General features: G+C 60.6%; 4 protein-coding genes and 1 long non-coding RNA gene across 13 annotated transcripts; 1 reads left to right on the top strand and 4 right to left on the bottom strand.

Annotated features, from left to right (window-relative positions):
• Positions 1–6,102: 6,102 nt before the first annotated feature.
• On the bottom strand, positions 6,103–15,013 carry RNPEPL1 (arginyl aminopeptidase like 1). The gene is made up of 11 exons (XM_070787027.1): positions 14,373–15,013; positions 11,501–11,641; positions 10,919–11,070; positions 10,404–10,520; positions 10,028–10,263; positions 9,706–9,819; positions 9,229–9,341; positions 8,866–8,974; positions 7,591–7,821; positions 7,375–7,517; positions 6,103–6,973 (listed from the first exon to the last, which is right to left on the bottom strand). Exons 1-11 carry the CDS (start codon positions 14,913–14,915, stop codon positions 6,713–6,715), a joined length of 2,160 nt encoding a protein of 719 aa, XP_070643128.1. The 5' UTR covers positions 14,916–15,013; the 3' UTR covers positions 6,103–6,712.
• A 2,282-nt stretch (positions 15,014–17,295) lies between these two features.
• DUSP28 (dual specificity phosphatase 28) lies at positions 17,296–20,549 on the bottom strand. The gene is made up of 2 exons (XM_019958025.2): positions 20,036–20,549; positions 17,296–19,782 (listed from the first exon to the last, which is right to left on the bottom strand). Exons 1-2 carry the CDS (start codon positions 20,426–20,428, stop codon positions 19,654–19,656), a joined length of 522 nt encoding a protein of 173 aa, XP_019813584.2. The 5' UTR covers positions 20,429–20,549; the 3' UTR covers positions 17,296–19,653.
• Positions 20,550–26,030: 5,481 nt separating this feature from the next.
• Positions 26,031–26,980, bottom strand: LOC139182318 (uncharacterized). The gene is made up of 2 exons (XR_011565982.1): positions 26,619–26,980; positions 26,031–26,534 (listed from the first exon to the last, which is right to left on the bottom strand). It is a non-coding gene; the product is annotated as an uncharacterized lncRNA (long non-coding RNA).
• An 8-nt stretch (positions 26,981–26,988) lies between these two features.
• Positions 26,989–82,158, top strand: ANKMY1 (ankyrin repeat and MYND domain containing 1). Of its 9 annotated transcripts, none has more exons than XM_070787019.1 (18): positions 26,989–27,107; positions 27,599–27,749; positions 28,822–29,008; positions 31,677–31,820; positions 36,082–36,554; positions 38,143–38,359; positions 38,664–38,828; positions 40,153–40,574; positions 42,158–42,329; positions 42,978–43,118; positions 44,236–44,376; positions 46,202–46,309; positions 50,170–50,301; positions 53,073–53,186; positions 53,516–53,681; positions 60,522–60,597; positions 61,373–61,533; positions 65,778–66,319. In XM_070787019.1, exons 2-18 carry the CDS (start codon positions 27,616–27,618, stop codon positions 66,062–66,064), a joined length of 3,240 nt encoding a protein of 1,079 aa, XP_070643120.1. In that variant the 5' UTR covers positions 26,989–27,107; positions 27,599–27,615; the 3' UTR covers positions 66,065–66,319. The 9 variants fall into 9 exon arrangements, with proteins under 9 accessions (XP_070643120.1, XP_070643121.1, XP_070643124.1 ...); XM_070787020.1 differs by having other exon boundaries at positions 27,007–27,082; XM_070787025.1 differs by lacking the exon at positions 26,989–27,107 and adding an exon at positions 28,126–28,228 and having other exon boundaries at positions 27,691–27,749.
• A 571-nt stretch (positions 82,159–82,729) lies between these two features.
• GPC1 (glypican 1) lies at positions 82,730–110,458 on the bottom strand. The gene is made up of 9 exons (XM_070787034.1): positions 110,123–110,458; positions 89,468–89,626; positions 87,261–87,652; positions 86,511–86,676; positions 85,669–85,799; positions 85,469–85,588; positions 85,235–85,368; positions 84,726–84,901; positions 82,730–84,405 (listed from the first exon to the last, which is right to left on the bottom strand). Exons 1-9 carry the CDS (start codon positions 110,286–110,288, stop codon positions 84,170–84,172), a joined length of 1,680 nt encoding a protein of 559 aa, XP_070643135.1. The 5' UTR covers positions 110,289–110,458; the 3' UTR covers positions 82,730–84,169.
• Between the last annotated feature and the right edge of the window lie 16,599 nt (positions 110,459–127,057).

Here is a 127,057-nt window from a genome sequence, read left to right as displayed (position 1 = left end):
CGGTGTGGTTCGGGCTGGGGCGTGGGGACAGCCTCCTGAGGCTGAAGGGACCGGCAAGGCCGCCTCGAACGACGTCGACCCGCGGACTACAAGTCCCAGCATGCTGCGCTGCCTCCCACAATGCACTTCTCCCAGCCCCAACGCGGGGGTGTCTGGGAGCCAACGGGACGCCCTCGGGAAGGCCGGCTGTGGGCCGTCCGGTGTCCGCCATCGCTGCGGCTGTGTGCTGGGGTCCGGGCAAGTGTGGCAGCCCCAGGACGGCCGTCCCAGGCCTGAGAGGCCGGCTGCGGTTAGACGCCCTGGACCGTGAGTCGGCAGGCGATGAGGCTGGAGCGTAGTGCCGGTCCCCAGACGGCCGGCCATCTAGATGGTCCTGAAGGGCTGGCCAGTGACCCGCTGGGCTTGCGGTTGCAGCTCAGGGCCGCTTAGTGCTGCGGGTTGGTGAGGACGCCGACTTCAGGATCTGCTCGAGGAAACTGCCCTTCCCCGGGAAGGAGGGCAGGCAGCCACCCTGACGCTTGTTCTCCGGCTGCCTCTCCAGGCCTGCTTCGCTGCGGCTGGACCCTTCACAGAGAGCCGCGCGGGGGCAGGTGGGGAGGGCACAATCCTCGGACAGCTCTCTGCTACCACCTGGAGCTCAGATTTTGCGTCCCCAAGCCGTCTTTGCCCAGCCCCCGCATACGCAGGGTGGTCAGATCAGATCCCCACAGGCCCTCCTGCTGATGAGCCTGACCCAAGAACGCCCGCCGACCTTGCTCCAGAGCCTCCAGTGTGAGGCTGTGACAGCTGCGGCTCCTCCCTCTGAGGCCCCTATGGGGCCTGCATGAGAAGCAGCTGCTAGTGGTGGCGTGACCTACCTCGATCCCACCAGGCCCCAGCCCCTTGGTTTGGGGGCCTAGGGTCCTCATCTCTGATGAGGTTCTGGAACCTCAGTATCATCTGACATCTCCCCCTGCAAAGCTTACTTCATGACAATTTACCCTGAAGCACTGACTCCAACAGGAGATGTTTTATGGCAGGCTGGATGCTGCACTCTAGCTGGAGGGAGTCAGGAATGGCCCAGGAGCTGCCTCATGTGGATGTCCTAAAGGATGAGGGGACGGATTTCACTGCCCTGGGGTGTTGGGCAACTGGTCTGCTTCAGGTAACACGTAAGGGTGGTTAGCAGATGAGCTGGGGCCAGCCCAAGAACTGGACTCCAAGTGGAGGCCTCTGCTGGGCCTCTTAACCCTGGCTTGCAAGCTCTGGAGAGCAGGTAGCTTCCTGTGGGCACATCAGTGTCCAGGGCTGGGCTTATGCCCAGACAAGCGGCAGGAGACAGTTGGTTTGTGGCAAGGAGCAGCCCACGACCGTAGGGACGAGTTTGTGACCAGCACTGAGATGGCTGAAGGCAGCTGTCCTGTCGGCCTGCCTGGCACAGCTCCTCCTGGGCCACACTTACCCGGGAGCCCTTCAGGGTCCCATTCCCCACCCCCTGGGTGTGAAGATGATCCACTGGCCAGTTAGCAGTACTCTCCTCTCACTCCTGGGCTCACCCCACCCACCCCCACACCCCTGCCTTGTAAGAGTGGAGCCTCTGGCTGGTGGGTAGAAGGAGGAGTTGGAAGCAGCCTGGACTGGGGAGATGACCAGTTCTCAGTCCCAGTCTCCAGGCCCTGAGATGGGCAGTTACTTAGTCTGATCTCGGCCCTCAGTGAGGTGGGAGCACCAGCTCCACGTCACGGCAGTGTTTGATGGGCACACATGAGATAGCGGGAGGCCCCGTGGAGCTGAAAGGACTGACCTTGGGCCCCTCAGGTGAGGAAGCCTTGCTGGATGCGCAGCAGAACAACAGTGTTTGGGAAAAACACCTCGAGGTGAACTTGGGTTAGACACGTTCTCAGTTTCACGGTGCATCTGAATTGCAGGGCACTTTCAGGCACGTGCCGCACCAGAGGCAGCCAGAGGATCTGCCCCAGTGTCCTGGGCCTGCAGGCGGCGGGGCTCCTGTCCCTCTGGGCCGGGCCTTCTGTCTGGGACTCTCTTCCTGAGGGGACAGGACAGGTGAGAGGTCCCCCACCAGAGCGAGTCCTGGGCCCACGGGACCAGCCTCCACCATGTCTACTGCAGCAGGGCTGGAAGTCACCTAAGCAGGGTCACTGGAGGCTGTGTCCCGCTGGGTGGCTGTCCAGGCTGTGCTCCGGGCCCCTGTCTGCAACTACAGACCCCGTGGTGCAGGGCCCGGGCCGGGCTGAGGCTTGTGAGAAACAACCCTGGGCCCAGGCTAGGGGCCAGTTGGTGGGGGTCATGGCCCTAGGCTGTGGGGAGCAGTCGTGAGCACCAGGGACGTGGACTGCTCCCCTGTGGGGTGGTGGTAGCTGGTGGCGGGGAGGAGTTCGGAAGCGTGGGCCTCTCTCCTGCCCGTCTGGAGGGTCCAACTGAGCAGCCATCCCGGGAGGGCCAGAACGAAGGCCCCTGTGTCCTCCTGCGGCCCCATCAGTTCACAGAGTGGAGGAGGGGTCCACCCTGCGAGCCGGAGGGTCGGGCTCGTTTCACAGCGACGAGACGTGGAGTCTGCATGGGCCTCACGCACCTCAGCGGTAGTTGTCACTGTCCCGTCTTACGACGAGGAACCTGGACTTAAACGGGAGGCGGCGGCAGCCCAGGACCCCACAGCTATAGATGGACAGAGCCAGCGTTCCGAGGCCAGGCAGGCCCAGGTCACTCTGCTCACTGAGAGGAATGGATGCTTGCAGGGCAGGATTTTAGATCAACCTTGGGGTTTTTCAACCTCGTTACAAATAATAAATGTTCTTGTTGGAGTTTCCGCTTGTTGCTCCACAATGGTCACGTGTCCTTATGTTTTATTACTAACACGATACCGATAATTTCTAATGTTGACTCCCGTCCCTTGGGATGACCATTTTTCCAAAGTGGTTTGTTTTCTGCAGCGTGGGTGAGCTGTCACATTCATTTCAGGTCGTGGAGCCTGTGCCTCGCCACTTGCTCATGCGTTTTTGAACAAGGGAGGTTTATCCAGGCCTGGCCGGTGGGCGGCTGTCCTCTCAGCACACTGCCTATGCCTGTCAGAGCCCCTCTCAGACGCTGGGCTGGCCCCGGGGGCAGCCATGCCATGCCCTGCAATTGCCCTGCCTTGGCCTTCATCCTTCCAGGGTCTGGTCAGGGATTATTTAGAGAGAAAGTGGGAACAAAGAAACCTGAACAGCTGACATCTGATAGCTCTTGGTGAAACAGCCTTTGTCAGGGAACACACCCACAGGTGGGTTAGGGAGGCTGCCCCCGGGTGAGGTGGCCTCAGGTGGCTTGGTCTGGCCGTAAGGGCTGATGGGCGGCTGTGGGGCGATGGCTGAGGGAGGGAGGGTGGCCTCCCAATGCGTGGAGGAAGGGGATGCCTCTGTCAGTTTGAGTGTCGCTGTGCGGGTGGGTCATGACCCCAGGTCTGGGGCGAGCCCCACTTCTTTTCCTGTGTACTGTCCCTTCATGGGCCGTGTGCTGATGCTGAGTGCTCTTTGTCTGCTCTTCCAGTCCATGACCCCTCTTCTTTGTGACCATTCTTCCTAGTTTTCATTTTTTAAGAACTGTCCCTTTAAAAACTTCCAGGCTTTGAGTGGTTCTTTGGCCCAAGTCCCGGTCGTTTCACAAGTGTCTGTTCCTGGTTTATTTCAGCGCCCCCCTCCGTGCACGTGGTTGAGATGTCAGCGCCACGGCTGTAGCTCCCTCCTCCGCTTGCTGTTCGCTCTGTCTCCTTGGGATCAGCTTGGCGAGTGTTGGCCCTGCCGCACGTGGTGTACACTCTCCTGGGCGGGCGCTCGACTGGGTGGGCCTCGTCTTTTACATCTGACATTCCACTCAAGGCACCTGGCCTGAGAGGGGCCTGGCCACCAGGAAGGCCCAGTAAGATGGGGGAGGGGAGCGGAGGCCTCCCAGGGCAAGGGTGGATCCCCAGGGTGAGGCCTGAGGGGGACGCGGTCCCTGGACTTGAGGCCGCGTGGGCTGTCCACCCACTGTCCCACTTTCCTGACTCCAGCAGGCCCTGTGCTCGTGGCCACCATCCTGGCTCCACTCTCCCGCCTGACTGCTCCCTCTCTGCCCCCAACACCGTGCCCCCAGCCCCTATGGTGGTCATTACTGCCGCTGGCGGAAACCCCCCACCCCACGCGCCTGGTGGGAGTGGCCGTGTAGGGTCAGTGTGAATGCTGTGGACAGGTGTGGCACGTGACCCCAGTGAGTCCGATTGCCGTCTGAGCCCCCCCACACCCCCCTTATTTCTGCCGAGATGCTCTTGTCCATCAGCCAGGGGCCCTGAGGAACCAGTGACGGGAAGCCCACCCCCCACCACCTGGCCTGAAGTGGACCCGTGCCACAAGTGAGAAATAAACCTTCGCTGTTTAAAACGCCGGCACGTTAAGAGTGTTTTCTTGTGTGGCCGAGGCTCAGACATCAGCCCCAGAAGAGATGAGCGGCTGTCAGGACACAGGACACGGGCCTGTGGTGGGGTGGGGGCTGCTGGCAGGGGCCCCATACCACTGGAGGCCGTGGTATGCAGCCGTGAAACATCTGGTAAGACTCAACCGTGATGACTCACGGGGCAGATGACGTCCAGAATAACTCGCAGGTCTGGTGGAAGAGGTTGGGAAACCTTGGCAGCATGCGTGGGTCACAGGCTGCGTTTGGCAAGATACCACGTGGGAGAAATTGGGCTGAGGAAAACATTCCTGGGTTTGCAAAAGCTGGGAGGAAAAGGAGTGGAGAAAGGCAGGAATGTCCCGGAGGGGAGGTTAGAGCCAGGATGGACTGTGGTGAGCATGCCGCCGCGGTGTGGGGGTCACCCCAGGGAGGCCGTGGGCTTGCCTCTGAGCCTCCCAATGTCAGGTGGGGCCGTGGGGGGCGAAATGTGGCCCCCGCCTGCCAAGCTGGGATTGGGACTTCGGGGGACCACATGGCTTTTGAGGGCTGAACTGCCAAAGAAACCAAGAGCCTAGGACTAAAAACTGTGACTGGAGACCTGAGAACAGCCATGGCAGGGAGGAGGCTAAGGAAGCAGGTCAGCCCCGTGGAGGGCTTGGCCAGAAGATGGGAGGACGGGCCCTTCCCGGGGCACAGCAAGGGCTGCAGAGAGCCCAGGACTCGGGGCCCCAGGCCCGCGGGCTCCAGCACTGCTGCCGGTGGAGCTCCTGGGCCCCTGCTTGCCCTGCACGGGGCTCCCTGTTCACCACGGTGGGGTGCTGATGCTCCCCGTGTCTGGGCTCAGAGCAGCCACACCCGGCCACGGTGCTAGGACAGCCCCTGAGAGCCAGGGCCACGCCTGGGTGGGCTTGGGTCAGCTCCCAGGGGGTGGGGGGTGTGGCAGGGAGGACAGTCACTGGGGCTCTCGCGACCTGGTGGCTCCATGCGGCGGCCCCACCACCCCCCGTCCTCCAGCGCCTCGGCCCCTTCAGAACGGGGTGGCTCTGTGACCGGGTCTCGCCAGTGGGCCAGCTGACAGGTCACTTGAGTCTGCGCGTGTGATCCTGGGGGAGACTCTGCAGCGCTAAGTGGACCCACAGCAGAGGTGCCGCCCCAGGAGCCTAGCCCCGTGGGCGGCCAGGGGGAGGGGGCCCGGACGCTACCCTGGTCACTGCGGTACGCTGCTCCCGGCACCCCAGCTTGGCCGTGCTCTGGGGCCACGCCCCCAGGGAGGCCAGCCCCACCTTCCCCTGGGCCAGCGAGGGCCGCAGCCCCTCCGCTCCATCCTCCCAGGTCACACTCAGGCCTGCCGCTCGCCTCTCCCTTCACTCCAGTTTGGGAGAAAGGCCCACAGCGGGGCTGCTGACAAGTGCCCCTGGCTTTGGTGTTTGGGGATCCTGGGGGTGGCAGAGGGGCTGGAGACGTCGGGGGCAGCCGGTGGCTGGTGCTCGGACCCTGGTGGGCTGCAGGGCAGGATGTGGGGCCTCCTTGTGCAGAGCGGGACTGTCAGGAGGGGCCGGATGCAGGCGAGAGCCCCCGCCTCCGGCTGGAAGCCTGGGTCAGAGGACAGGGCTATGATCAGCTCCAGACCCCAAGCCACGGCTGCTGGGCAGCTGTGCAGGACAAGAGCCGGGACGGACAGGCCGGGAGGCAGTCTGCAGAGTGGAGGTTTAATGGGACAATGGCGGTGACCCCGAGCGGAGGTCCCCCCGGGGGCCCAGCTTGAACCCCGGGGCTCCCGGGCCTCTCCCAGCAGGGGGCCCTATAAACAGCACCGGTGCCCGCCTCCCCGCGTGTTATTGCTGCCCTGGCCCCGGGCCTGGGACCCTGAGTTCCCTGAGGAGCTAAGGCTTTCCGGGGCCCCCTCCCCAGGGACATCCACCGTCTCTGCGGCGCCCTGTCCCCCACGGGGAGAGCGTGGGCATGTCTGCGTCCTCATCCCTCGGGCAGGGACCGAGGGAGGCTGCCGGCCCCAGGGGCGGGGGGTGGGGTTCCAGGGCTCCGTGGAGGCAGGCGTGCGGGGCGGGCGTGGCAGCCCAGGCCCTCCCGGCAGGCAGGCAGAAGGCACAGTGTGGCGGTCGCCGTCGACCCAGGGCAGCGCCTGGCAGTCAGTGTTGAGACAGGAGGGCCCGCAGTGCAAGAGCGCTTGGGGTGGGGTGGGGGGATGGGTCCACAGGCCTCGGTCGGCCCTGGAGAGGCCCCGGCAGAGCCCCCCAGCCAGGCCTGGGGCCCAGAAGGCACAATCGTGGTGTCTGGGAGGCGAGCGCTAGGCAGACACGTTGACGTCCCTGAGAGAGATGGCGCTGCTCGGGGCCTCATCCCCGAGCAGCAGGCCCGGCTCCGAGTCCGCCGCGGCCCCGCCTGGCTCCGCGCCGGGGCCCAGGCCCTGCGACAGGATCTGCTGGATGGTCCGCCGCAGGTTGGGGTGCAGCCGGCCCTGCGTCTGGTAGAAGACCTCCAGGGCGAAGGACTTGAGGGCGCCGGTGCACAGGTCCTCGTACAGCGGGATGGTGTACATGCGCGACATCTGTGGGTGGCCGCCGGTCACGGGGCGCCCTTCCCTCCCCTCCCCCGGCCCCCACGTCCTCTCCTCCCCTCCCCAGGAGACTTGGTCTGCAGGGGCCCTGCCAGGGCACAGGCCTGGGGATCCAGTGACCCTTAGGCCTTAAGGAGCTCAGACGGCCCCAGAGTGCACGCCCTGCGGTGAGACCCCAAGACTCTGCTCCCGGCTTGACCACTGGCCTTGGGCGCAACCTCCCTGAGGTCTGCTGGGGTCTAGGCCCCACCCCATTCTCTGGGCCACCCAGCCTGAGTGGCCGGGTCAGCGGAGGGCAGGGGTTGCCCAGCCTGAGTGGCCGGGTGGGGAGAGGGCAGGGGTCGCCAGCCTGGGTGGCCGGGTGGGGGGAGGGCAGGCCTGCGTGGCCACACCTGGCTCTCCAGGAAGCGCCGGACCCTGTGAAGGTCGGGGTAGTAGTCATTGCGGACCACGATCTGCAGCCAGCGGATGCGGATCTCGGCGTTCATGGAGTCCAGCAGTGACGAGTAGCACTTGGACAGGCTCATCACCACGTCTGTTGGGGCCACAGCAGGTCAGGGCCGGTGACCACCGCCCCCTCCTCCCACCCCGGCGGCTGTGGCACTCACCCTGGGGCAGCGGGGACCCGTCCAGCAGCCGGTCCAGGAAGAGCGCCGTCTGGAAGGTCCTCCACTTGGAAATGTCGATGGCGCTGGCGGAGGCGGCCGCCTGCTCCAGGGGCTCGGCGGTCCACAGCTGGAAGAGGGCCTCCACGGGCCGCGTCAGGCTGGATCCCTGAGACAGGTCCGGCTCGGCCAGCGGGGGGCCCGTGGCATTCAGCCAGCGCTCGAACTCCAGCCCTGCAGGACAGACGCCCTCCTGGGTTCCCGAGCAGGCATGCCCGGGAGACTGCAGACCCCGAGGGTGTGCCTGAGGGAGACCCTGCCAGGGTCTGGGAGCCCCAAGGGCGGGGGCGGCCTAGGGAGGCGGGAGTCGGCTGCAGACCGTGCAGGCCATGGCGGCTTCCGGGAAGGGGGCACAGAGCACCGGAGCCAGTGGCCAGGGACCCCCTGCCCGCCCGTGCCTCCCGGGCAGAAACAGTGAGATGCCGTGAGCCCACAGGCGGAGGCGTGGGGTGGGGAGCACCGCCCTGGGAGAAGGCTATTCCTGCTTTGGAGCCCTGGAGCCTGGGCAGCTGTAGGGGCAAGTCCTGCCATCCCTGCCCCCCAGACCCTTGGAGCACTTCCCAAACCTTCCCCAACACAAGGTCCCCAGCCCACACCTCATTGCGCTACCATAAATGCTGACTCCCCTTGAGATGGCAGACCCTTCTCTGCTTCAGCCTAAGCCTTGGACTAGGGGCACCCTTGCGAACAAGCCGGCTGCCTTCAGCCTGCTCTGAGGCAAACTTCCCTCTGCTCCTGGATCCTGCCCCAGGCCCGCTGCACAGTTTCCAAGGCTCTTTCTGGAACTGCCTACTCAGCTCTGCATGTATGGGTGCTCAATCGCTCAGTTGTGTCTGACCCTGTGCAACCGCATGGACTGTAGCCCGCCAGGCTCCTCTATCCGTGGAGTTCTCCAGGCAAGAACACTGGAGTGGGGTGCAGGGCCCTCCTCCAGGGGATCTTCTCGACCCGGAGTCTCCTGTGTCTTCCACGTTGCAGGCATTCTTTACCCACTGAGACACCTAGCCTAATTGCCACCTCCTCCAGGAATTCCCCGGGGCCGCTCCGGGCCAGGAATCGCGCTCTCCTCTCTCTTCCTTCCACATGGTACAGCCTGAGTTCCACGCCAATGAGTGACGGCAGCTGCCGGCCAGACAGAGCCCCCAGGCCCCATCCCACCCCCGCACCCGACAGGCTGAGGGTGGGCCGGTGAGGACACACGGCCGGTGGGGGCCTCACCTGCCCGGCAGTCCACGCTCTGCTCCTTCAGCTCTGGGAAGAAGGCCAGGAAGGAGTCCAGTAGGTCCTGGGCCACCACGCTGGTGAATTTGTACTTCTCCACGTAGGCCTGCGGGCGGAGTGGACTCAGCAGGCCCGGGTGCGCCACTGTCCCCCTCCCCCCTAGCCAGGCACACACCGCGGGAAAGGGCCCAGCACACAGGGGTCTGAGCAGCAGTGGGCAGGGCCAGGGCGGGCGCAGGGGCGCCCACGGCTGCCACAGGGGCCTGCCAGGCAGCCGAGGCTGGGAGGTGGGAGAGCCAGGAGCCCGGTGACAACCCCGCTCATGGCCCCCACCCCGACCCCCGGGAGCGGACTACTCACTCGGAGGAAGTCGTCAAAGCGCTGGGGGTCCCCGCAGAGCTGGGACAGGTAGTACACGAAGCAGTAGCCCTTCTCGTAGGTGAACAGGTTCATCAGGTGGCTGGGGTTCACGCCTGCAAGGGAAACTGCGGCTCTGGGAGGCGCTCTAAGCTGTCCAGGCCCCCAGGGGTGGGGGCGGGATGGCAGTGGGGCGCTGCAGGGCAGGGGGCACCGAGGGCCCCGCCGCTCACATCCAGATGCCCCGAGAGTGTGTGCGTGGGGGGCCTGCCCTGTTCGGGGGCCCTCGGTGGAGACCTCAGGTTACACACTGGGGAGATGGGTGCTCAGTGCCCGTGAGAGGCGGCGCAGGCTGCGGAGGGAAGCCTCCCTGGCCCGGCCTCTGCAGAGAAGCCTCGTGGGGATGCAGGCCCCCCCTGGGCTGGGCGGGGGGCCTGACGTCTGCAGGTGACGTGCGCAGGGCAGGGCAGGAACAGGTACCTGGCTCCAGCTTGACCTGCAGCTTGCTGACTGGGCTGTCCTCTCCGAGGAGCTTCATCTGCCTGTGCAGGGCGTCCAGGCGGAAGGCTGTCTCCAGACAGGTAAAGGCCGCACCTGGACAGGCGGGAGCGAGGCCGCTGCCCTGGCTGCTCCCCGCCCTGGGCCCCACCGAGCTGCCCCCGCGGGACACACACACACACACACACACACACACACACACACACGGAGCAGGGACCGCAGCCTGGGCCCAGCTCCGTGCATGGTGCCCGCCCCCACCGGCCCTCCCTGGTGCGGGCACCGCGCGCCGCCCCGCCTGGCGCACCGTGGGTCTCGGTGGTGATGCGCCGCTGCGCGTAGGTGGCCAGGCCCTCGCTCAGCCACATCTCCTCCCAAGTGGCGTTGGTGACGGCGTTCCCAAACCAGCTGTGGGCCACCTCGTGGATGACGTCGATGACCAGGAACTCGTCGCTCTCCAGGATAGAGGAGATGATGAAGGTGAGGCAGGGGTTCTCCATGGCCACGATGGGGAAGGACGGGGGCAGGAAGACGATGTCATACCTGTGGGGTGCCGGGGTGGGGGGCCGCGGGTGAGCCTTGCCTCCTGCCGCTTCTCGGCGGGCTCGGGGAGGGGGGAGGGGTGGGGGGTGGTGCACGTGCCCTCTGATCCCTCTCACAGCCGGGCTGGCTAGCAGACGTACCTGCCCCACAAGTAGGGCCCGTAGAGCCGCTCGGCCGCGCTCAGCCACTGTTCCACGGCGCCCGACAGCTTGCTGGTGGCCGTGGGCAGGAGACACGGCTCAGCCCACACGCGGCTCCTGCAATGGGGGAGACGGTGGGCGGGGCCCCCCAGCCCCAGCCCACGGCCCCACCGGGCCTTCGCTCTGCTTCTGGGCGTGAAGGCCGTCCGCCTACGCCCAGCCCCGCCCACGGCCCGCCCCGCAGGCCCTTGGCTCCATGGGCCGCGCCCATCCACACGCCCTCTCACAGCGCAGCAGGTTTGCCTGCAGAGGCACTGCCCAGAAGGAGCAGCACAGGGCGCCGGGGTGCGAGCAGCCGGGGGAGGATGGCCCCTGGGCAGTGACAGTTAGGCAGGGGCAGGGCTGGCCCCACCACGCGGGGCCAGACAGGGTGGCCTCGGAGGCAGGCCGCACACCGGGCCCTGGCAGCGTCTCCTGAGCCTGAACCCCGGGCAGCAAGCAAGAGGCAGGCCTACCTGGGCCCGATGTCTGCGGGCTGGAGGTCCCCGGCCACGAGGGCCACGAGGTAGGCGGGCACGGGGTGCTCCATGTGGAAGCGGTAGACACCCTCCTCCTCCACGTAGGTGCTCTGCGTGGCGCTCATCAGGACCTGCACCCCCGATGGGGCCTGCATCCCAGGAGGCCCCGCCCATCAGGACAGCGTGTGGGAAGCCCCACGCCCCCGTCAGGACCACCCCGTGTCCCCGGTGGGGACCCCACAGCCCAGTCGGCAAGCCCCATATCCCTGCGAGAAGCCCCACCACCTGGGTCAGGCAGCCACACCGCTAGGGACCCTCCCGTCTCTGTCAGGGACCCCCTACGCCGTTCCGGGAGCCCCCAGCTCCTGGCTTGTACACCTCTCATCCCAGTTGGGAGTGGAGGTGGGGCTGGGGGGCTGCCAGGAGCCTTGCGACCCGGCCGCTCTGCCTGCCCCGTCCCTGTATCGGCGTCCCGGGGCTCAGGCCAGGTCTAGGACCCCGACGCGGGCAGGGTGCGCGCCTTCTCAGATGGCCGTCTAGGTGGCAGCTGGGGGGCAGGGCGTGCTGCTGGGCGCTGACCTTGACCACAGCCGAGTAGGTGCACTTGACCGCGGGCGTGTCGAAGCATGGGAAGAAGGAGCGGTTGCAGACGGAGTGGCCCTGGGTGAACACGAAGGGCTTGGCGCTGCCGTAGGTCAGCTCTGGGTCCAGCCACCAGATCTGCAGCAGGTGGTGGGCAAGGGGTCAGCTCCGGCCAGGGAGCCCTCCCTGGGACAGCAGGCCGAGCCCTCCTGGAGACCAGAGCCACAGGCCGACGGCCCTGCCCCGCCAGGGAGCCGTCCCTCAGGCATTCCAGCCCACCACGGCCCCCAGCCTGCCCAGGCCAGCTCAGCACTCCCGTTCTTAACACCACCAAGCATCCTGATGTCTCCAGGAAGGGTGGATGGAGGCCGGGGCCTCCCCAACCCAACTGCAGCCACTTTGTGGGGTCCCGAATCTGTCCCCCACATCCCCTCTGCTGGGACAATGTGGTCACTGAGGCCAACTGGACGGGTCTTCAGTGACCAAGCGCACACAGGTTCCCCCAGGGCCGTGATGGAGGGCCCCCAGCCCCCTGCAAGCGACAAGCCCCAGGATGGCAGCCACAGCTGCTTGCCGCTCGGGACCCCAGACCCAGGACCGCCACTGGGGGCTGTCCGTGCTCAGACCCCAGGGGTGGGGGACCCCAGATCCTAGCGGATGTCCGGGCCTGCAGGGCTGCCTATCCGGTTCCTGCAGACCAGCCAGGCCCCTGTCAGCCTTCATGGACTTCTACAAGACTTCTTTTTGGCTTCTATGTCTCTGTTCTCTGCCCATGCAGAGCCTGCGACAGTATCTTCCTTTTCTGCTGACCCCTAGGGCTGCCCCAGTGTTCGGAAGGCCTGTCTGGGGAGACTGTTCAAAAATGCAAACTCCTGGATCTGACCACAGAGTGCTGGGACCTAGGAACCTGCATTTCACCCCCTACCTCCACCCCCAGGTCCTGGGACAAGTGGCCCCTGGCTCACGCTGGGGACAGGTCCCCGCGGTCAGGCTGCTGGGGACAGGGTCAGGCCAGCAGGCTAGCCTGCTGTGGGCCCTGGTTCCACCACTCTCCGACCACTCTGCTGGTCTTAGACGGACCAAACACATGGACTCCAAGGTCAGGGAGAACCATAGCCTCTGTTTTCACGGCTGTGATGGGAGCCATGCCCGCCAGCTGTCAGAGCCCCAGAAGGCCCCTGGCAGGCATCAGGGGCCAGGCGGGCAGGGCAGGGGCCAGGCTGGCAGACAGCAGGGGCCAGGTGGGCAGGGCAGGGTCCTGGTGAGCAGGGCAAGGGCCAGGCAGGCAGGGCAGAAGCCAGACAGGCAGGGCAAGGGCCAGGCCGGCAGACAACAGGGGCCAGGCAAGCAGGGCAGGGGCCAGGCTGACAGGCAGCATGGGCCAGGAGGGCAGGGCAGGGGCCAGGCTGATAGGCAACAGGGGCCAGGCGGGCAAGGCAGGGGCCAGGAGGGCAGACAGCAGGGGCCAGGCAGGCAGGGCAGGGCCAGGCTGACAGGCAGCAGTGGCCAGGTGGGCAGGGCAGGGGCCTGGTGGGCAGGGCAGGGGCCAGGCCGACAAGGCAGGGGGCAGGCGGGCAGGGCAGGGCCCAGGCTGGCAGACAGCAGGGTCCTGGTGGGCAGGGCAAGGGCCTGGTGGGCAGGGCAGGAGCCAGGCCGACAGGGCAGGGGGCAGGCGGGCAGGGCAGGGCCCAGGCTGGCAGACAGCAGGGTCCTGGTGGGCAGGGCAAGGGCCAAGCAGGCAGGTCAGAAGCCAGACCAGCAGGGCAAGGGCCAGGCTGGCAGACAGCAGGGGCCAGGCAGGCAGGGCAGGGGCCAGGCTGGCAGACAGCAGGAGCCTGGTGGGCAAGGCAAGGGCCAGGCAGGCAGGGCAGAAGCCAGACCGGCAGGGCAAGGGCCAGGCTGGCAGACAGCAGGGGCCAGGCCGACAGGCAGCAGGGGCCAGGCGAGCAGGGCAAGGCCAGGCTGGCACATCTGCAGAAGCTCACAAAGGGGTGAGGTGGCAGCTGGGGGCTCCTGGGAGGCCTGCAGGAAGCCCGCAGGTGTGTGTCTGGCCTAGGCTCTTCCAGATTTCTCCTTGATGGCTCCTGGCCTGATGCCTTTTCGTCACCCTGTCTATTCACATGCCACAGCAGTGACGGATGGCACCTCCTGGGGCCTCACAGAGCTCCTTGAATGTCGTGTTTTTGGGGGGTTACTGTCACAAATGTGCGGTCCACACAGGGACCCAGGAACCCCCATGCTCGGTCCTGAAAGCACCCCTGCGGTGGAAGGGTGCTGTCTGGGCTGCCCAGCCTTCCCGTCGAGCCCCTGGGCGGATGGCGCACCATGTCCAAATTCCCGCAGAGCCTGTGCATGTCTGCGTTGGGGACACGGGCCAACCTGCCGGAGCACCCACCAGTCCCCTGCGGCCTGAAGCATGAGAGCCGATTCAGGCCCCTCGGTCTCCCACTCTGGCAAGTCTGTCCCTCTTGCCACCCCCAGGGAACAGTCCTCTGAAGACCGGGTCACACGGAGGCCCTTGGTCGCAGTGCCAGGCTCCGGCAGATGCATAGCTTGGCATGTGCTCACCAGAAGCTGCCCCTGTCTCCAGGCAGGGACCCGTCCCTGAACAGCTGAAGGGAGAGGCTTCCCTGGTGGTACACAGTCCCCTGTCCCCGGGACCAGAACCTGGGGGCTCACTCGGTCCGGGGCTCCTAAGGGCTCCCCTGGCACCAGCTGGGAAGCCCCGCCGGCGCCTGGACAGGACTCAGGGGACGGCTCGGGGAGAGCCGGGCTGGCCCCCCTCTGCAGGTGTCGCGGGCGCAGCGCCCCCAAGAACGCCCCCCTAGGCCGGCAGCACGGGGAGAGGCCGCCCGGAAGCAGGACTCACGGCGGGGGCGTCGGTCGAGGTGTAGCGCAGGATGACCTGGAAGGGCTGGTGCGCCTGCAGCTCAGGGGGCAGCGTGACGGTGAGCGAGGAGCCATAGTCGGTGAACGGGTCCACCCTGAAGGCCAGCGGGCAGCAGGCGGGCTCCGCGCCGGGCGCCTCGCAGAAGGCGGGCAGCGGCGGCGGCGGTGCGGGTCCCGGCCCGGGGGCAGCGAAGGCGAAGGCGCAGGGCGGCTCGGCGGCGGCGGCGGCGGCGGCGGCGGCGGGGGCGCGGCGGAAGGCGGCCGAGTGCAGGCGCAGGGCCGGGTGCGCGTCGAGCACGAGCGCGCGGGGCGCGGGCCGCCGCGCGCACAGCTCGAGCACCAGGCAGCCGGCCAGCTCGCGCGCCTCGGGCCGCAGCTCCAGGCCCAGCTGCAGGTGGCGGAGGCGGAAGAGCTGCGCGCTGGAGGCCGAGGCCACGTCCAGGGCGGGCGGCGGCTCGGGCGGCGGGCGGGCGGGCGCGGCCTCGGCGCCGGGCGCCTTGCGGCAGCAGCACTGCGCCGCCATGGCCGCCGCGCTAGGTGAAATCCATGGGCGGCGGCCGCCCGGGGCCGCGGGGAGCGGGCGAGGGGCGCCGGGCGCCGGGCGGCGGGGCGCGGGCACAACAGGAAGTCGCGCCGGGAGCCGCCCGGCCCGGCCCCGCGCCGTGCGCCGCCCCGCTCCGGCTCCGCTCGGCCGCCGCCGCCGGGGGCGCTGTGCGCGGGGAGACCGGGCCGCGGGGGACGCGGGGCCGGGTGCTCCGTGCGCGAGGGGCCGGGGCGTCCGCGGCTCAGTGAGTGGGGAGACCCGAGGAGCCGAGGGGCTGAGAGCGCGGCTGGGGGCCGTGAGCCCGGGCGCAGTGCGTGGGCCCGGGGCCGCTGTGCGCTGGGCTGCGACCGTGAACCAGGTGCGATGCATGGGGCCGGAGCAGCCGCAGTGTGCAGGTGGCCGAGGCACGGGGCTGGAGGAAGGAGAAGGCGCGGGGACCCGGGCGCGCTGGAGGTTCCTTGGTCACCCACTGATGGGACACTTGTGTCAGGGAAGTGTTACTCGTCCGTTCCAGAGCCTCAGGCCCGGAGAAAAATGCAATGATTCCCATCACCCTGGCCTGCTCCCCTGTGAGACCAGTGGTCTGTGCTTTGAGCCATGTGGGGCATGCTGGTGGCTCTGGAACCTTGAGACTGTACCCTCAGATGTGTGAGGCTTCTTAAATTGAAATTAAATAGAATTAGAAGTTCAGGCCCTCAGTTGCACTGGCCCCATTTCAGGGTCTCCATGTGTGTTTGGAGGGGCGTGTCAGGCTAGTGGGGCTTCCTCTGTGGCTCAGTGGTAAAGAATCTGCCCCCCAATACAGGAGATGCAGGTTTGATCCCTGGGTTGGAAAGATCCCCGGGAGAAGGAAATGACAACCTACTCCAGGGTTCTGGTCCTGGAGAATCCCATAGACAGAGGAGCCAGGTAGACGACAGTGTGGGGTTGCAGAGTCAGACACGACTGAGCAAGCGTGCATGCATCAGGCTAGTAGCACCATACTGGACAGAGCAGGTATTTCATCATCACAGAAAGTCCTGCTGAACTCTGCTCCCTTCAGGGCTGTCCGGGCCCTGGAGGATGACTGTTTAGGAGGTGACTGCTGGGCAGTCACAAGATCTGGCCAGCCTGTCATTCCACTCTCGCCCAGGCCTGTCCATAGCCTTGGGCCCGAGGTAGGTGGCTGGAGATCAGCGAGGATGCTCAGAGACCAGCATTGGGTGGGTCTCAAAGCCATGAACGAGAGGGACTGCCAAGGTGTTCTCCTATCATCGTGGGAGAATTCAGGTCCTCAGGGAGCCGGGCTGTTTTGGCCTGGAGGCCCACCCACCTCTTTCCCTGCTCCGTGTCTGTGCGGCACAGCTAGGGCCTGACTTGCGCTGCACTCGCCCTCGATGGCGTCCCTGGAGGGTGTTTAATCCTTCTGGACTCAGTATCTCCATTTGTCATGCGTGTGATCCCTGGGGGCTGGGGGGGCAGGGTGGAACAGCCAAGCTGAGGACCCGTGTTCATGGAGTCGGCACCCGCACCGAGGCACCTCTTCAGCTTGCCCCATGTGTCACTTTAGCCTCGGGGACACAAACTCACCAGCCACTTAGAGGAAGGGGTTCAGCCCTGCATCCGAGACTCAAGACGGGGGATACCTGGGTCTGATCAGTCCTCACTGCCTTCAGGGGCCTAGCACCTGCCCGGAGGCCGAGGGCAGAGAGTTTCAGACGGCACTTCCGGCGTGACCAGCCTTTCGGAGCCATCCTTTCCCCTCTCCCGGCCAGTGGGGCTGGGGCTGGAAGACCATCAGGGACTGCGTGTGGGCACCCACACCGGCCTGCCCTAAGCACCTGCAGGCAGGTCTGCCAGCCCCCTGCACAGGCTAAGTTAACCTCAGGGGGCTTCTTGCCCTCCTGGTGCCCTGGACTTTGGGAGCAGGGGTTGAGTCTCATCTCTTCTCTCCTGGAGGGCCCTGGGCACCTCCCAGTGGCCTGTCCTGTACACAGGACAGTGGGGTAGGTGCAGGCATGTAGGTCTGGAGGAACTGTTACCACTCCTCCCGGGGCTGTGCCTTCCACCCCAGATTTTTATAAGGAACCAACACAAGTCAGTCTGGAGGAACAAACAGATGTGTTTTGCAGCACTAAAGGCAGTCCACCAAGGCATCTGCGCACTGTGAAGGACACAGTGGTCGTCTCCGCTCTCCACCTCGTCCCTGTCCCGCGGAGGACGGTGCCTTCCGTGTCGGGGTCGGGGGCGCTGCTTTGCTGACAGAGTTCCAGGGTGGGTGCAATGTACCCTCCTCCCCCAGTCCACCTGCGGGAGAGGAGCCGGAAGTTGGGACTGCCAGAGGCTGGGGTTTCTCCCATAGGAATTTTCATACACCAGCTTTTAATTTTTTTTAATTATTTTATTTTTTTGCTGTGGTGGGCCTTTGTTGCTGCAAACTCGTGCTGGCGCGGGCTACTGTTCCTTGCGGTGTGCGGGCTTCTCACTGCGGTGGCTTCTCTTGTGGAGAAGAGGCTGTAAAGCACAGGCCTCCACAGTTCTATGGCGCAGGGCTGCCCCGTGGGATGTGGGATCTCCCTGGACCAGTGCCCCTTGCATTGAAAGGTGGAGTCTTAACCACTGGACCACCAGGGAAGCCCCATACACCAGCCTGCGGACGGTCCAACCCTTACTGGCTTGGCGGGTGGATGCGCCTTCACCCAGCCTTCTCCTGATGGGCACAGACTGGCTGCCCCTGTTCGAGTGTGCAGGCCCCGGGAGGGGAGCGGGTCCCGGGCCTCGTCTGTTAGCAGGCGGACACGGTGGTGGGTGGGCTTCCAGGAGGCCCGTGGGCTCGGGTGGGGGCTGTGCTGTCCCTGGGCCTCTGGTGCAGGCAGACTTGGACGGTTCCCCAGATGGAGCTGGGGGACCAAGGGCTGGCCCGGGCTCTGACGGCTGTGCACCTGTGTCACCAGGGCCGCGTCAGCAGGTGAGGGGGTGTGCCAGCAAGGGCACCACGAGCACACAGGGAGAAGACCTGGGCTTGGGTCCTGGCTCCTGACCTCCCAGCTGGGCAAACCACTCAGCATGCCTGAGGTCACAGATGGAGTCACTGTGGCCTCACCTGCCATGTGCAGATAATGGCAGGAGCTGTTCACAGGTAGATGGAAAGGCAACATGAGCTGTGAGGGGCCTGCGGGGAGTAGGCGGCAGCTGGCAAGCCCTCCATAAAGGTGGCAGAAGTCGGGTTATGACGAGGGCTGTGGCTCTTGGAGATGGGCGCTGCTGATGCATGGCGCTGTGCAGGGCTGGGTGCTGGCCTGCAGGGGGTGGGGTGTGCTCTGAGCCAGGGGCCATCATGCTGGCAAACCAGGAGCAGGAGCAGGAAGGCTGGGGAGGATGGGCCCCCCGTTCACAACCACCCCAGTGCCTCACTCATGGAGTACATGCTCCCCAGCTTTATCCTTTGGGCTCTGCTTGGTCAGAGGTCTTCATCTACAGGTGGGATGCTTCCATTTGGGACAGGACGCTGAGACCCCACTTAGCCAGTTGGGGATCCTCAAGGCACAAATCAGAGTTGCTCTGCTTGGTGACTGACACTTTTTTGGGGGGGCGGTGCTGTGCGGCTTGCAGGCTCCTAGTTCCCCAACCAGGACTGACCCCAGGCCTCAGCAGTGAAAATACCAAATCCTAACTACTTGACCTCAAGGAAACTTCCTGACCCTGACTCTGAAGAGGCGGCAGGGCTTTGCTTGCTGGGATTCATGCTGCTCAGGACTCCCGGGCTGTGCAGGGGATCACAGAGGGCACAGTGCAGGTAGGACGCTCGGCCCTTCAGGATGAAGGCTCCACACACCCACTAGGAGGACCAGGGCCTGAGGCCCTGGCTGCGGGTCAAGGGAAATGATAAACACCAGATTCGGTGTTTTATCCATTACTTTGTTACGTGTACACTCAGATGTGTTAACCAGGGACTACATTATCTGTAATTCATGTATTATCCGTTTTTTCCTTTACTCTCTCCCCTTTGTCTTTTCCTTTACTCTCTCCTCTTTATCTTATTTAAGGAGTGTTGAGGGTGATTAATTTTCTAGTATAGTCTTCAGGCTGTAGGATGCCCAGATGAGGTGCCTCTGAACCAGGGTAATCAACGCGCTCAGACACATGGGTGGTCAGTGTGGTCTGGGCCTGACCTTGGCTGAAACTGGGAGGTCAGTAAGGTAGGAAGTGGGTGTGGACACTGGGAGCCCAAGCTGAGCGGTCTGTCACAGAGCCTCGAACCCACACCCGTGAGTCACAGCAGCTACGAGTCTGTTTGGAAAGCCACTGTGGCCTGAGCTGGTGGCAGGCTCGAATGTGGAAGGAAGCCAGGGTCAAGGTGACAGGTCCTCGTGACTCCTGTGGTTTCCCCATCTCCTGACCTTGGCTCCCCGCCCTCCACCTCTCTGTAGTAAATGTTTTTCTGGCTAAGTTTTCTTGAGTGGTTTTGATGTTCCTGATCAAGCCCTGTCTAGTAAACCTGAGAACCAGGGGAGGAACAGTTCCCCAGTTCTCTGCGGACATACCCCTACGCTACCATCAAGCGGGGACAGAGGGCTTTGGGGAGCTACAGAAAATGAAAACTCCGTGGGACGTGAGGCAGGAGAGGATGGCCCAGCCTCCCGTCAGTGCATGAACTACGTCTTCCCACCCCGAGGATACAGGAGACCCCCCAGCGTCCTGCTTTGGAGTTGGTTGGTCGTCCTCCAGGGCTGACCGCTTAGGGCTCAGTCGGGCCCGAGGGCTCCTTGGGCAGGAGGGACCGCGACTGCAGGGCCTCCTCGTACTTCTGGAGCTGGAACCAGAACCCCGGGTTGGGCTCGGCCACTGGGCGGGCGCTCTTCACCGTCTGCGAAGAGAGGTTGCGGGTAGACCCTTGTGCAGCGCTTGTGGCGAGGTCCACGGGCGCGCCCCGCCCCACGGGCGCGCCCCGCCCCACGGGCGCGCCCCGCCCCACGGGCGCGCCCCGCCCCACGGGCGCGCCCCGCCCCACGGGCGCGCCCCGCCCCACGGGCGCGCCCCGCCCGGAAGTCTCTCCCCAGGCGGCGGAGCCCGCCGCTCCCGGAAGGTCCCGCCCCTCCCCACCGGAAGTCCCGCCCTACCCGGAAGGCCCGCTCCAGGCTGAGGCCCCGGTAACGCATCAGGTAGGCGGTGCAGACGGCGGCCGAGCGGCTGCGGCCGTTCTTGCAGTAGACGAGGCAGGCGCCGCCGGCGCTCACCGCTGCCTCCATGGCGGCGCAGGTGGGCTCCAGGTACGCCAGCAGGTCCTCCGCCGGGTCGTCGAACACGGGCACGCGCAGCTCGGCGACTCCGGGCGCGCCCGGGCCGGGCTGCTGGCGTGAGACGTTGACGCACAGGGTGACGCCCGCGCGCGCCAGCGGCTCCGGCGCGGCCGCGGCGCGCGCGCTCCCGAGGAAGAGCGAGGAGGCGACGCGCACGAAAGGCGGCGGGGGCGCCGCTACGTCCGCGCGCTGTCCGGCCTGTTCCGGGTCCATGGCCGGCTCCCGGGCGCCCGGCCCGGGTGTCTTACTTTGGGTCGTCAGGTGCGGCCGACGCCCCCGGCTCCCTCAGGCCGCCCCCCCCCCCTCCCGGGGCAGGCCCCGGGGCGGGTGTGAGGGGGAGGCCACGCCCACCATGCCCTGGCCGCCGCCTCACTGGCCAGGTCTGAGTGGGCGAGGCCTCCTCTGATTGGCTGACGATGGGGGTGTGGCCGTTACCGTGATCATCGGGAGAGTCTGATTGGCCGCAGAAGTGTGGGCGGGTTCAGGTTCCTGGGTGAATGGGCCCTCACCTGTGCCGGAGGCCAGACCCGGGCTGGTTGAGAGGCGCGAGGTCTGAGAGCCTCCCCCTAGCGGTCCTGGCGAGCCCTGAGGGTTCCAGCTGGGCCGGGCAGCGGGCGGCCAGCTTCTCAGGCTGTGGCTGACGCGCTGAGCCAGGGGCCCTGTCGCAGAGTCTCATCTGGGCACTGACCAGTCATTACTTCTCTTACAAGCGCATTTGCCAGGTGAGATGCCCCTTCAGTTCAGTCGCTCAGTCTTTGCGACCCCATGGACTGCAGCACGCTAGGCCTTCCTGTCCATCACCAACTCCGGGAGCCTAATCAAACTCCTGTCCATCGAGTCGGTGATACCATCCAACCACCTCATCCTCTGTCGTCCCCTTCTGCCTTCATCATCAGGGTCTTTTCAGACGAGTCAGTTCCTTACATCAGGTGGCCAAAATATTGGAGTTTGAGCTTCAGCATCTGTCCTTCCCCTTGGTACAGCTTTATGTTTATTCTTTTATGTTCTCTGCTTCCTAATAAATCGCCCTGTGTAATATCTGCATTTTATTTTATTGTAAAACATGGTCATATAAAATAAAGCTACTTACCCTTAGCATTTCCATTTTTCATAGACCAGTATTTCTGTGGTTTTTCTTATTTTGGGGGTTATTACTGTAGCTTTAAAGAATTACACAGTTGCCACTTAAGAAGACCTCTTCAATAGATTTTTCTGATGTCCAGTGTCTTTCGGGGGATCCGTTTCACTGAAAATGAACTGTCTTGCAGTTGTGTATGCGTCTAGTTATTGGTGTTTCGATTCTATTCTAATAATATTGAAACATTTCTGATTTTCAATCTGTTGGACCAGAAATTTTTCTCCAGTGTAGGGATCCCCAACCTCTGGCCCGTGGGCCAGCACCTCCTGTCATATCGGCGGCAGCATTAGGTTAGAAATACAGTGCACAAATGTAATGTGCTTGAATCATCCCAAACACCCCCGACCCCAGCCCACGGGAGACTGGTCCCTGGTGCCGAAGAGGTTGGGAACCACTGCTCTAGTACATCCCCACCCCACCCCAACCCCTGCCGCACACACACATGAACACACGCCACTCGTAAACTGAACCTCTGCAGTCTTTCTGGGTGACCTCCATTCTCTCCATTCCAGCCAAAGCTGCCAAGCTTGGTAACTGTCTACCTGGGGCTCTCCTTTGAGCTGAAGATGGAAATGTTGGTCTGTAACCATGTCTTCACGGGCTGTAGGTCCAGACATCACCTACTTCCCAGCATCCATGTGCTTTTCTGTGCCCTCAGCCCTTTTCTGAGGGATTCTGACTTTCCTGGATGGGATTCTCATTTCCCATTTCCCCAGAGTTCACAGGAGCCATCCAACTAGGTGGGAGTACCAATCCCCCAGCTTCAGAATCAGGCTTCTGCTGACACTCTGGTCAGTGACATCTATGCCCAGGATTGCTTCAGGACAGGGTTTGGGCTGTCATATGAACCAAAGAGGACTTCCCTGGTGGATCAGACAGTCAAAGAGCCTGCCTCCAATCGGGAGACCTGGGTTCGATCCCTGGGTTGGGAAGATCCCTTGGAGAAGGAAATGGCGACCCAGTCCAGTACTCTCATCTTGAAAATCCCATGGACAGAGGAGCCCGGTAGGCTACCATCCACGGGGTCACAAAGAGTCCGACACAACTGAGCGACTTCACTTTCACTTTCTTTCATGAACCAAAGATGGGAGAGGGGCTTGGAAACCTGTCCTCTCCTTATTACCACAAAGGGAAGCCAGCCTCGCTTGAAACCACGTGGAAGAAACCATCCTCAATGACACTCGGGCACCAAAGCAAACCAAACCTGAAGAGCCTCCGGCTTCTGGTCTCTGGTCTCCTGAGCTGGCCAGTCATCCTTTATTGTTGGATGTCTGAGGTGAGTTTTCTGTTCCAAGGCCTTTTAACTGATAACCTCACACTCCTTTCCCCACCTTGAGTTAGTTCATGGGTAACAACTCGTGCTGAGTATCTCGAGTCCATTCTCCCCCTTGATTGCTGTGTTTGTTTACAGGACACTCTCTTCTGGACTTGGCACCATCCTTCTGCAGGGAGCCTTCTATCCTTTCTCACTAGCCAGAATACACTTTTTAAAGCATTGAGTTTCTGAACGTTGGTCCTGACTCAGCAGGTCGGCAGGATCATTAGTGGGTTTAAAGGAAATCAGTCCTGAGTATTCACTGGAAAGACCGATGCTAAAGCTGAAACTCCAATACTTTGGCCACCTGACGCGACGAGCTGACTCATTGGAAAAGACCCTGATGCTGGGAAAGATTGAGGGCAGGAGGAGAAGGGGACGACAGAGGATGAGATGGTTGGATGGCATCACCGATTCAATGGACGTGAGTTTGAGTAAACTCCAGGAGTTGGGTATGGACAGGGAGGCCTGGCGTGCTGCCGTTCACGGAGTCACAAAGAGTTGGACACGATTGAGTGACTGAACTGAACTGATACTAGTATTTTAGGTCATACCCATATTTTATTTTTTAGTAAAATGGTTTAGCAAAGAACAGACTACATGAAAATATTAGGGTGCATGTATACAGCACAGTGAGTTTTTCCTCATAATTTTTTGAGTCATGCTATGAAATGGGGAATTGCAGTGGGCCCCAGGCAAAAAGTCTGGAAACCTTTCATTTAGAGCACACATTTTGATTGCACTGCTCTCCTGCTTAAAATATCTTGATGCTTCTGTCTGTAACCTAGCATTCAAGGCTGTTCCTGCTTTGTCCATCTATCTCCTTTCTCTCTGTTCCCCTTGTCACCTACATATTGGCCCTTGCCATCCACCTCTACAAGGATTAAATAATGAGCCGCTGCAGCTGCTGACCTTCAGCATCTCCTGAAAGGAGTTCAGGGTGGAGATCAGGAATGGAGGCACTCTGTGCTCTGGGGAAAATTGGCAGAACAGTTCTTCAGACATTTATGTTTTTAGGAGAAGAAATTTTATGAGCCCAATTCTTGTATCTTTTCATGTCTAAAAAGGCACTCAAATCCTTCATGGTGATGTCTGCTCCTTGTCACTAGCAGTAACCTGCAAAAAATTTATGCTGGATTGCAGGTACTCCGTCTTCACCAGAATCACCTCTATACTGACCTTCCCCCAGTGCCTCTCCAGAGCAGTTTCTCAGAGCTGTCTGAGGTGCTGTCTCCCAGGGTATCATCCTTATTTTGCCCCGCAATAAACTTAGCTGATGCTGAAGCTGAAACTCCAGTACTTTGGCCACCTCGTGCAAAGGACTGACTCATTGGAAAAGACTGATGCTGGGAAAGATTGAAGGCAGGAGGAGAAGGGGGCGACAGAATGAGACAGTTGGATGGCATCACAGACTCAATGGACATGAGTTTGAGCAAGCTCTGGGAGTTGGTGATGGACAGGGAGGCCTGGCGTGCTGCAGTCCATGGGGTCGCAGAGTTGGACACGACTGAGCAACTGAACTGTACTGAAAACTTACCTCAAGATTCTCGGGTTGGGCAATTTTTTCAGTCGAAACCAGCTGCCCACTAGGCCTTGGCCCAGTGGTTCGAACATGGTAGGAATGCACATTCTCAGGGTTTATCTAGTCTGGACCTGCTGAACCAGAAGCTCCAGGAGTGAGACACAGGAAGCTATGTGTTACCATGTAGTCCAGTGATTCTGATTTAAGATAAAAATCTAAGCATGATTTGGTCAGTGTAAAAAGTCATTTAGAGCTTTCCCCTGGGGGTCAGCAGAGGCTTTGCTCGTAGCGCACTCCGTTCCGGGCTGCACCTTCCAGTTTCCCTTCTTTTCTTCCTGTGAGCTTAAAGGCACTTGAGAAACAGTCTGCCGAACTGGAATTTTTTAAAAGACTTTTCCCCCATAAATCCTTTACAGTAGTCTCACATACATCTAATTTGATAGCAGTTTTTTAAAGTGACTTTTGTTGACTTTTCAAAGCCTTCACCTGAATTTTAATAGAAACGCCACTCTGCTTCCCCATCCACATGTCATCAGTCATACTTTACTAAATTTCATAACTATGATAGGCTCAGCCAGCACCTTCAGGTTTGCAAACACTATGACTGGTAGCATGAGCAACTAACACGCTGAAAACCAGTCTTCCTAAGGTCCGTTTGCTGAATGTTTATCAAGTTTACCAATTCACCAAAAACTTTTAAAACTATTATTCTTGAATATTGTCAATTACTATTAACATATTGTTCCTATGAATGTTTTCTTTTTGGATATACTCTTTAGCATCATTGTAGGATTTGTATCAATTTATGGAAATAAGGCTTTTTAATCTTTGTTTTTTAAAAATACCAGTGCATATATTCTTATGAACATAAGTAACATTTCAGCATTTTATATTGTGTTTTTTCCAGTTTATAGAAGCTTGCAGAACACCTTTTCTTTTGTGGCCACATTTTAGTATTTAGAATTGCTTTGTCAGTCTTCTGAAATTGTAAGGTTTGCTAAAACAAATACCGTTAGCTGTTGTTTATAGAGTCTTTCATGTGAGTTGCCTGGGGCCTCCCCAGTGGCTCAGTGGTGAAGAATCTGCCTGCAATGCAGGAGGTGCAGGAGATACTGGTTCCATCCCTGAGCAGGGAAGATCCCCTGGAGGAGGAAATGGCAACCCCCTCCAGTATTCTTGCTGGGGCAATCCTACGGACAGGGAGCCTGGCAGACTACAGATTGTGGGGTTGCCGAGTCGGAACCAACAGAGTACAGCACAGTATGTGAGTTTCCTAGAATCAGTGTAACAAAGAACTGATGCTTTTGAAGTGGTGTTGGAGAAGAGTCTTGAGAGTCCCTTGGACTGCAAGAAGATCAAACAAGTCCATCCTAAAGGAAATCAGTCCTGAATATTCATTGGAAGGACTGATGATGAAGCTGAAACTCCAATACTTTGGCCACCTGATGCAAAGAACTGACTCCTTGGAAAAGACCCTGATGCTGGGAAGGATTGAAGGTGGGAGGAGAAGGGGACTACAGAAGATGAGATGGTTGCATGGCATCACCGACTTGATAGACACGAGTTTGAGCAAGCTCCAGGAGCTGGTGAAGGACAGGGAAGGCTGGCGTGCTGCAGTCCACGGGGTTGCAAAGAGTCGGACACGACTGAGCACCTGATCTGAACTGAGCTGAGGGTAACAAAGTATCACAACCAACCAGTAGGCTTCAAACAACAGAAATGTATTTTTCTGTATTTTGTCTGCAAATCTCCCTGTCCTTCTAAGGACACCAGTTGTTTGGTCTTCACTCAATTACATCTGTAAAGACACTATTTTCCAAATAAGGTTCATTCTCAGGGGTTAGGACTTCATTTCAGTTTATTATTTGGGGTCGGGGTGGGGGGCCACTGCTCAACCCACCACAGGTGGTATGCTTTAACAGGAAGTTTTAGGTGACTTTTTCTTTCTCTTTTCAGAAACATTTTAAAGGTGGTTCCGTTTGTCTCTGCTCAGCTTCACAAGTAACAGCTGGAGCAGGGCAAAGAGGGGACGTGAGGGGAAGGATTAAGGGGTAGAGAAGGGCTCTAGGAGCCGAGGTGGTGCTGAGGGGCCGAGGGGCCGAGGGGAGAAGAGATGAATTGGGAGACAGACTGCAGGGTTGGGGGAGCGCCCCCGGAACCCTGGGGTCCGGGTACAGCCGCCTTCCGGCCACTGCAGCTCGCGGGGGGTGGCCGGGGCATCAGCTGTTGTCATCCGTTTTCGCTGTTCTAAGAAGGGGCGGTCTGCGCCTCCAGAGACCCCTCCTCTGTCCAGGAAGCCGCGGAAAGCCCTCGCGCTTTTCCCGGTTGCTTCTAGTCCAGTTCCCTGAAATGTGCTCGCTTCTGTTCTGAGAGCTCCTACTCATCCCCCGAAACCATACGTAGGCATCCTCTCCCCGTAAAGGCTCACCTGTGGCCCCGGCTGCCCCCGATCCTGTCCCCCTACCGGGCTGTGAGGTCGGCGCCTTCCATAAATACCAACAGAGCCACCAACCGGCTCTGGAGTCCGGGAGGCTTGACCCAGAGGCCGACCCACCGTGCCCCGCTTGACCTCGAGATGAGTGTCCTAGTGGGACGGCCGGCCTGGGCTCAGCAAGCCGGGGGTGAGGGTCTCGGCGGGGAGCCAGAGTGGGAGGCCGGGGCGGGGGTCTCTGTGAGGTCACAGAGGGGAGCCCTGCCCCGCCGGGACGCCAGGGGGTGTGGCCCTGGAGGGGCGGGGCGGGGCCGGGCGGGGGGATTGGCGGAACCTGGGCACGTGGGCGGTGGCCCGGTCTCCAGGGAAACCTGACTCTTCTGCACCCTGAGCGGTGCAGAGTGCAGGCTGGCAGGCGCGGCTGCGCTGCGTTGGCCACAGCCCTGCGCGGACCCTGTGCGGTCAGTGAGAGCTCTCTGAGCTTCGGTGCGGCCCTGTTAGGGGGATAAGCGGGGATATCCCCGAGCTCCGCGGAGGCGGCGGTGGGGAATCGGCGCGTGGGCCCCACGCCCCCTGGGCCCGGCCCGCCGTTCTCCCTGGGAGCGGCGGAGAGGAGGTTTGGGGCCCGACGTGCGTGAGAGCCTGTTTTTATATGCGGGCTTGCGTGGGGACCGCGTCCTCGCCGCCCCGTCTCCCGAGGCTCTCGGGGGGAGAAGGGGCCTACTGTTTGCCGCCCAAAACGTGGCCCTACTTTAAGGTCGCGGGAGGTGGCCCAGGCTGTCTTCCTTGGTTTCAGGGACACCCTCAGGCGTTGGAGGGGGTTTCTCTGTGTTGGGGGCGGGGGCGTTCCAACAGGATCCGGGCGTCCGCCGTTTTAGGAGGGGTCCTTGTTTCTCTGAGGCGCGCGGTGCTGTCGGCGGTCCGGGCGCCCGCCAGGAACCCCGAGGGAGACTGTGGTTCTCCGACTTTGCTTCCAGGTTCAAAGAGGAGAGACATGGAATATCGTTATTCCTTGGTCCCACATGACGAGGTCCCAAAGGTTGGGAATTCTGAAAACCAAGTGGAGGAGGGCGGCAGCGTGCCTGCGGCCGCCGGGACACTGGAGAGCTCCATGCTTGGCGCCAAAAGGTGTGGGAGCCCTCCCGCGAGGGCGTGGAATCGGGCTGGCCCCTCTCCTTGGCTTGTAGACGGCTGTCCTTTCTCTGAGTCTTCACTTCATCTTCTCTCCACGCATTTCCCTGCCTCCAGACTTCCCCTTTTATTGATATAAGGACCTCAGTCACACTGGGCTAGAGCCCATTCTCATGACCTCTAATTTGATTATTTACATAAATTGACTATTTGGAGACAGCGTCTGTGAAGATTCTGACTCCAAACACAGTCACACAGCCAGGCCCTGGGAGTTAGAACTCTGACATATGAATTTGGGGTGTGGGGTGCGTGGCTGCTGCTGCTGCTGCTGCTAAGTCGCGTCAGTCGTGTCCGACTCTGTGCGACCCCATAGACGGCAGCCCACCAGGCTCCCCCGTCCCTGGGATTCTCCAGGCAAGAACACTGGAGTGAGTTGCCATTTCGAGGAAGGAACACAATTCAACCCACAGCTACAGGTAAGAAAAAGGAAAACAAACCAGTTTTGAGCCCCCAGACTTTATCATTGTTGCATGAGGGTCTCTATCCTTCATGTTCACAGCAGCTGCAGCCCTTCGGAGTCGGGCAGGTGCTTTGTTAAAGTGCCCGTGGCTCACGGCTGGCATCTGAGGACCAGCTGGTGGAGGGGCTCAGAGCCTGAGGGCTCCCGTGTGTGTGCACCCCACCCAGCCAGCCCTGAGACACCCCACTGCAGCACCCCAGAGAGCCCTTTAGCGTTGGGAGACAGGTGGGTGTGTGTGTGATGGGCCAGGCGCGGGCCCACTTTAAGTCAGGATGTGCACTTTGAGACAGTAAGAGCAACAACAAAGCAGCCTGCTCTGGTGCTCAGCCTTGTCAGACAGCTGCACACTTACTGCCCTTTCCGCTTCCTGCATGACCCTGAGCATGCTCCATGCTCCAGGTGCCTCCGTTCCCCTCCCTGGAGAGCAGGGACAGCCGCCCGTCTGGCCTCGGGGCTTGTCGGGTTGAAGCACGGCTTCTCGGGACTCGGTGGCCCTGAAGACCTTCGGTAGGCAACAGGCCCCCCACCCCGCCCCCTTCCTCTCCCTAGGCTCCTCCCGGAGGCCCCAGAGGAGGAAGAAGAGGCCGAGGGCCCGCTCAGGGAGCAGGACCTGAAGGGCGCCTACATCCAGCTGGTCCGGGGCATACAGGAGTGGCAAGACGGCTGCGTCTACCAGGGGGAGTTCGGGCTGGACATGAAGCTGGGATACGGAGAGTTCTCCTGGCCCACGGGCGAGGTAACGGCCAGCCCCGGCCGGCCCCTCTGAAGAGGCCTGTGTTGTGAGCTTGTGGATCCGGAAGGAGGCTAGGCAAGCGTCCCTGTGTGAGCAGCACTCAGAGAGACTCCTGAGATCACGTCCGAGGTTCACCTGGTGTCCCCAGGCTGCAGCTCGGGAAACTGTGCCTTCAGAAGATAAATTCTTACTCTAGGCAAATTTTTTCTTTTCAATTGTCAACTACTGCAGTGAGTTGTATATTTGCAGTGGTGACACTGCCTTGTATTTAAGCTCGAGCAGAAGAAATGGGTCTTCTTAGAGACACAGTGAACGCGCGCTTACGTGCGCCCGCGGTGGGCGGAGTTTGGGGCTGTGGGGACGCTAAGGGGCCCGTGGCAGGGCTCTTGGCGCCACCTGGTGTCCCTGGGGGAGAAGCAGCCGTGTGTGAGGCGAAGCTGGGGGTGTGCGTGTCCTGCGGGCTTACTGCGCCCCCCCCCCCCACGGCGGGCAGCTGGGTTCTCAAGGCTTCCCACGTTGTGCGGGCCCCTCCCCTCCCGCCGCATCTGCACTGCTGGCGGGTTCCGCGCTGCTTGCCCTGGTCTTTGCTTGCAAGTCATAAAAACCGTCTGGAGGCAATGCAGGGCTGCATTTGGTGGGTTATAAAAGCATCTGGGGAAGCCCTGGGGACCTAGAGGGCAGGACCCCCTGTCACCGAAGCCCTGCTGGGAGACGGGCACTGGGTGGCACAACCTCCCAGGGGCTGCGAGGGTCCCGGCTCTGTCCTCCTCCACGCGGCGGCCCTGGTTGCTTGGTTGTGGTACCTCACCCAGTCCCTGACCTCCCGCACTTAGCTTTCCTGGTTCAGGGAGGAGAGGGGAGGAGGTGCACAGGGGTCTTGGGCTGGAGCCTGGGGAGTGGTGCGGGCAGGGCGAGGCGGCAGGAGCAGCTGCAGGCGCAGGCGGAGCTTCGGGGCTTCCAGCCCAGTCCCACTTGGACTGCACCCCCAGAGCAGGGGACAGAGGCCGGGACCCGAGCTTCTGACATGGCACGCGAGGCTCCTTGCTGTCGATGACGCAGCACTGATTTTGTTTGGCATCTGCTTCTTTAGTCCTCCGTTGGCTTTTCTTTGCCCCAACACGGGTCCAGTGGTCAGACACTGTGAGCTCCTGGTTGTGGGGGTGGCGTCCCGCTGACAGGTCCTGCAGCCCTAGTCATCCCTGCGCAGGGAGACGGTGGCAGGCGGAGCATCCGCTTTGGTACAGCCTGGGGGGACCTCTGGGTCCACCGAACAGACGCTCCTGCCGCCATAGCGGCTCCGGAACCAGAGGGAGCAGGAAGGCGAGAGGGCGCAGGGGGTTGAGGGCAGCGTCTTTGAAGAGCGGGCCCCAGCACATCCATCGGTCTGGTCAGATGAAGCTCCCGGTCTGTGTGGAGCACGGATCGGGAGGATCCTCCTGGGTGGACAGAAACCCCGTCTTCTATGGGTGAACCAAAGAGCAGCGGTTAGATTCTTCCTAAAGTTCTACACAGATGATCTGCAACTCGGGACTTCTTTCAGTTGGGTAAACTCTGTAAGCCCCACAGATGATCCCAATGAAATGAATGTGGGCAGATGATGGGCCGTTTCCTGCCCTGTGTCTCTCTGCTCTCCGTGTCCCTGCTCCAGCCATTCTCTAGGAGTGAAATGATGAGCCAGAAAATACCTCTCTTGGCTGTGGTGCCTGGAAAGCCCGTCACTGGGTCCCGGGGCCCCAGGCTTGGCTGGTTCCAGGGGTTCTCAAGACTCCATCAGGTCACTTCTTCCCTTCTCCCTGGGGGCGGCCAAGGTTGACCTTCTGCCACCTGGCAGAGGGGAACGGTTTTGGGGTCCCAGCCTCTTACAAGAGAGAAGAGGCCCCGTGGACACTGGTGTGACTCAGGGATGGGTCCTGTGGCCAAACGCAAGTCAGGGCTGGGGGTGGGAGCCCTCTGCTTGGCCACTCATGCCAGGGAGGCTGGGGCCAGGGCACCACCTACCTGTGAGGACTTGTCTCCATTGCCAGAGGACGATGGGGCACTGGGCAGGTGGCAGTCGCCGGCCTGCTGGTGGGGGTGGGGTGGGGAGGGGTCTGTGAGCACCGCCGTCGGCCACGTGAGCGCCTGGCCCGCCTGCTTCTGGCTGGAAGGTGGCCGTCTGACGCGTGAGTCAGGGCTGGAGACTGAGAAGGGCTTGGGATGGACATTGTGTCCTTTCTCCCTCCTGGGGCACCTCCATCAGACCCCCCGGGGCTCGGGACCAGAGCAGCCCAAGTGCGTGGCCTCAGAAGCCAGGAGTCTTCAGTCAGGGCCAGGGTGGTGACCCCCGGGCTGGCAGCCCCCGACTCCCTGGGCCAGCCTGGGGGGTGCGGGCGGAGCCGGGGCCAGGGCTCACGCATGCAGACAGGTCGTGCCCCAGCCCAGGCAGTGCAGACACCTACAGCCTCCCCACCCAAGCCAAGACGGGGGCGGCATGGCCATCGGGGGGCCAAGTGTGCCTGGCGCCTGCTCTGTGTGAGTTGGGTGACCTCCCCTCGTGCGCCCAGGGCAGACCCAGAGCCCCACTCCATGTGGCCCAGGCCCAGAGGCTCAGCTGGGAGGGCGTTCTGGAAGGTTCTGGGGCAGTAAGGGGCTGCTCCTCAGACAGACCGGTCACCCCACTTTCTGTTCACAGTCCTACCACGGGCAGTTCTACCGGGACCACCGGCACGGCCTCGGCACCTACATGTGGCCGGATGGCTCCAGCTTCACGGGCACGTTTTACCTCAGTGCCCGGGAGGGCTACGGCACCATGTACCTGAAGGAGAGGCTCTTCCAGGTGAGAGGTCGGCCTGGGCATCCAGGCCACTGGCCGGCACTGCAGGCGCTGCTGGGTCCTGGGTGTGTCTGACGAGAAGCGGCTTTCTTAGTCTAAGGGAATGTGATAGTGCCAGTAATAAGGCGCATGAAGAGGAGTGAGGACATGAGACATGTTGCACAGTGAGGACATGAGAGCCGGTCATTGTCCTGTTCCCCGGACCGGGCCCGGGGTTTCCAGCAAGCCACCGTGCATCTTGTAGATGAAGCAGTGAGCTCGGCGGAAACATTCACCTTTCTACACGTAGACTGGCTCGTTGCGCACATGCTCTTCTGGAAGTTCCCTTTTTCTGGGAGAACATTCCTGCCTTTGCAAATACAGATTCCTCCCCCAACCCCGCCTTACTCATTACAGTAACACTCGCCCCCGTTAGCAGGTCGTGCTGAAAGTTTTGGGGCTTCCCTTATAGCTCAGTTGGTAAAGAATCCGGCTGCAATTCAGGAGACCCTGGTTTGATCTCTGGGTCGGGAAGATCCGCTGGAGAAGGGATAGACTGCCTACTCCAGTATTCTTGGGCTTCCTTGGTGACTCAGCTGGTAAAGAATCCACCTGCAATGTGGGAGACCTGGGTTCGATCCCTGGGTTGGGGAGATCCCCTGGAGAAGGGGAAGGCTGCCCACTCCAGTGTTCTGGCTGGAGAATTCCATGGACTTGCAAAGAGTCGGACACGACTGAGCGACTTTCACTGCTGAAAGTTTTGACAAGCATGGTGCTGTGTGATGACTACCGCGGTCAAGGGTCCCAATAGTCCCGTCAGCCCCGAACATGCACCCGGTCCCTCTGGAGCAGGTCTCCTCCTGCCCCCAGTGCCCGGCTGTTCCGTTTCTGCCTATAATTTTGCCAGGTCATGAGATCATCATCTGCGTTTTCTTCTGTGTTTATGGTTTTGCCATAACGTGCCCGTCTGTGTTTGCGTTAATGTTGGTGTGTCACGGGAAGTAAGGCTCCCTCCTCTGCCACGCGGGGACGTCCGGGTGCTCCAAGCCCATCTACTGGAAAGACTGACTTACCTCCCGCCCAGCCGTTTCCTCTTTGTCAGAAGTCACGTCTGGAGGCAGCTGCCTGGTTCTTTCGTGACACGATGTCAGGACTGACAGGTGGGCGCAGGTGTCAGCAGCCTGGTTCTGCCCTGCAGGGCTTCCCGTGTTCTTGCTTCCTGCTCTGCGAGGAGCTCCAGCCTCACTCAGACGCTTCCTGCCCTGCTTTGGGTGGAGCCTGGCTGCTTTAGTGGGATGCAGTATTTAGAAACCACGGTTTGGCTGCTCATCACTGCTGCACTGGTTGGTTTTTATTTTTAGGTGTTTTCAATAGCATATCTTGAAAACACCTTTCAAAACTTTTTTTTTCCACGCGTTATTTTATGACATTTTTTCTTTTTTTTTTCTTTTTAAAGCGTTTTAAAATCGAACAATTTTTAAAATCCTGCTGTTGTTCAGTCGGTAAGTTGTGTAGAGCTCTTTGCGACCCGATGAACTACAGCACGCCAGCCCTCCCTGTCCTTCACCATCTCCTGGGATTTGCTCAAACTCATGTTCATTGACTTGGCGATGCCACCAACCATCTCATCCTCTGTCGTCCCCTTCTTTGCCTACCTTCAATCTTTCCTAGCATCAGGGTCTTTTCCAATGAGTCAGCTCTTCACATCAGGTGGCCAGAGTATCAGAGCTTCAGCTTCAGCATCAGTCCTTCCCATCAGCATTCAAGGTTGATTTCCTGTGGGACTGACTGGCTTGACCTCCTTGCAGCCCCGGGGACTCTTGGGCGTCTGCTCCAGCGCCGCGGTGCTTCACCTGGGCTCTTCAGTTTCCTTGCACAGCCTCACTCTCTTGGGCGTCTGCTCCAGCGCCGCGGTGCTTCACCTGGGCTCTTCAGTTTTCCTTGCACAGCCTCACTCTCGTGGGCGTCTGCTCCAGCGCCGCGGTGCTTCACCTGGGCTCTTCAGTTTCCTTGCACAGCCTCCCTCTCGTGGGCGTCTGCTCCAGCGCCGCGGAGCTTCACCTGGGCTCTTCAGTCTCCTTCCGCAGCCTCACTCTCCTGGGCTCATGATTTCGTATGACCCCTGGATGACCGTTTGTTGTGCACCCCCCCTCTGTCCCCTCCCCCATCCCTCTCCCCACTGGCAACCACTAGATCGTTATCTGTACCCATGTCTCTGCTTCCTTTTTTGTTTGAAAGTACACTTTTTTAAGTGAGAAAATGCATCATCAGTTCACACTGATATCTCCAGCGTCAGTGTAGGGGTGCAGGCTTTGCCCTCGACAGCTGTGGTGCTGTTTGCCTCTCTCTTCGTCTTAACAATCGTGGTTTCTAACAAGATTTCCTGCTTGCTTTATCTCTGAACACGTGTATACGAGTTTCAGAAAAGGGCAGAGCCTCATCAACGCCCCTCTGATGATTAAAAACAGTCTCAGGTTCCTTTGCTGTCCTTTTGTCCCCGGGGTGGCCCCACTGGGGAGGCTGGGTCCAGTCACGTGAAATAATTCCTCTCTGTGTGGTCACCTCACCGCCTCCCCCACCACTGGGTACAGAGCTGCAGTCACTTGCTTTATTTTGCTTTTGTTATTTTTGGCATTCTATTTTTAAAATCTTGTTTTGATTTCATTTTGTGATTATGAAAAAATCTGATGCTTTTTCCAAGTCAAATCCATCAGATATGGTCCCCCCCACAGGAGTCCCTTCGCTTCCTTCTCGAGCCTCCCTGGTCCTTGGTGATCATCTTTGTACTTCTGTCTCTGCATTTACAAATGATGGGCGATGGGCACACACGGTCCTCCCCCCGAGGGCATCCTGTCCTCCCTGTGCTCCACCTGCAATTACACCTGCTCTCAGAGCCCTGCCCCCTCCCAGCAGCTCCTGAAGGCCTGCGTCTCCAGGCAGCCTTCCTCACTGAGGATTCCATGTTTTCACCTGTGATCTTTGGGATGCATTCCTAGAAGCAGGATTGTTTGGTTAAAAAGTGAACACATGTTAAGAAAAGAATTTTCAAAGCCAGTACCTCTGGATAGCCCCTCTTTATTGAACCATCAAGGTTCCTGGATCATCGTCTGCTGTTCACATAAGGCTGTGAACATATTATAGCTTTGATGAGCTGGGATGACTTCCTGTGACAGATTCCTAGAAGCGGACTCCTGGGACAGCTGCTTTTCTGACCAGACACCTGTCTCCCTGCCCAAGGCTTTCTTCCAGGCTCACAGCTCCTGGGGGACTGTCCCCCCACCCCGCCACTTTCACCGAGTCTGATGGTGTTTCTTGCCCCGTCACCGGCCCATCCACAGCTTCTCTTGGAAACACCCGCAGCCCCAGCCCAAGCCTGTGCAGTGGTCCTCACATGCTTTCCCTCCCTCATTTCGTCTGCTGCCGCCTGGTCTGGCCTGCCAGCTTCTTGTGGGCAGGGCCTTCCGTCCACAGTGCCCAGCCCCAGGCTTGCAGCCAGAGGTGCTCCACGGGCAATGGGAGCTCCCGAGAGTGAGGCTGCTGTGCGGCTCGCAGACGATGGGGTGGGGGCACAGCTCCAGGGACTGACGTGTGTGCCCTTGGGGTTTCAGGCCTCTGTGCTTTTGCTGGGCGGTTCCTCTGCCTGCCCAGCGACCTCCAGGCATCATCCCGTGACTCCGTCTCAGGGAAGATGCAGCCCGTCCTCCCCGGGAAGCCGGGTCTCTGCGGTCCCCAGGTCCCCTTTGTCCCAGGTCCCTCGCTGAGGGAGGCACTGCTGCTTGGTGTCTCACTGAGACCCTCCTGGCTCTCCCTGCTCCTCACACCCACCCCCGGGCACCGATGCCAGCAGGAGCATCAGAGCCGCCCGGCGCTGGCTGTGCTCTGCTGGGCTCGAGGCAAGCCAGGCTGACTGCTCCTCCTCGGCTCACACCTGCCGGGGTGTGTCTGACTCGGCGCCCGGCGCCTCTACCTGCGTGCTCCTCCCCAGCCTGATGGGTGCCTAGGCCAGGCTCACCATGTTAGAGGAGCCGGGGGCACCCTGAAATGAGTCTGCACGCAGCATCCCCGGCTTCCCCTCACAAGGCCCCCGAGCCCGCAGCCCCTCTGCCCACGACGCGTCTGTCCCGACGCCCGTGCTTTGGGCCTGGAGCGTCCAAAGCCTCAGCAAACTGTCGATTGAATGAACATGTTTCTTAGGATGATGCTTTCTTCCTCTGATTTAAGAAACTGGCCGCAGAGCACAGGCCCTGCCCAGCCACCTGTTCTACCCCGTTGTGCCGTCCTGCAGGGCCTGTACAAGGCAGACGAGCGATTCGGGCCAGGCGTCGAGACCTACCGGGACGGCAGCCAGGACGTGGGACTGTGGTTCCACAACCACCTCCTCAAGCTGTGCGTGGAAATCCCCGACAGCCTCTCCATCCACAGCTACCCCGAGTTCTCGGGCTTCCTGACCCACACGCCCGCCACAGTCACCCTCGCGGATGAGGAGAAGATGGGCTGGGGCCTAGAGGAGGGGCAGGACCCGTTCTTCTACGACTACAAGCGGTTTCTCCTGAATGACGACCTCACTCTGCCTCCGGAAATCTATATCTACTCGACGGACAACAGCCACCTGCCCATGACCTCTTCCTTCCGCAAAGACCTGGACGCCCGCCTCTTTCTGAACGACATCCCTCCGTTTGTTGATGACGGAGAGCCCTGGTTTATCAGAAACGAGACCCCTCTGATGGTCAGAATCCAGAAGCAGGCTTACAAGTTCAGGTAACCCAGCCCGTCCTCTCTCCTCACCCCCAGGGCTCCTGTCCTCTGATGGGGGCACACTCAGGCTGGGGGTCCTGAAGGCCTCTGGCGGCCAGCCCCGCAACTTGGCTGTCCGGCTTGTCTTGTTTGACTAACCAATGCAGCCCAGTGATGAAGGGCTGGGGAGCTTGTGCCTGGAGCTGGAACGCGCTGCCCAAGTGTCGAGCGCTGGCGGGGAGCAGGGCAGGAGGAGGCTGGGCGGCTGGCTCGGCCTCTGGTTTCTCCAGATGGCAGGGGAAAGATGGAGCACTCTGCTGGTCTCCAAAGATCACCGCCACCTGCCCCGGCATCCCTGGGGAAGTCAGCAGCCACTTGAGGAAGACTTATTTTTTAAGTTAAAGTTTTGAAGAATATTTTAACCCCTTTCCTACACTTTGTCCTCAAATATCTGTAAACTATTTTGGAATGCATGTTTTGTGAACATAAATGCTACTTATGTATGCATCATCTACCCATCCACCCATCCATTCACCTATTCATCCACCCATCCATCCATCCATCCACTTATCATATCCATTCACCCATCCATCCATCCATCCACCCACCCACTTAGCATATCCATTCACCTATCCATCCATCCATCCACCCACCCACTTAGCATATCCACCCACCTATCCATCCACCCACTTATCCATCCATCTAACCACTTACCATATCCATCCACCTATCCATCCATCCATCCATCGACCCATTCATCCATCCACCCGCTTATCATATCCATACACCTCTCTATCCACTTATCCATCCATTTATTCATCCATCCATCCACCCACTTAGCGTATCCACCCACCTATCCATCCATCTACCTATCCATCCATCTACCCATCCATCCATCCATCCACCCATTCATCTACCCACTTATCATATCCACCCACCTATCCATCCATCCACCTATCCATCCATCCATCCATTGACCCATCCATCCATCCACCCACTTATCACATCCATCCACCTATCCATCCATCCATCTACCCACTTATATCCATCCACCCATCCATTCATCCATCTATCCATCCACCCACTTATCATATCCATACACCTCTCCATCCACTTATCCATCCATCTATTCGTCCATCCATCCACCCACTTATGCATCTATCCACCTATCATATCCATCCGCCCATTTACTCACACACCCACCCACACACCCACACACCCATCAATCCACTATCTGTCCATCCATCCATCTATTTACCCATCCTTTCACCTATCCATCCACCCATCTATCACCCCTCCATCTATCCATCATGCAAAGATCAGCTGAGCCTATAAATTTTTTTATTTTTAAAGTGATACAGCTCTTCCTGCTGAGGAAAGATGCTTGCTTAGCCATAGCATCTTCACCTGTGGGCAGCGTGTCCCCCAGCAGCTGGCCAGCCGTGCAGGCCTAGGGCTTAGGGTGTCCTAGGAGCAGACTGTGATGGGGGGGAAGGCGGGGTCCTGGGCAGAGGCATGAAAGAGGAAGTGTGGACGGGAGGGAGGGCCCCTTTCGTGGCAGGGCTTGGCATCCAGAATCGGGCTCCCCCCACTGAGGCTCCCTGACTGCCAGGAACAAGAGGGCTCATAGCAGCTGGAACATGGACACCATCCTGGAGGGGCGGCGGAGCGGCTTTGCGCGCCGTGGGCCCAAGGAGCGGCTCTCCAAGGAGATGATCCTGAAGGCCCAGGAAGGGAATTACGACTGGATTTACGGGATCCTGAGGGACAACCTCGCCAGCCCCGATGTGGCCGATGCCAAGGGCTACACAGTGCTCGCCGCCGCTGCTGTGAGCGCCCCACCCCACAGGGTGCTTGTGCGGGTGGCAGGGTCACTCACAGGACCGCTGACCCGGAGGGCACTGGGCGGTGGCCCCTCGTAGGCAGGGGCTGCCCTCCCCCTTCCCCTCTGAAGCCTGCCTGTGGGACGGGCGTGCGGGGTCGGACGGGGAGAGGGGCAGGGTGCCTTCGCCTGGCTGAGCTGGCTGGGGCGGGGGGCCGCCTCTGAGCTGGCTGGGGCGTGGGGCCTCACTGGGGTCCTGGCCCCTGCTGAGAGCGCCCGCTGTCCTCGCCAGGCTGGCCCCCTCCCTGCAGGTTCACTGTCACGTTGACATCGTCAACCTCCTGCTGGACAACGGGGCCGACGTGAACAAGCGCACGGACGAGGGCCTCACCCCGCTGAGCATGTGCTTCCTCCTCCACTACCCAACCGTGTCCTTCAAGCCCAACATCGCTGAGAGGACGGTGCCTGAGCTCCAGGTCAGCCTGGGGGTGCTGCGCCCTGGCTCAGGGTCTGCGCCAGCCCATCCCCACCCCCATCCCTGGGTACCAGTCCCCTATGCAGCTGTCCACGCATACAGCTGTCCCCTTCCCCCACCCCCTGCCATCTCTGTGTCCTCAGTCCCCCACCCCATCCACCCCTCCCCCTCCCCATCCCCTGCCATCCACCCCCCGTCCTCAGCCCCCTACTCCCCATCTAGTGGTCCCCGCTCCTCCATCGCCTACCTTCCGTTCCCCGCCCCCCACCCCCAGCCACCTGTCCCCCAGCACCCCATCCCCCAGCACCCCAGACTCATCTACCCGTCCCCTCCCCATCCCCTGCCATCCACCCCCCTCCCCCCCGCCTCAGCCCCCCTCCCCCCTCCCCATCCCCCATCCACCCATCCAACTCTCCCTTGTCCGACTGTCCGCTGGTCCACTCGTCCCTCACCTGTCTACCTGTCCCCCAGTCCCCCAGCTCCCCGGCCTTCTTGTGCAGACCGGGCTCAAATGGGATGAACTGATGCTAAGGTGGGCAGGCAGGAAATGGGAGGAAATCATCATGGTCACTGGGTGCCCTGAGCTTGTTGCTACGACACAGCAGAAGTGTCCTTTAGGAGGCCATGCACAGCCTCTGGGGCCTCAGGACAGAGGGTGCCGTGGACCCCGCACAGGGCCCACCCTGGCCTCTGGCGACAGGCACTGCTGGGCGCCCCTGAGCCTTGCAGGGTGCCTGCTCCGGTGGTTCTGGGCGGGTACTCAGGGTGGAACTGCCGGGCCCTCAGCAGCAGTTAGTCACAGAGGGCTGGGCCCAGCCGCAGCCTTTCTGCCTGGGGGTGGTCCGCGGTGGGACCCGAGAACCTGCATTTCTGGCGCTGCTGCCGCCCGTCCCTGGGCCACCGCTGAGAAGGAGGCTGTGACTGCGGGTGGAGGGCGGCAGCAAGCCGCAGAGCGTGCCGCCGGCAGCCGCTGGATTTGGACGTTTTCAGGGCTCACGTGAGAAAAAGGCAGGACAGGTGGGATTCACTGTAATAATGACATTTCTTTAACCCATGTATCCAGAATTCCCCGTTCTGGTGTGTAATCAGTATAGCGGCCCATGGGGAGACATTTGGCATTGATTTTCCAGTTGCCTCGCCTACAATGCGGGGGGTCTGTGCCTGGAGCCTGCGTGGCGCCAGCCTGGTCCCCGCGCTGGGGCCTGCTTAGCGCGGCAGGTCCGGGTGCCAAGGGGGGCGTGGGCCGGCCCTGCAGACGGAGGCAGCTTGCTTGGGTCAGCACTCTCTGCTTTGTCCTAAGGACGTTTTCTCGGTCCTTTCCAAAGGAAGCTTCGAAGCCCATCACCACGACCCAGCGTTCCTTGTCGATTCCGGAATCGCCCGCAGAGCCAGTGGTTCTGGAGGAGCCTGTCCCGGCTCCTGGAGGCCCGGAGCGGAAGCAGTCCTCCGCCAGGCCGAACATCGAGGAGAGCCGCCGCGGGGCTCGGGAGCGGGGCTCCACGTCGGGGAGGAGCAGCGCCAGCGACTCGGGGCACTCTCGGGGCGCGGCGTCGGGGACACTGTGCCGGAGCTCGGCCTGCAGCAACGACTCGGACTTCGAGTCCGGCCGGGCCGTGCGCCATTTCCGCATCGACCTGCCGCAGGAGCTGCTGGAGTGCAGCGCGCAGGGGCACAGCCTGCTGCAGACCCCGGGCCCCGCGCCTGCCGACCAGGGCATCATGAGGAGGATGGCGCTGGACATGGTCCAGTAGGTGGCGGGCCCAGGGCGCGCCTCAGGGGGAGCCATGAGCCCCATTCCCGCGGGAGGGCGGTTCTGCACGCCGGGGGCGGCTCCCAGCGGCTGGCCTCTGCGCCCTCCCTCGGGCCGAGCGTGGGATGGGGGCGCTGGCACCGGAGACGCACAGGCGGGCACTCACCCTCAGTCACCCAGGGACACATGCGTGCTCTCGTGCACACCTGCCCGCACACAGCCACTCATCGTGGATGTGCGTGCATACCACGCCTGGGGAGCCTCTCACTGAAGCAGGGCTGCCCCTCCACCAAGTCCTGAACACACAGAATGTCTTCAGGGCCAGCGGCGCCTCACGGCGAGGGCTCTGAGGTGGCCAAGTTTTTCATAAAAACTGGTTATCTCTGTGAATATGCAATGGTTAGTGTTACTTTTTGAATGTGTTACTAAATATTTGAACACATTTCTCAGTCTTAATTTGTAAGACAGCGGACAGGGATGGCTAGAACCCAGGTAAATAAAGCCCTTTGGGGGCCTGGAAGGATTGTACAAGTGAGGAGGGGTCAGAGGGCAAGCCATCTGAGCGCTACTGCCCTACACTGACCCAGCCTCCTCTCTCCCTCTGCTCTGCCGGCGGTCAGCGGGAAGGCGGGCCCCCACCTGCCCCCGATGGGCCTCTCCACACACCCCGCTCTCCTCCCCGACCTTCTCCCTGACACCCCCACCCGCCCAGCCCTCACGGCGTCTGCACAAGAGGCTGTGTGTGCCGCTCTGTGCTGCTGGTGAGAGACGTGTGTGCCATGTGAGTGTGTGTTGTAGGCGTGTGTGCACTGTGTCACACATGTGGTTGCATGTACGTGCCGTGTTGTGCCTGTGTGTATATGTGTGTCGTCTGTGTGTGCGTGCCGTGTGTTATGCATGTGTGTGCACTGCAGCTGCTGCTGCTAAGTCGCTTCAGTCGTGTCCGATTCTGTGCGACTCCATAGAAGGCAGCCCACCAGGCTACCCCGTCCCTGGGATTCTCCAGGCAAGAACACTGGAGTGGGTTGCCGTTTCCTTCTTCAGTGCATGAAAGTGAAAAGGGAAAGGGAAGTCGCTCAGTTGTGTCGGACTGTTCGAGACCCCATGCACTGCAGCCCACCAGGCTCCTCTGTCCCTGGGATTTTACACGCTACGTTGTATCTGTGTGTGTGTAGGTGTGTGTTTATATACGTATGTGCACGTCTGCTGTGTGTGTACAACCTTGGACCCTATGGGCACCAGGCAATGTACATCGTCCCCTCACGGCCGCCCCAGGAGGGAGACTGGCCCCCACCCCCAGCCCGTATCACAGGTGACCTCAGGCTAAGTGAGCACCAGGGCTGAAGTCGGGCAGGGCCGCAGCTGGACCTGAGCTTGGCCAGGCTGGGCCGCTCAGGGTGGGCTGCCCTGGAGCAGAGAAGGGCGGCAGTGTTGGTGAGGCAGGGCCCCGGGGTCGGCGTGCTCCGCGTCAGGCCTCGCCAGCACCCGCGGCGGGGTCTCCTTCTGGCCCGGGGCATGTCTGGGCTGCGGGCCGCGCGTGCCCCTCTGCCAGCCTGTGACGGTCTCCCTGCTCCTTCCAGACACAGGCGCAGGTGGGCGACCATCACCCTCCTGCTGCACCGCGGCGCCGACCCCAACCTGTGCCGCGCGCCCATGCAGGTCCTCTTCTTCGCCGTCAAGGCCGGGGACGTGGACGGGGTGAGGCTGCTGCTGGAGAACCGGGCCAGGACGGACATCCAGTTCCCGCCCGAGGTGGGCTGCGCCGGGGGCCGGCGGCGGTGGGGGCCGGGCCAACTCCGACGGTCACCCGTAGCGTCTGCTCTTCCTCCCTGGCTGTGTCGATGCTTGTCACTCAGGCCGCTCATATTCAGAGGGTGTCGACTTTTGAAAAGGCTGCCAGTCTCGCTCTGGCTACTTGCTCACCTTCTGGGCCCCTGAGCCTGGTCGTTTATTTCCTCTTTTTTCTTGGGTGTAAGTGCAGGTGTCACTGAAGACCCAGGAGGATCTCACAGAACTTTTTGGGTTCACTGATTGGACTCCATCTTTGAAACCTCCTGGAGGAGGGCGGGGACAGTTGGTCTAATAGGAAGCTGGGGCACCAGGGCCTGGTGCCCATGTCACCCTGGCGGACGAAAGCATCTTATGAGTCAGAGCACACGGGTGGGGTCGTGCGGTGTGTCTGTGGGCCGCTGTGGGCGGGCCTCTTGTCCCGAATGTCCCGGGATTGACGGGAACGTGGTGCCTTGGGGACCCGAGGCAGGCGAGGGGCAGACGGCCACGCTCTCACCCTGGACGGGGGCCCCACGGGCCTTGTTCACACAGAGCCCCACCCTCGGGCTGCCGGCTGTCGCTCCTCAGGGACCTGGGGCTGCACCCTTACCGCCTGTGCTTCCTCTGCAGCTGGGGGCCCTGACCCCTCTCCACATCGCGGCCGCCCTCCCCGGGGAGGAGGGCGTCAAGATAACGGAGCTGCTGCTGCATGCCATCACCGACGTGGATGCCAGGGCGGCCGACCAGGATGACGTGTACAAGCAGGGCAAGGTGGGCGTCCGCCCTGTGGAGGGTGGGGTCCCTCTGCAGGCGCTGTGAGGTCCCCACAGGAGGGTGCCTGGCACCCTGTGAGCCGCAGGCCAGCCTGGATCCGGGCAGCGTGCGCCTGGTCACACCCGCAGTCGTCTGTGCGAGCTGGGGCCCGTCTGGGCAGAGGGAGGCAGTGTGGCTTGGGCACCAAGTGTGAACACTCTGCACACAGGCCTGTAGTGTGGGAGAGGCATGCACACTTGATGAATGTGAGTGAGAACCTGCTTCTTCAGGCAGCTCACAAAGCCCGGGGGTCCTTGCCGGGGTAGCCGGGCCCCCGGGAGGGCATTCTGTAGGAAGCTCTGTCTCACTCCACTCGGGGGTGCCCCTCTGCCTGGAGACACGTCTGCCCAGGGCCGCACTCCCTGGCCGGGTCTTCCTGCCCCTCCTGCCTCCCAGCCGCCCCTCCGTCCCCTGGGCCACCTCTAGGCTGCTGCCATCTGAGAAGGCCGGCCTGGAGCCCTGCAGGCTCTGCGTTCCCGAGGTGCCTGGGGGAGTCGGGCTATGGGCCTCCTCAGGCAGCCTCCAGGTCCGCCCCGCCCTCAGGGAGCCTCGTGTCCCCAGACCAGGGCTCAGGGCCCAGTGCCCCCTGCCAACCTGCTCCAACACGTGATGGGGAGGGGAATGGACCCTCAGGGGGCGGGGCAGGCTGCCGAGTGGGTGACTGACACTGCAGAAGGGCCTGGGGGCCAGAGGTGGGGCATGGAGCCCTCTGGGTGGGGTTCTGGGGCGGAGGGCTGGAGAGGCAGAGCTTGGTCCTGGCACATGCAGCGACACCCCTGCCTCAGCAAGGCCATGCCGAGGCCCCCTCCGCCATGCAGCCCTCCCAGCCTTCCTCCTCCAGGCTGAGCCCCTGAGCATCCACCCGAGCCTCATTCAGCCGCCAGCGCCCGAGGGCATGGGGCCGTGTTGAGAAGTCAGGGTGGCTCACAGGGCACCGCTGCGCGTGGCCCTGGGGGAGCCCTGGGTGTGAGCTGCTGCCTGCAGGGGGCACAGGGCCTGGGCGGCACATGGTGGGTCTCTGCACTCTCGGGGGATGGGCTCGAGGGCGACCCTCAACCCCTCTGTCTGCCCACAGCTGAACCTGCCACCTTCCAGCCTGAAGCTCAACAACGAAGCGGGCCCGCCCAGCATCTACTACAGCAAGTGCACGTCCGTCCCCGACGAGGGGGGCAGAACGGCCCTGCACGTGGCCTGTGAGCGGGAGGACAGCCACAGGGTGAGGCGGCCTTCCAGGTGGGCCGGGGGGTGTGCACGGGCGCCTTGAAGTGTACCCGTGAGTTCCCGTCCATGAGTGTGCATGTGTCTGTGTGCAGGCGTGTGTGTCCGTGTGCAGAGCCTGCAGCCCTGGTGGGCTAAGCCAGGCCTCCCCGTGGCCACGCGAGCAGACCTGGGCGTGTCTGCCCCTGGCTGCTGTGGCCCAGACCAGGGTCCCCCAGCTACAGGTCATCCTCCCTGAGTGGGCCCCGGACTCGGGGGACTGGGTCAGGTCGGCAGTGAGCTGGGACATGCTGAGTTGAGATAGGATACGAAGCATCATGGAACTCGTGTGCACAGATGTGTTATTTCAGAGCACGTGTTGGGGACATGCGTCCACACGCAGGCCTGTGTACCTGGGCGTGGGGGCCCGGGTTGCCTCGTGAAGTCACTGTCTTACTGCAGGCGGCGGTCACACACGTCTGTGCTGTGAGCCCATCGCCCCCCGGACGGTGACCCCGTCTGGCACCTCTGCCTCCTGTCCGCCTTGGGGATCAGCTCGCATGTGGCAGGTGCAGGAACCCCTTGGAGGATGGGTGCAAGGGGCCTCAGGGGAGCTGGGGAGCTGGACCAGAGAACCCCCGAGTGCGTGATGCACGGAGCCTCCGTTTACCTGCCTAAACAATGAGACAGCAGCGGCCTCATGGGCCTGCGGCAGGAGGTCTTTGTCACTGCCCAGGATGAGGGTTACACGTGCCGCCTCGATGGGCGCTGTGAGGGCCTGAGTGGGGGTGGATGCCCACACAATGCTGGCAGGGGACCACCTGCTCCGGAACACCCCTGTCTCACCAACGCATCCTCGGGATGTGTCACTGCCCTCCCAGAGAGGGGCGGCGAGCCCAGACTGAGGCTGGGGACAGCAATGTTCCAGGAAGGCGGGCTGCCCAAGGCCCATGGTCAGCAAATTGGAGCCCTGGGCTTGGAGCACAGCTCTTTCTAGCTCACACGTCTTTGTCCTTTGTACTGATTTTGGATTTGGAAAAAAGTTAAGAGGAAACAAAGTCAGGAGACACCATAGGCCACATCCTCATCAGATCAAGGACAGATCAATAGTGTAAAGTCTAGTTCTAAGACGTGAGGGCTGCAGCCATCCAGCCATCATGCCTGCATTCCAGCAGGGAGAGTGAGAAGAGGGGAAGCTTCCCAGGAACCCCTTGGCACACTTCTGTGGGCTCCCCTTGGCCTGGCCAGTGAGGCTGGCAAAGGGGGTGGTCTTGCAGGGTGGCCCAGCTGGCCCCTGGGGTCTGCATGTCTGCAGGGCAGCAGGGGTTCAGCAGAGTGCTCTGTGGTGAGGAGAGTCCGGGTCAACTCCCGCGGGCACATCCCAGAGAGGAGGACGGGGAAGCCAATAGCTTCCTTGGGGGCGAAGGGCTGAAAGTGCCCCTGCGTTCCTTGCTCCTGGTGTGTCCTGGTGAAGGGCTCATCCTCGGCCCCACCTGCCGTGTGCCCGGCCCAGCTGCAGTAGTCCCGACACAGAGGCAACAGCTCTGTTAGAGTCTGCAATAGCCGTAGTAGAGCGGCCCCAACTCTCCTCTTTTCTTCAAATCAACTTACTCATCACCGACATCCCTGTTTTCCATCTTAAATGATCAACGTTTGGAAAGCCTCTTCTCAGCTTGAGGATCCACCCACCATTCACTATCCAGCGTTCAGGGCACTTGGTGTGCCAGGCAGGGCCCTAGTACAAGGGAGGAGCAGTCAGTGGCCGGGCTCACCGCACGCTGTGTGAGTTTCCCCTGGAGGGGACGCGCCCCTGTAACCCGCCGTCCCGCCTCTCTCCTGCCCAGTGCGCCAGGGACGTCGTCCGGCTCCTGCTGGCCCACAGAGCCAACCCCAGCTCGCTGTGGAGCGGCCACTCCCCGCTCTCCCTGTCCATCGCCAGTGGCAATGACCTGGTGAGCAAGTCCTACCCTGCTGGTGTACCTGCGTGTGTCTGTCTCGTGCCCCCTCTCCAACACAGGCTCTGGGATATGCTGTCCTTGAGGTGCCCCAGGGACAGCATGGTGTGATTGCCGGAGGGTCCCCTCCCGCGAGGATGGGGGGTGCGCCCTACAGAGGGAAGGGTGGAGGGAGGAAGTGAGCATGAAGGTGAGGGCACACCCGGGAGGTGCTGACTCAGCCTCAGAGCACTGGGAGGCCACCCTGGGTGGTTCCCACCTTCCCCAGCTGCCAAGGAAGGTGTTTGTTCTTCCACCCACCCATCCAGCCACCCCCCTGACTAGCCCACCCAGTCATCCACTCGTCCACCCAGTCAGCCGTCCATCCATCCTCCCAGTGATCCACTCATCCACTTGGTCATCCACTCACCCATCCTCCCAGTCATCCACTCATCCACTTGGTCACCCACTCATCCATCCTCCCAGTCAGCAGTCCATCCATCCCTCCACACTCCCAGTCATCCACTCGTCCACCCAGTCAGCCATCCATCCATCCTCCCAGTCATCCACTCATCCACTTGGTCATCCACTCATCCATCCTCCCAGTCAGCAGTCCATCCATCCCTCCACACTCCCAGTCATCCTCTCGTTCACCCCGTCAGCAGTCCATCCATCCCTCCACACTCCCAGTCATCCACTCGTCCACCCAGTCAGCCGTCCATCCATCCTCCCAGTCATCCACTCATCCACTTGGTCATCCACTCATCCATCCTCCCAGTCAGCAGTCCATCCATCCCTCCACACTCCCAGTCATCCTCTCGTTCACCCCGTCAGCAGTCCATCCATCCCTCCACACTCCCAGTCATCCACTCGTCCACCCAGTCAGCCGTCCATCCATCCTCCCAGTGACCCACTCATCCACTCGGTCACCCACTCATCCATCCTCCCAGTCAGCAGTCCATCCATCCCTCCACACTCCCAGTCATCCACTCGTCCACCCAGTCAGCCGTCCATCCATCCTCCCAGTCATCCACTCATCCACTTGGTCACCCACTCATCCATCCTCCCAGTCAGCAGTCCATCCATCCCTCCACACTCCCAGTCATCCACTCGTCCACCCAGTCAGCCGTCCATCCATCCTCCCAGTCATCCACTCATCCACTTGGTCATCCACTCATCCATCCTCCCAGTCAGCAGTCCATCCATCCCTCCACACTCCCAGTCATCCTCTCGTTCACCCCGTCAGCAGTCCATCCATCCCTCCACACTCCCAGTCATCCACTCGTCCACCCAGTCAGCCGTCCATCCATCCTCCCAGTCATCCACTCATCCACTTGGTCACCCACTCACCCATCCTCCCAGTCAGCAGTCCATCCATCCCTCCACACTCCCAGTCATCCACTCGTCCACCCAGTCAGCCGTCCATCCATCCTCCCAGTCATCCACTCATCCACTTGGTCATCCACTCATCCATCCTCCCAGTCAGCAGTCCTTCCATCCCTCCACACTCCCAGTCATCCTCTCGTTCACCCCGTCAGCAGTCCATCCATCCCTCCACACTCCCAGTCATCCACTCGTCCACCCAGTCAGCCGTCCATCCATCCTCCCAGTGACCCACTCATCCACTCGGTCACCCACTCATCCATCCTCCCAGTCAGCAGTCCATCCATCCCTCCACACTCCCAGTCATCCACTCGTCCACCCAGTCAGCCGTCCATCCATCCTCCCAGTCATCCACTCATCCACTCGGTCACCCACTCATCCATCCTCCCAGTCAGCAGTCCATCCATCCCTCCACACTCCCAGTCATCCACTCATCCACTTGGTCATCCACTCATCCACTTGGTCATCCACTCACCCATCCTCCCAGTCAGCAGTCCATCCATCCCTCCACACTCCCAGTCATCCACTCGTCCACCCAGTCAGCCGTCCATCCATCCTCCCAGTCATCCACTCATCCACTCGGTCACCCACTCATCCATCCTCCCAGTCCTGCACTTTCCCTTCTTTCCATTCATTTATCCACCTCCACATCCACCTGCCCACCCACCCCTCCACCCCTCCATTCTTCATCATCCATCCCTCCTTCTGTCTTGTTCAGTCGCTCAGTCGTAGCCAGCTCTTTGCAACCCCATGGACTGCAGCACGCTAGGCCTCCCTGTCCATCACCAACTCCCAGAGCTCACTCAAACTCATGTCCATTGAGTCAGTGATGCCCTCCAACCATCTCATCCTCTGTCGTCCCCTTCTCCTCCTGCCCTCAGTCTTTCCCAGCATCAGGGTCTTTTCAAATGAGTCAGCTCTTCATATCAGGTGGCCAAAGTATTGGAGTTTCAGCTTCAGCATCAGTCCTTCCAATGAATATTCAGGACTGATTTCCTTTAGGATGGACTGGTTGGATTTTCTTGCTGTCCAAGGGACTCTCAAGAGTCTTCTCCAACACCACAGTTCAAAAGCATCAATTCTTCGGCGCTCAGCTTTCTTTGTAGTCCAACTCTCACATCCATAGGTGACCACTGGAAAAACCATAGCCTTGACTAGACGGACCTTTGTTGGCAAAGTAATGTCTCTGCTTTTTAATACACAGTATAGTTTTGTCATAGCTTTTCTTCCAAGGAGCAAGTGTGTTTTAATTTCATTGCTGCAGTCAGCATCCACAGAGATTTTGGAGCCCAAGAAAATACAGTCTGCCACTGTTTCCGTTTTTTCCCCATCTATTTGCCACAAAGTGATGGGACCAGATGCCGTGATCTTCATTTTTTGAGTGTGGAGTTTTAAGCCAGCTTTTTCATTCTCCTCTTTCAGCCTCATCAAGAGGCTCTTTAGTCCCACTTCGCTTTCTGCCATTAGGGTAGTGTGGTCTGCATAGCTGAGGTTGTTGGTATTCCTTTATATCTACCCATCTATAATCCACCCACCTATTCATCCTTTCATTTAGCTGTTATTTTTTGAGCATGGTCTATGTACCAGGCAGGCACCATTCCAGGCACTAGGTGTTGAATAAAACAGGAGTGTCAGGGATCATACGTTCTAGTTGGGGCAGATGGACCACAGTCCGGTGTGTGACAGTGTCAGGCAGTAAGTTTATGAAGAAAGTGATGATGGGTGAGGGGAGGAGAATGATGGGGGCTCCTTCAGCTGGGTGGCGGGAGGGCCTCTCTGGTGAGATGGCATTTCGGGGAGGCCTGAGGCAGCCATTGTTGGTGAGGGGCTGGGGCTCCCGTGTCCCTTCTGCTGGCCCCTCTGCCTCCTGCCTTGGCTCGTGCACCGAGTCATTCACTCAGCGGGTCACGCGGGCACCTGCTCTATGACCAGCCCTGGAGTGGGGGACAGGCAGCCTGGAGGAGAGCCTCACCCCAGGCACAGAAGCTCCCGGAGGGCCAAGCTCGGTGTCTCGTGTGTCTGGAGCAGCTGCTCTGACTCCGGGCTCCCCGGGGGCCCCTGGGCTAGCGACTGGGGATGCAGCAGGGAGCAAGGGAGCCCCTTCCTCTGCACGTGCTCAGGTGATCACGGTGACTGGCTGCCCCGGGTAGAGGCAGGCCGGTCCCAGGGACATGGACCAGCAGGACGTGTGCCTGACCCTGTGGGGTGAGAGGCCCAGCAGGATCCGGCTGCGTCCCCGGGTGGAAAGCAGAGAGGCACCGGGACCACTTCTGAGCAACTGGATATTGTTCTGAGGAAGCCCTGGACCTGGGCTGCCCTGGGGAGTGGGAGCCCTCACTAGGGAGCAGCCGCTTGGCCGCCCCAGGCTCCCCATCTGAGCCGCGGCCCCTGGGGGTGGGAAGCAGGGAAGCCGCCCCGCATGGCTTGGCTCCAGGCGCTTCCTCCGGTCATCGGGAGGGAGCGCGGTGGGTGCTGACAGGCCTGTCTGTGTCCAGATTGTGAAGGAGCTGCTGTCCTACGGAGCTGACCCCAACATGCTTCTGACCAAAGGCTTGGGCAGCGCCCTGTGCGTCGCCTGTGACATCACCTATGAGAGCCAGAGGAGCCTGGAGAGCAGGCTGGCCCTGGTGAGCCGGGGCGGGGCCGGCCCTGGGGCGGGAGGGTAGAAAGGCGGAGGCCTGGCTGGTAGGGTCTGGGGTCTGCACTGGACCCTCTGTCTGGCCCTGCTTGCAGCAAGGTGCTTCATGGTGCTTCGTGGGCTCTTGCTCTGTGTTCAAGACTTGATGTTCCAAACACTTGAGAAAGTACAAACAATTCTTGCCTTTTATAGTTTATAGACCTAAAATATGTTAGTGGCAAGCCCACTCAAAAGGCCAGACAAGAGTCCCTAGTTTGTCTTGAGAGACATTGGGCTTGGCTTTGGTCTGGCTGCAGGACTCTAGAGTTTTCAGTGACAGAACCAGATGAGCAGGGATCCAGAAGCTGTATGGGGGGCGGGGGGGATGGGGAGCTGTGCCCGGGGTGGGGGGGGGATGGGAGAGCTGTGTCCTGAGTGGGGGATGGGGAGCTGTGTTCTGAGTGGGGGATGGGGGAGCTGTGTCCTGGGTGGGGAATGGGGAGCTGTGTTCTGAGTGGGGGATGGGGGATGGGGGAGCTGTGTCCTGGGTAGGGGATGGGGGAGCTGTGTCCTGGGTAGGGGATGGGGGAGCTGTGTCCTGGGTGGGAGATGGGGGAGCTGTGCCATGGCGGGGGGATGGGGGAGCTGTATCCTCAGTGGGGGATGGGGAGCTGTGTCCTGAGTGGGGGATGGGGGAGCTGTGTCCTGAGTAGGGGATGGGGGAGCTGTGTCCTGGGTGGGAGATGGTGGAGCTGTGCCATGGCGGGGGGATGGGGGAGCTGTGTCCTGAGTCGGGGATGGGGAGCTGTGTCCTGGGTGGGAGATGGGGAGCTGTGTACCGAGTGGGGGATGGGGAGCTGTGTCCTGTGGGGGGGATGGGGAGCTGTGTCCTGAGTGAGGGATGGGGGAGCTGTGTCCTGGGTGGGGGATGGGGGAGCTGTGTCCTGGGTGGGAGATGGGGGAGCTGTGCCATGGGCGGGGATAGGGGAGCTGTGTCCTGGGTGGGGGATGGGGAGCTGTGTCCTGAGTGGGGGATGGGGAGCTGTGTCCTGTGGGGGGGATGGGGAGCTGTGTCCTGGGTCAGGGTGCTTTCTCTGCTGGAAGCAAAGCTTCACTGGCAGTGCCCCCAGAACCCAGGGTTTTTGTTTGTGAAGAAGGAAGGTTGAGTGATGAGAGGCTGGTGAGTCATTGAGGCCGCCTTGTGTCTCCCCAAATAACGACCCTGCTGACGCCTGCTTGGCAAGTGTGACTTCTGAACTTCCTGTAGATGACAGCGTGATTCTTGTCTGTCACATCGAGCCTTGTGGTTTGTGGTTCTGTCAGCATTTCTCGATGAAACTGTGAAACCAAAGAACCTCTGTGTAGCACAGCATCCTTCCTTGTCGTGGTCTGGGTGGGCGCCTCTGAATGCTGTTTGCTATGAATGCAGTTGGTGCTGCGTCAGGAGCGGAGGACCTTGCCTCGGGTTGTGCCAGGGGTCCAGATGCACACACATGTGCATGCACAGGCACATCACATGCCTGTGCATACATGTGCAAGCACCCCCCACACTCACATAGCTGCTCTCTGCAGCCACACACACATGCATGCACACACATGTCCACACACCTGTGCATACGTGTGCATGAACCACACACTCACATAGCTGCTCTCTGCAACCACACACACATGTCCACATGCCTGTGCACACATGTGCAAGCACCCACCCCTACACACTCACATAGCTGCTCTCTGCAGCCACACACATGCATGCACACACATCCACATGCCTCTGAATACGTGTGCAAGCACCACACACTCACACACACACTTACATAGCTGGTCTCTGCAACCAGGCACACAGCGCCTGTGGTCTTACTGAGTGCCCCGGGTGGTTGGATGGATGGTGAACATGTGCGGACTAGGGCTTTTGGCATCTTTAACCTACAGAACCTGAGAACGAGTCACGGGCTCCCTTGCTCATCCCGAGGCGGGGTGAGCTTGTTCCTACACGGGGTGAACGGGGGTGTGTCCAGGGCTCAGTCTGGAGGCGGAGGTGGTCTGCCGCCCTTCGGCGGTGTTGAGCGCAGGGTGCGTGCGCAGCTTGTTCCTACACGGGGTGAACGGGGGTGTGTCCAGGGCTCAGTCTGGAGGCGGAGGTGGTCTGCCGCCCTTCGGCGGTGTTGAGCGCAGGTTCGTGCGCAGCTTGTTCCTACACGGGGTGAACGGGGGTGTGTCCAGGGCTCAGTCTGGAGGCGGAGGTGGTCTGCCGCCCTTCGGCGGTGTTGAGCGCAGGTGCGTGCGCATACCCTGCTTTTGCCCCTGGCTCTTTAGAAGCGGCAGCTGGGTTTCTGGTCTTTTTGTATCTTGTCCATAATCTGCCTCAACTGCACCTGCACCCAGCTATTTTTAGTCCATTTGGTTTCTTTGTGTTTTGTTTCCGAAGGAGACGTTTGTCCAGGTGCAAGCACTGCAGCAAGGGGCCCAGGTCCCAGTCTCTCAAACAGGCCGGCTCGGGGTTTGCCCTCCTGCCAGTTACAACTAGCGGAGTGGGGCCAGACCTCAGCAGGGTGCCCTGGGGGTGCGGTTGGGTCAGGGAGGGCCGCCCCAGGACCTTGCTCTGAGGGTCGCTCTGAGGACACACCACCCTAATGTGTCGTCCGTCTGTCTTGTCTGTCTTGCTGACACTCCGCACACCTGGGAGGGTGCCCAGCTGGGTGGCCCTGCTCTCCTGCTGGGGGTGAGAGCCCCCTGGTGGCTGGGGCAAATGCGAGCCTTTGACGTGGGCTCTGTTCTCCACAGATTGACCGGCTCATTACTTACGGGGCGGACATCCTGAACCCTGTGACACTTTCACAGGGGGACAAAACGGCCGTGGGCACAGCCGTTGACTATGGCTACTTCAGATTCTTCCAGGTGGGTTGGGTCTCTCACTGGCGATGGGGTGGATCTGGGGCTTTTAGCAACTCTTGGGCAAGGCGGGCCAAAGGTCCCTCGTGCCTCTGACCAAAGTCCTCCCTGGCTTCCTAGAAGGGAAAATCCAGGGCCCCCAAGCATGTGCTGCCAGCATGGCTGCCTGTGTGCCGGCTCTCTGAGTGTTATCCCGGTCTGTCCTCACAATCATCGCCGCGACCACAGTGTGCCCCCATGTCGGCGGTGGGCCAGGGCTGCTGGACCTGCTCCCCCTTGTGGACTGGGGGCCAGGTGCCCCGCACTCAGAGGTGGTGACCGGCACTGGGTTGCAGGACCGGAAGATAGCCCACTGCCCCTTCCATATGCTGATGCCCGCGGAGCGGGAGACATTTCTGGCCCGGAAGAAGCTCCTGGAATACATGGGCCTCCAGCTGCGGCAGGCTGTCTTTGCCAAGGAGTGCCAGTGGGACCCAAAGGTGCTGCATCTGAGCAAGAGAGGTGGGCGTGGCGGGCGCTCGGGCAGGGTGGGGGCGTGGGCGTGGTGGGCTGCCAGCGGGGTGGGCAGCTGCAGTGGGCTCCTCAGGCAGCTCAGAGCCGACCCGGAGGCCCCCTTGGCCTGAGTGTGTGTGACAGGCTTTATGCGTCGTGGAAGAGCATGGGTGCCCTCTGCTAGGGGCTGCATCCCCTGAAGGCTGGCTCCAGGAGGCTGTGTGGGGCATCCCCTGAAGGCCTGGCTCCAGGAGGCTGTGTGGGGTGGGCCAGGAAGGGACATGCCTGCTGGGCCAGTGTCCACCTGGCCCTCACATGTTCTGCCAAGGATGTCTGCAAGGGGAATTGAGAAGGGGGTTCCCAGGCTGGGGAGGTGAGCCTGGGAAGAGAAACTGGGGGGGCCCCATCACAGGTCTGGGAGCATCACCTTTGTCCAGTGTCCCAGCCGGCCCCAGCCCCTGCCGGCCCCGCTGCCACGGTGGGGGATAAGACACCTGAGGAGGGGCGACGCCTGCACCGGGGGTGGGGGCGAGGAACCCTGCCCTGCGGTATGCTTGGTGAGCTGCGCCCTGGGGGTGGAGCTGGTACACAGCCTGGTCGAGGGGTGAAGCCCTGGGTCACCCTCTCCCGAGGGCCCTGCGTGTTCTAGCCCCGTGGAGAGCCAGCCTGAGCTGCAGTCTTGAGTGAGAGCCAGGCGGGTCCTTGGGCGTGGGCGAAGGATCCAGAACCCCATGGCACACAGACGAGGAGCTTGTCTCCTGGCTCAGCTGGCGAAAGAGAGTGGACTCCCGGGGAAGCCCATGGGCCCAGGGCAGGGGCTGTGCCTTCCAGGAGAGGGGGGTGGGGCAGGGCGAGCGGCGAGCCTGGGGCACGGCTGCCTATGTGGCGGGCCGGGACCGGTGGCCTCTCCTCAGCCACACCTCTGCTCCTGTCCGCTGCCCGGAACCCGCACAGCAGGTGATGGGGAGACAGAAGTGGTGCCGGGGGCGCTCAGAGAGCAGCTGGGCGGGGGGACCCCGATGCTCTGCCCTGCTCGACTCCCTTACACGTACCCCACCCCCTAGGCCCCCAGCAACATCGCCGCCCTGCCCACCACCCATGCGTGTGCTCACACACACATGGACCAGCCTCCCCACCTCCCCCACCTGCCAGGCCCCCATCCACACACGTCCATACACACACAACCTCCAAGCCCACACCCACCCACCTTTCCACACACCGTCTGTCTGCACCCCACAGCCTCGAGATGCCCACCTTCCATACACAGCACTCCTCACTGCTGCACACACACTCACACACTAACGTAAACCTGCCAAATCCCCCACAGACCTGCGCACCCTCAGCTCCTCACCCACCTCTGTTGCACACACACGCCAATATCCACTCTTCCTGCACACACAAAATAAGACCCCTGTTCCCCAGCCCACAAATAGTTACTAACCAGATGCCCACCTACACGCTCACACACATCCCTACCAACTGCTCACCTCCACCACCCCTCACACCCCTGTCCTCACACACCTGCTACCCCAGCCCAGCCCCCACACAAGCCCCCAGGAACCAACCCCCTCACCCCCCACATACCCACACCATTCCTCCCCACATGCACACTCATCCCATCCTTCCCCACAGAACCGCCTTGCACCCTGTTACACATACACACCCACCATCCATCATAACCCTCCCCACCCCCACGCTCACCAGCCCACCCACAGCCACGCACGTCCACTCACCCTCACACCAGCTCGTGGCCGCCGACCACCTCATAGCTGCGTGCCCACACATGACCTCCCTGTCCTGTCGGGTCAGGGGCTGTGAAGGTACCGTGGCCTGAGTTCAGCAGGGCGGGGGATGCCTAGACAACAAGCGGGTGTTTGCTCAGTTCAGGAGGCTGGAGACCGAGCTCCGGGAGCAGGCGTGGCCGGTTCTGGGGAGGGCTGCTTCCTGGCTCCTCGACACGGGAGGGAGAGCGTGCACTTCCTCTTTTTACAGGGTACTAATCCCACCAGAGGGGTCTGCCCCATCACCCCAAAGCCCCCATCCAAGTCTCGTGGCGTTGGGGTTAGGCTTTCAGCAAATTAATCTTGGAAGGATACAGGTGTGTCCATAACACCCCCCTGCCCCCGACTCAAACACAAACCTCCCCTACCCTGTCACCTGCACACCGCCCACCACACAAATAACGACTGTCAGCCCCAGAGGGGGCGTGATGATGAGAAATGAGCAGGTCCCCAGTGAAACGCGGGCACCGCTGAGCACAGCCACGTGGGCATAATGGAGAGAGGGGAGCAGGACATGTAGTGGAAGATACCGTGATGAAAACACCCAAAATCTGTTGAAAATTGTCAACCTATATACCCAGAGAGCTTAATGAACTCCCAATAGGATAAACACAGACACCCACAGACACACGACAGTTAAAATACTGAGACCGAATGATTCGTCACAAGGGGACCCCAGTGAAGTCAGCAGTTGGCCCCTCGTCAGAAGCCACGAAGGCCAGGAGGCAGTGGTATGTCATAGTCAAGTGCTCAAAGCGGTAAGCTTCAGCTGAGAATCCTAGATCCAGCAAAGCTGGAGGAAGGTGACAGAAAGGCATTCCTGAAGAAGGAACCCTTGAGAATTTGTCCCTCGTAGTCCTGCTTTACAGGAAGTACTAAAGCACGTAACTCCAGATGGAAATCAAGTCCCCCATGTGCATAAAGAGCACTGGCAGAGCTAATTGTAAAAATAAAAAATAAATGCATGTTTTCTTAACAGGTTTAAAAAGAAATTTGCATGATTTATATATAACCACTTTATAGAAACATTACTATAAGCATATACGTATGGATTTTATTTATTGTAATCCTGGTGGCTCAGGTGGTAAAGAATCCATCTGCAATGCGGGAGACCTGAGTTCGATCCCTGGGTTGGGAAGATCCCCTGGAGAAGGGAACAGCTACCCACTCCAGTATTCTGGCCTGGAGAATTCCATGAGCTGTATGGTCCATGGAGTCGCAAAGAGTCAGATTACTGAGTGACTTTCACTTTCAAGGAAATAACAAAAAGTATAGTTTAAAATAATTAAAGAAATTAAACATTACATTTAAAAGTATTCACTTAATGCAAAAAAGTAAATAAAGGAGGAGTAGAAGGACGAAAATATGAGACACGCAGAAAACAAAACGTGAAACAGCAAACGTAAACCCAGCGGTGTCAGGGATAACGCCAAGTGTGAGTGGACCAAATGATACAGTCAAGAGGCAGAAACCAGTAAACCCAGCGGTGTCAGGGATAACGCCCAGTGTGAGTGGACCGAATGATACAGTCAAGAGGCAGAAACCAGTAAACCCAGCGATGTCAGGGATAACGCCTAGTGTGAGTGGACCGAATGATACAGTCAAGAGGCAGAAACCAGTAAACCCAGTGGTGTCAGGGATAACGCCAAGTGTGAGTGGACCGAATAATACAGTCAAGAGGCAGAAACCAGTAAACCCAGCGGTGTCAGGGATAACGCCCAGTGTGAGTGGACCGAATGATACAGTCAAGAGGCAGAAACCAGTAAACCCAGTGGTGTCAGGGATAACGCCAAGTGTGAGTGGACCGAATAATACAGTCAAGAGGCAGAAACCAGTAAACCCAGCGGTGTCAGGGATAACGCCCAGTGTGAGTGGACCGAATGATACAGTCAAGAGGCAGAAACCAGTAAACCCAGCGATGTCAGGGATAACGCCTAGTGTGAGTGGACCGAATGATACAGTCAAGAGGCAGAAACCAGTAAACCCAGCGATGTCAGGGATAACGCCAAGTGTGAGTGGACCGAATGATACAGTCAAGAGGCAGAAACCAGTAAACCCAGCAGTGTCAGGGATAACGCCCAGTGTGAGTGGACCGAATAATACAGTCAAGAGGCAGAAACCATTAGACGAATAAAAATAAGAAAAGTCTATTTACATGCTCCCCACAGGAGACATATTTTAGACTCAGTGATGCAAAGAGATTGGAAGTAAAATGAAAACAGAATTTTACATCATGAAAATCACAACCACGAGAAGGCTGGAGTAGCTACACTTATGTCACCTAAAAGTGGACTTTAAAGCAAAAATATTACGGACAATAAAGAGGGACATTTTTAAATGATGAAAGAGTCAGTTAATCAGGGAGATAAAGTAATTATAAACCTATATACATCTACCAGCAGACACCCAAATAAACAAAGCAGAAAAGACACACGTGAAATGCAACATAAATAATTCAATAATAAAATGGTTGGAGATGTCAATTTCCGATGTTCAATAATTTGTAGAAAATCTAGGCACAAAATCATAGAGAAAAGAAGATTGAGCAATACTGTTAGACTAGAGAGGACAGGGAATCCTGGCGTGCTACAGTCCATGGGGTCACAAAGAGTCGGGCACGACTCAGTTGACTGAACACACACACACACACACACACACACACACACATTGGACCACGAGACCTAATGCATTTACAGACACTATAACCACCAAGCTTCAGATGCATATTCTTCTCAAGTGCATGTGGGATGTTGTTCAGGGCAGACCATGTGCCCGGTCAAAAGAACACCCCCCCCAAACTCTTAATACATTTATAGGCATAGAAAGAATGCAAATTAGGTACTCTAGCCACAACAGAATGGAATTAGAAATGAGTATAACAGGAAGACATTTGGAGATATCACATAAAACAATATGCTTCTAAATAACCAGGGGGTCAAGGAAGAAATTAAAAAAGCAATTAGAAAGTACTTTGGTATGAATGCAGAAGAAGACAACATATCAAAACTCATGGAATGCAGCTAAAGCAGTGATTGCAGGGAATGTATAGCTATGAATGCTTATATTAAAAGGAAAATCTCAATCAATAACCTAACCGTGCTCCCTAAAACACCTGCAAAAGGAGAGCTCACTAAACCTGAAGTAAGCTAGTTTGCCACTAGATAAATGTATGTGTGTCTTTTAGAGAGAATATTAGACAAATAGAGGATAGAAAAGTAATAGAGAAAATCAATAAACCTTGGAAATGGTTCATTGAAAAAATCAGGAAAACGGATACATTTGGCTAGATTTACCAGGAAAAAAATGAAGACTCAAATTACTAAAAGCAGAATTAAAAGAGTAGACATTACTACCAAACATTTAGGAGTGAAAAGAATTATGAGAGAATACTATGAACAACTTTATGACAACGAGTTGGAGCACCGATGAAACGGACAAGTTGCTGAAAACATAGCATGTACCACAACTCATTAAAGAGGGAATTAAAAATCTGCCCAGATTTATGACAATTAAAAAGATTGCGTAAGTAACAAAAAACCTCCAAACAAAGGGAAACCCAGGTACAGATGGCTCCACTGGTAAAGTATACCAAACATTTAACATGGAATTAGCACAAATCCTTTTCATGAGAAAATTAAAGAGAAAGGAACACTTCCTAACTTACAAAGCCTCATTACTGATTCCAAAGCCAGACAATAGCATTATAAGAAAACTAAAGACCAATATCCTTTATGAATATAAATGCAAAAATCTACAACAAAATACTAATGAACTGGGACTTCCCTGACAGTCTAGTGGCTAAGTCCCTCTGCTTCCAAGGCAGGGGCACGAGGCCCATCCCTGGTTGGGCAACTAAGATCCCCATGCTGCACACTGTGGCCAGAAATACACATACAGCAGCAAAGCAAACTCAGCATCGTGCCAAAGAACTGCCTACCGTGACTGAGTGGGATCTACTCCAGAAATGCAAGGATGCTTTAACAACAACAAAATTGTCAATGCAATATACTACACTATTAAAATGAAAGAAAAAATTCAATTGATGTAAAAGCAGAAAACTGATGTAGAAAATCCAACATCCTTTCATGATGAAACACAACAAAGGAGAGAAGGGCATTGCTTTCACCTGATGAACGGCGCCTGAGAGAAAACCCCCACCGCACACGTCAAGTCAGTGTTGAGAGGCTGGGCACATGCTCACCCCAAGGTCGGGAAGAGGACGGAAACGTGTTCTCTCCCCCTTTCCATGTAACATTGTACCAGAATTGTAAACTATGCAATTAGACAAGAAAAATGAATGAAAGGCATCTGATTTGCAAAGGAGAGTTAAAGTTACATCTTGCTTTATCGCCAGCTCCCCCAGAAGCGTCACTCTGGTGCCAGTTGGTTCGGGAGGGTACGTTGGCCCTGCCCAGTCTGTCACTCACAGAGCTGCTTCCGGACCCCACAACGGCATGGGGAGTGGTCCTGGGGGCTGGGGGGCATGAAGAGCGAGGAAGGAGGGTCTCCCACATTCTCTACTCTCCTGGCCAACAGGTGTTTCTTTGTGGGGCTCCTCGTGTTAAGGGGTGCCGGGGGAGTGGAGGATGCGTGGCCTTCCCTTGAGAGGACTGATGCGTTGTCTAAGGACGGGAAAGCAGAGGGTGCGGTTCAGCATCAGCTGGTTACTGTGGGGGGCTCGCTGCTCTCCTGTCCCCCAGCCCTCTGGGCGTCCTGCCGCCAGTGGCCAGAGAGCAGAGCCAAGGGTCTCTAGACCAGAGGGGCATGTGAGCTGGCCAAGGCCAGAGGGAACCTGGTGCTGCCCCGTGGCCATTAAAGGTGGAGTCGGGAACCCGGAGCTGGGGCCGACGGCCAGGAGGCTTGCAGAGCTCATGGACGCACCCTGCTCTGCACCCTCGGACCTGCTGGGGGCTGCTCAAGCACTGTGCTGCCCACCCCGCCGGCCTTGCAGGGCCAGGGAGGGGGCTCACTGGGTGGTGGAGGCGGGCAGCACAGTGCCGCCCTCCACACGTGGGCATCATGCATGACCGGGGGCCGTGGAGGCTGACATGGGTCTCTCTTGGTGCAGCGGAGCTGGCCCCCTGCCTCCGGCTGAAGCGGAGGGGCGGTATGCCCAAGGGGCAGGACCTGCCGGAGCAGGAGCAGTAAGTGCTGGGTGCTGCCCGGCTGGGTGGTGCTGCTGAGCCCGCCGCGACCTCCCTGCCCGGGGCAGGGTTGCTCCCGAGAGGCCCAGCTCTGCTGCCGGCCGTGGCTCAAGCCAGGATGGGGGCGGGGGGGTTGCAGGCTCACCTGTGGACTGGCCTCTGTGGCTCTGGGTGGGTTCCATGGCCCCCAGCGGGGGGAGTGGCTAAGTGGGGTTGAGCCCAGCTCTGCTGCTCGGAGACGCCCCCCACCCCTGTCAAGGCGGAGGTGCTGCCCTGCGCCCGACACCCTCCCTGCCCCTCCACTGCTGGCCCCCTTGGGCCTCAGCTCTGCCCCGTCCCTGCTGTTGGGGGCAGTCTCTGGATGCCCAATGCTGTGTTATCCCCATGGGCATCCCAGATAGTTTCTGCCCAGGAAACCCTGGTGGGCAGGGTGGGGGTGGTGGGCAGGAGGGGGAAGGGCATGCACCCAGCTCACTGCCCCATGCCCCCTGCAGGCCCACCCAGAACTGGCTCCCCCACTGCAGACTCCTTCCACCCCCTTGCCATGGTGATGACGTGAGGGTCTCCGAGTAGGGGGGTGTCATTTCCTGCCCGCTCGGGTTGGCCAGCACAGGGTGGGGGCTTGTTTCCTGTTCTTGGTAGCACTGGGCTGGACATGCTTAGACCAGGGCTTACGAGCCGGCCACTCTGAGCGCAGGACGTGGCGGGTCCTGGCGCCCAGGGCCTCAGGCACACGTGCCGGGTGCCCCCTGACTGCCTGCCCGCTCCCTTGCAGGATTCCCTTCTTCAAGTTCTGCTACCAGTGCGGCCGCTCCATCGGGGTGCGCCTGGCACCGTGCACCCGCTGCTATGGGATCCTGACCTGCAGCAAGTACTGCAAGACCAAGGCCTGGTCCGACTTCCACAAGAAGGACTGCAACGCCCTCATGGCCATCGGTGAGTCCAGGCGGTGGCTGGGCTGCTGCAGGGCTGGCAGGGTGACCCCGGTCGTGCCCCGAAATCTCCCCAGTTCAAGCCACTTTGTGGAATTCCTTGGGAGGGGGCTGTGTGGGGACAGGGAGGCACGCAGGGAGGAGAGCCCGGGGCTGAGGGCGATGACTTTCCCTGGCCCTGCTGCTACGGCGAGGCCGCTGGTGGGTGGGGCGCTGTGCAGAACTGTCCCCTGGGACATGGCTAGGCAGCCTGGGCCCTGTTGGGGTCGGGGTGGGGGGAAGCAGGGATGCCCTGTTCTTTCTTAGACCCTGTCCTCGGCTCCAGTGAAGGCTGGACGGACCCCTGCCCTTGGGCCCGTGCCCCTGGAGCATCCCCTCCGTTTCCCACTCTATGAAATGGGTCTTTTAGTAACAGACTGCTGTGGGGGGCACCCTGGATCTGGCCACAGCGCCCTCACCTCAGGGGCTGCAGGACAGAGGCCTGGGTCATCTCTGAGGAGCAGTTACCTGGTTCTCACCGTGTATCCCGCACACATGTGAGCTCTGAGCAGAGCGTGCCTGTGCAGCGCTCACCCCACGTCGGGCCCTGGGCTCCGGGTGCCCCTGCTGTGGTGGAAAGAGGGGAGGCCCAAGAGCAGAGACTGCTCTGGGCGGTGCTTCCAGCAGCTGCCACTGTCCTGCGCGGGCATGTGGGCTCCTCAGGGACGTCCCGGCCTCTCACCTCCAGGCTCCCCGCTCCCTGCCAGTTTCTTATCCAGGGGAGCAGCAGGAGGAGGAGTCCTTGAGGGTGGACGGATCTCAGTGAAGAAGCAGCGCTGGGCTCTGCGGCCAGGCAGGCTGGGCTGCCGGTCCCCTCTGCTGGCACCCGCCTGTGGGGCCGCCTCTGGGCTGCTGGCCCTGAGGACTCTAGGGCAGGGGTTCTGCTCACTGACCCTGAAATAAAGCAGCCCTGCTGGAGGGGTTTTAACCCTCTCCACCCCGACCTGGCTTCCCATGTGGCTCTGGTGGTAAAAGAACCCGCCTGCCAGTGCAGGACACATAAGAGATACAGGTTTGATCCCTGGGTGGGGAAGTTCCCCTGGAGGCGAGCATGGCAGCCCACTCCAGTGTTCTTGCCTGGAGAACCCCAGGGACAGAGGAGCCCGGTGGGCGACAGTCCATGGGACCCCAAGGACTCAGCACGACTGAAGCCACAGCAGGCATGCATGCAGCCCTACCCAGGCCAGGGGCTCTGCATCTGGTCTCGCTGGCCCCCTGGCCTCGGCTGTCTGTCGGAGAGGAGGGCGGTGTGTGCACATCAGGACTGGAGTGTGCTCTGGAGGTGCCGCCGGGAGGTGGGGATGTCTGGGCTCATCACAGCTCACAGGAGGTGGGGCGGCACCTCCCGTTCCTGCCCACGGGCTCCAGGATGCCCACTAGTGGCCAGGGCATCCGTTTCTTCCACGTGCATTTACTGAACATCTGCTTTGCCAGGGCTGTTCTAGGGGGGCTGGTGGATGTGGGAATCACCCCCAGTTGAGACGGAGGGGAAACTAGAGGGTGACCGTGAGCCAAGAATGGGGGTCCTGGGTGGCGCGTCTGCCCCCATGGAGGGGCGGGAGGATGGGTGGTGAGGCGTGAGGGCCGGGGACCCCATCTTCTAGCAGGAAGGTGGGAGGTGCTCCAGGGAGGGGCTTGCTGCTGAGAGCAGAATGGTGGGGGGCGGGGTGGGCAGGTGGCAGAGAAGGTGGAGGGGGTTGCAGCCCAGCAGGGGAGGACCCCAACCCAGAAGGCTTTTCACTGGTCAGGGCGGTGTCTGCAGCCGTGCTGGTTTGGCCTGATTTCCAGGGTGTCTTGTCGAGGGCCGGGCTCTCTCGTGGGGCTCCCTCCTTCCCCGAGGGAAGTTCGCTGGGGGCCGTCCCATCTGCTGCTCCCGGCAGGGCTGAGGAAGGCAGCTGGGCAGAGGAGAGGGCCTGGCCGTCGCCCTGGAGCTGGGCTAGCTGTGCAGAGGGGCTCCCCGTGGAGGCTGCGGGTGGGCCTCTGGACCTGCCTCAGCCAGTTCTGGCTGCAAGCCACCTTGGGACACATAATGTGGCTGTGGAGCACCTTCCTGGTACATCTGCCAGAAGGAAACCTTCCTAACGATGACTTCTTACAAGTTACAGAACATGTATACACAAAAGTAAGAAATGGGAAATAAGTTATCCCAGCACCTGGAAATTACCATGGTCGACACTGGTGTGTGTGCTTCCAATTTCATCTGAGAGTCTATATAGACACCAGTGGGAACAGTGAGAGACTTTATTTTCTTGGGCTCCAAAGTCACGGTGGATGGTGACTGCAGCCATGAAGCTAAAAGATGCCTGGAAGAAAAGCTATGACAAACCTAAACAACATATTAAAAAGCAGACACATCACTTTGCTGACAAAGGTCTGTACAGTCAAAGCTACGGTTTTCCCAGTAGTCACGTATGGATATGAGAGTTGGACCATGAAGAACGCTGAGTGCTGAAGAATTGATGCTTTTGAACTGTGCTGTTAGAAAGGACTCTTGAGAGTCCCCAAGCCAGTCCATCCTAAAGGAGATCAGTCCTGGGTGTTCATTGGAAGGACTGATGCTGAAGCTGAAACTCCAATACTTTGGCCACCTGATGTGAAGAGCTGACTCATTTGAAAAGACCCTGCTGCTGGGAAAGATTGAGGGCAGGAGGACAAGGGGACGACAGAGGATGAGATGGTTGATGGCATCACTGACTCAATGGACATGAGTCTGAGCAAACTCCAGGAATTGGTGATGGACAAGGAGGCCTGGCATGCTGCAGTCCATGGGTTTCAAAGAGTCTGACATGACTTAGCGACTGAACAACAGAAGACATCATATGTAATGCGTGTGCACAACACGCACACACATGCATATCTAAAGCGGGAGCATGGTCATATTGTAGTCTAGGCCCTGAACATCTTTCTGTGCTATTTATCTGCAACATCATTTTCCCCAAATGAAGACAGTCTTCATTCTGGTTGTGCAAGATGAACTCAGCATAAAGCATCCCAGTCTACTCAAGGATAATGCCCAGAACGTGTTTAGATTTTAATCTGTGCACACGTGCACATGTGCACACATGTCCTCCAGCACTCCGTGCACACACATGTGCTTTTCCATGCACTCCATTTGTCCATCCACCCATCAAAACAAAGGTTCACTTTGAGCCTCAGCTTGCCGTCCTAGCGCCCTGTGGGGTCCTGTCGCTCCCACGCAGGAACCCCAGCACGTCTGCCCGACACGCCTTTGATGGGCCTGGAGGCTCACCGTCCACGTGTGCAAGGCCGCTGCACGCACGCTGTTGGCCCGTTTTCCACTTTGTCTAAATTCACGGGGATTAGCTCTTCACACCTTTGTTCTGCGTCCATGGCTCACCCTCTGGAGGTCATTGGTCGTGTCCCTCCCCCGCCCTGCCAGCCCTGGTCTCTAATGGTGTCGGCCTGTCCAGTCCCTGGGGTGCCGCACGCCTCAGCTCACAGCTCACTTCCACACGTCGATTCTGCATTTGTTTTTCCTCTTGCCTGCTTCTCCTGGGGAGGTTTGCTCTCCGTGACTCGTGAGGACTCCCTAAAGCACACCCCACCCCGCCTCCGGCTGCCACAGGAAGGGCCTTCTCCCGGTTGAACTTGGCCACGTGGAAGTGTCTACTCTGTGGTCCACTCCATCCATCCTGTCCTTGAGGGCCCAGTTTGCTAGCGTGCTTAGGAAGCAACCCTGGATGAGACTGTACGAGGCTGCGCCCAGATTCTACAAACGATTTTCTTACACTGTGGTTTTCACCTGCTTACCTGTAACTTTTCATTCTTTCTGGAGTTATTTCTCCACTCTTCTCCAGTGGCATGTTGGGCACCTACTGACCTGGGGAGTTCATCTTTCAGGGTCCTACCTTTTTGCCTTTTCATACTGTTCATGGGGTTCACAGGGCAAGAGTGCTGAAGTGGACCACGTTTTGTCAGAACTGTCCACCATGGCCCGTCCATCTTGGGTGGCCCCACATGGCATGGTTGGTTCATAATTTCATTTAGACAGACAAGGCTGTGGTCCATGTGGTCAGATTGGTTCGTTTTCTGTGATGGTGGTTTTCATCCTGTCTGCCCTCTGATGGAGAAGGATGAGAGGCTTATGGAAGCTTCCTGATGGGAGAGACTGACTGAGGGGGAATCTGGGTCTTGTTCCGATGGACGGGGCCACGCTCAGTAAGTCTTTAATCCAATTTTCTGTTGAAGGGTGGAGCTGTGTTCCCTCCCTGTTATTTGACCTGAGGCCAAACTATGGTGGAAGTGATGAGGATAATGGTGACCTCCTTCAAAGGTCCCATGATGCACCGCTGCCCTCAGTGCCCCCGACCCTGCAGCAGGCCACCGCCGACCCACGCCGCTGCCGAAGACTCCTGAACACTCACGGCAAGTCTGAGTCAGCCTCCTGTGGGGTCACTGCTCCTTTCTCCTGGGTCCTGGTGCGAACAAGGTTCTGTTTGTGCCCTCCAGGAGTCTGTTTCCCCTTTCCTGACTAAGTTCTGGCAGCTCCATGGTGGAGTTAATGGCAACCTCCTCCAAGAGGGCTTATGTCACACCAAGTCTGCGGTACCTAGAGCCCTACCCCTGCAAGCAGGCCATGCTGACCCATACCTCCACAGGAGACACTCAAAGACAGATCTGACTCAGTATCTGTGGGGTCTCTGGGTCCTCGTGTGCACAAGGTATGTTGGAGCCCTGTAAGCGTCTCTGGCAGGTATGGGGATGATTCCAAACACGGTTTTCCCCTCCTACTATCTCTGTGGCTTCTCCTTTGCCCTTGGATATGGGGTATCTCCTCACAGTCCCTCCAATGGCTGTGAGATCAGTGGAGAAACAACTCCAGAAAGAATGAAGAGATGGTGCCAATGCAAAAACAACACCCAGTTGTGGATGTGACTGGTGATGGAAGTAAAATCTGATGCTGTAAAGAGCAATACTGCATAGGAACCTGCAATGTTAGGTCCATGAATCAAGGCAAATTGGAAGTGGTCAAACAGCAGATGGCAAGAGTGAACACTGACACTTTAGGAATCAGCAAACTAAAATGGACTGGAATGGTTCAATTTAACTCAGATGACCATTATATCTACTACTGTGGGCAAGAATCCCTTAGAAGAAATGGAGTAGCCATCATAGTCAACAAAAGAGTCTGAAATGCAGTACTTGGATGTAATCTCAAAAGTGACAGAATGATCTCTGTTTGTTTCCAAGGCAAACCATTCAATATCACAGTAATCCAAGCCTATGCCCCAACCAGTAATGCTGAAGAAGCTGAAGTTGAATGATTCTATGAAGACCTACAAGACCTTCTAGAACTAACACCCCAAAAAGATTTTTATTATAGGGGAATGGAATGCAAAAGTAGGAAGTCAAGAGATACCTGGAGTAACAGGCAAATTTGGCCTTGGAGTACAGAATGAAGCAGGGCAAAGGCTAATAGAGTTTTGCCAAGAGAATGCACTGGTCATAGCAAACACCCTCTTCCAACAACACAAGAGAAGGCTCTACACATGGACATCACCAGATGGTCAACACTGAAATCAGATTGATTATATTCTTTGCAGCCAAAGATGGAGAAGCTCTATACATTCAGCAAAAAAAAAAAAAAAAAAAGACTGGGAGCTGACTGTGGCTCAGATCATGAACTCCATATTGCCAAATTTGGACTTAAGTTGAAGAAAGTAGGGAAAACCACTAGACCGTTTAGGTATGACCTAAATCAAATCCCTTACAATTATACAGTGGACGTGAGAAATAGATTTAAGGGACTAGATCTGATAGACAGAGTGCCTGAAGAACTATGGACAGAGGTTCGTGACATTGTACAGGAGACATGGATAAAGACTATCCCCAAGAAAAGGAGATGCTAAAAGGCAAAATGATTGTCTGAGGAGGCCTTAAATAGCTATGAAAAGAAGCAAAAGTGATCAATACAAAGAAATAGAGAAAAACAATAGAATGGGAAAGACTAGAGATCTCTTCAAGAAAATTAGAGATACTAAGGGAATATTTCATGCAAAGACGGGCTCGATAAAGGACAGAAATGGTATGGACCAAACAGAAGCAGAAGATATTAAGAAGAGGTGGCAAGAATACACAGAAGAACTATACAAAAAAGATCTTCATGACTCAGATAATCATGATGGTGTGATCACTCACCTAGAGCCAGATATCCTGGAGAGTGAAGTCAAGTGGGCCTTAGAAAGCATCACTACGAACAAAGCTAGTGGAGGTCATGGAATTCCAGTTGAGCTATTTCAGATCCTAAAAGATGATGCTGTGAAAGTGTTGCACTCAATATGCCAGCAAATATGGAAAACTCAGCAGTGGCCACAGGACTGGAAAAGGTCAGTTTTCATTCCAATCCCAAAGAAAGGCAATGCCAAAGAATGCTCAAACTAGCGCACAATTGCACTCATCTCACACGCTAGCAATGGAGAAGGAAATGGCAACCCACTCCAATGTTCTTGCCTGGAGAATCCCAGGGATGGAGGAGCCTGGTGGGCCGCCATCTATGGGGTCGCACAGAGTCGGACACGACCAAAGCAACTTAGCAGCAGCAGCAGCAGCACACGCTAGCAAAGTAATGCTCAAAGTTCTCCAAGCCAGGCTTCAACAGTACATGAACTGTGAACTTCCAGATATTCAAGCTGGATTTAGAAAAGGCAGAGGAACCAGAGGTCAAATTGCCAACATCTGCTGGATCATCAAAAAAGCAAGAGAGTTCCAGAAAAACATCTACTTCTGCTTTATTGACTCTGCCAAAGCCTTTGACTGTGTGGATCACAACAAACTGTGGAAAGTTCTTAAAGAGATGGGAATACCAGACCACCTGAGCTGCCTCCTGAGAAACCTGTATGCAGGTCAGGAAGCAACAGTTAGAACTGGACATGGAACAACAGACTGGTTCCAAATAGGAAAAGGAGTACGTCAAAGCTGTATATTGTCACCCTGCTTATTTAACTTATATGCAGAGTATATCATGAGAAATGCTGGACTGGATGAAACACAAGCTGGAATCTAGATTTCCAGGAGAAATATCAATAACCTTAGATATGCAGATGACACCACATTTATAGCAGAAAGTGAAGAAGAACTGAAGTTCTTGATGAAAGTGAGAGTGAAAAAGTTGGCTTAAATTTCAACATTCAGAAAACTAAGATCATGGCATCTGGTCCCATCAGTTCATGGCAAATAGATGGGCAAACAGTGGAAACGGTGAGAGACTGTGTTTTGGGGCTCCAGAATCACTGCAGATGGTGACTGCAGCCGTGAAATTAAAAGACTTCCTCCTTGGAAGAAAAGTTATGACCAACCTAGACAGCATATTAAAAAGCAGAGACATTACTTTGCTGACAGAGGTCTGTCTAGTCAAAGGTATGGTTTTTCCAGTAGTCACGTATGCATGTGAGAGTTGGACCATAAAGAAAGCTGAGTGCCAAAGAATTGATGCTTTTGAACTGTGGTGTTGGAGAAGACTCTTTAGAGTCCCTTGGACAGCAAGGAGATCCAGCCAGTCCATCCTAAAGGAAATCAGTCATGAATATTCATTGGAAGAACTGACGCTGAAGCTGAAACTCCAATACTCTGTCCACCTGATGTGAAGAACTGACTCACTGGAAAAGACCCTGATGCTGGGAAAGATTGAAGGTGGGAAGAGAAGGGGCCGACAGAGGATGAGATGGCTGGATGGCATCACTGACTCGATGGACGTGAGTCTGAGTGAACTCTGGGAGTTGGTGATGGACAGGGAGGCCTGGCGTGCTGCGGTCTATGGGGTTGCAAAGAGTCGGACACGACTGAGCGACTGGACTGAACTGAACGTGTAACTGTATAGTCAGCCTAGAGTTCATTTTGGTGCAGGGCGTGAGAGCCGCCTGGCTGGAGCTCACTTTCCGGGATTAGTGGTGACTAGTGTCCCCTTCCGTTTGCTGCCCGTCCTGGGTGCTGGCCCGCCGCCCGGGCACAGCCGCACCAGAGCTCCTGCTCTCTGAGACGCACCGTTTGTTGTCCGTACTCACTCAGTCGATTGAGTGTCAGGTTCGGGAATGTCTTGTCGGGGGCTGTACTTATTCTCAGTGTTTCGTCTGGGAGACAGTCGGCCCCTTTCCTGTGCTGTCTTCCAGTCAACCACGGGTTGCGTTGTTTAATCCTTTCTGTCGCGTGGGAGTAACTGTCATCCGCTTTCACACCTCGCACCCGGCTGGTCAGCTCCGCCTTCATCGTAGGCTCCCCGATGCTGCCACGGCCATGCGTCCCCTCCTGCCCCCTGCCGCCCCCGAGGCAATGCCCACTCCTCTGTGGTGTACCTGTGCCCTGAGTGCCTCCTCACTGCACGGCGTGTACTGGGCTCCCAGGACCCTGCAAAGGCCAAGGACACGGGTCCCCGACCCGCAGGGCCCACGTTCCAGGAGGCAGAGGCCTGGTGTGGAGAAGGCCACAGCTGCCGGCCTCGGCCAGGGCAGGAGTGGTGTCCGTGGCTGACCTGCAGCTGCTGCGGCGAGCCCCAGTGCCGTCCCCGGGGGCCGGGGCACAGGCTCCCCAGCATGCAGCCGCGCAGGCAGCCGTGGCCGCCGCTTGTCCCCGGCTCTCTGGGCGGTCAGCTGTGGGCTCTGCGGCCCGTGACGCCCAGTCCGTCCCTTCCCAGGCTCGCTGGTTGAGGCCGCGGTGGATGCCGCGCCCTCTGTGACTTCCCGGGAGCGCTCTCGGCCTCTGGTTTAACAGCAGGGCTCATGGCCTGCCTTCCTGTGGTTGCCCGACTGAAGCCAGTCGTCCCAGCTCGCATCTCCCCTGCCCATGGGCTGCACCCTGCTCTGGTATCTTGCTTCCGAACGGGTCCGCACCCCTGTGTGTTTTCACTTGGGTGGGGCGCCGTCTCCCCAGCCCCGCCACCCTCAGGCCACAGGCCAGGGCTGAGCTCACCTCCCTCTCTCTCCTGGAAACTCAGCGCCTCCTGCCACGCCCCTGGGGGTCACCATGGTGATGCCGAGGGTTCTCCCTGCCGCTGCTCCCCTCCCACATTGCCGTCCTCAGTGACTTCGGCTGGAACGGGGTTGCAACCAAGCCAACAGCCGCCCCCTCAGGCCCCAAGTGCCTCAGGCAGCCAGTTGGGATTTCGGATTCGCGGACGGCTCGGGCTGGGCTCCTCTCTCCCGTGGACAGACTAAGATCGTGTAGGGGCCTGGCACTGCCAGTGTGCGTGGAGCAAAGTGGATGTCACTCGTCCCTGGGGCTCCTGCAAAGCCAAGCTTCCTTTCCAGAAAGTTCTGTGCTCTTACAGAGGCCCCCCCCCCCGCCCCCCCGCCCCCCGGCTTCTGTCCTCTGAGTGAGAAGAGGCGCCCGTATCCTGCCTCCCTTCTCTGGCTGCTGGGCTGGCCACCCGGCCCCTTAGCTCTCTGAGAACTTGGAGCTGCAGTCACTCAGGCTGCAAGCGGGAGGGCTCCCAGCAGGCCAGGGAGGCCCCACCTGTCCCCCTGTGGCCTGGGCCCCGGGGACCCTGCGGACCCTCCCTTGTGGGCCCGCCCCATCATCATCGTGGGGGATGGTCCGTCATCTGCTGGAGGCTGGTGGGTGGGGTACATGCCGGGTCCCTGGGGAGTGGTGCTCAGGGCCGTCTGCTCAGGCTGCCTGCTGGGGGCTGGGCTGAGAGCTGGCCTGGTCTGGTCCCTCCGGTGTTTGGCTGAGCGTCAGGGAGAGGAGAGAGCGAGCCCACCAACAGGCAGTGGAGACCACATGGCAGTGATAAGCAGGGGTCAAAGTGACTGATGGGGGTCACGGTTTGGCCAGGGGGGTTGCAGGGGTCAGAGTTCAGTGCAGAAATGGTCAGTGTGGGAGCATCTGGGAGGCGAGGCTGCGGATAAAAGTGGGGAGGGGGAGGGGGGAGAGGAGGGGCAGGAGAGGAAGGGTTGACGGAGGGGGAGGAGGAGGGGAGGGAGGGACAGGGGAGACAGGGCGTGGTGGGTTGGGGTTTCTCCTGCCCTGTTCAGCTGAGGCAGATGCATGTGTAAGCGTGTGTCCATGTGCACCTGTCAGTGTGCAGAGGGTCATGCCAAGTGGCTGAAGGGCCGGGTTCCCTGGGGCCGCCTCTCCGAGGAGTCAGTCTGCGGGGAGTGAGTGGTCCGAGGCGCTTCACCTCTCCCCTCCCCCACCCGGCCCCCCTCCCCCCACTCCAGCTCGAGTGTGTGCCCGATGCCCCCTCACCCCGCCCTCCAGGACCCTCACTCTCACCTCCCTGCCCTCCAGGCTTCTCTCTTCCACCCACCTGGACTCCGGCCCTCCTTCGGGCTGGGAAGAGAAGCCCTGTCCCCTGCCCCAGACCCAGCCCGAGGGCAGCTGAGGCGGGGCAGGCGGAAGGCAGGACCGCGGAGGGCGCAGTGTCCCAGGGGGATCGTGGGCGACTGCGGAGCGCGGGGCCGCGGTGGCCCTCAGAGTCCGTCATGAGGACGGTGGGGGAGGACGGGGGACAGACGGGGCTGCAGGCGGAGGGCCCAGCGAGCAGGCAGGTGGCCGGCGGTGCCCGAGGTGGGCGTGCCCCAGAGCAGGCGAGCTCTGGGAAGTGGAGCGGTTGATGGGTCCCTCTTTGAGCAAGGGAGTCAGGGGCTGGGGGCGGGCCACGGGGACGCTACACTCGGAGCCCATGTCTTCAGCATGAGGGGAGGCCTGGTGCTGGGGTTGGAGGCTGGGGCCTGGGCCAGATAAGGTCAGGGGAACCTCAGGAGGAGACGGCCGGGGAGCTGGAGCTGGGGCAGTCAGGGAACCCAAGACGGGCGCAGCCTTGGGGGCAGCTTGGGATGGGCAAGGGCGGTGGCATTGGGCCTGGAACGTTGGTGGCTGACATAAAGGGCCTGGAATTTGTGGGTGTCGGGATTCTGCCCAGAAGCCAGCATTCTGTGTTCTGGAGAGGTGGCAGGGGCGTGGGGTGAGTCTCTGGAAGGATGCGAAAAACAAGTTTGTGTATCCTGGAGCTTCAGGTGTCCTTCCAGGCCACAGAGTCCCCCAGCTGTAAGTGTGGCATGCTGCAGTCCATGGAGTCGCAAAGAGTTGGACACCACTTGGTGACTGAACAGCAACAACAGTATTCCACTGTATAAATAGGCCACATTTTCTCTACGTTCATCTGTCAGTGGGTACTTAGATTGCTTCCGTATCTTGGCTGTTGTAAATATTGCTTCTTTGAATATTGGGGTGTTTTGTCATTGTTGAGTTGCTAAGTTGTGTCCAACTCTTTGCAACCCTGTGCACTGCAGCACGCCAGGCTTCCCTGTCCATCACCAACTCCTGGAGCTTGCTCAGACTCATGTCCATCGAGTTGGTGATGCCATCCAACCATCTCATCCTCTGCCACGCTCTTCTCCTTTTGCCTTCCATCTTTCCCAGCATCTTTGGGGTGCATATGTCTTTTCAAATTAGTGTTTTCCTTTTCTTTGGATTATAAATACCTAAGCAGGATTGATAGGTCGTATGGTAGTTGTTTTTAATTTTTAATCCATGCTGTTTTCCACAGTGGCTGCACCAGTTTCCATTCCCACTGACAGTGCCTGAGGCTTCCATTTCTCCACATCCCTGCCAACACGTATCTATTGTCTTTTTGATGATGGTGGTTTTGACAAGTGTGAAGTAGTATCTCACGGAGTTTTTGATTTGAATTTCCCTGATGGTTAGTGATATTGAACATCTTTTCATTTGTATGTTGGCCATCTGTCTGTCTGCTTTGGAAACATGCTTATTCAGGTCCTCTGCCCATTTTAAAATCAGATTGGGCTTTTTAGAACATATTGACTTGTATGAGTTGTTTATATGTTTTGGGTAGTAAGGCCTTATCAGACGTATCATTTACAAACATCTCCTCCTGCTCGGCGGGCCGCCTTTTCATCTTGGTGATGGTTTCCTTCACTGTGCAAAAGCTTTTTAGCTGATGTAGTCCCATTTGATTATTTTTGCTTTTTTAAAAGCCTTTGCCTGAAGAGACGGATCCGTAAAAATATTGTTAAGGATGATGATATCAGAGACAATATTGCCTGTGTTTTCTTCTTGGAGTTATGTGTTTTCAGGTCTTAACCTTTGAGTCCATTTTGACTTCTTTTTGTGCGTGGTGTGACACAGTGGTCCAGCCTGGATTTTACCTGTAGCTGCGCGGTTTTCCCAACACCATTTATTGAAGAGTCTGTCTTTCCCCCATCACATTTTTTCCTTCCTTGTTGTAGATTAATTGACCACGTGTGAGTGGGCTTATTTCTGGGCTCCTCCTTCTGTTCCACTGTCTATGCGTCTGTTTTTGTGCCAGTACCACTCTGTTCTGATTATTGTAGCTTTGTAATGTAGTTTGAAGTCAAGACGTGTGATGCCTTCTTTCTTCTTTCTCAATATTGCTTTGGCTATTTGAAGTCTTTTATGGTTCCACACACATTCTGGAATTGTTTTCTCTATTTCAGTGAAAAAAATGTCATTGGCATTTGATAGAGATTGCATTGACTTTGCAGACTGCTTTGGGTTGTATGGTCATTTTTAACATATTAACTCTCCTAATCCATGTGCAACTGACATTGACATTGACAAGTCGCTTAGTCATGTCCAACTCTTTGCAACCCCGTGGACTGTAGCCTACCAGGCTCCTCTGTCCATGGGATTTTCCAGGCAAGAGTACTGGAGTGGGGTGCCATTGCCTTCTCCAGCCAAATGCACTCATCTCACACACTAGTAATGTTCAAAATTCTCCAAGCCAGGCTTCAGCAATACGTGAACCGTGAACTTCCAGATGTTCAAGCTGGTTTTAGAAAAGGCAGAGGAACCAGAGATCAAACTGCCAACTGCCATGATCCACTGGATCATGGAAAAAGCAAGAGAGTTCCAGAAAAACATCTATTTCTGCTTTATTGACTATGCCAAAGCCTTTGACTGCGTGGATCACAATAAACTGTGGAAAATTCTGAAAGAGATGGGAATACCAGACCACCTGACCTGCCTCTTGAGAAACCTATATGCAGGTCAGGAAGCAACAGTTAGAACTGGACATGGAACAACAGACTGGTTCCAAATAGGAAAAGGAGTATGTCAAGGCTGTATGTTGTCACCCTGCTTATTTAACTTATATGCATAGTACATCATGAGAAACGCTGGACTGGAAGAAACACAAGCTGGAATCAAGATTGCTGGGAGAAATATCAAGAACCTCAGATATGCAGATGACACCACCCTTATGGCAGAAAGTGAAGAGGAACTAAAAAGCCTCTTGATGAAGGTGAAAGAGGAGAGTGAAAAAGTTAGCTTAAAGCTCAACATTCAGAAAACTAAGATCATGGCATCCGGTCCCATCACTTCATGGCAAATAGATGGGGAAACAGTGGAAACAGTGGCTGACTTTATTATTTGGGGCTCCAAAATCACTGCAGATGGTGACTGTAGCCATGAAATTAAAAGACGCTTACTCCTTGGAAGGAAAGTTACGACCAACCTAGACAGCATATTAAAAAGCAGAGACATTACTTTGTCAACAAAGGTCCGTCTTGTCAAGGCTATGGTTTTTCCAGTAGTCGTATATGGATGTGAGAGTTGGACTGTGAAGAAAGCTGAGTGCTGAAGAATTGATGCTTTTGAACTGTGGTGTTGGAGAATTCTCTTGAGAGTCCCTTGGACTGCAAAGAGATCCAACCAGTCCATCCTAAAGGAGATCAGTCCTGGGTGTTCATTAGAAGGACTGATGTTGAATCTGAAACTCCAATACTTTGGCCACCTGATGCGAAGAGCTGACTCATTTGAAAAGACCCTGATGCTGGGAAAGATTGAAGGCAGGAGAAGGGGGGCACAGAGGATGAGATGGTTGGATGGCATCACCAACTCAATGGAAATGAGTTTGAGTAGACTCTGGGAGTTGGTGATGGACAGGGATGCCTGGCGTGCTGCCGTCCGTGGGGTCACAAAGAATCGGACACGACTGAGCGACTGAACTGAACTATTGCAGAATTCAGGCTTAAGTTGAAGAAAGTAGGGAACACCACTATGCCATTCAGATATGACCTAAACCAAATCTCTTATGATTATACACTGAAGGTGACAAATAGATTCAAGGGATTAGATGTGGTAGACAGAATGCCTGAAGGACTATGGACAAAGGTTCATAACATTGTACAGGAGGCAGTGACCAAAACCATCCCAAAGAAAAAAAGAAATGCAAGGAGGCAAAGTGTTTGTCTGAGGAGGCTTTATAAATAGCTGAGAAAAGAAGTGAAAGCCTAGGGAGAGAGGGAAAGACATACCTAACTGAATGCAGAGTTCCAGAGAATAGCAAGGAGAGAGAAGAAAACTGTAAGTGAACAATGCAAAGAAATAGAAGAAAACAATAGAATGAGAAAGAGATCTCGTCAAGAAAACTGGAGATAGATATCAAGGGAACACTGCATGCAAAGATGGGCACGATAAAGGACAGAAAGGTCAGGACCTAACAGAAGTAGAAGAGATGAAGAAGAGGTGGCAACAATACACAGGAGAACTATATATAAGGTCTTAATGACCTGGATAACCACTCACCGAGTGCCAGACGTCCGGGAGTGTGAAGTCAAGTGGGTCTTAGGAAACAGTACTACAAACAAAGCTAGTGGAGGTGATGGAATTCCAGCTGAGCTACCTAAAATCCAAAAAGATGATGGTATTAAAGTGCTGCACTCAATATGCCAGCAAATTTGAAAAACTCAGCAGTGGCCATAGGACTGGAAAAGGTCAGTTTTCATTTCAATCCCAAAGAAGGGCAATACCAAAGAATGTTCAAATTACCACACGATTGCACTCATTTCACATGCTAGGAGGTAATGCTCAAAATCCTTCAAGTTAGGCTTCAACAGTATGTGAACTGAGAACTTCCAGATGTACAAGCTGGAGATAGAAAAGGCAGAGGAACTAGAAATCAAATTGCCAACATTCCTTGGATCATAGAGAAAGCAAAGAATTCCAGAAAAACATCTCCATTTGCTCCACTTGACTGTGTGGATCACACCAAACTGGAAAATTCTTAAAGAGATGGGAATACCAGACCATTTTACCTGTCTCATGAGAAGCCTCTTTGCAGGATAAGAAGCAGCAGTTAGAACCAGACATGTAGCAATGGACTGGTCAAAACTGGGAAAGGAGTACGTCAAGGCTGTATGTTGTCACCCTGCTTATTTAACTTATATACACATTATAGCATGCAGAATACCAGGCTGGAAGAATCACAAGCTGGAATCAAGATTGCCAGGAGAAATATCAGCAACCTCAGATATGCAGACGGTATCACTCTAATGGCAGAAAATGAAGAGGAACTTAAGAGCCTCTTGATGATGGTGAAAGAAGAGAGTGAAAAAGCTAGCTTAAAATGCAACATTATAAAACTAAGATCAAGGCATCCAGTCATGGCAAATAGGAGGGGGAAAAGTGGAAACAGTGACAGATTTTATTTTCTTCAGCTCCAAAATCACTGTGGACAGTGGCTGCAGCCATGAAATTAAAAGGTGCTCCTTGGAAGGAAAGCTGTGATCAACCTAGACAGCATGTTAAAAAGCAGAGGTATCACTTTGCCAACAAAGGTCCTTCTAGTCAAAACTATGGTTTTTCCAGTAGTCATGTACAGATTTGAGACTTGGACCATAAAGAAGGCTGAGCCCTGAAGATTTGATGCTTTTGAATTGTGGCGCTGAAGGACTCCTGAGAGTCCCTTGGGCAGCAGGGAGATCCAACCAGTCAGTCCTAAAGGAAATTAACCCTGAATATTTGTTGGAAGGACTGATGCTGAAGCTCCAGTACTTGGCTACCTGATGTGAAGAGCTGACTCATTGGAAAAGACCCTGATGCTGGGAAAGATTGAGGGCAGGAGGAGAAGGGGATAAGACAGAGGATGAAGTATTTGGATAGCATCACCAACTCAATGAACAAGAGTTTGGGCAAACTCCAGGAGATCATGATGGACAGGAAGCCTAGTGTGCTGCAGTCCATAGGGTTGCAAAGATTTGGACAGGACTTAATGCCTGAAGAACAGCAAAGGCCTATGTTGCTATGAATTTCCCTCTTAGAACTGCTTTGCTTCATTCCACAGATTTTGGAAAGTTATGTTTCTATTTTCATTCATTTTGAGGTGCTTTTTATCTTTGATTTCTTCATGGACTCTTTATCTTTTTCAGTAGCATATCGGTCAGTCTTCATGTTTTTTCCCACTTTCTTCCTGTGGTAGAGTACTAATTTCATAACACCGTGTTCAGAAAAGATGCTTGATACCATTTCAGTCTTCATACATCTGTTGAGACTTGTTTTGTGGCCTAGCGTGTCATCTCTCCTGGAGGATGCTCCCCATGCACTTGAAGAGAATGTGTATTCTGCTGTCTGGGATGGAATGTTTAATAGACACCTATCAAGTCTTCTTGGCCGAGTGTGTCATTTAAGGCCCTTGTTTCCTTATTGATCTTCCGTCTGGATGAACAGTCCATTGACGTATGTCAGGTGTCACTGTAAGCTTTTCTCTTTCTGTCTGAATATTTGCTTTATATATTTTAGGTGCTCCTGTGTCAGGAGCATATATGTTTATGAACATTGTATCCTGTTTTTGGGATAATTACTGTATCATTATATGATGCCCTTCTTTGTCTTTTGTTGCAGACTTTGTTTTAAATTCTGTTTTGTCTAATATGTGTATTACTACCCCACCTTTCTTTTTGTATCTGTCTTCAAGGAATATCCTTTTCCATTCTCTCATTTTCAGTCTGTGTGTCTTTAGTCCTGAGATGAATCTCTTACGGGCAGCATATGGATAGTTAAACAAACCAAACCAAGCGCGTTCAGCTACGTAATGTCTTCCTGATGGAAGTGATCGGTGACGGGTGTGTGCTTACTCCGTTCCGTTACTTACTGCCTAGTTGTTTCCGTGGCTCTTCTCTGATCTCTCCTTTTAGTCTTTCTCTCCCCTTGTGGTTGGATAGCTGTCTTTAATGTCATGTTTGGTGTCCTCTCTTCTCTGTGTGCATCTGCTGCAGGTTTTGCTTTGCTGTTACTGCGAGGTTCACACATACGTCTCTCTGTAACTGTGTCTATATCTATCTATAGCTCTAATTTGTTTTACCCTGATAATCATATTTTAATTCAAACACATTCTAAAAACTACATTTTTTTACTCCCCCACTCCACAATTTTATGCTCTGATGTCACATTTTACATCTTTATGTGTATTTCTTAAGTCCTTACTGTAGTTCTATGTAGTTAATTTTATGATTTTTGTCTTTTAACCTTCGTACTAGCTTAAATTTTAAGTGGCCGATCCACTGCCTTTACCATATATTTGCCTTTCCAGCGAAATAGTTTTCCTTCATAGATTTTCTTATTTCTTCTTATGGACTTTTCTTTTTTGATTAGAGAGGGCCCCTTCACATCTCTTGTGAGGCTAGTTCAGTGGAGACAGACTCTCTTACTTTTTGCTTGTCTGGGGAACGCTGCTTCAGTCCTGAATGATGAGCATCTTTGGTTGTAGGTTTTCCCTTTCGATACTTTAAATACATCACGTCACTCCCGGCCTACAAAGCCTCTAGTGAAGCATCAGCAGGTAGCCTTATGGAGGCTCCCTCGTCTGTGACTCTTTTTCTCTTGCTGCCTTTTAAGTTCTCTCTTTACCCCCACATTTCGCCATCTTGTTTGGGACCCTTCGTGACCTTTACCTGGGTACCGGCTTCCTTCTTCAGGAAAGGGGTTTTTTCAGCCATCATTTTATCGAATGCATTTTCTGCCCCCTTTATCCTCTCCTCCCGGGGCCCCTACCGTGTGAATGTTAGTATGCTTGATGTTGCCTCGGAGGCTCTTTAAACTGTCCTCATTTTAAGAGAAGTGTTTTCTTCCCGCTGTTCTGATTGGGTGATCCCCATGACTGTGTCTCCCAGGTCACTTGTATGTTCTTCTGTATCAGCTCGTCTGCAGTTGACTCCCCGTTGTGTGAATTTCACCTCAGTGACTTCTTTTGCTCTGGTTGGTTCTTTTTTTTTTTTTTTTTTTGTATTTTCTAATTCTTTGTTGAAGTTCTCACTGTATCCCTAAATTCTTTCCCCAAGTTTGGTCAGTATTTCTCTGGACTGTTACTTAGAACTTTTTATCTGGTGAATTACTTATCTGTATTTCTTTAGGGTCCTTCTCCCCCCTGGGGTTTCATCTTGTTCTTTTGTTTGGAACATGTTCCTCTGTCTCCTCAGTTTGTTTGGCCTTCTCTGTCTGTCTCTACGAGGTTATGCAAACTTTGTGCCCACTTTGGAGGCATGTCCTCGTGTGGGGGCGTGTGCCCTGTGAGCCAGCGGCTTTAGGCGGCAGAGCTAGGTCTGAACTGAGCCTGGCTGCGTCCTCTGGGCTGTGTCGGCGGCTCCTCACTCTGTATCCACCGCGCCACTTTCCATCACCTGATGTTCTTGGGGCTCTCTCTCTGCTGGGATGCTTTGGCATGTTGGAATTTTAAAACCTGAGCTCCTATCAGTAGGGATTTTCTATTCCTCCTCCCCCCAAGGGAAGCACATGCTGCCTGACACCAGGTGAGGCCTACGGGTTCTTTCATATCTGCTCCTTTCCACTGTCAGCTGAGGACCAGTGGGATGCCCACGCTGCTGGGAGATGCTTCTGCTCAGAGCCCTGGCAGCAAAGCTTTCCTGGCCCCTCTGCCCATAGGGAGAACCTTTTGTCCCTTCCACAGTCCAGGCTGCACAGGGCTGCCAGCTCCACACCTGTGATGCCCTGAAGGAGCTATTGCTGCATCTGATATCCACGCACACACTCACTACGGCCCCACAGGTTTTTTTAAGTGTGTGGGACTTAGGTCCCCTGTGACCTCAGGTGGCTATTGACTTTATATTAATAAATATTGATTTTGCCTAACATTTTGATGTGTCTGAGAGGAAGGCGGTCATTTCAACAGTTACCATACTGCTGTGACTTCTTCAAAATAGACGTTTCTGGATACTTACCTCTCTTTCTTGATACTCTCGTCTTGGGCCAGTCGGTCTGATTCCCCAGGTAGATGCTGGTGCATATTTTGAAAATTTTGCTGTTTCTCGCTGGTGTTTTTCTGTTTTCCCAGGTTGGGTATAGAAATAGGTTTGTGGTATAATAGAAACCGGGAAGGTTCTTGTTATTTTTTAGGCCACATAGAGGAAGGAGGGAAGTAGGGTCATGGAGGTCTCACTTTGGCCTCCCTGGTGGCTCAGATGGTAAAGAATCTGTCTGCGATGTGGGAGACCTGGGTTTGATCCCTGGGTTGGAGGATCCCCTGGAGAAGGAAATGGCAACCCACTCCAGAATTCTTGTCTGGAGAGTCCCCATGGACAGAGGAGCCTGGCGGGCTGCAGTCCACAGGGTCAGAGTCGGGCACGACTGAGCGACTAAGCGTGCACACAGGTGTCACTGTAGAGGGCTGGGTCCTCTCTGGAGGGAGTCCCTGCCGCACAGGGGGCGCCTGCTGGGGGTCCCCTGGGATCCCACCCACATTCCTCGTCTTTGATGGCTCTGACACGTGACTTGTCACGTCTTCACTTTCTCGTAGGGACACAGACGCTCTGGTTCTAATCCTTCCACTGTTCACTAGGGACTTAGGGTTGGAGAGTCAGTTCTCCATTCAGAATTTGAGCAGCAGCACTGTCTTGATAACCATCATTTCTAGACAGAGGGGTTGTCTCCAGGTAAAGGAATGCCGTGTCACCTGGAGGGGAGTGGAGAGTGCATTCCTGCATGTGTGTGTGCACACACGCGTGCATGAGTGTCTACCCACGGCCAGTCCAAGCACAGGTGGCTCCAAGGCTGGCTGCTCTGCACCCATCAGTGTGGGTCAGGATGTCTGTGACTTCTGGATCCTCACGAGAAACAAACAGGAACCAGGAGGCAAGGAGGGAGCCTCTCACTGACCGGCACCTGGCCTGGAGTGGGCAGGGCTTGGGAGCTCAAGGGCGGCCCCGGGCCTGACCCAGGGCAGGGAGGGCCCAGTGCTCCAGGGACAAGGCAGAGAGACCTCTGGGGACAAGGACAGCCCCCTCCCCTCCTGACCTGGGGGCTGTCCTGTGCCGGACGCTGCCTCACCTGTGTCCTCCTTCCCGACAGGAAAAATGTACCCAATGATGTTCGTAAAGAAACCCCTGAAGCAACTTGGCAACGAGCCCCAGGGGTCTGAGGCCCGGAAGCCGTCACGCAAGTCCAGGTGCCGCGTATCATACTCCACCTACAGTCACGAATGAGCGTCTGGGCGCCCCGCTGACTACACAGGGCTCCCAGAGCACCCCGAGACTTCGTCCCGGCCTGCCAAGGGAAGAAGGCCTTCACAGCAACCTCTGCCTCCGGGAGGAGCTGGGCCAGTGGGCTCGGGGTCTGTCAGGACTCGAGCAGGGGGGCAGGTGAGCACCCCACGCTGCCCCGCGGGGTCCATGGAAGCCTGGGCCGCGCCCTGCAGGTCTCCCTCCGAGGAGCCACCTCCTGCTCCCAGAGTCTGCTGCCCGGCCCTTCCCCGGGCTGGGGGCCCTCAGCGCTACAGGGCCCTGATGACCGAGAAGCTTTGTTGAACGCTTGCGCGGCAAGCCAGTGTGGGCGGCGACACCCGAATAAAGTGACCGTCAGTGGCTCGTGCCTCCGCTGCAGCCTCTGGCTGGGGTCCGGGGCCCACACGCGGTGTGAGGCTGGAGAGGCTGCCCCACTGGGGCTGCAGGGCACATGGGGGTGCAAGGGCGCAGCTGGTGGCGTCACTCAAGGGTTGGTGCAGGACTCTGCCTGGGCAGGCAGGGCAGCTGGGCAGGGGTCCCTGCTCTGGTGAGAGATGCCAGCTAGGCAGGGCTCTCTCTGTGGCGCTGGGGGTTGACGGGGCCATCAGGATGTCAGGCCAGGCCCAGCTACGGGATGACGCTGGGCCCCCACGCTGCGGCCTCCAGGGTATCTCTGAGGCTGCTTGGCAGGAACTGGTAACGGGAAGTTTCCTGGACGTGCCCAGCTGTGTGCGTCCAGAGCGGGGAGAGGGAGGGTGGATGGCACAAGGACCAGGGCTGGGGGCAGGATGGGCACTCTCCAGCCGTGGGCCACCCACCAGGCGGGACCCGTGTGCAAGCCCGCCCTCACCTCCCTACCGGCCCAGCGTGCCAGGCACGCCCACGGCGCACACCTGCTGCCAGGTGGGGTACGGCGGGATCACTGCTGCGATGCGCGGTCTCCAGCCTTTTATTCATACGAGGACTCGAAGAACACACGTCACCTGCGGACGCCGTGCAGCCCGAGACACAGCTGGCAGGGCCACTGACCACACAGGGCCGCCCCGTCCAGAGACGAAGGGAGGGCGGGCCCGAGTGGCTGTCCGGGCACACTGCCCCCGGGCTGGGAGTCCAGCTGGCTCCCACCCGCAGGCAGGGAGGCCCCGGCCCGACCCCGCCCCGGCACAAGGTTCTGATACGGTTGGCGTGTTTGTGTGAGCAGCCCTGGACCCCGCGTGTCCCAGAGCCCGGAAGCCCTCCACCCCGTGAGGAAAAGCAAAGCGGCAGGAAGCAGCCTTCTCGGGGCCCAGGGGCTGGTCAGGAGGTTGGCCTGGCTACGTGGCTCAGCATCCCCCAACCCTCAAGACCACTCTGCCCGGCCCAAGCCCTCTCTGGCAGGGAGTGGCCCCTCCCCAAACCCTGCAGTGGATGGGGCTTAGGAGGGCGGGCCTCGGCCTGGGGAGGAGCCTGCAGAGACCCCAGGGCTTCGGAAGGTCACCTGGGACCCTCAGAAGCTTCCGGGGAGAAGCCGAGAAGGCAGCTCTGGGCGAGAAGGGCGGGAGAGGCCTGTAGAGGAGGTGCGGCTAGGAAAGCCCTTAACTGTAGAGCGCCCTGGCCTGCGGCCGGCAAGGTCAGGGAAGGGAAGGCCCTTGGCATGGGCGCCGGGTCTCGCTGGCCCTGAGCTCAGATTTCCCCAGCCACCCAGCGTCCCCGCGGCCAGGCGGCGGCCAGGGGTCGGCTGCGGCCCTGGCTCACGTCGTCCTGAGCTGGGACGTGGCCCTGGTCTGGGTGGGGGTGGGGAAGGGCAGGGGCAGGCGGCGTCTCTGAAAGTCCCCGTGTGGACCTCGCCAATGGCCAGGAGCGCAGCCCAACGCGGCTGCCGAGAGGGGGCCCAGACAGGGTCCTGGGGGTGGGGTCAGGGCTCATGCATAATCCCAAAGGCCCCGCTCGGCCCCAGCGGGAACCCTGATACCCTCTGGGGGGTTCTTGGGCCTGAGGACTGGGCGTGGCTTTCAGACACCTGACCCCCAGGTGCTCGGTGGTGGGGGAGGGGGGCACAGCCCGCGCTCAGCCGGACACCGCCCAGGCGGCCTCCTCACCCGGCCCGGTGTTGCAGGGGCTCCGGGGAGAGACGGCCAGCGGCACCTCGAGGTCTCTGAAACGCATGGCTTTTGGGGGACACTGTCCCCGGCTGACCTGAGGGCCCCATACAAAAGTACAAGCTCGGGGGGCCGGGCGAAGCCCCCCGCCCCATCCCCAGCACAGTCACAAGCCGGGTCCCTCGGCGACCCCTCCTGTCCCGCTCCGGGGCCTCCCGGCCCAGGGAGTTAAATATCGTCTGCTGCGGGTTTTGGCAAAGTCGGTCCTTGGCCGCGGTCTCTGGGGCCGGGGCAGTTACCGCCCCCGGGGCGCAGCTGCCGGAAGGGCCAGGGCGAGCCCCAGGAGCAGCAGAGGACTGGCGTGGGGCGGGGGGGGTGCCGCAGCTGAGGTCTGCTGGCCCTCCCGCTCCGACAGCCCCGGGAGGGCGTGCGTTAGCGGCGTCCGCGAGCTGGCGCTCTTCCTGCCGACCTTCCGGCCACACATCTCATCCGGGCAGCCCTCGCCGCTGCCCGAGCCGCTGCCGTCGTCGCCTGGGGAGGAAAGGGGAGGAGGCTCTGGGGGACCCCGAGAGCAACAACCCTCTGCCTGGGCCTCCCGCACTGGGGACGGCAGTTCCTGGAGTCTGCCGAGGCTGGGCGGACGTCCTGGCCGGCTCACAGCCGTGTCGGAGATAGGGCGGGGGACCGGGACCACAGCTGGGCAGCAGCCGGGCCTTCAGAGCCACCCGGGCCCCGGGGATAGGAGACCGCCCCCTCCCCCAACACCCTTCCCCAGCTGGGGCTCCCTGGCACCCCCACCCCAACCCCAGGGCCCCACCCCGGGCACTCAGCTGCCCCCGGCCTGCCCTCACTGGCGTCCTGGAAGTCCAGATCGTTGCCATTATAGGCGCCGCGCAGGCGGTTGGTCATGATCTTCAGCTGCATGATCTGCTGGCGGATGGTCATGTCGGGCTTGGTGATGTCCACCTCCACCTCGGGGTTGTTGATCTGATTGGCCAAGCCATCACCCATCACCTCGGGGAGGTACCTGGAGGCCAGAGAGACAAACCTTGGGTCACTGTCCTGCTCCCCACAAAGGGGCCTGGCCCCAGCAACACCCATCCAGCCACCGCTCCTCCCGTCAGGGTGGTGGCAAGCCTGAAGCACCCCCCCCCAACCCCCCAAGGACTTCAAGGGCTGCCAGGAGCCCACAAGGGCCCCTGCAGCAGAGCGTGGACGCACTGAGCCTGTGTATGCGGTGGGGATCTGGCCCTCGTCCCGGCTCTGGGTCCCGTGGGGTGTCCCACGTCAGACCCGGCGCAGGGCATGACGCACCCGGGGCCACGGAGACGCTGAGGGGCCGCAGCGGCAGGACACTCACCGGCCCTTGGCCATGCCGTTCCAGCAGCGTTCGTCACTGGCCGAGCTCATGGCCAGCTTCTCACTGCACAGCGTCCCCGGGAGGCTGATCCAGAAGTCCTGAGCGTCTCGGAGCTGGGCCTTGGCTTCGGAGACCTGTGGAGCAGTGGTCAGGCCACCAGGTGCCCCCGCCAGCCTGCCCCGCCCACCTCCCCCCACCTCTCCACCCCGGGCCAGCCCGGCAGAGGCCGCTCACCAGCTTCTGCAGCGTGCCCGCGGGTGGCCTCTCCTGCAGCGCCAGCTTGCCCCGGGGCCACTTCTCCTCAGCGCCGGGGCCCTGGGGGTTCACCTTGGGGTTCCCGCAGCCCTGGATGACCTGGGGGAGCACGCAGGGGTCCTGACGGGCGCCAGGCCGCATTGGGGGCCCCTCCCCTGCCCACTGCTCCCCCGCCGCACCTTGGCTGTGAGCGTGTCACTGTTGTCCTGGAGGGCGTTGATGGCCTCCGCCAGCCAGTAGTGCACGCCGCCGACGACACTCTCCGCACCCGACGGGCCCCAGAACTTGTCCGTGATGAGCACCATGGAGTCTGGCCCAGGCGTGAACAGAAACACGGGGTACTTTGCATGGACACACGCTGGCTCATGGCTGTGCTACGCGCAGGCATGTCAGCCCGCACAAGACAGTATTTCTGCACGTCTGCTCACTGCAGGCCAGCCCTCTTACACGCGCTCCTGATGTGTTGGCACGCGGGTATAGGTTGAGCACGTGTGTCTAAGCGTACGCCTGCCGGCACACACACACCCAGCCCACCGTGTGCACACGTCACCGCATGTCTCACAGTGTTCGCATCATGCCATCACACGTCCATGTCAGCCTGTGTTTGGGCGTGTATGCGTGCTGGCCTGTGTCACCACGGGTGTCAATACGGATGCGTGTTGGCTCACCTCACACGAGCAGATGCACACACGAGTGCGTCTGGTGACCCACCTCACGTCTGCACATGCCAGCCGGCTCACCCGTGGCAGCAGTGCACACGGTAATTCGCGCACGGGTCGCCCTGCCATGCGTCTCACGCGTGCACCTCGGCGTGCTCGCTCAGTGGGCAAGGACAGGAACCTGACCCTCAGGGCACCCTCCCGGGCAGCTGGCCATGGCACCTTCCGTTGGGAGATTAGAGGGAACCCTGCCCCCCAGCCTCGGGGACCACCCACTCTAGAGGTGGCCCTGGCCCTGCACGAAGGCGCGGGCGGCCACGAAGGGCCAGGCCCCTGCAGGCGGTCGCGCAGTGGGGGCTCACCCAGAAGATTCCTCCACTCTGCGTCCAGGTCGGCCTGGTTGGCTAGGCAGCCCTTGAGCACGTTGCGGCAGTAGTCAGGGCAGGGCCGGGCGCCGGGCACCCCAAGGCAGTGGGCGCAGTACACCAGCTTCATGACGGCCCGCGAGCACTCGGGGCTCAGGGGCACCTGGAGGGCCAAGGCAGTCTGACCCCGAAGCCACAGAGCCCCGGGCAGGGCTGGGTGGGAGTCAGGGTGCCAAGGTCTGCCCCACCACGGCGGGGCCTTTACTGGGGCCCTGTGTCCTCCCAAATGACCAAGCAGGCCTGCGGCCCCGGGCAGTGAAGGAGCGCGCTCAGTCCAACCAGTCCGGTCACCATGCTGGGACTCCCCCGGGAACACTGCGGTCACGAAACCTCCTTGGGGAAGCGAGAACACTGCCCGCCATGCAGACGAGGGCCCCGAGGCCGGGGCGACTTACTGAGGGCCCTCGCTGGGGGAGTGGTGGGGTGCGGGGGTAGAGAGGTGGGTTCTACCCAGCCCCGTAGGGCTCTGACGCTTATGCCCTCCCACACCGGACACCGCACTCCACCGCTCAGCCAGGGAGCGGGCAGCCCTCTCATGTCCTGTCCACCTGACCCCTGGGGCGTCCAGCCCCAGGCCCCTCCCCTTCCCGCTCCAACAGGCCTGGGCCCTTGCCCAGGGCAGAGCTCACAACCCAGGTCACCCACCCCTCCCGCGGGGAGGGGCGGGGCAGGGGGCGGGGCGCGCACCTTGGCCACCTTGCGCACCACGTCGCCGGCCACGCCCAGGCCCTGCACGAAGGTGCGCGCCGCCACGAAGGCGCGGGTGGCGCGCAGGCGCAGCTCGCGGGGGGCCTCGCCGAAGGGCCGCAGCGGCTCGGCCTGCTTGCCCAGGCAGTCCAGGTAGTCGTCAGGCAGCAGCAGCTGCGGGTGCAGCTGCCTGAAGAGGCGCTCGAGCAGGCGCGCCCAGAACTCGGCCAGCGTCTCCTGCAGGTGCAGGTTGGCGCCGCCGTAGTAGAGGCGCAGCTCGGCGTACAGGTCGCGGAAGGCCTTGGCGTTCTGCGTGTACAGCTCTCCGAAGGCGCCCGGGAAGGCCTCCTGCAGCGCCCGTTCCGAGTCGTTCAAAAGGCGCTGGAAGTGATCTGGGAGCGGGGGAAGGTGGGCGTGAGGCCTTCAGGGGCCCCTGCCCACCCCACGTGCTGCAGCAGCCCCGACTGGCATTCCTGGGGGCTCTGCCAGCGACGCCCCCACACCCCCGATGCTCTGAGTCATCAGAACCTGCGGGGGCCCTGGATGCCAGCCCCCACGGGGTCCTGAGCCCTCCCCCTCCCGGCCTGGAGACTGCAGTGTCCAGCATCTATTTCTGACCTGAGCCCCACACGAGCACCTGGAAGGGACTGCTTCCGAGGGGAGGAAGGTGCAGAGTTGGGGTGGGACCCACTGCGGGGAAGGCCCTAGGTGCCCCTCACCTGCTCTCCTTCCCAGCAGCTCTCCTTTCTACCCCCACTGTCACCCAGCCAGTCCCCCGTCCTGGGGAGTCTTCAGTCCCCCCGGGTGTCTCTGTCCACCCTTCACCCTGCAGGTCTCTGAGGCTCTCCTGGGCTTCCTGCCCTCCCGCCTCTCTACGTGGCCCTCCCTCTGGTTCTGGAAGCCGGCCTGCCTGGGGGTCTGGAGAGGGCCCCCTGCAGCCCTCAGGACACGTCCAGAGTCCAGTCAGGGCTGTGGAGGTGCGGGGTGACCGTGGGCAGCAGACCCCAGGGCTTTGGGGAAAATGCTTCTGCCCTATGTGCTGAGAACTGGGGCCCCCACATCATCCTCCTCTCTCGCAGGGAGACTGCAGGGGACAGGGCACACCACCCGCCCATGCAGATGCGTCCTCAGGAGCTGTGGCCACCCCTCCCCACCCAGGCCCACCCTCGGGTGTCCAGGCCAGCTCAGCTCTGCTCTGAGGCCATGGGGATGTCAGGCTTGTAGCCCCTGGACCAGTGCCCACATCCGCCCCACCCAGGGCCTCGGGCAGGAGACCCTGGCACAGCCCTGGCTGAGACGTGCAGCCCCCTGGGTGGGGGTTGTGGGAGGAAGCAGCCAGTCCATATTCCCATCCCCCCCAGGGGCCTGGTCCCCACCCCAGCCTGGCCTCCAGAAAGCTCAGCGACCAGCCCAGCAGCACAGGGGGTGGTCATGGGGCCGCCACGCACATGCCCAGCCCCCTGCCCCATCCTCAGATGACAGCCCTGGTGACTGCGGCTGGAGAGCTGTGTTCTGGAACACAGCCAGCATGGGCCCGCTGGGCTCAGGGCCTGGAATACTTCAGACCAGGGCCCCCTGGTGCGGGCGGCCTGGGGAGGGGTGCTTGGGAGACCTGGGGTGGCCAGACCAGGTGCAGCAGTGGGGCTGGGGTGGGAAGTGGCACGCAGAGGGTTGGGGGGCCCAGGTGGGACTGGAAGAGGGTGAAGAATCGCTTTTAACACAGATGAGCGTCCTGAGTGGGTGACGTGCAGGCTCTGACAGCTTGGTCGCTTCCGGGGGCCCCTGCCGCCGCCCCCTCCGAGGGGCCCACAGTAAACGTCACCAAGTCGTCCCACCACTCCTTGCTCCGGGGCCAGATGTGACAGCCACGCCCGGAGGGAACCGCTGACCCACAGACACCGGGACCACACCACGGGCCCCCGCTCGCGGCGCCCTGTTGTCCTCACGCAGAGCTCCCAGCTCCAGAGCCTGGGGTGGCCCGCCCCAGGCCAGTCCCTGGCAGGCGCTGGGAGAGCTCTGGGTGCTGGGGAGCCCCTGGAGGTGGACGGTCCCCTCCGAAGGGCTGACGGGACAGACACGCTGGCTCCTTGAGCAGATGAAGAGGCCCGCAGGCGACCTGCCACCACGCGCGCTCTGGCCCGCCCCCCGGGGGAGGCCTCAGGTGCCCACCTCCACCGCGAGTGTCCGTGGCCCCCGAGCCTGCTCACCGTCAAAGCCCCGCTGCTGGGCGGCCAGCGTGGCCTGCAGCGCCCGGGTGCCCTCCAGAAGTGCTGTCTCCAGCTCAGCGCGGCTGCGGTTGGCAAGGTTCTCCTCCATCTCACTGGTGCAGCAGGTGTAGCCCTGGGGGCAGATGCGCAGGTGCTCGCCTGTGGGGAGGGGCTGGCGTGAGGGAGAGGAGGGGCTGGGGGGGCTGGCCCCAGGAGGGGGCACAGTGGGGGTGGGGGGCCGCCCAGGGGAGGCAGACCCGGGAAGGGCCTGGGCCCCACGTGGGCCGCGCTGCCCTCGGCAGAATTCGTCTCCCAGGGCCCTGAGAGCCAGGGCAGGGTGTGGGTGCCGCTCCCAGCCCCCCTCCCTGACCCCATCCACGTGAAGAGGTGTCCCAGGCGCCCCGAGCAGCTCAGCTCAACTCCCAAACTCAGCACAGAGGCCGCAGGGCCTGTGGTGGTGGGGGCCCGCCAGACTCCAGGTTCATGGAGGAGGGCGAGGGGCGTCCAGGACTGCCGGCAGCCCTCCTCGGCGTCCAGGCTGAGGGCAGGGGGACGAGAGGACGCCTGAGGGGCAGGACAGCCCCAGCCTCCCCACAGCAGCTTGGCGTGCCGGCTCCCACCAAGGGCAGGAGGCCCTGCAAGCTGGGGGGCTGCCCACCCATAGCTCTGGGCTGGCCAGATGCAGGGGCCTCTCGTCAGGATGAGCGGACACACGTCCAGTGGGGCCCTGCTGTGAGCCCTGCCCCGCTCGGTAGGACACGCCTGCGCCCCTCAGGGCCTCCACCGTCCCCTGCTGCCGCCCAGGCACTGGCTCCCAGTGGCCCAGCTCACAGCAGCGCCAGGACAGCGCTGAGGCTGGCCCGGTGGCCCCTGTGGTGAACGGCGCACCTTTCAAAACGTGCTGGTCCGGGTTTTGAGTGTGAACCCACTTTGCAGACCAGAAAACAGGCTGGCTGAGGTTAGCTTTCGTGTCCAAAGTTACACAGTGAAGGGTCACGCGGCTCAGGCTGCCCGATTTCAGGCCCCACACCCACTGGGCCGCCTCAGCCCACCCCCCACTCCCAGCCCACCCTGCACCAGCCACAGTTCCTGTCTGAGCAGTGCAGGAGGAGGCTCCCTCCTGTGCCGGCCTCGAGGGGGCAGAATGGAGTGGCCTCAGGGGTCCCGCCTGGATGGAGGCCATGTGGGGCTGGGGTCGGGGGCCTGGGCACTCGGTCTGACCAGCAGAGCTTCTGGGGTGGGAGCAGCGTGGGGGTGAGCAGGCAGCACCCGGCAGAGGGGCTGGGACCTGAGGAGGCGCCCGGAGGCCTCCTCTCGGCCGTTGCTGACTCTGACCTAGGCCTGGCCCTTCACAGCAGGCGGGGCAGGACAGCGGGCCTGGGGTCTCCGCAGGGCCAGCTGGCAGAGACTGGCCGTCTCCGGGGTGCTGGAGGCTGTGCACCCAGCCAGATGGGTTTGAACCTCCCCACCAACAATGGGCCAGGAGCACGCCTTCCCTGCTGCTTGGGACCACCAGCCCCGTGGGGGGTAAGCTGGGGGCGGGCGGGCAGGGGGCTGCAGGCTGCCAGCACCTAAGCACTTGCGCCACGGGGTGGGTTTTGGGGGCAGCGTCCCAGGCTTCCTGTCTCCCCTCCCCAACCTTCCCGATCCCCTGGTGAACCTGACCCCCTCCCCCGACCCGATCCAGGACACACAGGAAGCCCTCGCTGGCCGGCTTGGAGGGGCTCCTGGGCACCGCAGCTGGGAGGAAGCTGCCCGCTCTGGCCTCTGCCCCCGCCACCTCGTCCAGCCGCCCGGGCGCCCGCGCTCTCCCGGCCGCCCCAGCACAGCCCCCGTCCCTCCCTCCCTCGGTGGACACACACGGGAGTGAAGACACGGAGCCAGAGCCTGGGCGCCGGCCTGGGGCCCCGGGCGGGCTGGGCCGAGGCGCCCCGAGCCGCTGCGGGGCGGATGTCGTGGCCAGTGGTCAGGGCCCACGCTCCAGGGTCACCTGTGGGTCGGGACACCTCCCGGGCAGAGGGCAGACTCTGCGGGGCGCCTTCCTGAACAGCAGGCCTGCTCCCCCCATCTTAGCCAAATAGTGGGGGGGGGGTCTGCCAGTGTGAGGAGGGCATGAGCTCCAGGTCCCTGGAGGTGTGCAAGGCGGACGGATGCAATTCTCTTCCCATCATTTCAAATCTCCATCCCCAAACCCCACCTCTTCTCGGTTAAACGCCTGGAGAGTAGGGAGGGGTCCTTGGGCCAGGTGGGGGCACGGCTGGCTTCCCGTCCACCTTAGAGCGGCCCAGTCCACCCCTCTCATCACCACTTTCCCCCTCCCGCCCCCTCTGGGAGGCATCAGCATGCCCCCTCTGCCCGCTGACCCGTCCCACCTGCACTGACCCCCCCACCCCACGGCTGGTCCACGGCTGGTCCACAACGGTCCCTCCTGTCTTTCTCAGCAGCTGCTGCTCTTTCCACAGCCGCCTAGATCCTTCTAGAATTCTCCCTTTCCTCTGTCTTTGTGACACCTTCTTTCGTGATCCAGGTTTTGGGGGGGTGGTGAGAGGGGAGGGCTGTTTCATGCTGGGTTTGCTCCCCCACTTCTGGGCCCCACCCCCACGTTTCCGAACCCGCCCCCCCCACCCCGTTGCCCTCCCCAGGTTAAAACACCCGCACTCGCTTCCTGACCCCATGGCAGGTCCTCCCCTTGCTGGACAGCAGACCACGTAGCCAGCCCCCCCATATTCAGGCCTCCCGGAGTCCCCCCAGACTCCTGCTCCTCGGTGCTAGATCCCATCTCTACAGCTTAAACATCTTTGAGGCTCACGCCTCCTGCCACCTGCGCACATGGCCACAGCCCTCCTCACGCCCACCAGCTCTGTGACCCCAGCACTGGAGCCCAAGACGCCATGCCAGCGGTGGTCCTCGCCTCCTAGGCTGGACAGAGTGCACGTCTGTGCCGGCCCAGCCCAGCAGTCCTGACTGGTGCCTGGGAGCCCTCCCAAGGAGACTGCAGCGGGAAGATGGCGCCAGGCCAAGCCCATCTTTCCAGAAGCTTCTGCGGCTCACACAGGAGCACGCAGACCGCCTGCGGCACCAGCCTCTGAAGCCACGATCGGGTGCTAGGCACCAGCTCCCCCAGCCACCCCCAGGATGCACTGGCTAATTCAGTGGAGACAGCCAGCCTCCCCAGACCCCTCGGAACACAGCTATGCGGGCAGCTCCGGGCACCGGGGCCCCCAAACACCAGAGGGGAGGCCGGGGCTGGAAGAGCAGGGAGGGGCCCCTAGCCACCCCGCCCTTGCAGTCTGCCCTGGACCCCGCCGGCCTCCTGTGGCGGGGCGGGGTGGGGAGAGGCTTTCCCAGAGCCGCAGATCCTTCTCTGGAGACTGTCCGTGCCCACTCCTGCTCCGATGGTCTGCAGGACCCCCCGGGCATGTCCATCAGGCTGGACGTGGTGGGTGGGGAGGCACCGGACAAGCAACCCCGGGTTCCCTGGGCACCGCCCACCGTGGGATCCCCAGGCCGCCTTTTTGCATCTTCTCACCCTGCCCCACCTCCCACCCGAGAGGCGTCTGAGCCTGGCCTCTGTCTGCGGCAGGTCAGCCCTGAGGGCTGGGGTCCACCCGGGGGGCAGCCACAGACCCACCGCGGACAGGGCTTTTCAACCGCCACCATCCCTGGTTCCTAACGCGGCAACACACCCCGCAACCGCCCCCGCCTCGCTCCCCTAGCCCCCTCGGAGCACCTCACCGCCGGCCCCAAGCCCCTCCACCATTCCGGCCACCTGCCAGCATCACCGAGCCGGCCCGCAGCCGCCGCCAAGCCTCCGTCACCGGCGGGGAGCCGAAACCCAGGGGTGTCGCCTGCGACACCTCGGCGCCCGGCGGGAGGGGTCCGTCCCTCCGGCCCTTCCGGAACCCCGCCGCCCCGGGGCGGCAGCGCGGGCGGCGGGACAAAGGCCGAGCGCCCGGGCTTCAGCGGCCGCCGGCCAGGGACAGAGGGCCGCACGCGCGGAGCCGCAGCCGGCGCGGTCTGGAGAGGCGGCCGCGCTCCTGGCGCAGCGAGGAGCGGGCGCTGGCGCAGTGGGCGCGGCAGCGCCGAGGGGAGGGGGGCCGCGCCGCAGGAGGGGGGCCGGGGGCGCTGTGATTGGCGGGGAAGGGGCTTGCCGCAGTGGGCGAGGCGGGCCTGGCTGGGGGCGGCAGGCGGGGCGCGCACGGGGGCTGCCGAGAGCGAAGGGGAGGGGAACGGGCTTGATGGGGGAGGAAGGGGGGCTTGCTGCAGGAGGGGGCTGCGGCATAAACGCGGATGGGTGGCGAGGAGGCAGCCGAGTGGGGCGTGGGAACGGGGCGAAGGTGGGGGACGGATGGGCGCGGTGAGGACGGGGGCCCGATGGGGCGCACACGGAGACGGCGAGGGGCTTGCGCTGGGGGCGAAGGTGGGGTAGGCCGGACTGAAGGTGGGGTCTGGGCGGTGGTGATGGGGGAAAAAGGGTGAGCGGCGAGGAAGATCAGTAGGAAGGGTCGGGGTGACGCGCCCGGGGATGGAAGTGCGGAGGGACGCGGGCGACGGCGGGTCCCCGCGCTTGGATGCCAGCCCCGGGCTTAGCCCGAACCCCCTTCTCGGCGGCGGCGGTCCCGGCAGGCGGCGTGCGACTCCAGGCGCTGGTGCATGGAGGTCTGGGGTCCGCCCGGGAGAGGCTGCGGAGCGGGCGAGCGGAAGCGCAGCAGAGCAGGACGCACTGGCGGCCGCCGCCCCGCGCAGCCCTGCGCAGCACGGGCGCGCACGGTCCGGGGCCGCCTCCTCCCGCAGCCCCCGCCCCGCCGCGCGCCGCGCCGTCCCCTTCCCCCGGAAACCGCGGCGGCCGCACTCAGCCCCGGAGCTTCCCGCAGCCCGGGCCTCCGCCTGGCTCCTGCCCCACGGGGCTCCTCCCGGCGTGGGGATGCGAGGGGGGCGCCAGCTCGCTCCCCATGGAGCATGGCAGCCCCCCCGCCAGCGAGCCCCCTCTCCCCATGACAACGACGAGAGCCCTACGCTGGGCGCTCAAAGGCCACCATCAGCCACCCGTACTCTCTACCCGCCCCTAGTCTTGAGTCGGTGATCCCGGTCTGCATGCTAACGTCCTGTCTGCTTCCCCTGCGAAATATAAGGCCCCTGCCTGGCCACGCCCTGCTCCGGCCCAGTACCCACCTCCTCCTGGGCCCCCCTCCCACACGCTTAGGCGGTCACCATGGCTGGCTCTCCCCCTTCCCCGCCACTCCCCGCAGCCCCAGCTCTGGTCCTGGCTGCCACAGCATGAGCCAGACCCACTGCAGGGCCTGCCAGCCGAGGCCCCCTCCCCGCAGCGCCGCATGCCCTGGAACGCCCCCCCAAGGCTGGCCTGCAAAGAGACCTGCTGGACAGGCAGCTCTCAGCAAAGCGGCCTCTCCAAGGCAGCCCGCAGCACCCACGGTCCAGGAGCAGGGGGCCCCGCCAGGCAGCTCACAAGGGTGCTCCCTGCGGCCTGCTTTCCGCTCAGAGACCCCTGAGCAGGCCACCCTGCCAGTGGGCACTGGCCTTGGGGGCTGCCTTGGTGAGGTGGTAGGGCCCCCGGATGTGGGCCTGGACGCAGGCCCAGGGAGCCTTTCGGGGCCCGGGAGTGAGGTACCCCTCGGAAGCCTCGCCCACCAGGGCGAGCTCCGTGCGGCTCTCTCATCCTTGGCCCAGGCCAGGCTGCAGAGGCCACTCACTTGAGATGCTGCAGACCCGTCCCTGACAAGGGCCCCCAGGAACACGGGCTCCGTACGGCTCTCCCGTCTCCCTCGCCTGACCACCCCACCTCTGGGCCGGAAGTAGCCCAGGAGATGGACTGGTGCCACCCACCTCTGCTGCGTCTGCCCGGGTGATCCCAGAGTAGCAGAAGGGGGTGCTGCAGCCCCAGGATCCTCTCGGTAGGTTCCCCACAAAGTCTCCATGCTGGCCTGTCTGTCCACCCCGGAAAGGCAGTGGACACAGCCCCGGCTGGGCCAGAACACAGCAGACCCCGGTGCCACTGCAGGAGCCTCTGGGGACAGCAGTTGTCCCCGGCCATGCCCAGTAATGAGGACGGAGCGGACAAATGGGTTCGGCTGCTCACCAATCCCCCCAACCCAGCCGCTCCAGGAAACTTGGCAGCCAAGTCCAAGGTCACAGCCACCCCTGCTGGCGCCCGTCTGACCTGCTGCTTCCCCCAGCCCCCGGGTCGCACGCACCCTCCCCTTTGCCCTACTTTTTCTTTCAAGACCCACTCGTCTAGCCCTTCATCCAGGAAGCCTTCCAGGTTCCTCTGAGCCAAAGCGCCTGCCCAGCCTCTGACCTCTCGGAGCATGAGCGGCCTCAGTGGGGGCTTCCTGCCTGGCCACCCTCCCTGGCAGCCGGAGAGCTGCTGGGCCTGCCGGTGGGGGCCTCTCTGACCAGGCCCAAGCTGGACCTGGTGCTCAGGGACCTGTGTCCAAAGAGAGACTCTCTGGGCTGTGCCAGCATTCTGGGAGACAAGGCTGGACGCCAGCGTGGCCGCAACCTGCAGCCTCGGGCCTCCGTCTCCACTGGAAAGCCAGCACCCCCCTGACCTGACCCCTCCCCAGAGCTGGTATGCTTCCTGCTGGTATGAGGGGGGTGGTGGGGCGCTTCCCCCACCCACGAGGACCCCCTCATTCCTCCAGGGGCCCCGTCACCCCCCGACGAGGTGCAGAGCGCACTGGGGGCCCGCATGGTCCGAGGGTCCTCTCACACTCATGATTGTCCCCTCCGGTTCTTCCTGCTGGACCCACTCAGGGAGCTCGAGCCACGGGCCCAGGGCACTCAGCCCGGAGTGCTGCACAGGACCCGGAAGGACCCAGGCCTCCCCGCCTCTCCCAGCGAAAGGCTGCCCTTGATTCCAGTCCCAGGGGAATTCCTGAGCAGGAGGGCGGAGGCCGAGGCAGGAGCCGACATGCTCTGCCACCGAGCCGGTCACCCGTGGCCTGCCTGCCTGGAGGGCCCCGGGCAGGAGCAGGTGGGGTGCCCCCCACCCCCGGTGCTGACTCAGCATCGCCACCCAGGCAGCACCTCCAGGCACAGCATCGCCCACCTCCCTGCCGCGCGTGGGCGCTTCCGAGCCCAGCCTGGAAGGCACGACTGGGGTGGGGCACAGATATGGTCAGGACACAGTTACACGTGCACTTCAGATCAACGATGCGTTATTTTCCAGAATAAAAGTATCTGGCCCCAAAGCACTGACAGCGAGGACCTGAATGCGATTTTGTCCACCGCTGTGCACAGCAGCTTTGGGCAGAAGGCCAAATGGTGGAAAGAGCCCAAGCGGCCACTTCACCGTCCGGTGAAGTGACAGACACGGGGGCCCAGCCAGACAAGGGGCCGGACGCCACACAGCCTTAGGGAGTCACCAGGCGCCGAGCCACCGCAGTGTGGAGCAACCCCAAAGACGACGCGGAGCCTGAAAGCCAGTCCTGAAACGACAAACACTTAGGATTCCGCTTCAGCGAGGGCCCCTAGAGACGGACGGCGGCGTGGTGATGACCAGGGACTGAGAGAGGGCGTGGGGGTGTTCAGTGGGGCCGGAGTTGGGGAAGAGGAAAGCTCTGCAAATGGTGGGCTCAGCTGCACGAGCGTCAGTGCCGCAGTGCCACCGGGCATACGCTCAAAATCGCCACAGTGGGAAATTTTATTATGTGTATTTCACCACAAAAATGCACGCACACCCCCTCCCCAACATCTGGGACATCCTTGCACTACATACGTGGAGACGTTTATCCTAAGAACGCATTTGTCATTTATTCAAAATTTAAGTGTTCAAGATATATGCCCTCAAATGATTACCTACCTGAAATACCAATTTATTAAACGGGTCTCCGATAGTTTTATCTGCTAAATCTGGCAGTCCTTGTGGGGCGTGGGGAGAAGCCTGACTGAGTCACCCATGCTCCCCACCATGTGTGGGTGTGCACACGTGTGTACTCCTTTCTGAGGCCCTCAGACCCCGCCCAGGCAAGCAGCAGAAGCAGGGAGGTGGACGTCAGAGGGGGCCTGCCCTCCCACAGCCCCCAGCCTCCTTGGAGAATGATGGGCCTCACCGTCTCTGTCAACAGGAGGATACAATTATCCCCATCTCACAGATGAGAAGACTGAGGCTGGAGGCGTCTGAGACTCGCTCGATGGCTCAGACATGCTGCCTAACGCTGCCTCCTTCTATTGGCCCTCAGGCCTCCCTGTCTTCACTGACGGGGAGGAGATGAATGTCCCGGGCACTCAGGGGCCCACCAACCTCCTGGAAGATGAGGGCAGAGTGGGCCTCACCAGACACAGCCCTGGCCACCCTGCTGGCTGCACCATCCCTTCAGTGACCCAGGACACCGGCAGGAGCGTGCAGGGCCAGCAGCCACCCCACCTGCACCCGGGAGGGACAGGGGCCAGGACAGCCACTGGAAAGGGCCCCCAAAGCTGACACGCAGAGGGCTCCCAGCTCTGGGCAGCCAGCTGAGCTCAGCACGTGCTGCTTGCCCGGCTCCCCAGAGGTGGGACCCTGGCCTCCTCTGGGTCCTGGGGGCAAGTGGGAAGGTGGGACCTGCCTGCTTCCTGACTTCTCCAGCTCAGCTCCTCAGGGATGGTCAAGCTGAAGCATCTGTCAGAGACGGTCTCTAGGTTGGCAGGGAATCTGGAACCCCAGGCACCCAGTGAGTGTCTCGGTCCCCACTCTGTCCAGCCACGTCCACCAGGCAGAGGTAGGATGGCCCCGCCCGGGGCAGCTGGGCTGGGGCAGACAACCCCATCCCCAAAAGGGGCCAAAGGGACAGTGAGGGGTGGGCCCCAGTGAGCTGGGCAAGGACAGGCTTCCTCTGATGTGGGCCGCCAGGGCCCGAGACTGGCCATGGGCTGACCATGAGCAGGGTCCTGTGGGCACCTCTCCCCATCGCCTCCCATCTCTCTGCAGCGCCCTCTGAGACTCTGCTGGACTCCTTTCTGAAAGCCAGCTGCCACCCTCAAGGTTGCACCAGGAGCCCTCCTGGCTGGCCCTGGGCTTGGAAGCGGGGGCAGAAGGGACCCTCCTACACTGTGGGCTGCTCCTCCTGGGGGGCCCAGAGCTGATGCTTCTTGAAATTCCCAGCTTCTCTGGACGAGCCGAGTGGGAGCAGAGACACCAAGACATGGCGCCGCCCAGGACGCGGCGGTGGCGACGGGGAGACCCGCCTCCTGCCCGCGCCCCGCTGACCCCCAGCGGGCAGTCCCCTGCCTCCAGTCTGCACCCCGCCGACCCCCAGCGTGGCTCTGGAGCCCGGCCAGGGCAGGCAGTCCCCCGTCTCCTGCCCACGCCCCGCTGACCCCCGGCAGGCAGTCCCCCACCTCCAGCCCGTGCCCCGCCGACCCCCAGCAGGGCCCCGGGGTTGGCCGATCTCCGCCCCAGCAGGCAGTCCCCCGCCTCCTGCCCGCGCCCCACTGACCCCCGGCAGGCAGTCCCCCGCCTCCAGGCTGCACCCTGCTGACCCCCAGTGTGGCCCTGGGGCCTGGCCAGGGCAGGCAGTCCCCCGCCTCCTGCCCGTGCCCCGCTGACCCCCAGCGGGCAGTCCCCCGCCTCCTGCCCCACAGACCCCCAGCAGGGCCCCGGGTCTGGCCGATCTCCCTTACCCCCAGCAAGCAGTCCCCCGCCTCCTGCCCGCGCCCCGCCGACCCCCAGCAGGGCCCCGGGGTTGGCCGATCTCCGCCCCAGCAGGCAGTCCCCCGCCTCCTGCCCGCGCCCCGCTGACCCCCAGTGGGCAGTCCCCCACCTCCAGCCCGCGCCCCGCAGACCCCCAGCAGGGCCCCGGGGCTGGCCGATCTCCCTCACCCCTAGCAGGCAGTCCCCCGCCTCCTGCCCGTGCCCCGCTGACCCCCGGCGGGCAGTCCCCCACCTCCAGCCCGCGCCCCGCAGACCCCCAGCAGGGCCCCGGGGCTGGCCGATCTCCCTTACCCCCAGCAAGCAGTCCCCCGCCTCCTGCCCGCGCCCCGCTGACCCCCGGCGGGCAGTGCCCCACCTCCAGCCCGTGCCCCGCAGACCCCCAGCAGGGCCCTGGGGCTGGCCGATCTCCCTCACCCCCAGCAGGCAGTCCCCCGCCTCCAGCCCGTGCCCCGCAGACCCCCAGCAGGGCCCCAGGGCTGGCCGATCTCCCTCACCCCCAGCAGGCAGTCCCCCCGCCTCCAGCCCGTGCCCTGCCGACCCCCAGCAGGGCCCCGGGGCTGGCCAATCTCCCTCACCCCAGCAGGCAGTCCCCCGCCCCTGGACACGGGCTGGGCCGGCCTTTCCAGCAGGTGTGCCCTGACATGACGCCCCCACGACGCATGTGCACCTGGCTGCCCTGTGCTGTGCGTGCCACACGAGAGCCCAGTCTCACAGCCACTCCACGGGGCAGGCGCTGCTACCATCCCCATTATACAGAGGCATTCTGAGGCTCAGAAAGGTTCAGTACTGGCTCAAGGTCACACAGCGCTCAAGCGTGGAGCTGGGCTTGAATGCTGGCAGGACGGCTGGGTCCGGGCAGCCAGCTTTTAGCCTCTGCTACGGCCCCACCTCTTTCCCAAGACATCGGCCACTGGGAATGGCCACTGGATCTGAAAGACCTGGCCCTGGGCCAGGGGAGGGGCTTTGCCCATTAGCCCAGCAGGCTGCCTCTTTCAGAGCGCTGTGGGCAGCGCCCACCCTCCTCAGAGCGGTCCTCTGTGTCCCCCTCTCTGGGTGGGGGACAGCCTCAGGATCTTCCTCCTCAGTCTCTGGCCTTGCACACCAAGTGCATCCACGACCCCTGGCCTCCAGGTGGAAACTCCAGATAGCAGAGGGGGTGGGGGCTGGGCTCTGTGCACCAGCAATAGCCGGGGGTGGGTGGTCCACCCAGGGCAAGAGTCCTGCACGGGCAGCGCAGGGCCCTGGGGCTGGGAGGTAGCTGTGGCTGAACGAGCATCTCAAGTCCCCAGGGAGGACAGGGCAGGAAGACCACGTCTCAGCGAGAGTGGTCATGAAGCGCTGGGTCCCGGGCCACCCCAGGCTGGGAGAGGTCTTTGCTTACAGTCAAGGTGGGGGCACATATATGATGGTGCACTACGTGTGCACGCTAAGTCGCTCAGTCATACCTGACTCTGCGCGACCCCATGGGCCATAGCCCGCCAGGCTCCTCTGTCCATGGGATGCTCCAGGCAAGAACACTGGAGTGGGTTGCCATGCCCTCCTCCAGGGGAGCTTCCCACCAGAGGATCGAACCTGGGTCTGTCTCCTGCATTGGCATGTGGGTTCTTTGCCAGCTGTGAAGCTTGTAAACCACATGCATCCATCTAACCCTGCACGGGTTCTCTCTACTTGTAACTTACAAAAGTAACACGTGGTCACCACGGCCGGCAGAGCTGCAGCTTATGAGACCTCTGACGGCCGCCCAGTGCCTGCAGAGAGAGCGCTGTGGCTATGTTTCAGCACCAAGGACAGCGCCGGGCATGCAGTAGGCGCTCAAGGACACTCCGAAGGGCTCAGACTGTGTGCCCCACACCCCCACCCCTGGCCCACAGGCTCTCCTGGAGCAGACAGGGCCCCGCCAGCACTCGACCTGGGCTGAGGGTCCAGCCCACCACGCAGAGGCCTCCTTCCTCTGCGCCCTTGAGTGTCCACTGAAGCCAGCACACCCTTTCTCAGAATAACGCTTAGGAAAGAAAGGTTGTGCGGGGTGTAGTGAAGGAAGCCGCAGGTGCGGTGACGCGGCTTTTGAAATGTGATAAATGGGCAAGCAAGGGGGAACGCGAAGCTGCATGAGTGGAAGCGGCACCTGGAGACATCTGCTCGAGAAGTAAAGGGGCATGGGGACCCAGCGGTCCACGGTGAGCGAGCCCTGGACTCCAGAATGCCATCGCCACGTTGTTCATAATGACAAGAGGTGCTAAATTCTGGCTAAAGGTGAGCAAAAAAGGAGATGTACTGTCTTTCTCAGTCGAGTTCACGAACTCCTGGATTTCTAAGCCTGGGCCTCCCCTGGGCACCCTGGTTAAGGACCCCAGCCTCAAATTCACACCTGAATCTGTCCACCGCAGTTCACCAATCTTTCTAGAGCTGAGTCCACCCCCAACCCCAAAGCCTGTCCTGGCCTCAAGCAGAGGGCCGCCCCCTCCGCCCTGCTCCCCCGGCCGCTGACTGCGTCCCAACTAGAGCTGTGGTTCAAGTGCTTCCCGTGCGGTGTGACCGGTGTTTCTGGAAGCCGCCCCTTGACCTGTTCAGGAGTGACCTGCACTTCACGGGGCCCCTGGTCTCCCTGTCCCCTGCCCTGCACACTGTGATGACCAAACATGGCCCCAGGGAACTGCTCCTGGCTGGGGACACCGCTTTACTCTAGGGGGAGGGTGGTTAGCTGTGCGTCTGACCCGCAGCTGCCCCAGTGTCCCCCCAGCCCCCAAATACACAGTGACAGGGAGGTCACCTGGGTATTAGGTCACTTGAAGAGAGGTTGCCATGGTGCCTGACTGCCCTGGGGGCAGCCACTGCCAGGCCAAGGGAGGAGGTCGGGGATGGTGGGGCTAAACATTGTAAGAGCCTCTAAAATACGGCTGTGGGTCCAGTGCATCCCGAGCTCCGAGGCAATGGGAGGCGGGTGTGAACGCCTGAGCCAGCCCTGCAGCAGGTGGCGTAATCTGTGTCCCGGGGGGTCTGCGGGCGGTCACAGGTGGCGGGAGGCACTCCCTGCGGCCCGGAGCCTGGATGGGCGCCCGGAGCCCCACTGCTGCAGGACACAGCTGCAGCACGCGGCTCAGCCCCGGGGCCAGAGTGCTGCTGGCGGCCCTGGGTGCCCAGGACGTGTTTAGACACAGGGATGAGCCTGGGCGGTCACCGCCAGGGTCAGACAGTGTCCTTGGTGCTGGGGAAGGTGCCCCAAGGTGTGCGTGGGCCCCAGGCGCCCACAGCCTCTGGGGCTGACAGTGAGCCTAAGGAAAGTCGCCCCCGGGGAGGCGCAGGGGCACTTGTCCAGGGCTGGCTGCCCACGTGGGAGGGAGACGTGCCGACCTACCCCTCAGGCTGCTGGGCTAACTGAGGGTGTGACTGTGGTCACACGCACCGCGGCGCCAACAGCTGGGCACAAAGGCGGGTGGTACAGCCGCTGATGGCCAGGCCCTGGACTGTGGGGGTTGGGGGGCCTCGCAGCCCTGGTTGAGCTTCTCACTAGACCCTGACCTCGTGGAGGGGGCCCGTGGCTTACGGGTGTGTGCGTAGCAGTGAAGGATGGATGGGTGGGAGGGTGAGGGTCCTCGCCTCTTGCTGGAACTTCCTGGTGGGTGGGGCTCGAACCTCAGGCACTGTCAGCAGGACCGGCTCTGACTTCAGGAGGCTGTCCTGTGGCCCGGGTCCACGTGGGGCTCTCATGGGCCCCGCTCCTCTCCTGGCCCCCACCCCCACCCGGCCCCACCTGGGACTCGCCACCTGCCCCCCAGCCTTGGAGAAGTCGGTCCTCGGGGTCTGCCAGGGCCCATCTCTGCGGGCAAGTGCGAGGGGCTCTGTGACCTCACCCCCAGCTCCATCCTCTGATCGACCATGCCCCGCAACCTGGAACGCGTGCCCAGAGCCCATGGACAGAGCCACACGGATGCCCCCCAGCACCCCCATGGGGCCTGCGTGACGGCCCCGCCCCTGACCTGCTCCCTTCTGGGGCACCCCGTTGGTGCTCACACCAGGCACCGGGGGCACAGCGAGGCCAGGGCAGGGAGGCCATGGGGGAGCAGCCACTCCAGGACCAGGGCCCTGAGCAGCGGGGACCCCTCGCTGGGACCCAGTTTCTGCCCTGACCGACTAAGCGGTTGGATCAGGTGGCGCTCAGCCTGCCCTGCAAGCCCCCTAACCTGCCAGCTCCGGAAGGCTGGATGGGGCTGGCTGCCAGGCAAGGGCCAGGCAGAGGCCAGGGCGTGGAGGAAGGAGGCAGGGCCACAAACCCGGGCCTGGCCTGGCTCACGGGCACCTGGTGGGAAGACGGGCTGCGGAAGGCAGGGCCCGGAGCTGGTGCTTCCGCAGGGCCTCCTGCATGGCCAGCTCCGGCCCCGTCCTCCCCTCGGCCCCAGGCCTGGCTGTGCTTATGCCGTCCACCTGCGGCGCCCGGGGCCTGGCACAGCACAGCCTCCCAGAGCTCTGGCCGTCCCCGCCAGCTTCCCAGGGCCCCTCCTTCCAGCTGCGGCGGGGGCGGTGGGTGGGGCTCTGGGCCTCTTGGGGGCTGAGGTCAGGGGTGGGGGGACAGCTCGTGGGGGAGCCCCCAGAGCTGTCCTGTCATCCGGCCAAGCCTCCAGAACCCAGGAGCGTTCAGCACAAAGGAGCAGCCTGGGTCCTCAGGATGCGGAGCCAGGAGCCAGCCTCCCGCCCCCGCCCCCACACTCACTCCCGCCCCGCCCCCCCACACTCACTCCCGCCCCGCCCCACCACACTCACTCCCGCCCCGCCCCACACACTCACTCCCGCCCCCCCACAGTGTCCCCTCCCAGGGCCTCCCATGCGTCGGCAGGGACCCCAAGCCTGTCCACGCAAATCGGCACCACTGAGTCACGACGGTCCCGGCCCGGTGGCCCTGCCTCCTGTGGAGGTCTTCACTCCGGGCCCTCACTGCCCACCAGGTTCTGGGTGGTCCCTGCCACCAGGGAGACACCTCAGCAGGTTGAGTGCCAGGGAAGGTCAGAGGCAGAGGACCCTGCTCCCTACTCCCCACCCGACTCTGATGGAGACTTTCAGGCCCACGGGGCAGGGCCCCGGCTGCTTCCTGAGACGCTTGTGGGCCAGTGGGGGTGAGGAGCGAGCTAAGGATGGCCTGACCCTCTCACCCCGTCACAAGGCCCCACAGCTGCACTGAGGCCCTGGCCCAGGGAGCCCCCCACCCCCCATGGAACACCCAGAGCCCAGGAGCCCTGCTCACTGGATGGGAAGCGCCCCTGACCTTGACTGAATCCTGTCTGTAGTCCACACATTGGGTCCTAAACCCTCGGACCCAAGGATGGGGCCTCGTTTGAGTGTGGGGTCTTTGCAGACGTAAGTGCTCTGCTCCTAACTTGAAGGGACCGGTGTCCTTATTTCCATAAGGTGGAATCTGCACGCAGGCAGGCACAGGCCTCGTAAAGACGAAGCAGAGACCCCCAGACCAAGGGTTGCCCACCACCTCCAGAAGCAGAGACCCGAACAAGTCTTCCCGTACGGTCTTGGGAGGAACCACGTAGATCTCGGACTTCCAGCCCCCTCACTGCAAGACCGCAGCCCCCTGCTGTGGAGCCACCCAGCCTGGGGCATCTCCATGGGCAGCCCCGGGGAAGCGGCTTCGTGCCCGGGTCCCAGTGCCCAGCCCAGCCCGGCGCCATGCAGCCGGTGCCCAGAGACCTCACTGCTGAGGCTGTCCAGTCTGGGGAGCACCCTGGGGGGCAGAGAGCCCCCAGAGTGGGGGGGGGGGCACTCAGGACGCCGGGCACCACGCCCCCGAGGGATGCCCGTGCAGGTGGGCCAGGGGGCCGGCCTGTGGGAGGGGGCATGTGTGCTAGGACAGTGGGAGCTGACGCCAAGGCCACAGGCAGACGCGGGTTGGGCTGAGGCTGGCCTGGCCCCGCAGGGGCTCCCCGACCTGCCCAGGCTCCCACGCTTCTGCCAGCAGAGCAGGTCCGCACCCCTCACACCCAGGGTGCCCCTGCACCTGCGGCTGGAGCAGGAATAGTCAGGAGAGCGGGAGGCCCCGGCTGTGCCCCCAGGGCAGAGGCCACGGCAGGGAGGACAGGCCAGCACCCCCTACCCCACAGGGGGAGACAGGGGACGACCGCGGCCCCCACCCCACCCAAACCAGCCCTGCCCAAAGGCTGCAGGCAGCTCGGGACTCCTGCCCAGGCCTGTTCCTAGATGCGCGCGATGAGAAGGCCGCCAGCCGGTACAGGGTGGGTGGCCCTGCACAGGAGCCCCGCCCGAACGTGGGCAGGGGCCTGCCCCACAGGACTAGCCTGGTGGCTGGACGTGGTCAGGGCGGGCACCAGGCATGGGCCTGGTCCTGAGCCCTGGTCTGAAACGCTCCGGAAATAAGCTGAGGCCTTGGGGAGAGCCGGCCAGCCTCTCTCCAGGGGGCGAGTCCTGGCCAGGGCCCGACCTGACCCGGCGAGGCCTGTTCCCCTGGCCTGGCCTGTCCTCCTGGCCTGGCCCGGCCTGGCTGACACCTGTTCCCGTGTCTCTGGGGGGCCCAGCACAGGCCCGGTGCACCCACACCCGCTCTGTGCTCCCCTCCCCGGCTCCAGGGTGCACCTGCCGTCTGGCCAGTGTGCCCCAGCCCCTCTGCCAGGAGACCTGTCCACTGCAGGCTCATGCTGTTCCTAACTAGGGCCAGCATGGGGCCAGTTTACCGAGACTGCCGGCCAGCCCTCCAGAGTGGACAGGACATCCCCATGACTGCCGGGGGACCCGGCTTGCTGTGGTGCTGGGGATATGCCAGGCCTGCCCCGAGGGTCACAGCTGTGCCGCCCTCGGGTCATGCCCCTGGAGGAGCCCTCCTGAGCAGGGTAGGGGCAGCGGGCCTTCACTGGCCAGGTGCTGGGACTGGCCAGGAGTGCACCCGTTGGTAAGGCCGGGCCGCCGTCAGCTCAGTGAGGGAGGGGCAGGGAGGCACCCGGGAGGGGTCAGTGCAGAGGCTTCCCACTTGGCATGAGAGGTGGGCCAGGACTGGGGGAGCTGCGGAGAGGGCAGCTGGCGGCCCAGCAAGGCCTGGGCCGTGAGGCCCCACGGCAGGCCTCCAGGCTGGGGTGGCATGAGGCAGCCAGAAGCCTGAGCCCAGCACTGCTCGGCGGCAGTGCCATGGGCTTGGGGGTCAGCACACCGGGCTCTGGACCTGATCGCCCAGTGGGTGCGTGTGGAGCTGGAGAAGTGGCAGTGGCCTCGGGTACTCACCCCTGAGTCAAGTCCAGACCCCCCACCCACTGGACGGTCCCAGGGAGTGACCCCTGAGTCAGGTCCAGACCCCCCACCCACTGGACGGTCCCAGGGAGTGACCCCTGAGTCAGGTCCAGACACCCCACTCACTGCACCCGCCAGACGGTCCTGGGGAGTGACCCCCCCGAGTCCAGGGCAGGACAGAGCTCCCACCTGCTAGACACCACTGCCGGAAGGGCCTGCATGGGCTCCAGGGCTGGAGGCAGCCCCCAGAGCGCACAGGGTCGGCATGCTCCCCACTCCTCGGCCTTTGGGGCGGTCCTATGTCCGTTGTCACACGTGGAGAAACGGGGCCAGAAAGCCCAGGTGGCAGAGGGCGGGCGAAGCAACAGGGCTGGCCTTTGCGCCCAGGCCCAGGGAGGACGCCCTGCCCCTCTGAGGAGCACGGTGGTGTGTCCGGGGCTCCGGCAGGGGCCTAGGCTGTTGCATCATGCAGTGGCCCTGTCGGCTCCTGGCTCCCCTGGGCCCCCACCCTTCTTCCCCCTCCCTCCAGCCTTGTCCTCAGGCTGGGGATGATGAAACCGTAGCGGCTCCGGGGGTGAGGGGCCAGAGCAGCAGCTCAGCGGAGGCTGGAGACCACCTGGGGACCCAGGGAAGGCCCCTGGGCCTCTGCCCTCTCAACGGGGCGGGATGCGCACACTGTCTGGTCTGGGGCTGGGCTGGGCACCAGGTGGTCTCTGTGAGGCCCGCTGACCATGACCGAGAGACAGTCTTGGGCAGGCCGCACGGAGAAGCAATAGTTTCTGCTGGGAGGCCTGAGCGGTGGCCCCTGCTGGGGGCCCCTGGCCAGCTGGGGTCCCGGAGCCGAGGAGCCGCTGACAGCGCCGGGCTCCCCCTCTGACCTCCAACCTCAAAGCCAGGCAGCCAGGTCCCTCCTCCTCGGCCTGGGCCCTCCACCTCCCACGGCCCCCACCATGGCCGGGCATAAAGTGGGACGTGTGTGGGTGTGGACTGAGAACCGACTCCGTGCCAGGAACCGGGCGAGGTTCTGCGGCTGCCGCAGAGAACACAACAGACAGATGCGCCTCTGCCCCAGGACCCTAGCGAAGGGTCAGAGAGATCATGATGAACCGTGGCGTCAAAGGGTCAGGAGAGCCAGCAGGCGCCCCGGGAGCAAGCCCCTAGGCAAAGGCCGGGAGACCACAGGCACCTATACATACGTATGTGTACATGTGTATGCACGTGTGTGCACGTGTATGCGTGCACAGGTGCAGATATATGTGTGCATGGGCCTGCAGGTGTGTGTACATGTGCATCACGTGTATGCACACACGTGTGTGCATGTGTGTGTGTGCATGTGTGTACGAGTGTGTGCATGTCCTGTGAGTGAGATGCAGCCTGGGGCTGGGCTTTTCCCAGCCGTTGCAGACGGATTGAGGTTGAGGGGCGGCTCCCTCTCACTTTCTATGCAGGGCTCTGGCTGGGGGGAGGCCCACCTGTAAAATGGGATGACTGCTTTCCTCACCCTGGCTGGGCCTGGCTGTCCATCCAAAAAACTACACACATCACGAACAGAAGCCCCTTGTGCTCTGATGGCCCCTCTTTCGTGAGCCCACGGAGTTTCTACCCCCTGGGGAGGTGGAGGCTGGAAAGGTCGCCCACAGGCCCAGGGCTGCCCTCCCTCCCCTCCAGTCCTGGGAAACACGGAGCCTCCACCCCACCAGCCAACTCGGACGCCCACCCCCGGGGGAACCCCAGGCCAGAGGAGTCCACCCACCGGCCCCCAAGACTACACGGAAGGCCCGGCTCCAGGAGAGCGTCGTGCCTCCACGCGGCCACCAGGGGGCGCCAGGCCCGCGGAGCCGCGCCAAGCTGCCGGAGCAGGAGAAGCGTACAGGGCCGGCCGCTGCCTGGGGAGGTCACCCCGCTTCCTTCACCCCACGTGGCGCTGGCACTCCTCTCGGTGCCTGGGCCCTGCGGGGCACTCACGGGGGGCGGGGTGCAGCCACAGGACCCCCGGGAGCTGGGGCGGAGGAGTCACAGGGAGTCCAGGCAGGAAGGCTCCGTGAGGGCGGCACCCGGAGCCCCGGCTGGCACCACGCTCCCCAGTTGCAAAGTCCCCCATCACACGCACAGCAGCGCGCTTTGCCGGTCCTGGGCCCTGAAGCCCTGCACCCTGCAGCCCAAGGAGGCCGAGACTCGGCCCGGCCGCCAACCGGCCTCGCCTTCCCCAGCCTGCCCGTCGCGCTCCCAGCCCTTGGCGGCGGCCCAAACTCCGCCACTCTGTGTCTCAGCCTAACTGGGACAGAGGCCTGTGGATGCGATCCAGAGTAGGATGGCCCCCAAGGGCACAAAGTCCGCGTGGGAGTGGACATCTGAGGCAGGGCTGTGGGGTCCAGGGGACTTGGGGGCGTGCCAGCCGAGACTGGGGCTGGGAGACCCTGGGGCTCGGGGATTCACCCGAAAGCTCAAGCATTTCCAGGCACCCGGCCCCTGCATGGGGCAGGGTCGGGGGAGAGCCTGAACCGACTGTGCAGGGGGTCTTGTGCTGGTCCGGGGTGCCCAAATGCACCCACCAAAATCGCCCCTCCAAGGGAGGAGACAGCTCTGACGATCAATGGCAGGGCTCTGTCAGCAGAAGCACAGGAAGGCCTGCCTGGGGGACTTGAGAGGGGGGATCTCCAGAGCCCTGGGCAGGGGGCTGTCAAGGAGCCCAGGCAGTGTTCTGTGGGTTCTGTCCTCCTGGGGGCAGGGGTCAAGGGCCTGGCTGACTTCCCCCCTCCCGTTCCCCAGCCAGGCCCGGCCATGGACGCGGCCCTCACGCTCCTCTCTCATTCAGAATTGCTGTGGCTGCGGTCCTTCCCTGTCCCCCGTGTCTCCACTTGAGTGTGGTCTCTCCCAGCCACCCCCCTCCCCCCGGCTTGGGAGGCGTCCCCAGGACAGGAGCCTGGAGCTCTGCTCCCGGCCGCCCCCCTCCACCCTGGGTCCCGGGAACCCTGCACCGCCGTGCACACCCGGTGCGGCTCTGGACACGTTTGCAGTTTGAGGAAGGAGACTGGGGGTGGGGGGAGTGTCTGCGAGCTCCGCAGACTCCGGGCTCCCCTCTCAACCCCTCTCCGGTCCCTACAGCTCCTCCGAGGCCCGCAGGGAGGGTGTGCAGGACTGCGGGCAGCTGCAGGGCCCAGGCCGCCTGCGACGGCGCTGCTCTTACAAAGAAACGGCACGGCCCCTGGGCGGGATCCAAGGCGCCGACCACCTGCAGCTGGACTCCCCGCCGGAGGCGGCCCGGAGCGCCAGGCGAGTACAAGTTCCCCAGGCAGGAGTCCCTGCGAGGTGGCGTTCCGCTCCCGCTGGCCGAGGTCGCGCCCGTCCGCCCCGGCCCTCGCCCCTCCCCAAGCGCACAGCTCGCTCCCTGCCTCGCCGGGGCCCCGAGGATGTCTCTGCTGGGGACCCCCAGGAATCACCGGGCCGACGCCAGGAGCCTCCGGGGAAGGCCCGCACGACCCCGGGGGAGTCCCGAGCCCACGGCCGCGGTCGGCTGCGCCCCCACAGCCGACCCAGCGGCTCAGCCCAGGCTGCCCTGGAGGACTCGCCGGGTCGGGGAGCGCCCCGTTGGCTGCGCGGCGAGGACAGCTCCGTGGGGAAGGGGCCGGTGTGTGCGCGCCGGCGGCCGGGGAAGGCCGGGCGGAGTGGAGGAGACCCGGGCAGAGGGAGGGCGGCGCGGGGCGCGGGGTCGCAGGGCGGGAGAGAAGAGGAGGCGCAGCGGCGCTCCGGGCGCACGGGTCACTCACCCGAGATCTCCGCCTGGGGCACATCGCTCAGGCTGAAGCCCTTGGCCCCGTAGATCTGGCGCACTTCCCCGCAGCTCCGACTCTTGCTGGCAGGGTCCCCGCGGGCGCAGGCGACCAGCACGGCGGCCGCGTACAGCAGCCACCAGCCTCGGGCCCGGAGCTCCATGGCGGGGCCGGCGGCGCCCCCGGCCGGGCCCGCGCAGCCCCCGCCCGCGAAGGGCAGAGCCAAGGTCCCCGCGCACTCGGCTGGCGGTCCGGAGGCGCCGGCGGCCGGGGAGGCGGAGACAACAAAAGCCGGCGGGGCGCGAGGTCCGGCCGCTGGCTCGGGCGGCCCCAGAGCGCGGCAGGCGAGCGCGCAGTCCGGGCCCGGCCCCTGGGCGGCGGGGAGAGGGGCGGGGAGGGGTGCGCGGGGAGGGGCGCGCGGGGCGGGGCGCGCGGGGCGCGCGGGGCGGGGCGCGGCGCGGGGGGCGCGATCCCAGGCGCACGGGGCGCCCCTCCGGCTCCCGGGCCTGGGGCGGGGGCCTGCCCGGCTCGCTCGGATCTGCCAAGAGCTGGAGGAGAGCGGGGTGGCGGAGAGCGCGGGGCCGCGTCCGGGGTCCCCAGGGCGGGCCCCCCACGCCCGGCGCCCGGGGCGGTGACACCACCTGCGGGGGCGGGGCGGGGGCGCTGAGGCAGGGCTTCCCCCGCCGGACGTGACGTCACGCCTCCCGCGCGCCTATCAGGGGCCTCCCCGCCCCCCGCCGGCCTCCCTCCCAGCTTCCCTCGGCCCCGCGCCGGCCCTGCCGGCCTGCGCCCTGCTGGCAGCGTGCCGCGCGCGCCGGGTCCCGCAGCCTCCTCTGCCCCCAGTGTCCGTCGTCCGCACCTGGCCCTCACCCCTTCACCGGCCCCTCACCCTCGCGCCCGTTTCAGCCTCCTCGCCCGCGGCTCCAGCCCCGTCTTGATTGTTTTGAGGAGGGTGGGGGGCTGTACGCGGGAAACGAGCCAAGAGCGCAGCCCGCACCCGCTCGCCTTCACGCGCAGAGGCAACCCGCTGCTTAGTTGCCGGAGATCGTCGGCCGGTTTTTGTCCCCTCCACGTGATGCTCTGGATGCTCGAGAAGCGAGAGCGGGGCAGAGGCTTGTCCGAGGGCTGGGGCCGCCGGGTGGTGGCAGGTGACCTCTTGGGGAAGGGATGGGGTTGGGCCAAGAGCAGATCAGGTGGGGGGGTGGGGCGCGGGGAGCGCTCGCAGACCGAGGGGGTGGCCGGGACCGCGCGCTGGGGGTTCGCAGTGCTGTCGGCCGCAGGGAGAGGGAGAAGGGGCGGGGTGGGGGGCGCGGGAAGGGAGATCAGAAGCTGGGCACTGGCACCCAGAGGGCTCCTTCGTTTCTTCCCAGCTGCTGCCCTCCCCCGCTTCGCGTTCCTGCTCTCCTGCTTTGTGAGCGCCGAACCCAGAGGCCACCAGGCTCCAAGCCCAGATGCCTGATGGGCAGAAATGGGGTGAAAGCAAATGAACCCGCACCCTTGGGAGAGGACCCCGAATCACCACCGTGAGCCAGTAAGGCTCCTGGACCTTGAACCTGGAGCCTTACTGTCTCATCTCACAGGAGCAAGCCTGCTCACTGTGGGAGGAAGGGGGGCCCATCCCTCCCCTGGGGCTCCCAGAGTGGTGGGCGCCGCAGCCCTAGTGTCTCCTAGCCCCTCACCCAGAGACCTCGAGTCACTGTGTGGAGACAGGGGTGAGGCCCCCGCGGTGTGCAGGCCTCCAGCTCTCGGCGTGCACCTGCTGCTTTGTGCAGTGGGTGACTCGGGGTGCAGCCCTCGGGCGGCCGCTCCAGGACCCCCCTCCATCTTTGCTTCCGGATCAGGCAGGAGGGGGGTGGGGGGCTAAACCTGGCCTGAGGGCTAAACTTGACCCCACCTGGTTTGGTGGGGTCACCCACCCTCGCTGTAGTTACTGGGGTCTGTCACCTGTCAAGTCGGCCAGACCGTGCGATTCCTCAGGGTGGGATCAGTGCACCAGAGCCTGGGGGGCCGCTCTCATGCGGCTGGCTTCCCGGATGTGGTGGTCGTGGGCACAGTCCCTCCCTGGCTCCTCCCAGGTGTGTGCTGACTCCGTGCCTTAGAGGAGCCCTCACCACCGCCCCTAAGGTCCTGTGTTCTTTCCCCTTCAGAGCCAGGGTCCTTCCACTAGTGAGGAACTGTACCCAGGCAGTTCTGACGTCTTGTTGCCAAGACGTGGGGGCGAGCCGGGCAAGCGAGGGGCACGGTCCCCCCTGGAGGATAGCTGCGAGGGCCGCCGGCCCCCCCACCTCCTGGGAGCGTGGGGCTCTGCCTGCGCCCCTGTTGCTCCATCCCACGCTGGGGGGCTGCCTGGGGAGGTGGTAGGGCGGCCAGGGTGCGGTGTGGGCTGAGGACCAGGGTCCCCCGGGGCACACCGCGCCTCCCGCAGGTACCATCTTTCCGGCTCTCCATCACCAGGTCTTTGATTGAAGGTGACAGAAAGCGGTGGGAGGGAAAGCCCATGCTTTGTCTCATCACCGGCGCCAGCGGGCTCCCTGGTTCCATCCCAGAGTGAGAGCTGCAGACCCGAGTTCAAGTCCCAGCCCCACACTCGTTGGCCATGTGGTTGCAGACACCGTACTCAACCAGGTTCCGTGTCTCCTCGTGAGGATTGAGGGCGGGGCCTGGCTGTGCCCAAGCAGGCTTGGAGCTGCTGCAGAGACCCGGTACAGGGCCTGTCCTCGGGGCCTCGGGATGCTGTGGAGGGCCTGGTGTCGGCCCGTGTCCACGGGGAGGCAGGGGACTGTCCCCCTGGCTCCGGATGGGTCCAGCACCTGCCAGGAGCCTTGTGACCAGGAGCTGGAGGCCAGGCGCAGGGGCAGCTGACTGCTAGGCGGTCGAGGCTCCGGGTGGCTCTGCTGAAGGCGGCAGGTCACAGGCCTTGGGGCCTGGAGAGGAGATGCCATCTGCACCCCCATGTTCCTTATTCTCTTCCCTTCCCGTTCTCTGGCCTGCAGAGCCTGCCTCCTTGCTGCTCCACCCAGGGGTGTGCTCTCTGAGTTCAGATGCTGACCCCTTACTGGGCGAGGGAAGGGGCCCCATTCGGGGTCATAACACCCCAGTGCCAGCTGCTGGGAGTCCACTGCTCCTAAGACACAGCTGCCTGTGCCCTGCCCCCCAGTCATGGCCCTGGGCCTGCTGTGCAGACTGAGCGCCCCCTCAGGAGAACGCACAGCCCGGGTCTCCAGGATCTAGGGCCAGGTTGCACTGGGGAGGGCCTCATGAGCCCACAGGTGGCTGCTGTGGCTCCGGCCAAGACCGCCATCTTCTGCTCTGGGGTCCCGGTCTGCCAGACGTTTGGGCACAGATGTGCGAGGGGAGGAAGGCGTGAGTGGTTTGCTCATAAAGAGAAAACAGCATCATCCCTGTCGAGTGGGTGTGTGATGGAGGCTGGATTTGCCCTCTGCTGACACAGAGTGCGGGCTTAGAAGAAAAGGATCATTTAGAGTCATCTCAGAAGGGGGCGTGTGCTCTCCCACATTTCCGTCTCCTCGAGGAGTGACCCCGAGTCCTGGAGGGCAGCCCACTTCCTGCCCCCCACTTCCTGTCTCTGGCCGGTGAGGGGCAGGCAGCCAGGGTTGCTCAGAAGCCACGGGAGCCAGCTGTTAGGGCTCCACCCCGGTGGAGCCCTAACAGCTGGGGCTCCCCCTGCGGCCGCTGGGGAGTAACGGGGTTTGTGTTCTGGTGGGCGCCTTTCGGGACCCCCAAGGCAAGTGTCCAGGTAGACTGAGCAGTTAAGGTTGCCTCCATCCACAGAACTGTCTTTGCCCGACATGACCCCAGCAAGACCCTGTCCCCCTGGCAGGACTGGGCGGGGTCAGGGGGTGCTGGGCCCAGGACAGCTGGGCTGCCGCTGACCTGCTGCAGCCCCAGAGCTGCTGTGATGCCCTGGGGGTCGGCAGAGTACACAGGGTACCACCACCTCCGTAGGGTGCTGGGGACCGCCGGGCAGCAGGCTGAGAGAGGGAGTGGGCGCCCCGGGTGTGGCCGGAGGAGAGGAATGGGACTCTGGCGGAGCAGAGGCTTCTGTGGGCAGGCGTCATCGGGGTCCCTGACGGCTCCCCGAGCCTGGGGGTGAAGGGGGCACCCTCCCAGGCCTCGTGGCTGCTGCTGGTTTTCTCTTGCTCCTTGCCTCTACGGGGAGGTGGGCCAACGCTTCTAGTTGCTCACGCATCCCTTTGGGAACATGTTTCTTGTCCTTATAAAAGATCTCGCCCCAGGATCGCCCCAGTGCAGAGTCCCCAAGGTGTGGCCCCGGCCTGGGCTCCGCCCAGCAGTGTCCTGGAGGCCCCGCAAGCGAGGGTCTCATCCCCAACCCCCAGAAGGCTGACTCGGCTCTGAGTCTGAACTACTCCTCCAAACCGGGGTGGGGGACGCCCCTCAGAAACAGGGAGGGTGGAGAAGGCCCACGCTGAGCACAGGGTTTGCAGGTCAGACGAAACGGGGGTGCCGTCATCCCCCAAGGGCGGTCCTGCCCGTCCCCCGTCCCCTGCTCCAACTCCTGCAGGGGCTCGGACCTCAGGCAGACATCCTGGCAGCCCGCTTAGCTCCGTGGGGGCCCTTTGATCAGCCAGAAACCTGGGCAGGCCTTCCAAGCTCGCGAGGCTCAGGCACGCGGGCGGGGCTGGGCAGGAGCTGTGGGCGGGTGCCTGAGTGTGGGGTCCGCGCACCCCCAGGAGGAGGTGGCCGCGTGCTCAGCTCTGGGCCTGCCTGGCACAGCCTCCCCTGAGCCTCCTTCCTTGCCAGGTTCCTGGCCTGGCCCTGGAGGAAGGGCTGAGCTGGGACCCCAGGCGCCCAGGCCACTGTCTGACGTGTTGGGGTGAAGCCCTCCTGGTGTGCCCGGTATGGGAGCTGCTGCTTTCCTGGGGCCCTGCCAGCCCTCCCTGCCCGCCTGGCTTCTGTCTGTCCGTCCTGCACCATCTCCAGTCCTTCTCCATGCCTGCTAGTGATGCCAGAGAGCTCCCAGCTGCTCCTCACCTCACGGCCGACCGGCCAACCAGCCCACTGAACCAAACCAGGCCACCCTCTCCTCCCCAGATGTCCGTGGCTTGCCCCAGAATCTTCCACTAGTCTCAGGCAGGTCTGAGGTTGCTTCCAGCTCCAGAGGTTTGGGGCCCAGGGCGTGTGTGTCCAGGCAGGGGTGGCACCTGAGGGTCTTGGTGAAGACGGTCTGAATGTGAGGTCTCCCGGCGTCTCTTCATCACCGTTGCCCAAAGGGTGTGCACAGCCCTCTGGATCCCTCAAACAAAGAGCAGTTTCCAGGGCCTGGCCAAGTTCAAGGTGCCCTCTGAGAAGCCAGTGGAGGACTCACCCTGGGGCGGAGCTGGCCCAGAAGCCCCACCATGTGGCTGGAGGAGACCTGGGATCCCAGCCGACGTTTGTAGGAAGAAACAAACCCGTGTCTGAAATAGGCCATCCCCTTTACCCCCGGAGGGGACCTTGCTCGTTCACCCAGGTGTGCCCTGGGCTCCTGCAGGCGAAATGCCGACGGGCTTGGGATGCGGGGACTCCGCTGGGCCGCGTGGCTGCAGGGAGGTGCCTGGGAACCGACGCTGGCTACCTGGCCCCACCTTTGCCACTCCGTACAAAGGGGCTGTGGGGGCAGGGCCGTGTTTCTGAGGGTCTTCTCCAGGGAGGGCAGGGGAGGGGGCTGGGGTGGGGCCCTGGTCAGCTGGCCTGGGGGGAGCCGTCCCCCTGTTGGGAGCCAGGCACCATGGACTGGCGAGTGGGAGGTGACTGTGGCCTCGGTGGCCTTGGCGGGCAGCCCGCAGACTGGGGGCCTGAACACCGGGCTGAGAAGGACCCCACCTGTGTGGTGTCAGGGCCCAGAACCGCCTGCCAGCTGTGATGCTGGGGGGCAGAGCAGGGCCTTCTCTGGGGTGGAGTCGGGTATTGCTCTGCAGGGTCCCAGGAGCAGGGTCTTGCAACCTCAGCAGGAGGGCTGAGACCTGGGTGCAGACTAAGGGCTCTTCTGGACCTTGAGGGGAGGCGTTGGCAAGTGAGGCTGCAAGACAAGAAGGTTCCAGCCCCACGCGGTCTGCTGCTGAGACTGCTGAGGCCTGACTGTGCAAGAGGAAAGCCCTTCAGAGTTGGGTGGGGGGGCATCTGATGCTGAGCCCGGGTCCCCCGGCCCAGGAGAACAGGCTGCAGGTGAAACGCGGAGGCCCTGAAGCCCGTGGAAGGCGGGGTGCTTCCAGAGTCAGGGTTATGCTGCAGGTCTTGGGGGAGGGGGCTGTTGTGGGTGCAGCCCAGGGTGGGGGGTCCCGGCCCCAGCACTGCTCGTGGGAGGCTGCAGCCCCTCTGTCCCCCAGCACAGCCAGGCCATCCCCACACGTAAAGCGGCGCCTGCTGGACTTTAAGGGGAGGCCTGGGGCCACAGCCTGTGCCATGACTGGCCGTGGGGTCAGCCCTACGGCCACGCTCAGTCCGAGTGCCCAGCCCTGGTCGGTTCTGGGCGAGTGGGACAGGGCAGTGGTCCACCCTTCCTGGGAGGCGGGGGCACTGGAGGTGGAGCGTCCCCTCCCCAGAGGTGGGTGGTCGCTTAAACCAGCACGCGTGGCTCCTGACACCAGCCCTTCAGTGAGAGTCTGGCCCTTCCTGAGGGGCCCTGATCCAAGTGCTCCCCAGGCCTGAGGCCAGGGCTGGAGCCGGGGAGGGCAGAGAGGGATGCCTGTCTGCTGTGCTCTTGGCCTCAGCCCTGGCAGCCCAGAGCTGGGGTGAGGCAGTCCCCGCAGGAGCTCCTGGCCCCACAGACCCTGGCCTGGCCTCCAGGCCCGCTCCTTCCTCCCTGCAGCCTTGCTGGCCCCAACACCGACAGTGACCAGCTGAGCCGCCCAGGAGGCCGACATGTCTTTTGCTTTCTCCACTTTCTCGGAAAAATGGGCACAATACAGGGTTGTTCCCCAAGCAGCCAAATAACCTACAAAAGAGCAACAGAGTGTGTGTGGGGTTACATTTCTCAACTTCAGACCGTGCTGCAAAGCCAGTAATGAAACAACCTGAGACTGGCATAAACTCAGGCCCCTGAGACGGGGGAGCCCGCGGGGCCTGTGGCCAGTCGGCTTCCCCACGGGTGCTGAGACCGTTCACCGAGAGCAAGGCTGGTGCCTTCAGCGCGTGGGGCTAGGCCAACGAAGGGAGGCCCCTGCCCCACACCACACGCAAAAGCCAGGTCCAAATGAAGAGCTACAGCCATACAACTCCCAAGAGAACGGGTCAATCTTGATGCCCTTGGATTTGGCCATAGGTTCTTAGACAGGACGCCAGAAGCACAGACGATGAGAGAAAAACACGGACACGCTGGGCTTCGTCAGAACTAGAAACTTCTATGCAGCAAGGAAAGGACAGCCCCTGGGGAAGAGAATGTTTGCAGTTCACACTGATAAAGATCTATGTATGTATAGTATGAAGAAATTAACACATAGATAGGGTTGATAGACGCGTATATATGTAGATAGCCAAAAAGTGCATAAAAAGAGACTCAGCGCAGTTAGGCCGTGAGGGAAACGCAAATCAAAACCACAGTGAGGCACCTTTTCATACCCACCAGGGTAGATGTAATAAAAAAGATGGAAGGTAACCGACGTGGTCCAGGATGCGCAGAGTTGGAAAGGCCATGCGTTGCTGATGGGCGTGTGTAATGGTGCAGCCACTAGGAAAGCAGTTTGGCAGGTCCTAAAATGAAGAACAGAAATACCGTTTGACCTAGCTCCTAAGTACACGTACCCCAAAGAGATGAGAACAGTGATTAAGCAAAACCTTGCAGACGATTGTTTATAGCAGCGTCATTCACAGGAGATGAAAGGTGGGAGCAACCCAGATGTCTCCCTGCTAATGACAGCATAAACACGTGTGCTCTGGCCGTCCAGCGAGTTGTATTCGGCCATAAAAAGGAAGTGCTGACTCAGCCGACAACCTGGTTGAACCTCGAGATCGTTAGGCTCCGCGAAAGAAGTAGGTCACAGGAACCCCCTCCTAACGTGAAACGTCTGGAGGAGAGAAATCCCAGGTGACAGCCCACAGGTTGGTGGGAGCCAGGGGCTGGGGCTGAGACGTGGGCTGACTGCTCGTGAGGCCAGCTGGGGGGACCTTGTTGGGGTGATGAGAGAGTTTTAGAACCAGGTAGAGGAGGCGGTTGCACCACATTGCAAGTGCTCAGAAGCTGCTGAGTCTTTAAAACGGTTCATTCATACTCTGTGAGCTTTCTTAACCCACCCTGCCCTCCCCAAACCAGGGATGTCGTCCTTCGTACATCTGGTTAACTTCTGTGAAGCCTGAGGGTGTGCCTGGTGTCAGCGATCCCCCACGGCGTCCCTGTGACGAGCACCTTCCAGGATGGGCACAGCAGCCGGGAGTGTGTCCACCGTGGCTCCAGCCCTGATGGGGACCTGCGTTTGTCACTTCGAAGCTCCCCCGGCCCCTGAAGGCAGGTTCCCTGGATGGAGAGAGGCTCGGGGTGGGCAGGGCCAGCGCCTGGCAAGAGGAGAGCTTCTCAAACTCTGAGTGTTTACTCTCCCAGCCCCCGGGGGTGGAGTGACACTTGCATAATGGACTAGAGCCACAGAGGCCGCCCTGGGTGCCGCTGACCCGTCCCTCCCAGGCCACGGGCCATGGGGGGCCTGGAGCTCGCGGCGGAGCTGATGTGTCCGCTGTTCCTCCAGCCGCAGGTGAGCGAGGCTGCAGCCCCTCTTTTCCTACCCTGACCCCAGCTCTGGCTCCCCAGCTCGGCGGCTCCTGGGGGGCAGTCACCTCCGCCCTGAACCCACAGGCTGGCCCTCTCCTGAGCGTTCGCCCTGCACGAGGGCCCTGTGCTCTGGTCTAGACCCGGAAGGCACCCCCCACACATCCTGCTTCTGCATCCTCGGGAGCCTCCCCTGTGGGGAGGGGACACGCCCCTCAGAGTCATTCAGAATGGGGCTCAGAGCCGTGGTCTCCGGCCAGCAGGCGTGCCGACCCTCTCGTTGCCTCAGAGAGACCGCTAGCCTCGGGCTCCTTCCCACCTTGACTGCAGATTTTCCTAGAAGGAACTAGTCTCGCCAAAAGGCCATTTCTTGGTCTGCACCTTCAAACTGTCCAGGTGGGGTATTTTGACTAAATTGCAGTTGTAGAAAATACACTTCAAAACCAGAGCCCTCGCCTGGGGCCTGGCTGCCCAGCCCTGCAGCCGTTAGCCAGGGTGTCCCCTGCCTGGGTTGGGTCCGGGTGACACTCAGACTGCTGTCATGTGCAGGGTGGCAGGTGGGCCGGGACCCTGGGGCTTCCAGGTGACAGGCCTGCCCACTCAGGAGGGTCCGCCACCCTCAGGAGGGTCTCAGGCAGGGGGAGTGTTTGCTGCAGCCCCTGCCTGAGTGGGCGGAGGCCCCAGGAGGCTGAAGGCTGCTGCTCTCAGACAGGATCCAGTTTGCATGACCAACAGCCAGAATTTAAAACTTCCTAAAAACTTAAAAAAAGTCTCTAGTAGTAATGTATGCGTGACTGCTACAACTCCAAATTCAGAAGTGTGAAAAAAAATAGTCCCTGTTCACAACTCAAATCACACTCCACCCAGAGTATTGAGGTTAACACTGCAGGTGTGCCCTTCTGGAACTTTCTGTGAGTCATCTCTGGGCAGCCGAGAGACCCTGGTAGCTCAGGTCTGCTAGGCACATTGTCCTGGTGCATTTTTAGCTGAGCCCTGATTCCTCCCCTGGTGGCTCAGGCAGTAAAGAACCTGCCTGTAATGCAGGAGACCTGGGTTCCATCCCTGGGTTGGGAAGATCCCCTGGAGGAGGGTCTGGCGACCCACTCCAGGATTCTTGCCTGGAGGATCCCATGGACAGAGGAGCCTGGCGGGATGCAGTCCATGGGGTCACGAAGACTCAGACACAACTGAGCAGCTACCACGCTCACTTTCATGTCCCGGTGATTCCCCCTTGTTCCTTTCCATCTGTTGCCTGATTTCCGAAAAAGGGCTGCATCTTCCCTCTATTTTAAGCCCCAGAGTTTTGTTATTTCAAACAAAGCGACATTAAAAACCCGCCAGGCACTCTGTGTGAGCACAGGAATTCTTGTATAGAACAAATGATCAGAAAAACATCCGCTGAGTTACGTGGTGTGTGTTTTAATATTTTAAATGAAGACGGCCAAACTGTCTCCCCAGAACGCCGGGCCAGGCGAAGCCCCTTGTCCTGTGCCAACCTGGACGACCGGCGATCCTCCCGAGTAAATCTGTGCGTGCTCCCCGTGGAACCGGAGGTTAGATGCTCTCACCTCACCGCCTGAGAGTGTCCCAGGGTCCGATATCCGAGCCCTTTGCCATTTCCCACCTTCGTTGTTGGTCTTTCTGTGTTGATATTTTTTTTCTTGGTAGTCAAATTTATTAAGGTATCATTGCTACACATTTTAAGTTTACAACTTGTTGAGGTTTGACGAGTGTATATACTCATGTAAATGTCACCCAGGTCGTGATACAGAAAGCTGCCATCATGCCAGAAACTTCTGTCTTTGTAGTGGATCTCCTCCCCGAAGCTTACTTGACCCAGCAAAACACTGATCTAGTTTCTGATGCCATAGACTAGTTTTGCGTCTGCATATGTTAAGCAGAATCTCCTGCTAGGTGTTCTTCTGTGTCTGGCTTCTCTCCCTCAACTGTGGCTGCCAATATATTACGTGTACTGGCAAGCATTCCGTTTTTATCGCTGAGTAGGATTCCATTGTGGACAGACCACAGTTCATCCATCCATCTACTGAGGCCACCTACATTATTTGCCCGTTAAGCTGCCTTAAACGTGCAACAGTCTTTTGGCGGTCGTGTGCTTTGTCCTTAGTAAACAGCTAGAAGTAGAATTTGAGCTGTAGCTGTATGTGTTTAGGAAGGTGCCAGACTGTTTTCCTGTGTTGATATTTGAGGAGCTCTCCGTGGATCAAAATGCAGCCTCTCACTTGAGTCCCGGAGGCAGTTACCCCCCCTCTCCCCACGTGAATTAGTCTGGACGATTTCTGACCCACATGCGTGCGTTCCCAGACGCTCATCCTCCAGTCTCTGCAGATTTCCATCTGCACCAAGACCTCATCACAGTTTCATGGACACACTTTTCTTTAGCTTCGTTTTTTTTTTAGCGTTTATTTTGGCTGTGCTGGGTCTTTGCTGTGGCATACAGACTTCACTGTGACCTGTGAGATCTTAGCTCCCCAAGCAGGGTCTGAATCTGGGCCCCCTGCCTCGGGAGCATGGGGTCTTATTCACTGGACCACTGGGGGAATCCTGGACACACATTTCTTAAAATTTAAAATTTCTTGCTTCTTCTTTCAGATGTTATCCTCTGTAAGAACTTAAGGCTCAACCTGTTAAGTCTCATCAATTGCCCTGAATTTGTAGGTTAGTTTTGGGACAACTGACTTTTTTTTTTAAATCAAAATTGAGAATCCTGTGTATTGCAAATTTCTCACGTTATTCAGTTTTTCAAAATTGCTTTTCAGTGAAGTTTTATAATTTTTACTATCTAAGCCTTTTAAGCTGAGCACCAAAGAATTGATGCTTTTGAACTGTGGTGTTGGAGAAGACTCTTGAGAGTCCCTTGGACTGCAAGGAGATCCAACCAGTCCATCCTAAAGGAGATCAGTCCTGGGTGTTCATTGGAAGGACTGATGCTGAAGCTGAAACTCCAATACTTTGGCCACCTGATGTGAAGAGCTGACTGACTGGAAAAGACCCTGATGCTGGGAAAGACTGAAGGTGGGAGGAGAAGCGGACGACAGAGGATGAGATGGTTGGATGGCATCACCGACTCCATGGACATGGGTTTGGGTGGACTCCGGGAGTTGGTGATGGACAGGGAGGCCTGGCGTGCTGCGGTTCATGGGGTCACAAAGAGTTGGACACGACTGGGTGACTGAACTGAACTGAAGCCTTTTACATTTTTTTAAATTTTATTTTTAGATTTTTGGGGACTCTGGTAAGCAGTAGCTTTGAAGGTGTATTTTCATTGGTCATTACTTGTACAGGAAAGTTAATGACTACTGAATGTTGCTTTTTGATCTCACAACTTGAATAAATTATGTAATTAGTTCTAACAGCTTTTCAGTTGGTCCACTTCTGATTTCTCAGTTAGTCATGGCTTGATCTTTTTATTTTCAAACGTTTTAGCCTTTCAGTTCTTTAAAAACAGTACATTTATTAATGCCTTGACTATCACCTCTAGTATAATACTGGTAAAAGATAAATGTTATCAAAAGTATTGTAAATGGTGAAGACCCTCATCTGTTCTCCTGACTGTAAAGTGTTACTCACTCAGTTGTGTCCGACTCTTTGCGTCCCCATGGACTGTAGCCCGCCAGGCTCCTCTCTCTGTGGGATTCTCCAGACAAGAATACTGGAGCGAGTTTCTGCTCCTTTCTCCAGGGATCTTCCCGACCCAGGGATTGAACCCGAGTCTCCTACATTGCAGACGGATCCTTTACCATCTGAGCCACCAGGGAAGCCGCCCCTCCCCCTGACTCTAAGGGGGTACTTTTAAAGTTTTCCTGTTAATTACAACTTTGGCTGAGGGTTTCTAGAAGAAATCTTTATCAAGGCGGGCAAGTTTACTGCGTTCTTTTTTTGCTAAGAGAGCTCCTTTCAGAGTTTTTGGTAGGAAAGGATCTGGAATGTTTTCAACACCTTCAAGATGATCATGTCATTTTTTTCCTCCTCACTGAGCCTCGTGGGTTATATTTATAGATTTACTGATACTGAGCGTCCTTCCACCCCAGGACTGAACCCTATGTGAATACAGGCATTTTCAACCCCATCCTGTGGGGCTGTGGCTTGCTGCAGCCAGCCCCAAAGCTCCCCAGTTTCGATGGTCTGGGTGAATTCTCCCTCCTCGCTGGGCTGAGGGTAGGTGGTCACTCTGCCGGGACTAGTCGGGTGGGAGGGGGTGGTGGGCGTCCGTGGCTCTGTCCCCCGTGTCCCTCTGGCTGCTGTTTGGCCAAGGTGTGAGGGATGCTGCCGGGCCTGGCCTGCCTCAGCCAGCTTCCGGCCCTGAGTGTCCCCCAGTCTGGAATGCGCCCTGTAGAGCCCTGACCCCCACCCCGTCCTGCCCTGGGCTCCCGTGGCCCCCCACCCCATCCTGCCCTGGGCTCCCGTGGCCCCCCACCCCGTCCTGCCCTGGGCTCCGTGGCCCCCCACCCCGTCCTGCCCTGGGCTCCGTGGCCCCCCACCCCGTCCTGCCCTGGGCTCCGTGGCCCCCCACCCCGTCCTGCCCTGGGCTCCGTGGCCCACTCAGTGTCCCTGGTCAGCACTGTCTGTGCTCACGGTGGGCCGTCCTGCCTCAGGAAGCCTGGCGTGGCCTTCCTAGGGACTGCCTGGACACGGGTGCAGGCCTGCAGGAGGGACTCTGTGTCCCCCGCCTGCTCAGGAGGGGGGCTCCTGACCGAGCAAGTCTCTGAGCAGAAGCCCAGCGGAGGACCTGCAGGTCCAGGGCCTTGGGCACCCCGAGCGGGCGGAGTCCCCCCCACCTTCCCGTGCCCAGCCTCTGAGACCCAGGGGCCTGCGGCCTCTCCCCCTGCGTCTTCCTAGTTGGTTCTCTGGAATACTGAAGGCAGGGTGCACAGCTGAGGGCTGCCCAAGGGCTGGAGGGCGGAGGCCTCCCCTCATGAGGTCTGGATGCCGGCCTGTGCCTGGCTTCGTGGGCCTGCTGTGCCCAGCGGGCCGGCGCCCTGGGTAGATCCACAGAAGGGGCCACACGGCGGAAATGAAACCATTCAACCCTTATCCGACTGGAGACCGCAGCTCAGAGATGGGGACCTGGACCTGTGAGCGGGCTGGTGCCCTGTCATTACCTGTGGGCGTGTAGCTCGGCGGCTCCCTGGGTCCTGGCACCCGCCTCTCGGCAGCTGTCGGGGGGCCTGCCGGGTCCCGCCTCCCCCGAGGGCCACAGAAAACCTGCCAGTGAAGGACACGCAGCACGGGGTGGGCAACCCAGACAGCGAAGGCATCTTCGGGACCTTGCCTGACCATCCTGAAATAAAGTTCAGCCAGGGGTCCCAGTCCTCCAGGGTCCCAGCTCTCCAGGGGTCCCAGCCCTCCGGGGTCCCAGCTCTCCAGGGGTCCCAGCCCTCCGGGGTCCCAGCTCTCCAGGGGTCCCAGCCCTCTGGGGTCCCAGCTCTCCAGGGGTCCCAGCCCTCCGGGGTCCCAGCTCTCCAGGGGTGACCAGTCCTCTGGGGCCCCAGACCCCCGGGCCTCTCTGCCTGGTGCCTGCTTACCCAGGAGGCTGTCCTTCTAGCCTTAATTTACCTCAGAGGACAAGATGCAGGTCAAGCACAGCTGTGACCCCATGGCCTTCATCCGTCCTTCCCCAGCCCCTTCCTGCTGCCCCCAGGAGCACTGAGCAGAGTCCCTGGGGGCCCTCCGGGCGCCGTGGGTGGCGGCGGCCAGTCTTTGTCTGACCCGGTACGTGGAGGGGATCAGCAAACTGTGTGTTGGGTCCCTGACCTCTGAAGTGGACAGGCCGACCGAGGGCGGCTGCTCACAACCCAGGACCCCCTCACTGGCTGTCCCCACCCCGCCCAGGGTTGGGGTCCAGCCCGCTGGCTCCCTGGCCGCCCCGAGGAGGGGATCTTGGCTCCCTGCGGCCTGGCCAGCTCCTAATGCCCTGCAGAGACAGCGCCTCACTGGTGGATTAAAACTATCAAATAGAAAACGAACGAAGCTGGGGAAGGGCTCTGAGACAAGTTGGACCCAATGCCGATTCTCCAAACCGTGATTTTGATGACGTTGCAGAACCGGCCCGCAGACCACGTTTCCCTTGAAATGCACAGTGGTTTTGCTTCTTATTTTTTTTTCTTCTTTAAATTACAGGAGGAAGGAGCACTTGGCAGAGTCTAGTTCAGGAGTTGCCAAGCCCAAACTATTTGAAAAAAAAAAAAATCACAAGATTTTTGCCCAAACTCTAAGAAGACTTTGATTCTGTTTGATATTTGAGGTCTGTGCAGATGGGCCCGCCGGGCAGAGGTGGAGCCTGGGGCCGGGCCCCCCAGTGTGACCGCAGTGTCCTGGGGGGTGGCCTAGGTGGGCGGACCCCCCCACCCTTCCCCTCCCGTGCCATCCTCCAGCTCGGCACCCTGAGTCCTGGAGGGGCAGTGCCAGCGCTCGTTCAGGTGTTTACAGACCCCTCTGCACCTTCACCCCACCCACCACGCAGGCGCTTGTGTTCAGGGGAGCAAGTGGCCCATCTCCAGGGCCTCCCCCGCCACGATCGGGACCCCCGGGACAGCAGCACAAGTCTCCCGCAGCAGCTCTGGGAGGCGGCGGTGGTTAGTCACTCAGTCGTGTCTGACTCTTTGCGACCCCATGGACTGTAGCCCCCAGGCTCCTCTGTCCATGGGATTCTCCAGGCAAGGATACTGGAGTGGGCTGCCGTTTCCTCCTCCAGGGGATCCTCCCGATCCAGGGATCGAATCTGAGTCTCCTGGGTTGCAGATGGTCTCCTGCACAGCAGGCGGGATTCTTTACCAACTGAGCCACCAGGGAAGCCCAGGATCCTGGGTTTACCTGGCACAGATTGAAGGGAACCATCCACATGATGCTGCTCCCGACATCAGTGCCAAGTGTGTGTCCCTGGGCCCCCCTGGAGTGCTGTGATTCTCTAGAAAGACTCAGAACTCAGCAAAGCTGTTGCATTCGGGGTTATGGCTTCTCCCAGGAAAGGACAGAGATTAAAGGCAGCCTGGGCAGACGCTGGGGGCAGAGCCCAGGAGAATGCCGGACAGGAAGCCTCCACGATCCTCTCCTGGAGTTGGGATGGCGCGCCTCCTGGCACCCAGGCCCCTCTGTCCCTGGGGATTCCCCAGGCAGGAAGACTGGAGTAGGTCGCCATTTCCTCCTCCAGGGGATCTTCCCGACCCAGGAATTGAGCCCGCATCTCCTGTATTTCAGGTGGATTCTTTACCACTGACTCACCTGGGAAGCCCAGCAGAGAATCTGACTTTGCCCAAAACAACCGAGCCACTGCCCCAACTCCCAAAACAAACCTGCCACTCATGTCAGAAGTGGTCTTGCAGGGATGGTCCTGCCGACCTGTGCCAGGTAAAACCCTGGACCCCACCCCCCAGAGCTGCTGCGGAAGACTTGTCCTACTGTCCTGGGGGTCCTGGACATGGTAGGGGAGGACTGTCAACCCAGCCTGAGTCCAGAGGTTTTTCCTGGGGCCCTTATGTGAGCATTCATTGACTCACTGTCCAAGTGGCTGACCTCACGGTCCAGGCCCTTGTGAGGGCAACTGATACCACGTGACCCCAAGGCAGCACCCCAAACCCCACTGGCACTGTCTGGCATGGCCCAAGGTCTCCAGGTGAACAAAGGCGCCCCGCCAGGTGGAACCTGAAAGGGCACAGAGGTCACCTCCTGGTAGTCGGGGGCAGTGGCCGGTTGTTTTGGCTGAGGTCAGAGTCTCTGCTGGGCTTCCCTGGTGGCTCAGTGGTACAGAATATGCCTTCAATGCAGGAGATGTGGGTTGGATTCCTGGGTCAGGAAGATCTCCTGGAGGAGGAAATGGCAGCCCACTCCAGTACTCTTGTCTGGAGAATCCCATGGACAGAGGAGCCTGGCGGGCTACAGTCCATGGAGTCACAGAGTCGGACACGACTGAGCGTCCAAGCGTGCAGGCACAGCCTCTGCTAGGCGGGCTGGCCCTGGGGGTGTCTGGGGACCCATTGGGACCAGCATTCTTTCTTCTGAGGCGTCTCTGCCTCTTGTGTGTTTCCCCATGGTCACCCCTTCTCTGGGGCCGCCCTCCCAGGGGTTCCCTGGACGAAGAGTGGAGAGCAGAGAGGGAACGGGAGCAGGCCCCTTGGGGTGAGAGTGCTGGGGCTTCAAAGCCCCCGTGGGCCCCAGACTGCACTGGGGTTGGCCTGTCCCTAGGGCAGGCTGTGGAGCGC

This window comes from Bos indicus, chromosome 3 (assembly GCF_029378745.1).
Source record: "Bos indicus isolate NIAB-ARS_2022 breed Sahiwal x Tharparkar chromosome 3, NIAB-ARS_B.indTharparkar_mat_pri_1.0, whole genome shotgun sequence".
NCBI classification, from domain to species: Eukaryota; Metazoa; Chordata; class Mammalia; order Artiodactyla; family Bovidae; genus Bos; species Bos indicus.
This window is presented reverse-complemented; position numbering and strand designations above follow the sequence as displayed.

Coding starts and splice junctions, on each gene's coding strand:
- DUSP28 (XM_019958025.2), bottom strand. CDS start 20,428: ATGGACCCGGAACAGGCCGGACAGCGCGCGGACGTAGCGGCGCCCCCG. Junction 19,783..20,035: donor GCCTGGAGCGGGCCTTCCGG/GTAGGGCGGGAC, acceptor CTCTCTTCGCAG/ACGGTGAAGAGCGCCCGCCC.
- RNPEPL1 (XM_070787027.1), bottom strand. CDS start 14,915: ATGGCGGCGCAGTGCTGCTGCCGCAAGGCGCCCGGCGCCGAGGCCGCG. Junction 8,975..9,228: donor GCTTTGACGACTTCCTCCGA/GTGAGTAGTCCG, acceptor CTCCGCCCGCAG/GCCTACGTGGAGAAGTACAA. Junction 7,518..7,590: donor CGGGTCCCCGCTGCCCCAGG/GTGAGTGCCACA, acceptor TGGCCCCAACAG/ACGTGGTGATGAGCCTGTCC.
- GPC1 (XM_070787034.1), bottom strand. CDS start 110,288: ATGGAGCTCCGGGCCCGAGGCTGGTGGCTGCTGTACGCGGCCGCCGTG. Junction 89,627..110,122: donor GCCCCAGGCGGAGATCTCGG/GTGAGTGACCCG, acceptor CCCTCCCCACAG/GCGAGCACCTGCGCATCTGC. Junction 84,902..85,234: donor AACGGCATGGCCAAGGGCCG/GTGAGTGTCCTG, acceptor TCTGGCCTCCAG/GTACCTCCCCGAGGTGATGG.
- ANKMY1 (XM_070787018.1), top strand. CDS start 28,283: ATGAGGGTCTCTATCCTTCATGTTCACAGCAGCTGCAGCCCTTCGGAG. Junction 42,330..42,977: donor ACATCCAGTTCCCGCCCGAG/GTGGGCTGCGCC, acceptor CTTCCTCTGCAG/CTGGGGGCCCTGACCCCTCT. Junction 43,119..44,235: donor ACGTGTACAAGCAGGGCAAG/GTGGGCGTCCGC, acceptor GTCTGCCCACAG/CTGAACCTGCCACCTTCCAG.